Source organism: Cyprinus carpio, chromosome A20 (genome assembly GCF_018340385.1).
Source record: "Cyprinus carpio isolate SPL01 chromosome A20, ASM1834038v1, whole genome shotgun sequence".
Classification (NCBI taxonomy): Eukaryota; Metazoa; Chordata; class Actinopteri; order Cypriniformes; family Cyprinidae; genus Cyprinus; species Cyprinus carpio.
In genome coordinates, this window is record NC_056591.1 from 19,563,637 (window position 1) to 19,699,958 (window position 136,322).

The 136,322-nt window shown below is 36.5% G+C and overlaps 3 protein-coding genes across 5 annotated transcripts; all 3 read right to left on the reverse strand.

The window, feature by feature from the left end:
- Positions 1-29,642: 29,642 nt before the first annotated feature.
- On the reverse strand, positions 29,643-35,224 carry LOC122149011 (leucine-rich repeat-containing protein 15-like). 2 transcript variants are annotated; one of them, XR_006162793.1, is made up of 3 exons: positions 34,479-35,224; positions 34,200-34,332; positions 29,643-33,008 (listed from the first exon to the last, which is right to left on the reverse strand). XR_006162793.1 is itself a non-coding variant. In XM_042778019.1 (2 exons), the coding sequence occupies exon 2, from the start codon at positions 32,878-32,880 to the stop codon at positions 32,299-32,301; it is 582 nt and encodes a 193-aa protein (XP_042633953.1). In that variant the 5' UTR covers positions 32,881-33,008; positions 34,200-35,224; the 3' UTR covers positions 29,643-32,298. The 2 variants fall into 2 exon arrangements, 1 of the variants encoding a protein (XP_042633953.1); XM_042778019.1 differs by having other exon boundaries at positions 34,200-35,224.
- Positions 35,225-39,086: 3,862 nt separating this feature from the next.
- lbr (lamin B receptor) lies at positions 39,087-51,959 on the reverse strand. 2 transcript variants are annotated; one of them, XM_042778021.1, is made up of 14 exons: positions 51,819-51,959; positions 46,626-46,800; positions 46,227-46,394; positions 45,612-45,698; positions 44,681-44,861; positions 44,060-44,256; positions 42,199-42,253; positions 41,830-42,024; positions 41,482-41,585; positions 41,138-41,263; positions 40,881-41,049; positions 40,681-40,761; positions 40,473-40,595; positions 39,087-40,377 (listed from the first exon to the last, which is right to left on the reverse strand). In XM_042778021.1, exons 2-14 carry the CDS (start codon positions 46,788-46,790, stop codon positions 40,217-40,219), a joined length of 1,812 nt encoding a protein of 603 aa, XP_042633955.1. In that variant the 5' UTR covers positions 46,791-46,800; positions 51,819-51,959; the 3' UTR covers positions 39,087-40,216. The 2 variants fall into 2 exon arrangements, with proteins under 2 accessions (XP_042633955.1, XP_042633954.1); XM_042778020.1 differs by having other exon boundaries at positions 46,209-46,394.
- A 2,134-nt stretch (positions 51,960-54,093) lies between these two features.
- On the reverse strand, positions 54,094-113,330 carry LOC109080220 (protein enabled homolog). Its single transcript, XM_042778022.1, is given in 15 exon segments — positions 54,094-56,399; positions 57,028-57,085; positions 57,818-57,902; positions 60,138-60,204; positions 60,577-60,628; positions 60,767-60,815; positions 62,376-62,503; positions 63,026-63,269; positions 63,271-63,355; positions 64,777-65,508; positions 69,044-69,399; positions 79,824-79,896; positions 94,331-94,508; positions 98,798-98,963; positions 112,964-113,330. Coding segments are annotated over 15 exon segments (2,400 nt in total). The 5' UTR covers positions 113,053-113,330; the 3' UTR covers positions 54,094-56,361.
- Between the last annotated feature and the right edge of the window lie 22,992 nt (positions 113,331-136,322).

A 136,322-nucleotide genomic window follows, 5' to 3' on the forward strand; every position in this document is an offset into this window, starting at 1 on the left:
GGGTGAACTAACTCCATGGTAATGCTTAAACACATACACACATACACACCAAAAAGTCAGTTCTGAATAAAAAGCTTTCAAAATCCCTTTTTTTTTTTGTCAAAATCTTTATTGTAAAATGTTACATTTAACACCGACGGATATAATGTTACATCTCACCCTAGGGTATGTTACAACTAACCTGGACTATGGGGCGAATTGTAACATTTCACTCCTCCAGTTTGAAACGAAACCATGCATTTTCTGTTTGAGCTGCAAAGATAACAGCTAAGCCATTTAATAGCAGATACTTGTTAACTAGTTTGAATCACATTTTGAGCGCAATGGCTTAAAAGAATTACAACCATCCCGGTCTCCCTTGTCCAGCCGAGTTTTAAAAAATCTCATTATAATCACTGAAGCTGTCCACACTGTGAAATTAATCTCTTACTTACATCATACGTAGGCTGCATCTGCATTGTTGTTTATGATGAGAGAATACACCAGAGTGCAGAAGTGACCATAGATATGTATACACTAGGTAGATTCCCCATTTGACTGTGCCAAGCATGTAGATCTGTCCGCCATCTTTAACGGTGAACTTGACATCATTCACCATAATAATCAATGAATATTCCAAGATGTTACAATCCTGCAGAGCCAATGGTTGTAAAAACCGCTGGAATTTAAATTCCAGAAGAAACGGGATAACCTTTCACAGGGGAGAATGGGTTGGTTTGTGTTTTTAAATGATTAAAACAAAACAAACTTAACTTCCTTTCCTGTTATACTTAAAGCAAACAGACCATACCATAGTAACAGTCAATAATGAGGCATCTACGTATAATTATCTGTGGAAGTGACCATATGCATGGAGTGTTCTTTAGAACTTCTGCATTAAGATAAGCCAGCTTGTAAACTTCTGGTGAAGCCCATTTGATGTTGAGGTATATAGGTAGAGACTCTTGAGACCCTCTCAGAAACCTCTCCTGACTCGTTCTTGTCAGAAACTGACAAACAAATTAAACACCGCAAATAATGTTAGCAGCATTAACATAAATTACAGTTATGTTCTTTAACAACATATAATTTTATATGCCGAACCTGGTTATCCCATGAGAGTACGTAATACTGTACATTTAATTTAAATGCTGACAACTACAAACTATCGTAACCGTTTAGGCGAACGTTAGCTAGCTAGCGATGCAATCTCGTAAATGACACTTATAATACATTAAAGCCTTTATTATTTCTCAACTCTACAGCTGTGCAGTAAAAATCACTTTATTAAGATGATATGAAAAAATTACCAAAATGTGTCTCCTGGTGCATGGAAGACTTTTAAGATGAAAATATCATTAGCATTATAACCAGTAGGTGGTTGCAGACGATCACTCATTAGTTCAGTTGCCATTTCAACTCCCTAGTTTTTTTATGTCTTGCTTTTGGAATTATTATAAAATTATAACAAATTTAACACTTTTACTGTACTGAAGGATAAAGTATAGCAAGTACAGGAAGTCACAAAGTCACATGTCATTTAAAAATAAATAAATAAATAAGCCCAGACACCAACAAGGGTTATTTATTTAAATACTTAACTATTTAACTACAAATTAAATAAATTGTTAATGGTATAACAATTAAATAATGCATTATATATTTTGAAATATTTTTAGATTTAATTTAATAACTACATTTTTAAAGTTTTATCTTTAACTGTAAAATCTGCTAAATATATTCAGCCAGCAGACGTGTTGTTGCTGTAGTTTTGTTACTCTGAATTTAGTCTGAATCACTTAATGCACAGCTCTGTTTTTGACAGCGGCTCATCAGATGTTTTGTTCCAATTGTTGTTTTGCTGTCAATCATAGCAATGAGTGGCGAACAATTTACAAGATTCACTTGTGTAATTTTTTTACACTCGTGTTTGTCATTCCCGAAACAGTATACATGGACATTTGGTCCTCTTAGACAAACAAAAGTTTTCTTTGAATTGTGAATGGATCATGTAGAGAAACCCATCAAAATGCGCCCTGCAGCTGACTTTGACAGTTGACCGGAAATGACTGAGCTGGCTTATCTAAAACCAGGAAGTAACCTTGCATAAGGTCAATTCAGTGGGAAATGAACAGAAATTATATTCTGTATAAAGAACATGAGAATATATCTGTTTTCATATAAAAAAGATAACAAGAACTCAGCATTTCTTTTCTCTCGGGATACTCTTCTTCGGTGTTTGTTTACACTGGTTTTCAGAACTGCACCAAGACTCACGGGCCTTTTGTACAACAGCAGCTGCTGTGGTTTATCTGTCAATCAGATGCACATCAAAGTTGTATTCACTACTATAGTAGACTCACGATGCATTACATTTTAAAAATCAAACAATCATTGTAAAAAGAAAAACTACTTTTGTTTTTTTTTTTTACTACGATTTTGCTCATGTTCAGTTTGGTCACAGAAATTCGTCTTGTTGACCATCACAGGGCTGCTTAGTTCGAAAGTGACTTCTGTGAGTGCAGTGCTTCATATATCTCTGCACTCCTGACCATGTAAAATGGACTTTTTTTACACATAAAATGTTGATGAAATTTTGTTAACGTGACCATCCCAAACAACATATTATAAAGCCAACATGTTGTATCACTGCAAAATGTAAAAATATTATCTACTAAATTTCCTACTTTTTATAAATATTGACAGCTTTTTTAAATTAAACTGTTTGAGTTGGTGCGCTATAGACTACAGTGTGCATATTATGTGCAGTGGCTTTTACTGAGCCTTTCTGCAGGTTAAACATAGATAAACCAGTAGGGGGCGACTATAAGTGACTGTCTTTAAAAGTGAGTCAGTGAATCATTCATTCAAACGATTCATTCGAAAATGCAGATTCATTCGGGAATGAAACAGTTGCCTGTATTTATAGGTGGGTCATTCCATTCAACCAATTTATTCAGAATCACTGATTTATTCAGAAACAATACACAACTACTTGAACTAATATTTTCATTGTTGCCAGCAGAAACAGAAAAAGTTTTTCTTTTTTTTTTTATAAAGTCTATTATAAAAATCCATAGGGCTCTTCTTGCCTTATTATTGGGTATATTTTCATATCAACTAACAGTCAACAATCTTCAACTACGGCCGTCTGTGAATCATAGCTTGAGGTTGTTAAAGACAGATGAGCATCATCTGAGAGGAATGCAAGAAAATAAAAGCTGATCCTTGCAAAAGAGAGCAAACTGTGATCCTTTCTAGTTAGATAACACAGATGCCTGTATATGATGCATAAATTGGTCCACTGGGTAAACTAAAAATGATGCTGAGAGTACTGAGCAGACATCAGAGGATGTTGTCCTCTGCGATGATTCCCCAGCTCTCAGTGTCTGAATTTAAAATCCATTTCAAAACCTGCCAGTAGGGATGTAGAAAGGCAATAACAACACCATCAGGTGGAAAGCGCAGTGTTAGCCTCTCTCTATTGTTTGCACAGAACATTAATTTCCTCCCACCAGCTAAAACCAAGGTGCCAACCCTGAGATCTCAACAATCCAACCCATTTAGCACAATACAATAGCACGTCCTACTGTATATCTGCTAACCTGACAGAAGCTAAAACAACTCTCTCTGCCAAACAATCTGCACTTTGTGTTCATAAACCCCCCAGTATTGTCCTTTGGCTGAATAGTTTTTTAAAGATATACACATATATACATACATTTATTAACGTCGGTTTTATTGCAGTAAAATTGTATTCATTGTTTACAGACAGTGATGCCTCTGATTTTCTTATATGATATACTGTATTCCCTAATTCAAGTGTGAATGAGGGTGATCCAATCATGGTCAGTCTCCACCTAGTTGGCCACGTATTGTTCCAGTGGAATGAGAAAGGGCAGAGTTGGCTATCTGACTTTATTAAATGCATGTGGGTGCATGGGATTATTCAGTGACCTGAAGCAAAAAACTAGGGATCTCTGATTCATGAGGAGGTGCATATTAAAATACAGGAATAATCAAAGCATGTAGACTCAGTCAAAAAAACAAATACATCCACAGAAATAAGCCAGTGAGAAATGTATACCATTACTTTTTTAGCAAAAGCCAGGCAAACATGGAGCTCCACAGATTTTGGTGTTTGTTTATTACATTAAATATTTTGTCTTTTGACTAATTTGTAGTTCTCTGGACTTTGTTGTTGTTTTTATTGTTATTAATAAGAGAGGGAAAAAATAATCTAGCTTACAAACTGTCTTTACTTTGGATACACTTTGATAAACCTACAATAAAGATAGAACCACTAGAGGGCCAAAAGTTACATAGTCTGCTGTACACTGTAAAAACGTATAATTTTAACTGTAAAATGCTACAGTAAAACCCTGTTAATTGCTTAACTGTAAATTCCTTCTTTATATACATTGAAAAACTGAAACTGAAAAACTGCAAATGTAACAAATCTTAGATTTCATGTAATTTTACAGTAGAATACTTTTAAATGTACAGTTCATGGAAGTGGAAAAATAACAAGTCATTATAATTTACAGTGGAAAAAAAAAAACTTAAACTGACATTCCCTGATTTATTTATTTATTTGTTTGTTTGTAAATTACAGTTTTAAACTGTGAAAAGACTGTTTAGTAACTGTTTACATTTTTGCTGTATTTTTACAGAATTATTCCAGCAACCAGTTTTTTCCTGTAAAAACAAAAGGATTTTTTTTACAGTGTAGCTTTAAGAGATTTTTACCATGTTTAAAGTAATTCACAGAATTCCAGATTTTTTTCACCAAAAAACAAAAAGATTCTGACTGAACCTTTCAATGATATACAATTCCTAATAAATGAGCAGTTCAGAGAAAATTCCGCTGTCATGAGAAGTAAAATGATAAAATGTTCTCATGAAGCCTTTGATTCAATCTCAACACATTCCTCATTCTTCTCAGCTATTAATAACAATTAGCAGAGTTAACAGACGTGCTCCTCTATAACGAGGGTGGCTGTTTGCATTAATCTTAGGCTCTTGCGTGGATATGCCTCAATGAATCTGGTGGAGGACAGCACAGATGCCTGAGTCTCCGTGAGTCTGTTAATTATGGTCAATTCGTGCTGCCTCTTTACTCTGTCTTAACCTTCAGCCTCGTCCTTTGACTGCCTCAGTCATATCACTCGCACCTGCACAGCATGTAAGAGGACAATGGAGGAGAAAGCATTTAAGCAGACTCTACCAATATCCTGTACTGTAGGAAACAGCGTGCTTCCTTTCATTCATGCTGAAGTGGAGATGTGTATTGATTGGATTTACTGTAACAGCTTTGTTCCGATGGACTTATTTTTTACTAAAAGATGGCATAAGGCTTGTGTGTGTGTTGTGTTTTTGTTTGTGCCCTTCTATGAGTCTGCCAGTCTGATCTCTTGGCTGCCATACTCTTGGAATGCTCCCGCTCACACCTGTGCATGGATTATAAATTATTTTTGTGCCTTCTGTCATGCTATAAAAATATGTCCCAGAACTGACTAGTGTGTGTTTATATATATATATATATATATATATATATATATATATATATATATATATATATATATATTTGGACGTCACTGAGAATGTGGCAGTGGGGATTTCTCTTGTTTTTAATATTCATATGAGGTGGTATCCTGGCCCCCAGTCCACATAAATCTCTGTCAGCTTCCCAGAACTAAGGGCTGAAGACTGGCCAGCCGAGGGGAACAGACAAGCCGCTGGCAAGCAAACATCATGCACTGATGCACATTCAGATTCTCCGTGCCCTTCTCCACTAGGACCTATTTAATATTCTAGAACATTTACTTAAGCATTTAGCCAACCCTTCAAAGCCCTGACTCATGGAAATATTCTGCAGAAGAATAGAACCTGTACATTTACGTCACTCTATGTTTTATGTTAGTCCTATGTAAATGCACACAATCAATTTTATAATATTTTGTATATTAACATAATTTTTTACATTGCTTCAAAAATTATATGAACACAATGAGTTTAAGAGAGGCAAAGGAGACACTGCCTACACTATTTGAGTTCAAATTTCATATTTGTTTTGTTACAGAATTTATTTTTATTTATTTATTTGTACTGTCAATTATTTTATAATCCAAGTTTTATTGAGAAAGCAGTGCCTCCCTTGCCTCCTCTGAGAAAATGCCTCGAATGCTCTTGAGTTAGACCTCTGTCCTCATAACCACACCGATTCAGGGATGTTATACTCATAAACAAATCTAATAACAAATGGACTGCTGGAGAGAGCCTAGAAGAGTTCTGGAAATAGCTGTAAGCATGTAAGTGGCTATAGGGGATCTGCAGATGTCCCCCCTGTCCACACCGAAACCCAGCACAGAAAACTCATCTGAGCTTGAACAAACAACTCAGCCTTCAAACCAGCGATAAGAGCAGGATTTTGATTCCCTTGGTCCAAACCATCATCTACGGAGCTCTCTTTCTATCTAGCGTTTTCACAACACACTTTGCTGTATGGTCAGGTCTTGCATCATCCTGTAAGAGGTGTATTTTGTGATAATGAATGGAAAAATGAACTCCCATGTCAAGGCACCTATAAACAAAATTATGTTACCATTCATGTTAACATTAACATTCAAAATGAGTTATTTCTGAACATTCCCTGTGTGTTTAAAATGTCAGTTTTTCAAATGTTTTAAAAACGTATTTCCTTCGTTATGCAAACATAAAGGGAACATTTCATTTTACCATTTTGCAAACATTATGGGAACATTACTTTTGAATATTCTCTAAACATTTTAAAACAAGTAGTTACATTTAAAAAAATTGTTAGATGAATATCCCACTAAAATATTTCAGAAAAATGTTCCATTTATATACAGTAGATAACATTTATGCTGACATTTTTATAATATTATTATTATTATTATTATTAACACCAGATAACTTTGAACAAACATTATGTTAACATTACTGGAAGAACATTTGTTCATAACTTTGAGAGAGCCTTGCTAAAACATTAGACAAAGTTCTGAGAAAAATGCTGGGTTGTTTCCACCCAACTTTGGGTTAAATGTGGATTAACCCAACCTTTGGGTTAAAAATTTAACCAAACGGTTCAGTTAGCCAATATTTGACCCAAAGTTGGGTTGAAACAACCCATCATTTTTAGAGTGTATTAGCTGGGTAGTGCTTTAAATAAAAAGCAGCTTCACATTCGAAGCAGCTTCACATTAACACACAGGAAAATAAGAGAATCAGCGTTGCAAACTTCAAATATTTCGCAAATTCAAATTCTATATCTAAAAAACAATAGTGTCATCATTATTTGGCTCAAGTCAGTTCAGTTCAATTACTTTGTGTTAAGTTTATCAGTTATGATTCAAGTTCAATTCATAAGTAGCCCTACAGAAGTCAATAGTGTTGTTATTCATCTCAAGTCTGTTCAGTGTTGAAAAAGACTTTAGGAGAAACCAGGCTATAAGTCAAGGGACCATTTCTCTGGCCTAAGTGAATGAACACTATAATTCCAGGCTGCATCACAAGTCAGATTTGTGGATTGATATTGTTAAAAAAATGTTGCATCCAGCTCCTTCTTCTTCAAGTTCAGGGTCCATCATACTGGCAATGCTAGACTTAAAGAGCATGTGTTGGGACTACAAACTGAAAAGCTCTGTACAGCTTAATATGAAAATGAACTGAGAAGTTTAGTTGTTAATGAACCTTTTCTTGGCTGTCTATAACTTTACATAATCCTGTGCACAGTTTTGCCTTCATACTTCAATCCATAAAGTATGCGTTCCTTATCTATCTTTACTTTCTGAGGACTCATTTTTCTAACAGATGATGTTGAGAACATGTTTATGTAGATAATGATGATGAGTCACTGACTGGATTCTGCCTCTCATCTTTCTTACAGCTGGATTAAAAGCAACGGCAGACCAACACATTAGCACATTCACTCATTATTCATCAATTGGTTTGAAGGAAATGCTGCTTTCAGAGGGGGATCTAAGCTTTCATTGAGGTCGAATGAATGTCTTGAGTGATGCAGAATACATTTGGTGGCACCAGATTAGTAAAATGCGGAGAGAGATTAATTTAGAAACACTGAGGGACAAAAAAGCAAGAGGTTGTGAGAATGTGAGCTTCTGGCTGGCTTGACAAGCCAGTTTTTGGCAGAAAAATAATTTCTTTCCTTTTTTCCATTGATGTGTTATTGGCACTATTGCAATTCATCTAAATACTGATATCTAAACCATGTATTGAGATATGAGAAGGGCTGGTTAGGAAATGCTCTAATTATGATGAGTATACCCAATGCACAGAAGACTTTGCTGATGGGAGCATGTGGTGTTCTTCCATGACCTTAAAGTGTCTACACATTTTTCTGACAGGTGCTGTTTCCTTGAGAGATTTAGAATGACTCATCTGGAATGACACAATGATCTGTACTGTTTGTCACTATTTTGTACTGAAATTACAAGTAAATAATTCAGTGGTCATAAAAACATTGCTTTTATTTGATAAAAAAGGCAGTAATGTTGTGAAATAATATTGCAATTTAAATGGTTTCCTATTTTAGCATATATTAAATGTAATTTATTGATGGCAAAGCTGAATTTTCATCAGTGTCACATGATCCTTCAGAAATCATTCTAACATGCTGATTTGGTGTTCAAAAAAACATTTATTATTATTATCAATGTTGAAAACAGTTGTGCTGCTTCAGATTTTTTTGAAAACCATAATGCATTTTTTTTTCAGGATATTCTGACAAACAGAAAAAAAACAGCATTTACTTGAAATGGATCCATTGTGATAAATATTTGCTGTCACTTTTAATCAATTTAACATCCTTGCTGAATAAAAAATAGTACATACATTATTATTATTATTACTATTATTATTATTTTATTAATTATTATATTATATTATTTTTTTAATGGTAGTGTATTTTTAGTTTTAATTTCGATTTAATCACACATTTTCACTTCATGGTCCACAGTACTTTCACAACTATTTTTACTACTACACATTTGAGGCTGAACATCATCTAAAATGGGAGGGAAACAGTATCATGGCTCCAAGCCTTAAAATTACACATCATAACAAACCCTGCCATGTCATGCAACTGCCACCTTAGCTGTCTCACTGACAAACAAACAAACACATCCCCACACATCCCCTTCACATAAACAAGGTGATACAATGAGTCAAAGTCATTGAAAAGACTGGCCTGGATCAATACTGCAGCTCCATTGTTGCAAGCTTTTGTCCTTGCACCAACCACTCTCCCACACAGTCACAGCCCGCTGTTCAGCTGATTCATTTAAAATGTCTCCCACTTCTTGCTATGCTCAAAATGGAATCTGACAGAAAGAAACAGATACTTGAGTGATTAAATAAAGAAATGAATTCACAAAAGCTGAAAAATTGAAGTGTGTGCACCAGCCTCAGTGATGTCAGCCAGCTTCAAAGGCTTGAAAGTGTTCAGGATCATGTAGGGGAGTTTCTTTAGAACAACTTCTCGGCAAGCCAGCCTTTCAACTCATTTTTGTGCCCCATAATCTTTCAGCTTTCCAAAAGGGATAAAAAGAGCTAATTTGAAATGCTTTTAATAAATTACTCTGCCATGCAGCAGGCCGTTAATGATCCGTTGAAGACCCAAACTGAAACACAGCTCTGCTGAATTGCAGCGCACAGAGCCGGCCTAACGACCAATGTGAGTTACACTGGCAGTTTGTCAGTATTCCACAAGGGGATTCAGGAATGCTAAGGCACAGTGGGAGGCGTCAAATTGCCTCTCTTAATTTGCTATTTGCAGCCGGTGAAATTGAGATCTGTATCTTAGTAGTGATGGTATTGATCTATGGGATTGATCCACGGGACGTGACATGTCACATCCCATCACCCCTATAGGACACAATGTCCTCTGCTGATTTATGACATCCATAGAGCACAGTGAACCATGCAATTACTGGGGCCTCGATTGAGATTTAATGGACATTAGTAAAGTTTTTTTTTTTTCTTTTCTTTTTTTTTTTAAAGAATTTGGTCAATGCATATATCTTAAGAACAAACTAGATAACACATTTTGAATAAGGCTGATTTTATCCCTGAAGGTCACCACATGACTGGTCACTAGGTATTCCTGTTTATTGTTATTGTGACTGGTGGGCTAAACAACTGGCCATACCATTATGAAAATCAATACATAATGCATCATATCATAAATGACTGTAATGAATCAGACTCACTTAGAATAACAAATTTAGCAATTTTTGTTGCATTTGTTTAGATTCATATAACTTCCCTCCATCTTGCCTATAGTTGATTGAACAGAAGACTGAATAATTAATTAAACTAGTGTTATTTTTAATAATATATTATTATACTATACTATTATAGCATTTATTAATATTTTGAATTAGCTTTTATTTTTATATTTTAATTTAATATGTAGTAATTTTATGTGCTTTTGTCATTTTTATTAGTTTTAGATTTTTTTTTTATTTCTAAAACATCCTTAATTTATATTGATTTGAGTTTTAGAAACTTCAACAAGTTTTTTAAGTTTAATCTGATATCTTATTTTATTTTAGCCTCATTTTAATTAACAAAAATGACAATGATAACACTGCCTGAAATCAAATTCCGAACCAAGTGCTACTTGGAATACCTGTTTTGTTTAGTTTTTGTATTTGTTTTTTTAATCTTAATTTTATCTTCAATTTTAACCAAATCACCAATTAATCCACTTTTTAAACTCGGTATCTAATATTTTACCCTCCATTTCATCCAAGCACCAGGCTGAGCATCTGCCGTTCAATCCTGTATTGAAGCTTACACGCTCCTTCAAATATTCTAATGATGGTCCCCTACTGCTCTGTTCCAGCCACCAAACAAAAAGCACTCGTTCTGCCAAACACTACAAGGATACTTTGTGGATTCCTGGTATGTACATATGGCTTTTAAAAACTTGCACACCATGTCAGAGACAGTAGTCAACATCATTACCAGATAAACACACACATATACACACAAGCGAGTGGTATCATGCTGGGGAAATGACCTTATTACTGCCTTAAAGCCTTAACCCAGGCTGCTTCTAAATATTCATGTACTCTCCAGGGAATAGGGCAACAGCTCCCAACATGACATGCTGATGAATGCAGGCACACTGAAAGAGCCATAGACAACATACTGTATGTCTGAGGCACAAAATTTTCACTTTACTGTATAAATAATATGCTATTGATGCATTTTGAGCTGCATGTCTAATGGGCCAGAGTTTAATATTGCCCTGGGAAAGAATTCATGCACTTGCCAACTGACACAATCCTCTGGTCAGAGTGAGAATTAGATTACTGTGGATCTTAAATTAATCTTGTCTTCAAACAATAAAGTATATTCAGAACGTTCTCAGTGGCATTATGTCAGTAATGGTTTTGGCTATGGAAGAAGTGATTTATTTAGGATTCATTTATTTATTCATCACATTGAATAGGTTTTAGTTAAAGCATCTTCAGCCAGTCAAGCTCAAGTATAAGAATTCAAGTAAAGCTCATTGTTACCTTAAAGTTTTTTTTAAGATGATTTTTTTGATTCATTATTTATCCAATACTGTGTGTTTTTACATCAAATTACATTGCTGATTATTGACTGAATTCACTTTAAGAGCTACAGTATAAGCCCTTGTTAGGTTATCATTTATTCTTTTGGCTTTTTAAGTGATCATTCTCTAAACAAGAATGATTTTTTTGATTCATTATTTATCCAATACTGTGAAACAACCAAAAAACAAATCAATTAATTATACAATAATCTTAAACAACTATAAAAGAAAGCACAAAATCCAAAAATAAAAAAATTCCACATAAAAATCAAACAACAAACTAAACCAGCATACATTCAACAGCTTTGTTAAGCTTACAGTATGATTTTTGAATACGCATGAACGCAATATGCATTCTGGGACTGTTTTCTCCATAAAGGATACATGTGATACTGAATTTGTCCAAAACGAGGCAGCATAGTTGTCTACTTTCACAACAGCTTTGTGTTAGGAACATGCATATGATGAAAATGAATGTCTCTGAACATGAGCATAATGTAGGTGACAATGAGAAAGCAATATTCATTTAGTGACTCCTCACACACTGTGCTCAAGATGCTTTCAGCAACTAACCGTTTTAATTAGTGCTGGATGTGGCATCTGCAGTCTCATACTGATCTCCTCGGGCTGTGCACGAAGATCAATCTGAGCGCTCCTCGAGTCTGCTGCTCCCAGCCACAGAACAACAAATATTATTCATTACAGTCGAATATCATAAAGATGACTCTTTAAATACATATACAAAAATATGTATATCTGCTGCAGTTTTAGCTTCAGATTTCGCATGTAAATCAAAGTAGTGCACGCTGTTCCACTTAATCTAAGATTATATAGAGATTTGATCAAATTTTGCTTTTTGCAACCTTTATCTTCAAACATCAACCTTTCATGTAAAGTTTATACTGATATCACTTTCATAAAACGTTATATTTAATGTATATCATATGAAGAAACAATAAAAATCATGGCTGCAAACCAGCACTACAATACCTGGACTGGAACCAAGAACACCTGCAAACCTGTTTCATATAACTCAGTATAAGAACTCAACAAGACACAAAGATTTCTGAGTAACTGGCAACACTACAGTCTTAACAATAAAGTTTCCAAAACATTTTCACAGCAAAGCAATAAGTGAACTATTTTGGATTCCTCAAAGAACCTTACAGTGAACAGTTCTTAAAACAACTTTTTTTTCTTAGTGTGAAAAACATTTGAATAATCTAAAATATCTTTTTCCACAACAAAGAACCTTTTGTGCAATGGAAAGATTCCATGGATGATAAGGTTCTTCAAGGAACCATAGATTCCAATAAAGAACCTTGCAGAACCTTTTAAACAGTACAGTACAAAGTAAGGCCTGAAACTCTGTGTAACCTCAGGAGCTCAAAATAAATAATATATAAGCCAAATTTTTTCTATTCATTTTATATGAGGTTTGCAATTTTTGCAACCCTGTAAACAACCGTTTGGATGTTAAACGTTTACGTTAAACTTTTTGTTGCTCTCTAATTATTATCCATATTATGACATTAATGATTATTGGATACAGTCAATAACGTTAAGATCTCTGATGTGGGACAGAACAAAAATGCTAATTTTAAAAGCAGATACCAATGTCACAGTTCACTATACTATTTCACTGCATTGATTCTCTTATACTATTGTCAGTAGCAGGACGTTTCTAAAGGGGACCAGTGCTTTTTTGGCTTCTCTATTGCAGTGGATTCACGTGAACAATATGCGATATGTCTGTTGGTTAGTTTCTTCCATAGATTTAAAGCCAGCTTATTGAGGAAACAGTATAAATAGATGGCCTTCTTGTTGCAGGACTTGAATGAGCAATCTCTAATCCAATTTTGTCATTAATAACATGAGCGTTTATTATTTCCACATATTAATTATACTTAGTGCTGCGCTTTAGGCAATTATCACTGGTATGCAGAAATTATAATTTTCTTTGCTTCTTTTGTTTATCATCGATGTCTTGCATTCCAATTTGCACAAACACTAGTGCCCGCCAGGAAGGGAGCTGCAAATAGTTTTCCCTCAAGCATGACGCATCCATCTGACATCCAATTTTAAGTGTATAAAAAGTGTTTGATTTTTGGATCATATGAGTTGTTTGATGTTTATACCATATACCCTTTAGAGACTGCCCCAATTTCCAGACTAGCTTTAAAAAAGACAAATGCAGTGACATTGCAGCATCTGCTGATTGAGACGGATGGACCAATAAATATGTATCATGTTCAGAGGGTATGTTATGCGCTTATGTGTTTGGATAAAGGGATACAATTTGATGTGAGCAGCCAAGTGCATTCAGTCCACAGGATATATTTTTGTTGTAATGACTGGGCCTAGTGAAGCAGAAAGCCAATGTTCTCCCAGGGCAGATAACAGAGCATTCAAATAACCCAGAGTACATGTAGGTGCATGAAGCTAGACTTTGAGAAACATCTATTTTAAGGATTATGACAGCTACTGTAATGATGGTATCTGAGGATAAGCTTTCTGCTTACAATTTGTCTATTTAAAAAAAAAAAAAAAAAGTCAAGGTTAAAAAGATTTTGCCATTTAGTAGTAGTAGTAAGTGCTAATATAATATAATATAATATAATATAATATAATATAATATAATATAATATAATATAATATAATATAATATAATATAATATAATATAATATATAATATGCAACATCAGAATATATCCATGATAACTTAGATTTCTAAACAAATTTGTTTTATTTTGCAAATAATTATAATAATAATATTGTTGTTGTTGTTGTATTATTATTATAATAATACTGATTATTAATAAGTATTAATATTGCCATTAATAATAATAGCAACAACAATGCTTTTTCCAAATGTATTTAATTATTATTTATTTATTTAATGATGATGGAGATGATTATTATTATTATTATTATTATTATTAAATAATTTCATTTATATTTAGATAATTATTATAAAAATATATTAACTGATAATAATAATAATAATTTATGCATAATAAACAAGTAACAAAAATACTGACACAATTATTTGTTTTATTTTGCAGTTTTATCAAAACAAATGTAGGCTACAGTAAAACAAATGTATATTTAATTATTATTATTATTATTATTATTATTATTATTATTATTATTATTAAATAATTTAACAGATAATAATTATTATAATAATAATATAGTAATTAATATAAATAAGAATAATGGACAAAAAAAAAGCATCCATTTTATTTATTCCATTATTAATTTGCCATGATTCAGATTTGCTGTGTGATTCCTTCACTGTGCCAGATGGAATGGTCCGGCCAGATCATCTCAGTTGTTTGACCCACCGCAAAATCAACCTGATCGCATCTACAAATTGGTTGGTAGGCAGGAAGCGGGTGGAATGACTTCAGCGGTTTCCCTGATGGATCAGAAACCATCATCTATTGATTCATCCCTCTGTTCTCAGGTCACATTGATCACTGGTGAAATGTTCAAGTGAGCTTTCTCTTCACTCCAGTTCACATTGATTGTGTAGGAGGTTTGATGTAGTTTAAAAGGGATCTCCCAGGAAAGGAGGATAACACTGGACAAGGGCTTATGTGATTCTAGTTCTACTTACTGTCCATCTGGTTAGCAAAATGTCTATTGAACTTCTGAGGGATACATGAAGTGTTTTCTGTGATGTGCTCTCACACAATGACATTAGCTCTATTATTTTAAAGACACCTTGCATTCAGTGTCACAATCTTTGGGCGAAATCTTTTTGAATCCTCACATATATTATTTTATTATTCAGAATATTACTCACAAATATGAGTTTCCACAAAAAATATTAAGCAGCACAACTATATTGATGATAATAAGATTTTTTCAATGAGCTACAAATAAGCATATTAGACTGATTTCTGAAGAATCATGTGACACTGAAGACTGGAGTAATGGCTACTGAAAATTCAGCTTTGCCATCACAGGAATAAATTACATATATATATATATATATAATATTGCATAATAATATTTTTACTGTATTTTTGATTAAATAAATGCAGCTTAGTGATCATAAAATGCTTTTGAACATTCATTTGAGACTATCCTACAGTATCCTACTGTGATTTCCACCACACTTCTATTCTCTCATAGCATTTAGCTCATTAAGTGTGTCATTATTCACCCCATTTCTATATGTAGCATATCTAAAACCGCTCTGTCTCATCTGATTACACTAACAGTCCTCCACAGTATTTCACAATGCACTTCACAACACTCAGCCTCTCTTTTCCCAGTCAACCACACAGAATAAGTTAAATGAAAAGTTTGATCACAGCCACCATGTCATGGGACAGAGAGTGGCAGAAGGCCGGGTACAGCAGCTTTAAAGTCAGACGGCAAGCCACTATGCATAGTTTCCTCCATGAGTCCCCAGAGGCGGAGCAATGGTAATGGAGAGCAGGAGCAGACTGTCATTATCTCCCCCTGTGACGCTCCATCTCATTGTGGAGCAACAGCACATTAGTAGACTGACTAACTACGTGTGGAATGGGGGCAGTGTGGAGCTTGATCGAGGATAAAGGACAAACATATGCTGCCGGCATTATTTTGTTGGTGCTAATCAGCTTTTAATGGAGTCACAAAGCATTAAGACTCCCGATATCGCTTTAAAAAGAGTCAAGTTGTTATTCATTGCTTTGTATCATTCGCTTCTTAAACTGGCTGTATAGTGTTAATAAATCTTGCACAAATATTAGGTTGGCTATAACGAAACGTTTAAAATAGCCCCTGCATTTCACCCCTAACTCATAAACTATTAAAAAGGGGGAATGTTATGCAACAGAACCCATGTTGCATGCTAAATAGTTTTAACTCTTTCATAATTTACACTTTTTTTAAAGGAACAGTTTACCCAAAAATGAAAACTTGCTTACATTTACTTACCCACATCCAATATGAAAATGAGTTTGTTTCTTCATCAGAATAGTTTTGGAGAAATAACATCACTTGCTAACCAATGGATTCCTTTGCAGTGAATGGATGCCATCAGAATGAGAGTCCAAAAAGCTGATATAAACATCATCATAAACAAACAAACTAATGGAGTCAGGACAAGTACATTTTCAGGCAATTTTTATGTGTAAAAACTATTCTTTTAAAAACTCTTAGGTTTAATCCTTTCAAAATATATCAACCTGACAGAAGCGACACGAGGTTATGTTCTGTTGCAGCTGCTGTTTAGTATGTGCTCTCTATGTCAAGCATCAGTCGGTTTTAGATTAGACTTGCGGCTGTGTTCATGTGCATGTCCTGTAGGCAGGACTGACTTATGGTCAACAGCAGGACAGTATCTGCGGTGGTGACAGCTAAGGTTAATAAACAAGACACAGATCTTTGCTCCAGGGTAGTGAACGAAAACCCTTGTCCTTTGCATGGCCACCAATCAAAAGAAATATTTCAATGCTGTCTGATATCTAAAGAAGGGGTCTTCAACCTTGATACAGATGAAGAAGGGACTCCCAAACACATATTGTATAAAATTGAGCATTTAATTCAAAACACAGCCGTATCATTGTCCATTCATTGCTTCACTTTAGAAAATCAGAAATAGAAAGTAGGCTGTTTGTGTAATTGTTGTACCTGGCCAAGCAAAGAGCTGCTGGCCTTTTATTCCATAGTTCTTTTAGAAGAGAAGCCCCAGCTAGGAAAAGGTCTGCAGGGGGTGTCCATATGCTTTATTATGCTCTGTAATGGCTGAAACCCCACCTGTTTCCTCAATACATGCTCTGGAGGGAGCTCCCTTTTCAAAAACTTCAGTTCCAACTTTCTGCTTTGCAACAGCAAGTATTAATTGAAAGAATGATGTAATGCTTTGAAACACAGACAGATTGAGGATTTAACTAGGTCACAAAACTTTTACAGTATGTCTTGTTTTTAAGAATTAGATGTTTTTCAAACATATTCTACAGTTTTTCAAAGAATTCTAAATTATGCCTGGTAACTTGCAGGGGAGACTGTGACTAGTTGTCACTGCTGTGATTTAGGTTAAAAACACAGTGTCTTGTTTTCTTCGGAGCATCTTTATCGTTTGATTTCTGTGTAGATCTGTGTTTGCCTCTCTCGTTTTTTACCCACTACATGCGTGAATTGGTGGGCGGGGCTAAACAGGCAGTCATGTAGAAGCAGGCATTGATCTTCTTCTGTGGAGGCGGGGTTTAACCACGCTATTACATCATAAAGTGGCACATTCCACAACCTGTCGTTTTGGCAAACTGGTTTCAATATAAGCTGTTTTTAGACTAACTAGAAAGGTTTGAGTTCTGAAACTTACAGGATGATTTTATAGTACAATGTCCTCTAATATTTCAAAAGAAGAGGGGATTTTTGATTTCTCAGTTCATGTGTCCTTTAATAGTTTGAATTAGTTTTTAAGATTTTTTTTGTTTGTTTGTTTTTTAAACTACTGAAAATGTTCAACATAATTGCCCGTTATTGCCAGAGAAACTATTTCTTCCATCATAACACATTAATTTAGTCTTTCAATAGCCTTATCTTTATTAAATGATAGTCTTATGAACAAGGTGACCCGTGTTAGAAATTGTTCAGTTGACGACTCATGCTGTTAAAGCTTTGTCATTTGGTTTGTGTATGGATAAAATAACATGTAAAACTGCCAGTGGATATGGCAAGGGTTAATGTTAAGTCTCATGTGTATAAAGTGTATCTGTAGGAGCATGAAAACTTGGTTAAATGGAGCAAAAAATAAATAAATACAAGACTCTCTCATGCATATAGTGAATCGCCCATGACTAAAAACTGCACACAATTAAAGTTCTGGGTAATTCACATCGATCCACGAATCTTGGAAGTGATTTCATATTGACAGCCAGAGACAACACAACGTGTTTGGTGACATTAATGATGCAGAAATGACACGCTTCACCTTTAAAGAGCATTATTTTCTCAGTGAGAATACCACAACATGGTTTCTTACAGGAAAGTAAAACAACTGACAGGATGAGTATAGAAAGATAATCCCTTCAGTGTCCTGCATTTTGATGATAAAAGAATTTTCAGACTCAATCCCTCCAGGAAGCATTTAATCCCAAAGAAAACTCCCTGGCCCCCCCAAAAAAAGAAAAAGAAAAACCCAGAGAGCATGGCGTGCATGATCATGCACCTGGAATCACAACAGCAAAGAAGTGCAGCTTGCTGATGTGGGAAGATTTACAGATGCCTGCTTAGGCTTCCATTAAAAATAAAGCTCAAGCCTTTCAAACACAGATGCAGATCAAGTGGGTTCATATGGGTTCATCTAAAATACTTTATCACAGACTTATGTTCATCATACTTACCAAAATAATAATTTGTGTATTTTATCATTTTACCTGTATATTATCTTCCACTGGCAATAATGATCCTAGCCCTATAAAGCCTACTGAATTAAATTTGATACAAAAAATGTAAGGAATCCAAAATATCAATGTTCAAAACGTCGCTGGCAAACCTGTTGTACACAATTTACTTCATGCCTTCTATCGTCTGGTTGATAGTTTATACTTTTTTAGCAAGCAAAAGGCCTTTTAGTTTCATTCTAAAAACATCCGTCTTCAGGTTGTGGTACATGTGTCTTTTTGCTATTAAATCGGATTTTTATAAAGTAAATGTAAGAATACATTTTATACTGTATGATACATCAGGCTTTTGAGGAAAAATCATCATTGTATTGCATTACACTACGATAAAAACTCCCAAAATAGAAAACATAGAACTAAGCTTTTAAATATCATCTTACATAGACATAGTAGAGATACAGAGTACATGACATGTATTAGTCTGCTATACTTTTATAAAATCATTGATTTACATGACAGATTCAGCTATATCATACAGTATGTGGCATAAAAAGCCCAAGGTTATGATACAAACTTTTTAATATGCAAAAATAATTTCATATGTCAGGCTTCACGGCTCTAGGAACAAGACAAACACTGCAACAATATTACAATAATATTAACAGACTACTGAAGTCCTCTAACGGTCATTTTCAATCAATCATTTCAATCTGAGATGCAAAATTACAATTAATATCAATTGATCAGCATTTCATGCAGTTAATTTGATCAGAATTTATAGATTGACTGTCCTAGTTTGCATTTTTGGGGGTAATAAAAGTTTAATCTTTAACAAACATGGGTTAATGAACCCCCTCAAACAACCCTGTATCACACATGCTGAGCCAGGCCTATTAACTGATCCCATCTCTGTATAGTGCAGATTCTGTCAAATGGGTCTCATGATGGGATTAGGATACTGCACACACCAGTATGGTCCCAGTGCGATTTTACCTCCTCACTAATTAGCTTCCAGTGAAGTATGATAATACAGTAGGTAGCTAATTAACCAACGTAATGAAGCTCTTCCTAGACCTTGGTGAGTTTATAGCTCTTGCAGAGATGCAACACTTGCCTTTCCAACTGCAGCGGTACATTTAAGCAGCCTGATAAGCGCTGGGATTTTACAGAGGTCCACTTCAAAGAGTTGATGACCTTTCTCAGATGATCTGTAGAGCTTAAGTGTGTCTGCCAGGCTAACTGGGTGTTTTGTGTTGAAGTTGCACATGCAACAATGATCCGAGCAGTTCAGTTCAATGTATTTGTAATTTTAATATACTTTTCTGAATGTGTAATGTTTACTTGAACTTTAATTTAAATTATGTGTTTAGCTCCAGCAAAACATACAAAGCTACGGTATGTGGCATTCATTAGTTATGTATATTTGAGGTCAGACAAGTCTAATATTAATTTATTCATGAAGTCTATTTATGCTATAACACTACTATCTGCATATTGTATAATGGGACAATTTATTGCTATAATAAAAGAGGTCAAGTTAGTTCATCCTGCTGAAGGAATTAAAAGAATGTAAATGGTGTTATTTTAGCTTAAAGTTCATTTAAATCTAACAGACTTCATCAGTTTGATTTGACATTCTGATTGCTTTAAAACATCTAAATAAGCATTCGGACATAATAGCAGTCACAATTATATTATATTATATTATATTATATTATATTATATTATATTATATTATATTATATTATATTATAAAGTAAACTACAAAGTAAAAAACAACTATATTTTAAATAATTGAATATATTGAATTTTATAATACAACAAATGTATCATTTTAAAAAAATGCTTTTGAATTTTTTTCTGTTAATAGTTTATCTGTATGTACTGTATTTATGATAAATCAGCAATGGAATATAGAGAGACAACAGTCATTAATATTCATTGCTGGATTTCTACAATACAAATCCTGATAAATGTTCTTCAATAATGTTCATCTGTAAGCACTCCACTACCTTTGCCCTGCAAACTACTGTAGTTGAGATCGGAACATTTGGGAAAGTGCACCATTACCCCATAATGACGGGAGCTGTCATAAAAAATTACATCTACATTTTATTACAACCTACAAAACGATCTCTGCCTCTTGTCAGGGCATGCTATGAACTCCCATGAATCGGAATAATGCACTCCCACTTATCTTACTGAGGAGCCATCTCAGAAGATACAGGCAGTTATCGCACTAATTCAGGACTAGAAAATTGAAGAAATTTTCAGGGAGTCTAGTTGAAAGGGTGAGTAAGAGAAGAGGTGTAGAAGGATTAATTAGGTAATTAGGCTTTGGTGCACTCGGTGAGAATGAGGCTCTGTGGCCAAGCTGGAGAGTAATTATATGTGCCCATGCTGGTCAAGGATTACAGACTGTGCCTCTGATGCAATCTCATTCAGCCCATCAGCAGTGACTTATTAATGCTCCAACAACACCAAAACACTTCCACTAAGTTCTCGTGCACTACCTCCTCCGAACAATATGGGACTGTGACCTGCGTTTTTTCACCAGCTTTGAGGTTTATTTCTCTCACAGTGAGGGTCTTGTTTTGATACAGAATGCCAGTTCAACCAGTTGTGCACACAATTCAGTCTTACTGACATACCTAGGGGATTTGAGTCTGCATTTCCTTGTAAATAAAATCTGAAGTCTACAATCTGGATACGCAGCAGGAGGCAGCATGACTGAGAACTTGAAAGGTCCTTCTGACACTGTGAAAATGTGCAAATCAGATTCTCAAACTCAGTCATACTTTCAGAAGTCGCACTGAGTTTCAACTTACAACTCACAACTTAGTTAAAATGTGAAAGCAATATCTCACAAGAAAGACTGCTGTTGTGCTTAATATTGTTTGACTGTAGGCATAAGGCCTGAAATAAAACAGTTTAATAAAAAGACAAATTTTCATGAAGTCATTTATGTAAAACAGTTGAATTAAATATAAATATGACAAGAAATCGAAGAAAGATTGAAAGAATAGTTCACCCAAAAAAGAACATTTGCTGAAAATTTACTCAGGTCATCCAAGATGAGTTTGTTTCTTAATTGAAACAGATGAACAAATTGAGTATTAAATACTTGCTCACCAATACAGTAGATCACCAGTGAATGGGTGCCGTCAGAATGAGTCCAAACAGCTGATAAAAAAATCACAATAACAACATGTAATCCACACAACTCCAGTCCATCAGTTAACACCTTGTGAAGTGAAAAGCTTGAGCAAGTGATATAACCAAATACACCCATTCACTGCAGAGGATCCATTGGTGAGCAAGTGATATAACGCTAAATTCCCCAAATCTGTTCTGATGAACAAACAAATTCAATTACATCTTGGATGGATTGACGGGGAGTACATTTTCAGCAAACTTTCATTTTTGGGCAACTGCTATTGGAAAAAAAAGTATATTTGAATGCCAGAGGGTGAGAATGCCATTATGTTGAAACAACAAGAATTCCTCAATTATTCGCGTTATGCTGGAGAGAGTGCAAATCCCAAAGCATCCAATGCAGGAGAATAGCCAGCACAGTTGTCATAAAGTATGCTGACAAGTGTCACTGGGGAACAGACAGTTTGCAAAAAGTATCTCTGTACAGGAACTATAGTGGTATGTTATAATCAGCAACTTTCTCCCCAAAAAACATCATATTGTCAAAACCAACAATCAGCAAATAAAAATATAATCAAATATGACAGCAAGAAAGCACACAAATAATATGATAAAATGCTGTCAGACTTGTCTTTTGAAGTAAAATTTTATATAAATTACAATAAAAAAGCAGTAAAAGGTCTCTATGTGACACAACACATATAGGCCTAAATATATTTTATTTAAATAGATTTGTTTGTTGTATATTTACTTAGCAGTAATGTACATTATTTTGTGTTGTTTTCTGTTTACTAAATGTTTATTGCATTATTGTAGTGTCGTGTTTTTCTTTGTGCTTATGACCCTGTGCAATACATTAATACCATTTTATGTATTATCTATTACTAAAATAATATTTAATAAAAAAAAATAATCTTATTCTGAATTGTAATATATATTACAAAGCAAAAATCTAATTAGCCATTTGTTATATGCACCTTCATGCTGTCACACTGAGTTTAAATCTATACACTGTGTATATGTTCAGGGAGACCGTGGCTTACAAGCTGTATGGGGTTTATTGATGTTGCCTCAGTCAATGGAGGGCGTTTGAGAATGGGTTTCTGTAATCCTCATATACAATTCAAAAAGAGCATATTTAAACCTGCACAACCTCCTACAGTAGCTGCCTCCACGGTCGAGGGAAAGAGATAGAGACGAGCTGGAGGTAGAAAGTAGATGATGGAGGAAAGACAGGATAACAATTAATGTAAGGAGACATTTTCCAATCAGTTTATGCCCCTGTGTGAAATTAAATTTCTGTTTATGTGCACGCTTTCATTGCCTGTGACTGACAGCCCTGAAAGCACCTGTGAGGGGGAATAGTTTTGAAGGAGAGAGGGAGTGCACTCAAATCTTCTTACGCTTACGCTAATGTAAATACACCTGCCACCTTGCATATAACAGCAGTGCAACATGTGTAACCATATCTCTGTTTCACCAGATATACTTCACCTCAGTTTTATAGAACAAAAGACTGCTTTTTGTATAATTGCATGCAGCACCAAGCAACAAATCATTTTCTTAATCTTCTTTTCAGTAAAAATATTTAAACATCATTAAAACAAAATCAATTTAGTTGAGAAGCGAAAATGCATATTACGATTTGGTTACAGGGAATTTAATTTTTTTTACCCCTTTGACTGATTTTATTTTTCTTAATCATAAATCGTACAATATTTAGTGAGGCTTATACTTTAAAACGAGAAAAGGAATTAGGTTAAGAAAAACATGAACTTAATTAAATCCTATCTCTAAAAACAAGTTTTTTTCATGATGCATACATTGATTTTGTTTAAAAAATAAACTTACTGGAGATAAAATACTGAAATAAAGAGCTTTATGAGTTCAGGCTTACATATAATAAATAGAGTAAGGGTTATGTGTATTTGGCATGCTGTCCAAGGGGAGGACTCCTTGCTTGGAATTTGCCCCAAACCCAGAGCACTCCCAAGATCAGACCAATTGATGAATGAATTATTTAAAATGGTTTTGTGAATTGGATCAACTAATTCCCTGAAAAACCTGGACAAACTGGACGTTGCTCCTTTATTATTTTGTGGCACTTTTTGTCATTTTGTAGACAATCCCAGTCCTCATTCACTTTCATTATGCTGAAAAAAGACTTAAAACATTCATTAGGGTGAGTAAATGATGACAACATTTCCATTTTTGGGTGAAATGTCCCTTTAATTAACTGTAAAGACCAATGAGCAACATATTAATAAACATATAAGATAAAGTTATTTTGGTACACAGACTCTTTAGGACAACCAGTCAATCTAATTCTAATTCCTGCTAAACGAAGAGCCTAAAAAAATAAAAAAAATAAATAAGTGTTCAGACCACCTGACAACCACACAGATTCTAGTTTCAGCAATATAACACTCGCCAAGCTACAAAGTTGAGAACAGATAAGAAAACCTCAGCTGAAGTTCTACTAAAGCCGTCAAGGCCTGTTAGTGAGCCAGTATTTTGTAAAGGCAGTGTAAGGCTTAAGTCAATGAGTCATGAGTCAAGTGCCTCCATTTAATATAGCTGCTAATATAGTCGCTCTTAACCCTGAACTGCTCCTTCAAAGAGTGTCAAATGTCAAATGGAGCAATATTTTGAAACAGTGGTCTGTATAACAACATGAGCTGCACTGCATTAATTTAAAGAGAATTACTGTGAAACCTAACTTACCCAACTATTGATTTTGATAAAATATGAACAGCTTTGCCTTGAAATATTACTTTTTTTATATGAAAAGGGTTCATTTTCAAGTCTAAGTGCCTAAACACTTTACTCCACTAGGTGAACATGCTTAAACTCCACATTTAAACTTAAGCTACAGAGTGACTTACAATAAGTACAAAAAATAAAAAAACAGTTGCCCCGTTTTTTTTTTTTTTTTTTTGTTGTTTTGTTTTTTTTGTTTTTTAAATACAAGGCCACATAATGGTGGCTAAGATGGATAACTCTTGCTTATGCGCAGAGAAAAGTGGTCTTACAATCTAATAAGAATCTTTCTTTGGAGTAACCATCCATTTGATTTTTTAGAAGTATTGTATTTTATACATAATTTTGAACTAGTCTTGGGGCAATCTTTTTGATAATAGTAAAAATGGAACCTGTTTTTTCAGATTTTCTGAAGAGGTTTAAGCAGTTTGCTCCTCCAGCAAGCCCTTGGCTTAGACAGATTTTAAATAATGCAGGAGTTGCACGGATATCAACAATAAAAAAAGGATGTAGAAGGGGTAAGAACATTTTACGAAAGATTAGGAATGTTATTGGCAGACGATTTGACCATACTAAACCAAAATAGTTTGGACTGAGCACTGTAAACAAAGCAGAATCAAATCTGATTAAAATCAAGGTAGAGCATAAAAGACCATCTAATTATACTGTTACCAACTCTCTCGATGACAACCCTTACCAAAAAGCAGTATACTTCAAGTTTATTTTATTAAGTATACTTAAGTAAAGTTCAAGTATATTTTTAATTATACTTTATGTAGCAAGTATACAAATATTTCAATACAATAAAGTATATAAAAGTATACTTTAACAGTAGCAAACAAGTTTACCTCTACATTTGTAGTTTGTACTGCAATTATACTAAAAGTGAACTTATAGGTATACTGATAGTTTACTAATTAAATACTTTGTACACTTTGAAGTATAGCCTCAGTAAACTACTATTTTTGTAGTTTTATACTGCAAGTATACTCATAAGTTTTCTTTAAGTGAACTTTACATCATACTTTAAGTATACTACTATGTCCCTATTTAGGTTTTCATTTGTATATATTTTGTTATATGAATATCTGAACATACAGAACATCCAAAGAAAGAACAGGGTATCTGCTTGTAAACAAAAACATTTTATTCTACCCTCTTTTCATTCTTTTTTTAAACACTTTAATGTGAGTAAGTTTCATAAAAAATGAAGAAATAAAATTTTGAACAAAAAGCTGAAAAAAGACTATGAATTGGATTCAGAATGATAATCAAAACGTAGATGGAGTTGATTAACACCCCAAAGCTTGATTGTAATTATTACCTCTTCATCGGTTGACATTTAATTCCATAACATTACAGTTTTGATGCTGTTTCATGTCAGATGATCGTATTAGATTGAATGTGTTACTATTTGTTGTTTCTTTTTCTTCTTCACTTGTGGTTTTTTTTTTTTTTTTTTTTTTTTTTGGAAATTCTGTACAGAAGATGTATACTAGTGCCCTCTACTGTATAATAATGAAAACACGAATTCTAGGAGCACAAGTATAGCTCAAATATATTTAGACTTTTTGTAAGTATAAGTCAAGTATACTTAAATGTCATTTTAAGTATATTTCTGAGGAGTAAATAAAGCCCATTTCTGAGAAGTACATAAAAAGTAAACTAAAAGCATACTTCCCTATTTTTAGTTTAAAAGAATTATACTAATAGCACACTTGAATAAACACCAGTTTCGTAAGGGAAACAGCAGATATCTTATAAATAAGATTAATGAGTTTCTTACGATCCTGGTGAAAACCATGTGGATGTGGCAACAATTTCAGAAACCTGGTTTACACCCAACATTCCTGAGAAATTATTGGGTATCGATGGATACACTTCTTTTTCAAATCCCGAACTGCACAAAGAGGTGGAGGAGTAGCATTGTACATCAGAGAAAGTCCTCCATATCCCTTGACTTGCATTAGTTTTCCAGATCACCTTGAATGTCTGTAGATAAAGCTGAGACCTCCAAGACTTTCATGGCATATATCCACTATCGCTATGTGTGTGGTGTATTCACCACCACAGTCACCACATCAGGATGAACTCATTTAATAGCCTCATCCGATTTGCTCCTCACTCTGTACCCAGACATTGGACTTACAATTCTTGGAGACTTTAATCACCTCAAAGTTCAGGATACTTTTCTGGACGACAATCTCTGCCAAGTAGTTCAAAATAACACTTAAGCAACATAATTCCTGATCATCACAAATATGAAAACAATGAAACCTGAAATTCTTACCCCCATCAGTTCAAGTGACCATAATTGTGTCTTGTGGAGCCCTAAAGCACAATTAAGATAATAGTCATTAACTCAGTGCATTAAACAGATGGTAAGACCTATGAGGGATTCTAGCCGTAAAATAAATCTCCGTTTGGGAGATGGATTACTTCTCAATCATGGCAGGATGTAAAGAACGCAGTTGGTACTAATGAAAAGAACGATGCCTTTTATAGTACTTTTTTGCCTGAAATAGATAGCCATTTCCCTATGAAGACAGTAAAAATCTATCCTTCGGATAAGCCATGGATCACTCCTAGGATCAAATGCTTAATCCATCGGAGACAAAAAGCTTAGCTTTTAAGACTGGAAAATCAAGTTTCCTGACCAAACTTTACAGAAATCAAATTCAAAAAGAATTATTGTGCAAAGAAAAGTGGTTTTATAATTCTAAAATTGAAGGCGAGCTAAAAGGGAATCCTAGAGTCTGGCACAGTAAATTTAAATTGATGTGCAGATCTCAGGAAAAGGTGGACCGAATCAAGGTTCCAGGAATTGATCCTAAAGACTTTGCATTGATTGCTAATGCAATCAACACCAAGATTGTTAAAGTGTCTCAGTTTTTCTCTTTACCTCAGTATGGGATGTGTACAACAGATTGTCTTCTGTTAATTGTTACAAATCTCCTGGTCCGGACATGATCCCTCCAAAAATATTGAAGGAGTTTGCATGTGAAGCAATCCAATTTGTGAAATCATAAACAGCTCCTTTCGAGGAGGAGTTGTCCCTTGAAAATGGAAAGAGGTTACTGTTGTACCCATACCAAAATCTTGCCCTTCGAATATTCAGGAATTGAGACCAATCTCCTTAACATCCCATCTTTCAAAAATTTGTGAGAAATTTGCTGAGCAATGGATTCTGAATGATATTTCCTCAAACTTAGATCCCATGCAGTTTGGCAGTCGACAGAACTATTCTACAACTCATAATCTATTTAATCTAATGGACTTTTTATATAAGGCTAGTGATGCAGCATCGGGCTCAGTGTGTACATCAATTACAACAGATTTTGCCAAGTCATTCGAATCCCCTTGACCATACGATAGCAATACAATGCTTTCTTGATCTTGGAGTGAGACATAGCCTTATACTTATGGCTTTGTAGCTTCATGACCAACCAACACCAGAGGGTGAGATATCATGGATGTCTTTCTGATTGAGTATATCCCTTATGTGGCATTGCACAAGGAACTATACTTGGGCCAATAATCTTTCTAGCTCTGATTAACAGTGCTCTTCAGGATGTAACAAGCCATTGGAAATATGTGGATGACATGCCCAGAGGTGGACTCCTTAAGACATTGAACGATCTTAACGTTTGGTTAGAGAAGCATAAAATTAAACTCAACCCAAAGAAATACAAGGTCTTGCATGAGGTGGGAACCTGTGAAGCCTTTATTCATCATTGATCAGAACACCTTGGTAATTTTTGACAGTATTAAGGTTTTGGGGGGTCATTATTCAGAGTGATTTGAAACAGGATTGTCAAGTGGACCACATGTTGTCCAGAATTTTTTTTTTACTTTTAATGATTGTGGATTTTTTTAAATTATACTTGTAACAGAAAAAAATATTCAGTGTTCTTTAATGAATAAAACTAGTGTCTTTTTCTGCAAACAGCTGATCCATAAGAACGCTGCTGTTGTATTGTACTGTGCTGTAATCATCACAACCCATGAAAGACTTCTCTGTATCTACAATACATTTTTTCCCCTCAAGGAACAGTATTCATGATGAAGGCAGTGATATGTTCCCCAAAGTTCTTATTTTAAACTTTAGAGCCAAAAACATGACTTTTGAGAATTGTTTTTACACAAACACTATGCTTTAACATTAACCGTGTCTTATTTAATTAGCATTTATTCATTACATGCTGTAACATTGCTTAGTCTTAAAGTGATAGTTCACCCAAAACAGAAAACTGTCAGCATTTAATAAAGCCCTCATGTCATTCTAAACTTGTATGATTTATTTCTTCTGTCGGAGAAAAAAAAGAAGATATTTTGAATAATTTTGGTGTTCACTGCCAAAAAGAGACACTTCTCAAAATATCTTCTTACATAAGAAATTAAATAATACAGGTTTGCAATGACATGAGGGTGAGTAAATTACAGATTAATATATATTAATCATACATATATATATATATATATATTATACTTAACATAGAAACTTAACATAGAAAAGTACAAAACTGCCTGCATATATATATATATATATATATATATATATATATATATATATATATATCTATATATATATATATATATATATACATATATATATATATATATATATATATATATAATATATACACACATATATATAAATATATATATTCCTTTAACCCATTCAAACAAATTGTACATCATAACTCTAGTGGAAATGCAGGCAGTTTTGTACTTTTCTATGTTAAGTTTCTATGTTAAGTACAGATTTTGACCTTGAAGGAACACGGATGGAAAGAAAACATCTTTTTGGAAATGACTTTTCTGTTGGGTGTATGTGTTCTAATGCAGACAAGGTGACCTAGGACTCAATTAGACACTCTATAGGCAGTTAGAGCTCCTGCTGGACCTACCGGGAGGAAAACTATCTCAGCATATGGTTTCATTAATCATTAAGTCATTATGTTTAACTGGAATTCACTCTTAAATAAAGACGTAAAACAACCAAACAAGTGGAGTTTGGCAAACAGAAATTAATGGACTAAGATCCTGTTGGAAAAGATTCTCTGGTCTGTTGAAATAAATAATAAACTCTGGTCTGGTGAAATAAATAATAAACTCTTCAGCCTGAATGAACACTGTGACTAAAATGGCTTAACACCTGGCTAATACCGTATCTATGGTGAAACATTGTGATAGCAGTGTCATGCTGTGGGGATGTTTCACTTAGAAAATAAGGAAATAAGACTCAATATTAAAGACACTTTTGGCAACCCTTGCACTTTTGCCTAAATTTTTACAGAAAAAGCAGCAAGCAAGTGTAGCTTTTCATTCTTAAAAGGATGTACCTTTGAAATCGTCGGCTTCTAATTAAGAGCTGAAATTAGTTTCTTAATCATATTCAAATATTAAAAAGGTTAAACACCAAAGAACACCATCCATTCATCAGGTTTAGCAAAGCTTGAACAGACCTGTGTTTTGAGCGTAAAAAATGTTTGGTAGTATAAAAGCTAGGTCATACTGTCCTAAAAGAAAGGAAGGACAGATCCATCTTTCCTTTTAGGTGTGTAACAACCATGCAAGGTGATAAATTAGGATGGTTAGTAAAGCTTATATTACTATTATCTCAATTGTGTGCATGGCCATAATGTCAATTTACAAACCCCATCAATACTACAAAACTCTGCACTAAAACAGCAAGCACAAACAATTAATCTCCATCATCTATGGAATTCTAACAAATGTAGTGTTGGGGGGGTGTCTCTAGCTATGATTAATGTAAGCTGTTTTAAAGCTGTTTATTTGGTGCCAGAATCATGCCAATTCGTCACTGTAAATCTACTAGTGAAAGTGAGACGGTTGGAGGACACTGAGTTGGTAACAGCTGGTTGAGGAGGTGATGCAGTGAGGGGTAAAGCATCCGCAGGAGCTCCCTACTATAAGCTACGGTTGCCATGGCAACGCTGGGGGAAATTAGGTGTTAAAGGAGTATCTTGTTATGCACAAAAGCACAATGCACCAGTAATTTGGATTTGTTTGAAAGTTAGAAGTAGATATCCACAGTCATCTGAGTGTGAAACATTGTATGCTTGAGTGTTTTTATAGTATATTATGACATTTCATTATATTACACTATAAAAACACTGTAGCTTATGTATTTGTGTGTATTATTTTATATTATACATATATTTAATATGTAAAATACCAAAGCATAAATTTTAGCAGCCTGCTTTAATAACACCTTCCCAGCATCTGAAAAGATCCCACTCCTATATGTGGGACTGCAGCCTCAGCGCCCTGGGTGGAATTTAGAGACAGAGTGATGATTTCAAAGGAAGCTTATTCAGCTGTAACAATCCGATGAGGAATTCAGTCTCAGGTGGTGCTGGAAGTTTGCAGTCGGTCTCTGAGCAGAGGGATTTTCTAACCTCTATTTATTTCCTTTAAGCTTCCCTGCATCTAACAAAAAAATCATTTGCAGTTTCAAGATGTGTTTATTGTGTATATACTGTATACATCAAATAGATTCAATAATTTTAAGAACTATCTGCAGAACAGCAGCTCTATCACTAACCTGTCAAAGTCATTGGGTTGGAGTTATATGAAGCATCACCATTTAGTTGCAGAAAGTATCACGCTGTTATTACACCATGTTCCCAACTTTTGGAGGTTGTTTGTGATATAATATCAGACGTGAGGATTTTCTAGGCCCTGCAGGGAAGTTCATCAGATTTTAGCTGGTAGATGGGTCTATCACGAAACTTTTCTGGGCTAGTGCACTGAAGTCTTCGCAGAGGAGAGTGATTAGCCCTTGTCTGGGCTATGTAATGTACCAGCGAGTTGATACTGCAGTCACATTTCCATGGGCTGTCATGCAGAAACACCTCCTTCAAACCTGAATCAATCAGAGATGTCATTACAATTAACATCCTCTTCTCTGCTAGCAATTATGATAATTAGGTTATCTAGAATTTTCCGTTTATTTTTATTTGATATATTTAATTAGTTTAAGATGTTGTTTCAATGATAAAAATGTACTGCACTCCATCTAGCTCAAAATTATTCAAAATGTTTACTGTTGAGGGCCAAAAATCAAACTATATTATTAAAATTAATATAAGAAAATCAACTATATTTCTTTACATTTCAAATAAAAAAAGATAAAACAAAAACAGAAAATAAAAAGAAGATATTCTTGCATGTGTTTTTCGTATTTCCGTATTTGTTTTTTGTGATATGACATGGTGGGCCAAATCAAAGGGCATTACTGGCCAATTTTGGCTCATAGTTTGAGCATTTCTGGTCTAAGCATGTCTTATGTAAACACCCCCTAAGAAACAATTCCGAACAGGGACGGGGGACCTCAAACTAGCCTAATAACATTCAGTTTCCTTAGAACCGCTAGCTAACTAGTCATTCAGGCAACCAACATACTAGCTGATTTTAAAAGTCCTACTTCTTACCTTGCATGTTGGCTAGCATGTCTCCATCAATAGCATGAAGTCGATTTCCACTTAAGCCCACGTGAGAAAGTTTAGGTGTGTGGCGGAAAACGTCAGCTGGCAGACTTTCAATTTCATTCTTTCTCACATAGAGCTCCTGCAGGTTGGAAAGACATTCTAGTGTGGCTGCGGTAAGTGTGGAGAGAAAATTGTTGTCTAGCACCAGCATCTCAAGATCAATCAGGGGCGCAAAGGTCCCAGCTTGGATATTATTCAGCTTGTTGATGCCCAAACTGAGAAAAAACAGTCCTTCAAGTCCGACAAAGGCTTTGGATGAGATGTTTTGGATGTGGTTCACGGCTAGATCCAGGACTTTGAGGGCAATCAGAGGCTTAAATGCATTTGGTGGGAGAGCAGTAAGGGCGTTCAGGGGCAGATCCAGCTCTGAGAGGTTCCTCATGCCAATGAATATGTTAGGTTTCAGGGTAGCTATCTGATTCTGGCCCAGCATGAGAAAGCGTAGGTTTAGGAGATCTTTGAAGCCCTTCTCTGGGAGTTTGGACATTCGGTTTCCTTGCAGATTCAGAAGCATCAGTCGCTGGGCACCAGCAAATGCTTGAGGGTGTATTGATTTGATTGAGTTTTGCTCTAAGTTTACACTCTCGATTTTTGGGACAGAGCGCAGGATGTTGGCTGGGAGGTCCTGCAGTAAATTTTCACCTTGAAAATAAGAAACAAAAGGAAGCGAAAGAGGAGGGTTTAATTAGTGGTGTTGAAGTAAACATATACTTTGGGTAAGGAATTTAAACAAACAATAGAGTGAAACAGTTGAGTTCCAGAAGAAAAAATCCCATTCCTTTTCTCCATAGGGGAAGTGGTTTTTAATCAATAACCTATGGGAGAAACCTAAAGGAAAAATACTTTTGGAAGCTGAAAAAGTGGACAGCACCACTACACTCTATACAGACAATACCTAAAATTCTGCAGCTGATTTACACAGATTTTGAATGAGGAGCCATATCTAGACACCAGAATATCAAAGAGACTTGAGGGTGTGTTGACACAGTTTTGAGTTTTGAGGCAAGCACCTAGCAGCCACCAAAAATACCCTAACAACTCCTTAGCAACCACAAAGTGCACCCTATTAATGCTCTAATAACCATTTCAAATATCTTTGCAATGGCCTTGCAAAAATCTATAACAACCTAGCATCATTGTGGTGACTATCATCTACATTTTCTTCAGATGTAAAAACCTACTTATTCACTTAAGAGAATATCTCTCCTAAATGACCATTCTATATTGTAATATACCTCACAAATTACTACACAGGTTTTAGCCCAAGTGAGAGGTTTGTATCTGAGCACTGGGACAGGAATAATAACTAACAGACTAACAGTGAAGAAGAATTACCATGGTAACCACATTAACCATCAAATTACCATAATTATTGTAATTTATTGTATGTATTGTTTATCTGGTTTTAGCTGGTTTCCTGACCTTATGACCTGAAAAGTAAAAAACCCATATAAACTGATCAAATATTCCAGCTAACCACAGTAAGCTGGTGCAGGTTTAAGTTTTTGTACACTAATGTACACTACTTTTCAAAGATTTGGAGTCAAGTTTTGAAAAACCCTTCTCATATACATGCCAAGACCACATTTAATTGATCAAAAACACAGTAAAAACATTAATATTGTCTAATATTAATCAGTGGAATATGGCTACATGAAGATCCATGATTTATGAAGTGTTTAATTTATTACATATATTTTCTTGTTCCTTTATATTTCATCATGAGGGTTAGTACTAAGAACATGTCTTCCTTAAAAAAGTTAGCAGTCTCTCCTCATCAGTTTTAAGGATCCATGTGTCCAGAGGGAGTTTAGGTGGGATGCTGTCAAGTACCTTCTTTTGACAATTGACTTCAGTCTTTTCCGTACTGGATTTCTGGCTGCATTTACAAGCACTGGGGCAGTTTTCCACGGCCTCCGCAACCCACAGCCACAGCACGGCTAACCCTGCAACCAGCTTCATATCCCTGAAAACACACAAAGTCAGTGATTTAATTATGTCATAATCCTACTGAAAAGAGCATTAGGAGTATTACTGCAAAAAGAAACCCACATATTGCTTCAAAATGGACATAATGTTTGTATTAGATGCAAATCGCTCATGCAGACTTACCTTGTGACCAGATGCTTAAAAGGACTTGAATGTCTAAATGCTGTAGTAGGTCTGTGCTCAGATAAAGTCTGAAATGAGCCGAAATGTTTAGCAAAAAAGTGTAAGCTCTGTAAAACCTCCCAGAACAGCATGTTGGTGAGAAAAATGACATGCATAGATCACGACAGGCTCCCTGCCAAATGAACTCCAGCGTCCCTAGAGAGAAATATGTGGGCATGTGTTTTTGCATGGGTGTGTGAATTCACAGGGCACCTTATGCACGGCTTTGATTGTTTAACTTGGCAGAGGTATGGCCTGGTTCACAGCAGATTGATGTCACTGTTATATCAGCGAGCACACATGATAATAGGGCAGGTCGGTGAACACAAGTGATCATTGGAGGCGCCACAACCGCTCTGCCCTCTGAGAGCCTGCTGAGCTGATAAGGACAAAGACCTCATACATCTTCCCCCTTGGGCTTTTCTTGGCATTGTCCGCCAGGATTAACAGTAAGCGGGAGTCACAGTTTCTCAGTTTCTTGCGAGCATCATCAGTGTCACTCTCGTTTTACACTTTGAAAGAAGAGGGCTGGCTGCAGGAAATGCGCAGACCTCTAGAGATGTTATAATGGCTGCGTCTTTAAGTTTGACGCGTCTGCTCACCGAGATGATTTTATTGTGCGATAAAGATGAAAGCTCTTTCCAACAGCAACACAATATGCAAGCCATCTGGAGCAGCATAATTATAATTTCTCCAGCTCCAAGCTGAGAAAAACCGACGCACCACCTCTCGCCACCCAAAAAGAGGAGCAGTCAGAGCTTATAAAAAATAAATTAAAAAATAAATAAACGTCTGTGTGATTCTGATAAATAGGAATGTGTTAATGCCACATTTGTTGTTTAACTATTATTAATTTCTGTATCAAGTAAACAAAAACAAAAAACAGCTAGAAAAATCAAAGTTTGAGGTACATTTCATGCTCGCTTTCATTGGGTTTGTGAAACAGCTATACATGCCCACTACTTTCAACATCTGTGAACTCCCTCCCACCCCCAATCAGATGGATGTGCTCTTGCAAAATTAAACTGCATCTCGAATGCATTTCTCAACGCACTACAGCTCCGCTTTCATGCACTGTCAGCGATGCCAAAGAGTACCAAAGCTGGACAAATTCCTATAATTTCCAGTGCTGTAATAAATTGCAAATGGACTCAATCAACCGGAGCATGCTGCAGAAAAGAACACAAAGACTGAAGACAAAACCACATATTACTAGAGGTCACATACTGTCTCAGATTTATGTCCACCTCCAATGCTTGGGCTCTATTAAAAATGCCCATCTTGCTCTGTATGAGAGGAAACAATGGGCAACCTTTATATCAGTCCCTGGTGAGTTATTATGATAAATGAACTCGGCTTGGAGTGTGTATCCTCTCCATATGCAACTATGAAACACAACTGAGCATATTTTTAAATCAGTTTCATATGAATGAACAACATTTCACTTCAATCAAATGGTTTTTTATACAGTCACAGAAATTATGTGATAAACATTTGTTAAACTCTTAAAAAATTGTCAGAGGAAAGAAGAAAATCTAGTTGAAAAGTTAGAAGTACTTCACACAGATCCAGACTAACAGATGCTGTCTCTAATAAAGCACAATTTAGCATGACACCAAAACCAATTATCTTTCTAATGTGCACATTCATTTGTTGCGCACTGGCCAAGGAATGAAACGGTTTCATGCATCAGTCACTTCAGTCATTTCCCTTGATGAGAGAAGTGATAATTTGACACTAGATCCTTCACCCCAGGAGCCCAAAATAAACATCCTTATGCCAGCTGACCTATCACAGAGCAACCCTTACATCAACTGTACAGCACATTGCTGACATCTAGTGCTAGACTGTAGCTAATGCATAAGAATTATCACTGATGAGTCTGACCTCTCACGCATCCGCAGGAGTCCAGTATGGGGACAGGCCCTAAGTAAAGGAATAAAAATGAGACTAATCATTGTTAACTTACCCTTCAAAATGAATCGTTTAAAAACCACCAAATTTTGAATGATCAACAGAATGAACTAAACGAATCTGTCAAGAGTATCTACTGAATCAACAAATGACTCACTTAAGGAACTGATCCAGAGGGCTACTAAACGAGTCTGCTGTGCCACAAAGTAAGCAAAAATAAAAAAAAATATAAAAAAAAAAATGATAAAAAGATTTTACATAACTTGCTACATAAATAAATACAAAAACGTACCTACATAAAATAAAACAATTAAAAAATCCTTGACGAATAAAACATAAAAAAAGACACTACACTACATATGTAGGCTATATATCTATATATGGTAATTTGCAGTGACTCTAGTATGCCCCAAATGAATGAAGGTGTGTGTGTCGGATGTACAGGTGCATCTCAATAAATTAGAATGTCGTTGAAAAGTTCATTTCAGTAATTAAACTCAAATTGCGAAACTCGTGTATTAAATAAATTCAATGCACACAGACTGAAGTAGTTTAAGTCTTTGGTTCTTTTAATTGTGATGATTTTGGCTCACATTTAATAAAAACCCACCAAAAATCAACAAATCAGAATACTTCATAAGAGCAATAAAAAAAAATAAAAAAAAAATAAAAAAAAAACCTTTTTTAGGGGAATGTTTGGCCTTCTGGAAAGTATGTTTATTTATTGTACATGTACTCAATACTTGGTAGGGGCTCCTTTTGCTTTAATTACTGCCTCAATTCGGCGTGGCATGGAGGTGATCAGTTTGTGGCACTGCTGAGGTGGTATGGAAGGTGGATAATGCATTTTTTGGTCTCTCGTTTCTCATTTTTTCCTGACTCAGGTCTGGTGAGTTTGCTGGCCAGTCAAGCACACCAACACCATGGTCATTTAACCAACTTTTGGTGCTTTTGGCAGTGTGAGCAGGTGCCAAATCCTGCTGGAAAATGAAATCAGCATCTTCAAAAAGCTGGTCAGCAGAAGGAAGCATGAAGTGCTTTCAAAATTTCCTGGTAAACGGGTACAGTGACTTTGGTTTTCAGAAAACACAATGGACCAACACAAGCAGATGACATTGCACCCCAAATCATCACAGACTGTGGAAACATAACACTGGACTTCAAGCAACTTGGGCTATGAGCGTTCTCCACCCTTCCTCCAGACTCTAGGACCTTGCTTTCCAAATGAAATACAAAACTTGCTCTCATCTGAAAAAAGGACTTTGGACCACTGGGCAACAGTCCAGTTCTTCTTCTCCTTAGCCCAGGTACGATGCCTCTGACGTTGTCTTAGGTTCAGCAGTTGTTTAACAAGAGGAATACGACAACTGTAGCCAAATTCCTTGACACATCTGTGTGTGGTGGCTCTTGATGCGTTGACCCCAGCCTCAGTCCATTCCTTGTGAAGTTCACTCAAATTCTTGAATCCTTTTTGCTTGACAATCCTCATAAAGCTGTGGTTCTCTTGGTTGGTTGTGCATCTTTTTCTTCCACACAACTTTCTGTTAACATGCTTGGATACAGCACTCTGTGAACAGCCAGCTTCTTCGGCATTGAATGTTTGTGGCTTATCCTCCTTGTGGAGGGTGTCAGTAATTGTCTTCCCCATGATTGTGTAGCCTAGTGAACCAAACAGACCATTTTGAAGGCTCAGGAAACCTTTGCAGTTGTTTTGAGTTGATTAGCTGATTGGCATGTCATCATATTCTAATTTCTTGAGAGCCAAAATCATCACAATTAAAAGAACCAAAGACTTAAACTACCTCAGTCTGTGTGCATTGAATTTAATACACAAATTTCACAATTTGAGTTGAATTACTGAAATAAATTAACTTTTCCACGACATTTTAATTTATTGAGATGCACCTGTATAGGCCTAATTTGAGACTTGTGACTTGCATTAATATCCATCAGTTTGTGCAGGGCTGGGATCTAAAGTGATGAAATTGTACAATAAAAAATAAAAGACATGAGGTATGTTGTATTTACTGTGGGATGTTAAATGTCATTCAAAACTGTCATTCTTACAGAATTATGTTACTACCTTTTTTTTTTTTACTTTTATGTAATATTGCATCCTGCCAAAATATGAATTTTGAAGCCTTTACAAATAGTCTACATTTAGGGAAGAGCAATGGAACATTTAATACAGTTTATGATAACCTTCTTTTCTTGTTTTGATGATACATTGATCAGTTACAAATCACCTGACCAGAGAGTGTGGAATTATTGACAGGAAAAAAGGATAATGGAATGGAATAAAAACAGGATGGTAAACAATAGACTTAGGCTGAGGATACACGGGGCAACTTTCTTTGAGAAATGTTGCATGTGCACTTTCACATTGAGAGTGAATAACAAATGTCTATCTATATACTTTAGATCAGTCGTCGGCCCGGTCTCATCTGGTTGCCCGTTGGCAGCAACATTTCTCAAAAAGTTGCCCCGAGTATCATAAGCTTAACATCTCACTAGGAATTTAGGCTCAACAGTCAAAATTAATGCAACATTAAATATCTACCAATAAATAAATAAATAAATAAGTAAATATATATATATATATAAAAAGCATCTAATCTGTACATTTCATTTTGTGGCAAGACATGTGGCAGACAGTTTTTCTAGAGTGGTTTAATTTATAATGGGTATTTAAAAAATGGCATTTTTACAGAAATTGCTCATCAGATAACAAAATTTAACAAAAGTGAACACTCATTTAACCAGATAAATAGTAACATTGTACAATGCTTCTTTTCACTGCGATAAAGTAAAAGCTCATCTTAGCTATAAATACTTTTCAAACTCTCATTAGGACAAATGTTATGCCCACAAGTGATATACTTGCGTAAAAGATAAGTTAAGAAAAGCCTTACATTACACATTCACAGTTGAGCACTGACGTTTTAAATTAAAACCTTAATGAAAATGTAAAGTGATGCTACCTTCTACAAGATTGAAGTTCATAGCAAAACGTTTCTGTTCACAACACAATTAAAATTTTGCAAAATACTTCACATAGTGCCTGAAAACTAGATTCCAAAAACTGACTAAAAACAAAACTAATTTTACATAGTTTTCAACTGGAAAATCTGAGGTAGCAAAGCCAAATTTTGTGAACTTTGGATTAAAGAAAGCTGTTGAACAGTGCATAATGCCTAAAATGCAAACCAGACCTAAAGTTTTCTATTAAATATGTACAGAAATTAAGAAAATATAGTTTTGTTTTTTGTTTTTTCACAAATTGCTGGTCCTGAGAAAGAACATTACATCTTTTCTTACTATACATATTAAAAAAAAAAAAAAAAAAAAAAAAAAAAAAATCCCATCATACACAATATACAAATGCATAACACAAACTGTCATTACAAAAAGCCAATGGTTAATAGCCAAGCAGATACTTAAAATGAGTATATGTGTACATAAGATGAGATCGAAAGTTACGGATCATGCAAAAAATCTTGAGTAAAAAAAAAAAAAAAAATAAAAAAAAAAAAAAAAATCACAACTGTACAACAATATACATCTTTAAGAAATCGAACTCTAAAAAATGGGCCGGTGTCCACTATCCGTAAATGTTTTGTGACAAGGCAGAAAATTTGTTTTTAAATGTGATGCTCAATTACTTAGATTTTAAAAAGCTGCCAAGCTGCTAACAACTCATTCCCATGTCTGATGTTCAACCAGGTCATCCTGAGGAAAGTTTTGTTTGCCCCGAGTGTCTGTAAACAGACTGAGTCTGTGAGTCCTCAGTATATCCCTGGGAAAATGCGGTATGGGACAGCTTTGCAGTACTCTTCCCATGCAGAGCCATACTTTTTCCTGCACTGACGCTCATCCCGTGCATTACGGTGCACCAGCAAAGTGATCAAGTAGATCAGGTAGAAGTACGGGATCAAATGGTTGAATCCTACAGGAAAGATCAGGAATCAAATGCAAGATTGACTCAAGACAGACTGCGACAGCTTCACTTTATCTCGAAAGGAGAACTGAAATTAAACTTACCGCATGGCAGAGACCATGCCAAACCCATGATGATGTCACCCAGGTAATTAGGATGACGGACCCATCCCCAGAGACCAGACACAATAAGACTCTTTCCAGTTGCAGTAGGAATGGTTTTCAGGTCTGACAAGATTTTAAAAAACAATTTAACCCAAACAATTTTAACATTTTATGTGTTTGTTTGGTTAATGTGTTTCAAAACACTTACGAGACACTGCCGGGTCAGAAGGGTTTTTTCTGAAGGTGAACTTTTGAGAGTTGGCTTTCCGGAAAATATAGTATCCAACTCCTGTTAGAGAAGTTAAAGACTTACATTTAAAATCTGAGCATATTGATATTGTGTTCTGTAAAAGCTTCATTAGCATCTTTCTAGTGTAGTTGATTAAAAAACATGTGGCAGAAACTGACCATTCATAGTGATGAGAGTAATGATCCAGAATAAAGAGAGTTCATTGGGATGGCTGACTAGATAGTACGCCTGACAGGTGAACGTGAAGGGAACAAAAGCCAGATCTCCAAACGTCAACATAAATCCAAAGCCATCGTACACTATATCCATCATGGTCAGAAGTTTCTCCTGAAATACAGAGTGATTTGATTACAATCAGTTTATGGTTTCCACACTTCATTAAGAAATAATTGTGTTTGTAAAACTGCTGTTGTACCTCATGCCAAAAGCCATCAACGACCCACAGCAGCTGAAAGATGTTGACCAGGAGCATCGCTGGAGAGGGATTCTCTAGATTCTGGTGCTTCATTTCAGCTTGCAACATTGCAAAGTTAATCAATACCTATGGAAACAAGCAATGATTACGTTTCTTCAGTCTGTAAAAACGAACCGTTTAATATAGCACACTAAGGAATCACATGAAAACTGAGTGTTACTGACTTCATCCTGCAAATTGCAAATTTGATCATAAATTTTTGACCACAAGAGGGAGCGATTACAACATCAGTCTAACCAAAATGAACCATCACAGGGAAAATTAAAATCAGTAACAAAACTCACCCAACCCATCAGGCCTGGACGCATTTCACAGAAGAACTTAATATCGAAATTCTTGATGCGGGGATTTAACTCTCTGCCCATGAAGAAGTCATAGATAATGTAGCCTAGAGGAATAAAAAGAACATGTATAATCTTTTAAATCTATTAACTCTACCTAACATAAATGGAAATTCTCTCTTGCAATCTTTATAAAATGATTTTGTTAGAAGGCTTATTTAGTAATTATAAACAGCTGTGATTGCTCTATCCCAACTAGAACTGCAAAAAGTACTTGGAACTATATGACAACTCTGTCTGGATGTTTGGGAATACAGTCAATGCAGCCTGATTTTACACTAAGCATTATACCAGAGTTGCCTCCAGGAGCGAGCTCATCTTCAGATGCCCAGCGAGAGCGGACGAAAAGGTAGACGCTGAGAACAGTTACAATGAGCAGAGCCGAGGTGTAGAACTGCAGGAAGTGCGCATGGATGTAGCTGAGATCCACCTCCTGATACACGGCCACACCTACTGCCACAGCCGTGAGGAGAAGTGCATAGAAACCTGACGCAGAACACAATCAGAGATCATTAAACAGTTCGCTCAAAACTCTCTGAGCAGTAAAAATTTTAAAAACCAAACATAAAAATGCATCATTTTAAGCTTTTTAAATGAGAGTCATTTAGATTACGACATTAGAAATTACAACATAAAATGCATCACATTTTGAAGACTAACCATTAATCCTGTATTTCAAAGTTTTCCCATTCTTGAGAGGCATTCCTTCAACGAGCTGTAGGGCGGAGAGATGGAGAGAAATTAATCATTTACATGTGATCACTAATCAGTGTTGTTATTAACTAAAACTACTCATTTTCTTCAATCAAATAAAGCTGAAATAAACCAAAACAATAAAATGTTAGATGAAAAACTTGAATTACAAACAATACTTAAACAGGTTGCATTGGCAATTGACTGAAATACTAAGTAAATACTAAGAACTAATTATTATATTATACTTACTATATACTCATTAAGTACTAAAATGAGCTAAATAGCTAAATATAAACTAAAAATGACAAAAGCACACAAAAAAAAAACTAATTCAAAATATTAATAAATACTATAATAGTATATAATTTACTAACATAACACAAGTGGGTCAAATGGTATAGCTCTGTAATGTAATGTTATCTGTAATGATAAAAATAAGTTTAACATATTAAACTTTGTACTTTGCAGCATAGAATTTTCATAATATTTCAATTATTAAGACTAAAATCTTACATCAAGATATACAGTAATCACCAAATATTTTACATATTACATATCCATGTAGTAACATCTCTTGTTCTGTGATCTTGTGACCTTAATACTTTTTTAAAATAAAAGGCACAAGTAATATTCATAAACAAATCATGATAAGTCTGGCGAAGCGATCATGCAGGATACAAATGCACACTTCACAAGATCTCACAGATGGATTCAACTAAATCTGCAAAGTCTGTGAAATTAAATGTTTATTAGACATTCAAAAATTTGTTTAAATGATAGAAATGCGTATTTACTGAATGCTGACGGTAAACGAGAACGTATTATGTTTGCCTTTCTATTACTAATAATATAAACGCAATTGTTATAATACCTTTTGTATACCTTTTAATGCCTTTAACAACTCTATCAGATTATTAGACAGAATCGATTCTATCTGTATTAGACAGAACTGTTAAACCGTGACAGCAAACAATGAAGAGGGAGAATGTGAGCACTGTGTGCTCAGGCGCTGCCGGTCTCACTGCCGTCAAAAAATGTCCCGCCTCAAACACGGCAGCCAAACACAAAAACTTATCGGTCGATGTTGATATTTGAAAAATGCCAAATATCGGTCAATCACTAATAGTTACAGTGTGCCTAGCCTGTATGAGAGTGGATGTGATGCATCAAACTAAATCTTTCTGCTTAGGGTCACATTTTATGCTGTAGATATAACATACAATAAAGCATTGCCCAGCCCTATCAAAAAGTCCACAAACATAATCAATATTATATAATCGATAGGCAATCAGGTCCTTTATATTTCTGAAAAACCCAGAATCATCATAAGAATCATCATAATCTATTTAAACTCATGGAAACACACTACAATTTTCAGATCTTATCTTAATTACCCTTAAGAGGCTGGAAAACGAAACCAGATGTTTTCCAGCAAGGCTCTCTATCATCATGCCACCATAGCCCCTTTCACACTGCGATTCCGGAAAATACACGGGTAATGTGTCCCGGCAATTGTTCCCGGGTCGCTAGATTTTGCCCCTTTCACACTGCCAGTGATTACCCGGAATATGTGCATGCGTTGCATAACCTGTAAAGGTGCTTGATACCAGTACATGCTAACGTTCACACAGAAGGTGACCAGGCAAAGCAGAAAATAGAGCCACAGATTTATGTGGTCATGTTGTGAAAGGGGCTCAATAGTGATAAATCTAATCTAGCCTGCTTTACTACAGCTAACAGGCAAAGCAGAAATGAGAGCCACAGATTTATGTGGTCATGTGCCTAATCCTGGGTCACAGGGAGTCATGTGATTGGTGGACAGTACCTTTCCGACAGGGAGCAGGGAGAAAACGGCCTGGAAGAGAAGCCAGAGAAGGACTATGCCAAAGACCTGCCAGTCCCAGAGAGACTGAAGGGCAGGGAGCTCAAGAGGGAAGCTCTGGAGACTGGCATCCTTCTGCCCACAGAGAATGAGCAAAGCCAACACAGTCACGGGCAACAGAAACATCAGGAAGAACACACCTGAAAGACAAGAGGAAATAGAAGCATTTAATTCTAATAATGATTTATTTTAAATATCATGGAAAAAGCTATTCAGATTTAAATGTACAGAAATAATCAGACAATTTCTGAAAATAATTGTACTTTTTGTTGTGCTGCAGACTTACACTTCTGCACTTTTTTGTAGCAAAATTATTCACGTTAATGTTTTGTGCTGTGAATATTTACACAGTCCAAAATCACATTAAATTAAATTACACTTCTGCATTTTTTTGTAGCAAAATTATTCACGTTAATGTTTTGTGCTGTGAATATTTACACAGTCCAAAATCACATTAAATTAAATTACACTTCTGCATTTTTTTGTAGCAAAATTATTCACGTTAATGTTTTGTGCTGTGAATATTTACACAGTCCAAAATCACATTAAATTGCAGAGACTCACCAACTCTTCCTCCGAACTCCAGATCAGTTGTTTTGATGGCAGCGGGTGGTTTAGTTTGCGATAATACCCCCGTCTCTGTCTTTTGCTCCAACTCAACTGTCTTGCCATCACCCTGGTCCTTCCTGTGCCGTAGATTGTAGCGCCCACCTGCCTGATTCTCCGATTCAGTCTCTGTCTTCTCCTGATAGAACATTACAATGAGAGAGCATAATAAATATGAATACTTTATTCATTACATTTGTCAAAAGTGACAGTAAAGACATTTGTTACAAAGTATTTCAAACAAAAATCGCAACTGCTTTCAACATTCAAAACCATAAGAAATGTTTAATGAACACCATATATTAGAATGATTTCTGAAGGATCATGTGACATTGAAGACTGGAGCAATGGCTGATGAAAAGGATCATAAAAGACTTCTTTCAAAAACATGTTTAAAAATCTTATAGACCTCAAACTCTTGAACTGTCATTTTTATGTTCACGATCCCATTTCAACCACTGCTTCCCAGGTTATGAATACAATAAAAGTGTTTTTATGTGTTTATGTGTGTTCTGTCATGCTTGAGCACAAAGTTTCAGTGGCAATCGATCTTGCCATGAGTCTAAGTCAAGAAAAGAACCATTAGGATTACATAGTCATGCTAGTGTAGTCTGGTCATGCTTTGTTAAGCCGATTCAATTGTCCCATGAGGAGAAACATGCTGAAAAGCATGAGGGTGTGATTAAACAGAGCCCACAGTCAGCTTTAGCTTTGTGTGCACAACTAAATGGGCTCCTGTCACACATGAGAGGCACAACATGCATGCATCATGACATTCCAGCCTTTACTAGAGCAGTTTCTAACATATCTGACAAGAAACATTGAGGAGGTTTTATTGTTGCTAGTGTCTAAGACATTAATGAAACGTAAATCCATGATGTATTCATACCTCAGTGATTGTGGAAGCTCTATTAGCTGTATTATTTTCCTCTTTCTTCTCATGTTTGCTGTTGCTATTGTTCTCGTGTGGCATCAGCTGAAACAGATGACAGTCAAGGACATGTGAGGTGAACCCAGGAGGAAAACAAATGAGATAACAGTATTAAAATGGTTGAGTTAACTGCTTTAAATTAGATAAAAACTCCTATACCTGTAATCAACAAATAAGAATTCCATCGCCGGAATAAAATGTATTTTAAAATATATTAAAACAGAAAAAAGTTTTGATTTAATCTAAAAGTCATTTTAAATTGTAGTATTATTTCATAATTTTACTGTTTTTACTGTATTTCTAATCCAATAAATGCAGCATTGGTGAGCATAAGAGACTTCGTTCTAAAACATTTACAAATTGACAAAGGCATACAAAGGCTTAATGTTTTTTTGTTTAGTTTTTTGATACTATATATTAAAGTTTTTAATGTACTTAACATCCTGAATATGCTTCATATCAGATGGGATATCAGGGAGGGGGAGAGAGAGAGAAAGAAAGACCTAAATGTAGAGAGTTTGTGTTTGTTCTGTCCTAGCAAACAAGTCTAATTACCACCGGGGTGAGTCGGACCTCCAGCACTTCTTTGAGTTTTTCCTTGCGCACATCTGTGGTGCGAGAGGAAGATCGGCGGGATGTCCTAGCTGGAGAACGGGAACGACTGCGACGCGGGCGTCCTGGTGAGCGAGAGCGGGATCTGGACCGAGAGCGTGCAACACCTTGTTTAAATACTGTCAGGCTCTGCAATAAAGAAAAAAATATCCACAAGACACTGCAAGTTAATATTTTGAAGAATTTGAAGAAATACTATGACAAAAACAAATAAAAATATTCTGCATAATTTCTAGGTCACTAATCAAATAAGTAAATTTGTGTCACTGATCATGTGAATTTATTTGTACAGACAGTCAGGTGCTCTTTCTTCCAGTGAAGCACAAGATGCTCTTTGAATAATTCTTAATTCATTCATACCGTGATGTCAGATTCCTTCAGCTCCAGTTCAGTACCATCTTTGTAGATGACGGTGTAGAGTCGAGCCTTGTTGTCATAACTTAGCACCTTGACCTCATAATAAAGGTTACTGCCAGGCCAGCGGCCCATTACAGTATCTCCAATCAGAAACCTTGCAGTCGGCATCCTCGTTTTCCTACAAAATAATTAACACAAGATAAAGGATACCTGAATCCCAACCAATTCAACATGTTTTCTCCCCACTAAAAGTACAATGACATGATTGAGTTCTAGAGATGCACCGATTGACTGCCGGGGACCAGAATTAGCTGATTTTCTGCATGACGCCTGGACTGGTGAACGGCCAACCAGTCTGCCGATTCCGAGCTGGTCTGTTTTGACGTCACACCTACACTCACATCCACATCCAAAAATAACTAGGGAAGCATTGAATTCATCGGCAATTAATCGTCAGCGATTTTGAACGTGATTTTGTGTAGCTTGTCAGTAAACTACGGCTCTGTATAGTAAATGCCGCTCCCGGAGAGACATTTACATTTACTGGGAGCGGAGTGATTATTAAATGCTCAGAGCGTGGAGGGGAAATTTCTGCCGCTCCACTCCGCTCACATACTCTGATCTGAACGCACGTGCAGGAGATTACCTACTTATCACAGGAGCAGCTTTACTGACGAGATGCGCATGAATCACATTTTTTGCCCAGCCCTACGTGCCGGTGCCACAACTGTTGAGTGTCTCTGAACAACACAGAGTCTTAACAAACGCTGTTGCTTAGTTACGTGCATCCTGTTACCATTTAAACTGCACTGTCTATCATCTTGTCAAAGTTAATATTATCCACATTTAGTTTAATTTAATTTCCTACCTTATTGGAGAGAAATTGGAGAGGCATGTTGATCTGCCAGTTGCGGGTCTATCATGCCGAGATCTCTGCTCATGTTTGCATAATGATGCATTTAAAAGTTAATGACCAAATGTATCGTTATAAAGTTCACTGTGCTGCTGCAGATGAAATATAATGCAGATAACATTAAATAAACAGTTTTTCAACAGGTTAGATATTGATTATTTATCACTCAAACCCATTTCTCTACCTGTCTGTCAGTCTCCCATACCCGCCATGTTTGTAGTTTTTTAAACACTTTTCATGCGTGTTTGTAGTTCTAATCGAATTCTTGTCCACCGCGCATTGTGTTGTGGGCAATATTAGCCATTAAAGTGTGCACGGATCTGCACTTCGAATTTCTACCGGAAGCAGTAGACCACATACCTTTGGAATACTCATTTCAACATACTATGATTTGGGACATACTAATTCTAATTGTGAATACTTTAGGACGGATAGTATGCGAATTGGGATGCAGCAAGTCACATTCCTTGTTTCTGAATAAATCAGCCGTTTGATCGAATCGGTTGAATGAATGATTAAATGACTCACTCATTTGCCACCATCTACTGGTGGTTTGGTTTCATATTTTAAAACATCATTGCATTTTTCACAACATTTCTTATTTGTATATTCAAAAAATTATTTAAAACATTAATCTTATAAAATTATTTATGCATTTGCAATCTTGTGGTGTAAATGTATTTATGACACCTCTCAGCTTCATCAAACAGTCTGTGTAAACAAATACATCTAATGCCACTTCAGATGCAGCTTCTGTTTCCTCTGCAGTGGAAAGATGGAGTTTGTTGATACTGATTTCATTTGAATGGTAACAATTCTACGGTTTATTACATCTTATTATTCTAACTCAGCGGTTTTCAAATCCAGTCCTCGCATCCCCCCACTCTGCATATTTTATATGTTTCTCTTATCACTTCAGACATTTGTTCTAATTGACCATAAGTGCCCTGCGAAGTGGACAACACTGGATATTCACCATGATTCCAGTTCGAAGCAAGCATGTATATTCCATTCAAAGGGCATTAAAGTGTGCAAGACGAGAATTTAAATTGTCTTTATTTACAGAGGTATATTATGTCACACTTCTCTAGTAAGTTTCGTCTGTGTGTGAAGATGCTGGACAAATCTATGAATTAATCTTCCGAAGTGAAGTGAACTTCAACGGACTTCCCCTGCTCAGGGAATAGGGAGCAGTGAACACTGTGTAGGGATCATGTCAATCGTAACACAGTTCATTCACGTAGCTCGAGCTGGTTATCTGAATCAAGTGTGTAAGATAAGAGAAACATGCAAAATATGCAGAGCAACTCATATACAGCAACTCATTTCTGCCTCTTTCCAGTCACAGTGCAGTTTATTTTGATTGTTATTTAAGTGAGAGAACATCTGTAACTTAGTACAGTTTGGGGGAATTATAATGTTTAATAATTTCTTTTATTATGTAAATAATTGATTGCATCGAGAGAAAAAAAAGTAGATTTTTGTTTGTATATGCTGTCAATTAAGAAAATCGGAATCGGCAAACATCAGTATCGGCAGATCACACTACAAAAAAAAATCAGAAATCGGAATCAGTCAAGAAAACTGCAATCCGTACATCTCTATTCAGTTCCCTCACATTATAGGCATAACCAGTTTTATTGTCTTTCTTGTTTAAATAACTATTAAACAAATGCAACAGTCTGAAAATTAGAACATAGTAGAACCAAAATGCATCAACAGAAACTCTGCTAATGATTGTATCTAGCAGTGCAGCCTTTAAAGATGAATTCAAGTGTGTAATCTCTGTGTCAATCGCATCACCATTTTTACAACTGGTTCAAGCACTCAGACAGGTTTTACCAAGACTAAATGTGGGTCTTCCACTAAAAATACAAACTACAAACCTCATGTCGGGAACCTGAGATGCTCAAACAGAGTTTTGGTAGTGCCATTGTTTATACTTGTTGGGACAATTAACCTATGAATAACTTACTTACAGTTTACTCTTCATATTAGGCTGGAATATAAGTATTTTTACATGAAACAACACACACTTAACCTTTAAACTTAATGCACATGAGCATTTGCATGACCCTTCAAAACATAACTTAAAGATTCTCTGTGATATTTCAAACACGTTCAGTGGTAAACCCATGAGGGAAACACCAGAGTAGCTGCACATGGCCTGATGACAATGAAGTGATGATGTCAGCTGCCGTCTCAGAAGTGCTGATGGGTCTGAATAACGCACCCACAATGTATTCAGCACTATTGTTGTGCTCTCAATGGCCTTTACGAGAGGGATTCTACTATCACACTGGTATCAACAACTTCTGGCCGATGAGACCATCTATCCATCCATCTACAGACAAAAAGCCTTTACTATCCATCCATCTACAGACCAAAAAAATAAATAAAAAATCACTACAGAGAGATCAATACAAGTATTTTTTTTTATAAATGCACACTTCTCTACTTGATTGCTTCTTGTTTTTGGATCTACAGATAACTGGAACCATATGATGCATCTTTACAGAACAGTGCCCTAAAACACAATTACACTACTATGCTTTCAAAAGTAAAAATCAAATAAACTTTTTTTTATTACTTATCAACTGTATTGTTTGAATAATTACTTAGCTTTTTACAGACATTCATTCTTAGATGAAGAATATAATAACATTTAAGCCGAATAACCCAAAACCAAGAATAATAATCATAATAAATCCACCACTAATAACAACGTATTCAAAATGCAGAATGTTTTTTTTATTTTTATTTTCTATTGTTGCAGTCTAACAATTAACGGGTTATAGTGTCAAAATGTTTCTGGATATCACTTATTAGACATTACAACATAAAATCTGTAATGTTTCATGTAATGAAAGACAGTAATGCTTGATACTGATAAAATAATAATAATAATAATAATAATAATAATAATAATAATATTTTAGAATAGTTGCAAAGAAATTCTGTTGTAAAGAACCAACACCACCACCAACATATCATATGATTTTGGCACTTAGGGAAGGCCAGAAACATAAGTTAAAATTTCTGCTCACACATTTCTTTTTAAGCAGACACTCTCCATTACAGGAAACACCCAAATATTCATATTAAAACCATATGTTAAGTACTGATCATAAGCCATCTAATCCAATGAAACACATTCCAGACATTCCTGAACCAGATCACAGACACACACACACCCAATACTGGAATGAAGTCCAGCACTGCAGAAATCCCATGTGCTTCCAGAGAGTTGAACTGAAACTATAGAGCAAAAGATTTAAACGGAGTGATTGTGCGTGGGCGGAGTCAGGTGCTTTTTTGTTATGCAAATGAGGGGCACACGACGACACGCGCGCTTTACGATCACTCTCACTACCAACATATATTCAAAGTAAAACTTACGACAGAAAATCTGGTTTTACTTTTTAAATCAACAGTATTTCAGACACTGACCACATTAAGTGATTTTACATTAACAAACCAGCAAAACAGAATACCCTAGCTATAGCGGACTGACTATAAACTCTGGAATATTTAATAAAACTGTGATAAATTAAACTGGTATTGTGTCTCATTGTACTTTCATGTTATGCAAAGGCACCCAGAGCAGATTCACATGCTGCTCCTTTAACACAGCAAAAGACTGACAGGAATGGAGGGAAAACGTCATGTATTCAAACCATTGTCAGTCCGCGTGCGAGAGAGGCTCATAAACAGAAACAATAAATCGGTGTTCATAAACAACGGATACAGAAATCAACAGTCAGAATGAATGAATAGTGTATTAAACACAATTGTTCCGCCAAACCACAGAGTCAAGTAACTATTAAACGGGACTATTTTGCCCACAAGTGCACATACAAGACAATGAAACCGAAAGGTCCAATGTAGATGATCATTTTAACAATAAAAAATAATAAACGAATGAAGATCTCGTGAGGTAAAACAGACGAACTGTGTTAGGGAACAATAAATGCGCGCCGTGCCCAAGTTTCCTGTCTAACGAACCGGCTGGAAATCGGGTTATTAATTCAAGGCAAATACCAAAACAACGCTAAAAAGTTGTACTATTTACATAAATAAAGAGTTTAACTCGTTTCTACAAGATATTATATTCCATGCAGATAGAGCTAGTGACCGTTAAAAGCAATACATTATGTTTACTTCATAAGAGTTGCGGGCGGACTGAACGCTGATCTAGTTCTGTACCGTTAACTACGCAGTCACAATAAAGCCATTCTTATACAAAAACAAACATGCAAAGTGAACTGATTAAGATTTCTTACCTTCAGTCGATCTTAATGGCCTAAAAATCTAAAGCTTATCCTCAGAACTTCATAAAATAAAGAATATTGTTTTAAAACACGGGACCCCGCTCTGAATTCGTTCCTCCCTCTGTGACCGCTCAACCTACCAGCGTCCTTGAGGGCGGGAAGCTCTCTGATTGGCTGGGATGTCCCGTTTTTAAATTTTTGAATTTTCTGATTGGACGGCGGTGGGGTTTACGTGAGCGTTGATTGGAGGCGAGGCATTTGAGTTTGAGTGGCGAGAGAGTTGATCAGTGCTGTATGAGGAGGGGGCAAGGAAGTCGACCGGAAGTTGAAGTCGGCCGCGTGCCGCCATCTTGTAGCAGAACTTCACTTGCGTTAGCATCCCCATTGACTCCCATTCATTTTTGCGTCACTTGACAGCGAATAACTTTACATCTGAGGCGTTTAAAGACTCCATTTGTCCATTATTTATTTTCTAAAGATACACGACAATGTATAAAGGGCTCCATTACCTTCTATGTTACATTATGGCCCCGTAGAAACAGTTTTCGTAAAAATAGTAGGCTAACGATTGCGTCATAACCACTCGACTCTCTGTCCGCACAGTAGAGAAATTACCGTACAGACAGGAGGAGAAACTCGCAGGCATCGGGGGAGACGACAGAGATATGGCGGTACTGGCGTTACATTTTAAAATACTATACAAAAATAATTAATCAGAATACTTACTCCTTGCTCACTCAGGGCCAAATAACTCCCCGCTCAAGCTCGCCGTCTCTGCAAGATTAACGATGGCAGTTTGCACGCACAGCTACTAGAAGATTTACATCTGTCAGACAGGTTGCTGACGTCATCAAGCTTAGTTTGAGTCTGCGCGTCAGAAACGGAAGTTCTAAAAATCGCTAAAAAACGGGCTTCACTTGTCTCAATAGAGATCCAATCAGTTCTCTATGACCAAATAGAGGATGGACAGCCGACGCGGTCCTGGCGAGAGAGTTGATCAGTGCTGTATGAGGAAAGAGAGGATGGACAGCCGACGCGGTGTGCTTCGAAACGCGAAAAGTTTCTTAAAAAGGGCAATTATAGTTGGTTAATAATGGATCGAAGCATAGAAAGGGTCAACATGATCTTTAATTAACCGGAAGAGACGTTAATAACTTATGTATTTTTTTAAAAGTCTGAACTGGAGGGTAACTAATGTTTTTAAAATACATAAACTCATCACTAAAACGAAACGTTTGGTGGATTTTTTTCTGGATTAATTTCATTTACAGACTGATCACTGTTCAGAAATACTCTTAACCACCCCTTACAAAACAAAAAAGCTCTAAATAAAATATAACAAAAAAAAACTATAATCAAAATATAAAAAACAATAAACACAAACACCACACAAACAAATTAAAAATTCTTTTTAAATGAAAATTGACACCACAGTAATCAGGGTATTAAAAATTATAAATTCTATTTCTACATTTACATTTCAATCTTGTGAACTCACACATTAAACTACACTGTAGGGCAAGTAAAGTGTCGAAGTTAAAATAGATTAGATTTCTGTGGTATCATTTACATAAATTGTATAGATTATATATTTTTATTATAATTATTTTTAATAGCAGTCCTATTTCTAATATAATTTATATATATATATATAAAAAATGTTTTTGTACAATATTTGCAATGTTAACCAATCAAACTTGTTCATCACAAACCAGCTTTTCTTTGAGTATGCTGAAAAGTAGGTGCACAGCAGATGTAGTCTTACTCAGTTTCCGTTTTTGCAAAGTTGCATTGCTGCATTTGACCTCAGATGAACTCTAGCAATGCCTTTACATGCTTAATCCTGGAGGTGTCAAGAACTGTGCATCTGATGCTTGAACCGCTCATACTTAGTAACTGCTTTCCAACCCAGAAGGATTGTTTAAGAAGAGTACAGTGTTCAGTAGCTGTTTGTGTAATGCTCATATTTAGTTGCAGTGTTAGTTCAGTCCTGCCTTCTTCCGGTTTGCCACAGCTGAACCGTGCAGCAGCAGACAGAAAAGTGGCAGCATTTGTTACGGAGGAGGAGTGATGTCATGCTGAACAAGGCGTAAATTAGTGGTTTCCAAAGTCAAATACTCAGGACTGAGTAGATATTAATAAAAATGCATTAATATAGTGATTAGAACCATTCAGAATGTGTTGCTTTAAAAGAAAAACACAGTGTGGTAATCGTACGTTAATTGTCAAGTAATCAGTTTTAAGTCATTTCCACATTTAAAAATCTGAAATAAAATGCAAACAGCAATGTATTGCAATTTTTATTTAATGTGCTCAAACAAAATGTTAGCATGTAAGAAACTTCTAATTAACATGAAAACAGTATGGTACAACATGAACGATAGAACAGAAATGGATTTTAAACAAAGGTCGTAAAAGTGTCACTGAAGCAAAATGCAAAGCAAATGAATAAAGTTATGGCAGGCCCTAAATGAGTACTCTCTATATATACGCATTTAAATTTTTGACACATTAAATGCAATTTCCGAACAAGGCACAAACCATGAAGATCACAAACAGGTTTATCCAGGAATGAATCAACCCTGATCAAAATATTTTACCTGCTTAACCTAAAGACCAATCAACAATAGTTATTTATTGTCAAAACAAAGGTGGATCAGGAGATTGTGACGTTCTATAGATTACCGTTTAGCTTTGGTGATAGTGCCGATCACAAAATGACGGCCGTCTTGTCGGCAATAGAATCATTTGAACTTCTACAGGTTTTTAAAGTGCAATCAATGCTGTAAACACTCTATACAAACTTTCTGATTCCTTGAGAGATTATTTTGAGTGATGGTTTTGAAGTGAAAAGAAATGACAAAGGATTGACAAGTGAGCATGGCGGGGGGAAATGGATAACGGAGGAAAAATCTGTTTAGAGAGAACGTCACAAATTCATATTCTCAGTTATTCTCCTCAAAATTCGCACAGCCTATAATCACACTTCATGTTTGTACAAAGATTTCGGTCTTAAAAAGCATACTTCCCAATAAAGTTCCCTAACAAAAGCGTGTTGGAAGATAAAACCTCTGAAAAAACAGAGCCGAGTGCCTTCCAGTGTGCAGAAAGAGGATAAACATTAAATGATTGGAAAAAAAAAAAAATCCCAAAACCATTCAAAAAGCTGTTATGTGTTTCTAGGTCCTCATTAGATATTCCAGACTTTTTTAGTTGGTAAATACCCCATGCAAAATGAATAAGTAGCCATACATGATCTTTCACATCTTTGAATCCCAAAATAAAGTAACATGAGTAAAATGTCAAACCCCTGCAAATTTATTATGGCTATAAAGAGGTGTCCGTTGCGAACTGCATTTTGAGAATGCATATGGAGAACATCATTCATCCACAGTTTGAGGGCAGAGTGGATGATTAAAGAAAAAAGGAGAGAGAGAGAGAGAGAGAGAAATATGCGTAACAATGCTACACTTATTGCTTACGAACGGAAAAGAAAATTATTTTTCGTGGCAACCATTTTTCCCTTACCAATCATAAGAAGACATGCACTGAAATCGAAAGAAATACGAAAAGAGCCTACGGTGAATAAAAAGTTTATAGTATTTCTGGTTAGCACTATCTACAGATACGGTCTGAGCTGACGCTGACGTCAACCTTAACTTCGATTGGCTGAGAGGATTTTGGTAGAGAGCTACAATGATGTACAGTAGAAAGGCATTGTCCTTCGTGATCTTTCTGAACACTTTGCAAACACACAAGATGAAGGTATACAGATAACAGTGGCTTATTAGAGACAGCCTGTCGAGCATTCACTTTTGAAAAGAGAATAATAATGAAAACTGTCCAAAAGAGCAAGTAAGCTACCTGATGTGGTCATGGCGTACATTAGAACAGGTTGACTGAATGACTTGCAGGTATAATGTTTATTTTGTTGTCATTTTAATATACATATTCTGGTTAAAATAGTAGGAAGACAAGCTTTAGAGTCCTGCAGCAATAGACCATACTCATTTGGTTGGCCAGATTCAAGGTTTTGCTCTATACAAGGCCAACTTAATGTTACTTCACCACCACCGCTACCACCTTTTTAAATTCATAAACAAAGCCTGCCCTTTGCTAAACAATGTGCAGTAAAATGAATGTCATCTGCTTGTTTTACAATTTCACTCTTCGATGGTTAATACAGTATGTAATTCAGTAATAGTTTGTCTTTTTTCTTTCCACAGTAAAGAGTCATCCATTGCATACTGACAGTCACTTCCTTAAGACTGTGTCCTGACCTCCTTCAAGATGGGGCTTTTGGTGTATGGCGTCGCTTTGAGGCATCTGGTTATCCTCTCGCTGTTACGCCTCTTGTGCCCCCACGCTCAAAACTTGTGTCTGTCCCGGCATGATACTCAACAGATCCTCCGAATCATCATGGTTATTGTGATCACCACTGGTTAAAACTGTAATTTCCCATTTTCATTGCTTTTGAGATAGTGTCTTAAACTGAAGCTGACCTCTGAAGTGACAGATTGTGGATAAAAAAAAAATACAGGTGCATCTCATCCTCCTATGCAGAGTTTGACTTGCCCAACTCCTCCCTGATTGCTGAAAACACAAAATCGACAGAAGAATTAGAAACAGTCCACTAGCAGTACACTAACAGTCAAAGTTTTAGACACATACTCGTTCATTATTACTGTTTAAAATATTCTAATATAATAGTGAAGTCATTAAAACTATAAAAGAACACAAAAAGATGATATGGGAATAATGCAGTGACCAAAAACAAATAAATCTTTTATTTTAAATGATTAAACATTCGGCACCCTTTATATGCTGAACACATGTCACTTGTTATTACCCATTCAAACTCATTTATTTGTAATTAAAAGTTTTATTTGTTTAAAATGAATAAAAATGGAAAACACATACAGTATAAATCAATACATAAATAATAATATTTGTAATAAATAAATCATTATTATTAGCCACCCCTTTGGAAATCAGGGAAATAAATTATTTTTCAAATATTAAGTTCTTTTTATTATCAACACCATCAAGAATTTAAGCATAAGCTTTTAGATCAAAAATGTTTTTAGGATCATAAGAAACAAATTCAGTCAAATGAGTCCAAACCTTTGACTGTTAGTGTCAAGTATTTTCATGTTCCTATTGTATTAAAAAGCTAAATGTGCATCATATATAATGCCAATACAATGCAATAATATGTTACCATCAATAAGTTCTTCTTTCAGCTTCGATAGTTCTTTCCTCATCTCCTCTAGAATGTCCTAAAAAGCAAAGCAATACATTTGTAATTAGATTAGAATACTATTTATAATACTCCACAAATCAAAAGGAGTCAAGCAACTCATAAGTGCATGTCACTGAACTGTTTTCATGTCAGTAAGATTCTATATTCGATAAGAATATATACACTAGAGAAGAGAAATGAGCTTCCATGATACTGTGGCAAGAAAAAAAAACTATGCTATGAGTTCTTAATATACTGTAAGCTGTTATATTGAATGCACTTGGCCATGACCGTTTAAATGACAAGAAAACCAGGTTAAGTAGATATATATAATAACAGCAACACTCAGTCACAATTACTGCTGCTATAAGTAACTCTTCGCCGCTAAAAACATTCTCTGGGCAAAGCAGACAGAGCTGAGTGACTTGAGTAACTGTGTTCTTATAGATAAGTAAGACTCTTACATATGTCTTTCATATCTAACATGCTCATTCATACAGAAGGGAGGTATTGCCTTTGTAGAGAGGTCTGTAATTGTACACACCCACAAAAGCATAACTGTGCACTGTCAACCAGTATTTCTCCCTCGGTTTTTTAGGAAGTGCTGAAATACCAAGCACGTTTTTCAACTGAGGAAAAATGAGTAATTGTGCCACTAGCTTTAGTAACACTTTGCCAACCTATTGAGGAAGTGTACACCCCCTCTATCAAACCCTGAAGGGCTAAAAATTTAAACGAGTTTCAGTTCTTCTCAAATTTTGAGAAGTACCTGTTTCAATCTGTCATAGTCGAGAGCTTCTGTTGGCACCCCATTGGCACTTATGGATCCGGTAGGAGTTGGTGTAGACCTTGGTCTAAGGAGAAAAGAATAGCATGAAGCAAAGCTATTTTAGTCACAGAAGTCGACACTGTACAGTCAAGATGCAAAGTTTAGCGACACGCTTTAACAGTCATTTCAGATGCTGTGTAAATCTACACTGTTCAATCACAATTGGTGATTCAAAGAATATACACAGCATTAACATGGGATCATTTCAAGATGTGGAAGGAGAATGCAGGGTATTTCAGATTTCAGGAACTTGAAAACCTTGTACTGCAAAGGAAATACACACATCCAGATATATATGCATAACTGGGTGACATGAAAATGAGCACCACGAGAATTGTATTTCCTTGAGAGGAGCAGCACATTCATCGAAACCAACACATTTGCAAAGTCAGCCCCGAATAGAAAACATTTCAAAGCACAGCAAACCAAAAGACACCATCCACACTTCAGAACACACAATGCAGCTGCCGTATCACTCTCATGCTTGTCTGTAGCTGATTCAGATGGGATACTATTGCCAACACAATAATCACCATAGGGTGGGACATGGAAAGTGAGGAAAATGATGCTTTATCTCTCCCATTGGGAAAGAAATGAATGCTGAAAGTGGGTTGCCTTGTGCAGAAAAGAAGAAGTCAAGCAGATGAGAACACTGACACAGCTTTCAGCAAAAGTTATGTGAGGTACAAGCATGTCCTGCCTGAAGTCTTTGTATCAAAGCTTTCTGCATTTAGAGTGAGAGGATAACTGCCTTATTTGGCAGAATAAACTTAATTAGAAGCACATTTGTAGGGGGAGAGGGAAAGTGTGTTATCTTTGGGGCCAGGTGGACGAATTGGCAAGAGTGGACAAATGCTCCAGCTTTCTGATGCTGCATGACCTTTGGCGACATCTAGTATTGCAGAATTTATCAGGACGCTCTAATAATCATACTATGGGTCAATCCTTCATTGCTTCATTCTATTTCTCAATAAAAAGAAAAATGAAAATGGATGCTTCCCCTTAACTACGGACACTTTATGTGATTGGGAGTGATTGTTATTAAAATAAACAGATTTCCTTCTCTCCCTCCCTCTCTCTTTTTTTTTTACATTAAGATCATATTTAAACTGTCTTTGAAATGCATTACCATGCCTTAATTTTCACTTTTTCAAATGCCTATTATGTATAGATATTGCTTTACTATTTTAAGGATTAATTGATGAATAGAAAGTTCAAAATAACACCATTTGTTTAAAAAAAAGGAAAGGAAAGAAAAAACTTAATTTAAAGGCAGCCTTGTTTAATAAAAGTATTGATTTCTAAAAAAATAAAAAAAATAAAAACTTTTGAACGGTATTGTATATATTTACACAAATTACCACTGTCCCTCAGATCTGGTGCCATTTACATTTTTCAAAAAGTCCACAGAATCAAAGGTTTTCACAGTTGAAGAAACCCCCAAATATTAAATATGCACCTTTATTATAAAAGTAGCAACAGTTTTGAAAAGCATAAAGTATTTTATTTATGCCATTTCATGGTGATTATACTGTTGGCAACAGCAGAATCTTTGTTTATGGGGAAAAAAATAAATAAAGAATAACCGTAGACACCAACCCTCATCCTATTTAGAGAGCACTCTCAGCAAACAAATTCTAGAAAGAGTTCTTAAACTAGCCTCTTATACCTGTTTAAGGAATCATAGTACTTGTCAGTACCCATCTGATTTCTCCATGGTGTGTCCCGTCTGTGAGAGTAAAGAGACTAACCAAGTCAGAGGTCAACAGCGTGGATCTGAACTATGTATACTCATAGTAATCTTCTGAATGCACTGGTTCCAACTCAGGTGAAAGGAGAAATATTTCTATTTCAGTGTAGCCCTATTGAAAAGTGCTTCAACCATTTGTATAATTGTACTTGCAAATGCATGAAAGAATGTCATATACTAAAGCAAAAAGAATAAGCAAATCCTTCAAAAAATGCTGAACAGCTCTGGTACACACAGATCTGATATGAAGCAACAGCACTGTGCTTTAGTGATGTCAAGCACGGGACCCGACTGCCTGCATTCTGACATGCGATTGTGAAGGGCCCCGGCTGCAAGCATGTGATGCAAAGCAGTCGAAGCAACAATAATTCAAATTAGCTTTGAGAAAAGTGGACCTGTTGAAGAATCAGATCCCAAAAGCTGGACATTTCCTTCAAAGGGTATTATGAATTGGTGGAGGTGTAATACACACATTGATTCAACTCATAAAAATGACATGCAAATTATTACCTTCCAATGACTGGTGATTTGCTACCATTCATGGTGTTTGTCCTCTCCCAAGGCTTTCTGGGCATATCTGTAAAAAAAAAAAAAAAATGTAATGAATGTAAAATTTTATTATAATTGCAGTCTCTTATTTCACATAAAAGCTATGGTTATGCTTCAAGGCCCAGACAGTACACTAGACAACAAAATTGTGACCTACTGCAAGTAAAAAAAAAAAAAAAATCTAATAAAAAAAAAAGTTGCATTAGTTTTAGCCTCATAACCAGTGAAAGTTGCATCTGCACCAAAATACCAGACTTTCACTGAACAACAAAAAAAAGGTATAGGAAATGTTTTCACCTCCCTTTTAAATGTTTCCCCATTCATATGACTAACCCAATGATTCTTAAGGAGCATTATTAGAAGGTTAGGTGCATTTTATCATTTGTTTTTAGCATAGTACCTGGTGTGCTACAGGCTGACACTTTTGGAGTTATGGTAGCCTCAATTTCATCCTGACAGAAAAATTAAAAGTTAATCAATCTGAAAATCAGTCACATAAAGGGTATGATCATATAAATAAAATGAAGTAGTCTATATGTACAGATTTAGACAGAGACCGTATACAGCTGAATGAAACTTTATTAACTCACAGCTTTCTGCTCTGGCTCTGGCGATGATCCCTTCTCAGCAATTCTTCTCCTGTATCAAATAAATGGTAGAATCTTAAATTTCATTACATTACTGGATATTACAGCCCTGCCAACCTTGGAACTATTTTTTGAGCACCATCAGTTTGACGGGACTGGACATGGGGTTTATGGAGATTCATATATTCCTAGATAGCTACATTATTACCTGAAGCTTAGTCCTTGATGACTAATGTCAAAATCGTAATTGCACAATGTGCAAAATGCAAGATTTAATGTTATGGTTAGCAGGTCTGCATAGTATGCAACAATACAGTTAGCCCACGTATCAATACATACCTTGGTTTTTATTTCGGTTCAGTTCTGATGGCTTGGCACATCAGAGTATTTTATTGCGATTTGCAATTTAAAATGGTATTTAGAAAAAAAAAGAAAAAAAAAAAAAAAAAACTCCAGTACACTTTAATTAAAACTCCAGCACACTTCTGTACACTGTAGAAAAACAAGGATTATCATGTCTACAAATATCTTTTGAGATAAGTATTATTTTTATGGATTGGCCTATAAACACACGTAATATCGGTTTCATTCATGCTGGTAGTGAAAATCCACATATGCATCACAGAAATAATAGAGCTCCTGATGTTCCATCAAATCCCAAATATGGACAAAGACATCCAGCCATTGCTGTAGCTGAGTCAAAAGAAGATAGAAACATTTTGAATGATAAAACAGACAATACACACGACTGCGATAATGTACACTTTATCTGAGTTCTTCAAGCCATCTTGGGTATTTTTTTATTTGCTAACTGACATAGATAGCCTCTTTTTTTTACAGTATAGAATATATTTTCTGCCTCATTCTGTGATAAGAAGGCAGATAACAAAAGGATTATTATGTGTTATTTCAAACACTCAACTGATGTTGTGGAGTAAAAACATGTTATAATGTTCTCTTTTGTTGGACAACAGGTTTAGAAACATTTCTCATTATAAGTCATTAGTCATTAAGGTGTGTGTTGCTTTTTTGAATGCTTGTTATAAGCAGGGACGCGTTTTCTCATCTAAGTGTGTAAACACATGGGCACACACAAACAGGGCCAGTTTGGAGAGAAATAAAATGCGCTGAAATTATTTAAAAGCAAAATGAAAAAAAAAAAGTAATGACTACTATACTGTCCTCGGTTAAGAAACGAGTCAGATGGCAGGAGTGGAAGGTGGATCAAGCAGGATTTTGTGTTGCTGACAATTTGTGGCCTCTTTTTTTGCACATGTGTCAATCCTCCCTGCTTGATATTTGGGGAATGAACCCAGCACTCAGACTGGCCAAACTCCTCTTCTTTTGCTATTGCTTGATTTGAGTACAGCTCATACACAGAGGCGTAACCAGGTTTTTGCGTAGTTTAGAGTGACAAATCATACCAACATGCTTTGAGGTCAAAATGCGAACAGGTTGGCAGGTCTGGTATTATACAACATTCTGATAATTAATTCTAAAAAAATAACTTTTTATTAGTAAGTTCTGAGATTAATAATTGTTTGAAAACTAGGCTCTGTTTCTATCACTGCAATCATTCTGTGATTAGAGACAGATAAAGCACATAGTTCACCTCCTGGCCAGCAGGGCGCTCATCTCCTCCATCAGACCTCCTCCTCCAGGTAAAGGACCATTTCCACGGGATGCCTCAGGCTTTGCACCACCAGAACTCACCGCAGATCCTGCCAGAGGCTCATCACTCTACAGTAACACATAGGATTTGTTGTAACAGTAACATGTTTGGCATTTTTGATGATATTTAGAAAAAATAAAACTTGTTGTTTTCAGCTTTAGGGTGCAGTGCAGGGTCAGAAATTAACTTTTCTATTAAGGAACAATATATGTCCTCTGGAATTTATTTACTGGGACAATTTATTAATTTATTTTTATTAATTTATTTTTTTTACCTTCTGAGGGCAATTTTTATAATTACCTTATTAAACGTCAAATAATTACATTTAACCAATCACCTCAAGCAATCAGAATATTATGTTGTTACCAAAGCAATGTGATGCAACATGAGCAGATCTAAATTTAATGCTATTCACTAATTTTGACATTTCACTGTAATTGTGACAGCTGAAATAGATTTAGTTTAATTGTGCAGTGGCATTTTTGTTCATTTTGGTGGAAATTTGTTAATTTCTGACCCTGTGAATTGTGCTAACATGCTTCAGGTGAAATTTAATGCAAATGAGAGCTTAACAGTCTTTGAACCCTTACCCTTGGCACTTTCTTTAGCTTTGCTCCAGCAAGGGCGGCTGCGAGCCCAGACAGACCCTTGTTCTCCTCTGTGGTGGGCGAGGGGGTGAATAGACCCAAGGGCAAAGGCGGGGCCGGGGGTGGAGGTGGTGCTGGTGGAGGAGCCTGGCCTGAGGGTGGAGGCGGTGGGCCAGGGGGAGGGGGAGGACCTGTTGGGGTAAGTGTGGGGGGCAGAGGTGGTGGGGAGGAGGAGGGGGCAGGGGGGTGGAGGTCCAGCAGTGGTAGGAGTCACAGTGGAGCTGGGAGGGAGGGGTGGTGGGGGTGGAGGGGTTGGTATCCCCTGTAATGAATCTGCAGTGACAAACAGACAAAAGAACAAGACCATTATAACATGTCTTTATAACTTGCTGTACTGATCAGTTAAACTGACATGTTCTACATCCAAAAAAATACTACTTACCCAAAAATATCAAAAAAATAATAAAAAATAAATCAATATAATATAATATAATATAATACAAACTTACTAATTTCTTTAAAAAATAAAATCCTACTGACCCCCAATTTTTTGAACAGTAGTGTAATATAAATCCATCAATAATAATAATTAAAATAAAATAAACAAATAATAACAAAGACAACAAAAAAAGCTTAAACGTAATAGTGAACGAAGACAGATGACATTAACACATGATGTGAACATACTGAACACTTGTCAATAGCTGATGATCATTAAACCAACTTCCACAAGGAAGAAACTGATGATTTATCATAATATGAAAAATATGTACATCAATTTAACAAAATGCAGTGATGTAATCGGAGTAATGGTTTCATACTATTTTAATCATTCAAATTTAACTTAAAGCTGATATTGCATCACTTTGTATAATGAGGTAAAAATCTTCACAATTCAGGAACAAATCCGCTTAACTATTTTTCACATTTGGCTGTTTTGGATCCAAACAGCTGAAGTTTTTTCAAGTCTATATGACATGCATGCCTGTCAAACACACTCAAGTTAACCATATTAGTGTGTAGAATTTAGCTCAGCGTCAAGCTGCATCATGCATACGAGGTGTGAAGTCTAAAACCTCTTCTATAAATAATTCAGAGGAAGAGTTGATCTTATTTCTTCATTGCTGTGTTGACCTAACCTCACATAAAACGCTCCACTTACTGTATGCAGTATGGAACAAAACAAACAGTCAAGGAAAAAAGTGTAATCAATTTCATTTTCATTAATTTTATTTCTTTTTAAAATAAGGATGTTTCATGAAACAAATGTGTGAATGTGAAGAATAACCAAAGAGGATGTGGTGCATCCAGTTATTGATCATGTAAAGCTTACTGTGAAATGACAGTTCACTTGTACATGTTAACATCTAGAACTTCTTTACCGTAAACCAATAATCAGAATGAGATGGTTGTGATAAACTGCAGAAAAACACTGATGAGAACTAAAGCAATGATATCGCAACTTTGCAGTCTGTGAGACTCAAATCAAAGTTTCACAAGAGAGAGTGGAGATGTGTTTTCATGCCATGCTATTTTACACAATTACGGGCCACACAGATGAGCATCCAATAAACCAATGAACCCAAAAGACAAGACAAACAGCCAAACATTTCCTGAGGACTTTTCATATTGAGCCAAAAAGCAAATCGCCAATTGCAGCCAAAAAAAAGCAACCCAGCTCAACATGGCAGGCCCCCTCCTCGAACCCCGATTAGCGGGTTAGTGGAGGCTGAGCGACACAGAAGAGGCCTTACCCGGCTGGCTGGGGAAGTCAGCAGGCTGAGTGGGCAGCTCTGGAGCAGAGGAGCAGGAGTCTCCCAACCCAGAGTTTACAGAGTGCTCAGCAGAGGCGGGGAAGGCTGTGGAAGGAGAAGGGAGAACAGCAGGCTGGGGTGAGGGATAAGACACAAGGGGAGTGATGGGCAAGGTGGGCGAGGGGGAATACAGTGGCGGTGGAGGGGGTGGCGTTGGGGGCAAAGAAAACGGCTGACTCGACACAGGTGACGAGGCGTGGAAGTGAAGCGAGTTGGGTGGCCCATTGGGTGCTGAGATGGGCGAGGGAGGTTTCTGGGAGAGCGGACTAGGGGCCGGGATCATAATCATCGGGCGAGGACCCGTGGCCTTGCCCGGGGGGCTGCTGATCATGACCGGAGGTGAGGGCGGTAGGGGTGTGAAGTTGTTAGCCATCCAGGCTACGGATTTGGAGGCTGGAGCTGGAGGAGGAGCTGGGGCAGGGGGCGGTGGTGTGGGCGGGGCAGGTTGTCTGCGAGGTACCGTGGCGTAATGAGGCAGGACCGGGTGGAAGGCAGAGCCAAGTGATGTGGCGAATCGGGAGGCCGAGTGGCGCAGGGGCGGGGTCGGAGGAGTGGCTGTGGAGGGCGATGGCGTCGGTGGTGGGTAGCTGGGTGTGGAAGGAGACACGGGTGAGGAGGAGGTGGTCTTGTTGTATTCTGGAGGTGGAGGAGTGTAGAGGGTGCTTTCAAATGCTGCACACAACCAGAGGACAGGACAGGATGGGACAGGACAGGAGGAAGCGGCAACCGTGCAAAGGGAAAGAACACAAGACAAAGAGAGAAAGGGGAAGGAGACAGAAGAGAGAAAGGGGGCAAATGAAGCAAGAAAACCAGCAGAGACCTACAAGACCATCATATGTACTTATTTCTGTCTATGAACAGGGAACACACTGGAATTAGTACAATCAGTTAGCTGTTGACAACATCATGAACTGGAAAAGATCGATCAACTGCAATGCATGTGGTCAAAATGTTACACAAACATCTAGTTTAGCATGTAGTACTTTCAGGAGAGAGCACTGAAGGGTTACTGTAAATCCTGGATGCATGTGTCACATGAGGTTAGTGTCTTAGCTTCGTCACGCACCTGCTAAAGGCTAGTCATCCACTCTCTGCATGTCAAGAATATGCTAATGAAAACCTGCAGTTTTTAAAATTCATTCTAATATGACTGATTTTTGTGCTCAATAAACATTTCTTATTATTATCAATGTTGAAAACTGCATAATATTTTTCTGAAAACCTTTTTTATTAATTCTCTGATGAATAGAAGTTCAAAAGAACAGTATTCATTTGAAATTAGGGTTGCAAAGGGGTGGATAATTTCTGAAATGTTTCCTGTAATTTATCGGAAATGTTCTGCTTCTTTGCAATCCTATTTGAAATATATTTTTTTGTGAAATTATAAATGTCTTTACTGTCACAGATGTAACTGATGGCTAGGCTTAGAGTGCAACACAGTTTTATACAGTATATACATAACGGGAGCCCTGTCTCTCGGTTTACTAGGGCAAGGGCTGTTTATTTATTAAGTGCAAGTAAATTCTTGTTTAGGTTTATGGTGAGATTGCACTGTAAGAGTCACTGCCTGCCATATGTTGGCCAAATCTTTCTGCTCTAGTGATTCTCATAAGCAGCCTGCAGACACAGCTACCCTCCTGCTGCGTGAAGCCCACCACGCCCCCCTGAGCACTCTTCAAAATACACATCAACACACAGACAAACACAAATTATCATGCCCTACATTCAGGTCATCTCCTTATTAACACTTTCCCATTATTCACGCTGGCTTCATGACTTAAGTACAGCTGATTTCTCTTTATCCTTTATTGTAAATTATAATGTAACCTATCTGTACCTTGCTTTCTTCCATTTCACTTGCCACCTCTGCCTTTCCACACTATTAGCTTTGACAAGCAGACCACATGACCCATGATGTAGCGCAGTATGTTCACCAAAGTGACTTAATGAAATTCTTCCACTCCTAAAGCACAGGCGGTCAAATGGCAAGACCTATCGGCTGTGCTCCAGAGAGACTAATCTCACTTTATTAAATCAACTAGGGATCCTCACATACTGTTTTTAATACTAATGAGTTTATTAATTTAGCATGAATATAACTGTATATACATCTCTGAAGTGAAAAAGTGAAAATAGTTTTGGCTATAATTGCACACCAATACCAAGTACTTGAAATTATTTATCCCTACTAATGATATAGATTTTTGTTGCATCCATTCAGTGAAATGTCAGGGCATTTATTGGATAATTCTTACCAAAAAGCAGAATTCTCCAAGACATGACTCAGAAAAGTCACTGAGCCAAGACAAGATCCACTAAAAATACAACTGCCATACAGAAAGACTTCATTCCAGACAGAGAACTCAATCTGGTGTCAATTCAACACTCAGAATAAAACATTAAAAGCACCAGCCAGTCAATTCTGCAGTGAGAAACACATCAACTGTAGACAAGCTGTTCAATGATTTGTCTAGAAAGAAAGCACTTTAAAAAAAACAACACTGAAGCATTTATATCAGACATTTGTGATCAGTATGTAAAAAGAGTATCACTGTTCTAATCTAATACAAGGCAGAAAGACAGTCACAATGCACATTTCACTGCCAGTGAATAAAGCTTCAGTTTTCTGTACAATGACGTCTCCTTCACAAATCTGATTGTCAGTGTGTTAAGGTGTAACACGACCGGTTGTGTTAGTAGTAATCTAGATTCAACACATCCCTGAGCAATTGACACTGCTATGGAAAAATGCATCTTGCTATATGCAAACTATTGCATCACCTCCAAATAACACAGATTATTTGATACAATGATCACACATGCACTATGCTAAACTGCTCAAATGTTTAACACTTGAAATGACAATTTCGCCTATCTAAGCCTGAGGCCAGACCTCTCACACATTATCTGTGCAATAAACATCCCTGCCCCCACACTGAGAAGAAAAAGGCCTATTTTTTTCCACATGCTTCTGAGAAATGTATGCAATGTGATGTGATGAACTCAATACAGACCCTTATTATATAGTTACCTTATTTAGTTTCTTACCGAAAGTTCCTGGTCTTTTTGTGAACAATTCATCTGCGCATGTTATTTTAAATCCCCCCCCCATTTGTGTTGATGATTGCTAAAGATCCATAGCCTCTCTCTACTGTAAATTCTCGAGTTCTGGCAGGTTAACCCATAATCCTAGTGGGCTGTACACAGGACAGCATGAGGGAAATGTGGTTAGTGTGTGCAGCTCTCCTTGAGTTTCGTCATCTTTCAAGCTGTTGATTCAGACTCTTCCAACATACTGACAGATGGACACGTCAGGAGAAGATCGCCTATTGATATATTAAGACGCAAGTAGGTACTGACCCTTCCTTTATATAAACAACAGCCTTACGTAGAACTAGAGGCCAAGTACATACTAAAAATGTTTTTTACAGCAAGAACAACAAAAGGAAACATCCAAACCAGAGATGCACAACATCGGATATCAGTGGAATTTATTCATTTAATTTTTATCTGTGATGTCCATTATTGGATATTAACTTTTGGTCACTTGTTTCCGCCAATTTTTAGATGTTAAATTATGCTTAAATCTTAGAGGGATAAGTCTAGATCACAAAAGATTTAACCCTTTAAGAACATTGCAATCTTATAATACACAATTTACCTTTTTATTCAAACAAACTTTTTTCTTTATCAGATCCCCAAATTAATATTTATCCATATTTCATATTGCATATTATATTGTTGTTTATTCACTCAAGTATCGCAACACTGATTTAACATCAACAAGAACAGCACTGATTTTAGTTTTTTTGTGAATGTGGCGAGTTATTTTTTAGACAAAATAGTACAGATTTTTAAACCGTTGTTTATTGGTTATTAGCCACGGCACAGAAATCAGCCAGAATTGTAACATCAGTGCATACCCAGTCCGAACGCATTGTAAACTTTAAGGAAAAATTGTTTTTGAAAATGAAATTTCAAGGGTATAATAACTGCAACACTGTAAGAAATGATTTCTGATTGACACTAACAGCATTTCACAGGCATTTGCATGCTAAGCATAGTGTACGACAGAAGAAAAGCCACTTGTATTGTTAGTTTGTGTTAAAATCTCACTCATTTTTTGATTCCAGCCCGTCTTGTCTACATCTTATCTGTCAATTCTATCCATTAAAAGACGTTAAAAAGAGAAAATAAAGATGCTCACCGGCGTTGGAGATGCGTCTCCCTCTCTCCCAGTCCATCTGCTCTCTGTCCAGCTGCTCTTGGTGCTCCCTTTCTTGCTTCTCTCTCTCAGCACGCTCTCTTTCCATCAGCTCCCGCTCGGCATGCTCCCGTTCCTGGCGTTCTCGCTCTAGCTGCTCCTGCTCTTGACGCTCACGCTCGAGGCGCTCCTGACGTTCCTGCTCGTTACGTTCCCTCTCCAGACGTTCTCGCTCCAGACGCTCCCGTTCCTGACGCTCCCGTTCTAGCATCTCTCGTTCCTGCCGTTCCCGCTCTAGCCGCTCTCGCTCCAGTCGTTCCCTCTCTTGCTCCTTCTGACGCTGGAGCTCTTGCAGCTGCCTGAGGACATATGAGAGTAGAAGGTAATGCGTGAGTGCACAGTGAACCTACAACTTTTCAATTTCCAGGTAAGACCTTTAACAAGTTTGCCACACCACCCCAGTATCAGATTCTGATTTGGTTTTGGTACAATGTACAATACAATTTAAAAGTCTAGATCAATAATAATAATAATAAATATTATTATTATTTTAACATTTAACACAACATTTAGCAATAAATCAGCATATTAGACTGATTTCTGAAGGATGATGTGACACTGAAGACTGGAGTAATGGCTGCTGACAATTCAGCTTTGTCACCACAGGAATGAAATACATTTTAAAATATATTAAAAACATTTAGTTTAAATTGTAATTACTTCACAATAGTACTGTTTTACTGTAATGCAGTCTTGGTGAGCATAAGAGACTTATTTCAAGAACATTTAAAAAAAAAAATCTTACAGTCCCCAAATTTTTTAGTCTCTGCCTATTGAAATAAACGGGCTGTTGGGGGAATTAACAAGATGGCCTTAAAGGGCCTTTGGGACATATTCAATAAGAAAGGCTTTTATAGATGACAAATAAAAATGAATTGCTTTCTTCCAGATACTGAGACAGATGCTGAGACAGACACTGGAATACAAGCAGCGCAGTACATCATATCCTACACTAGAGGGCAGCACACTCAAATGGGTAACAAGAGGTGTAAGAAGTGCCAACTTCAGCATCCAGACCAGCTCGCCTGCAGATGTTCTGCTAAGTAAGGGTTTATGAAAGATTTGCTTGTCTGTCCTCTTGTGCTTAATCAGCATCCAGCACATCCTCATGCCCAGAATTTCAGTGTGTAATTACATTAGAGAGCCAGAGACATTTGGACTGTGGACATCGGGGACAGTAAATGAAGAAAAACGGGCTGTTTGCAGCTCTGGCGCTGAAGAAGGACAGATGGACCTAACTCGAAGACGAGGGGTTGGACAAATTGGAGAGCATTCATGAATGAAAGCAAAAGAGCCTAACAATATGAAGAGCCATCATGTAAGGTTCTTCTTCCAGACTGTCCTTAAAGGGATACTCCACCCCAAAATGAAAATTTTGTCATTTATCACTTACCCCCACGTTGTTCCAAACCCTTAAAAGCTTTGTTTGTCTTCGGAACACAATTTAAAATATTTTGGATGAAAACCGGGAGGGCTGTGACTGTCCAATAGACTGCCAAGTAAATTACACTGTCAAGGTCCAGAAAAGTATGAAAGACTTCATCAGAAAACTCCATCTGCCATCAGTGGTTCAACCGTAACGTTATGAAGCAACAGGAACACTTTTTGTAAGCAAAGAAAACAAAAATAATGACTTTATTCAACAATTCCTTATTCAAAAACATCTCATCCTTGTCTCTCCACATCACTGTATGCTGCGTATGCTCTTCTGTATCAGCCACGCCACAAGGCGCTGTTTTCTTTCAAATCAAGGCTAAATACATGTAGAAACAGCGCATCCTTGTGGCGTGGCTGATACAGAAGAGCATACGCAGCATACGGTGATATGGAGTATTCTCATCACTTCATAATGTAACGGCTGAACAACTGATGGCAGATGGACTTTTCTGACGATGTCTTTCATACTTTTCTGGACCTTGACAGTGTAACTTATTTGGCATTCTATGGGACAGTCACAAGCCTCCCGGTTTTCATCCAAAATATCTTAAATTGTGTTCCGAAGATGAACGAAGCCTTTACAGGTTTGGAACAACATGGGGGTAAGTGATTAATGACAAAATTTTCATTTTGGGGTGGAGTAACCCTTTAACATGTTTTTCATCATTTTACTTCAAAGAAACATTAACCAAAAATTAATTCTGTCATTACTAACAATCAAGTTGTTTCAAACATGCTATAACAGTATAGGGGCATTTCTAATGGCAAGAGGAAAAGCTGTGGAGTGAATGATGAGACAATTTTAAAAATAGTTTGTGAAATCAGAAAGCTGTCATGGGAAACTGGATAGATGATAAACAACACATCATCAAGGTCTTGTCATCAAAGTTTGCATTAAAACAGATGATCCTGCTCTCCCACATGTCTTTTTGTATCAATGGGCATACCTGATGTCATTTCCTGGGAACTTGCCAGACACACCTTCCACTCAGCATGAGTGTCATCATCACCATGACAAATACCAGCATAGGTGCAGTGACATCATGCCTCCACATGTTTCCAAAGAAGAAAACAAGATGGGAAAACCACACCTCAATCCAAGACCCATTTAGAAGAGCAAGTTTATGCCTAAGGCTCCAACGAATGCAGTCACACCTGAATCGATAGTCACTCCTGCTCTCTCATCAGTTCTGTCATTCAAATATAATACAAACAAAAAAATATCATTATCAAGTAACTGCAACACACTCTCTAAACTACTGGGTCATTCACATTTATAAACCCATCCAAAACAAATACAAAACAAGATCAGTATCAAATATTTTATTTTTCATTTAATAAAATTCTGCATTTGCATATGTACATTTGATTAAATACTGAACAATATTTGCATCATCACTTGCCTTAAAAACATTACAAACCACTCCTACTCTAGCAACTGTTGTCATCTGCCTTATTATCAGGCTCTTTTCTACTGAAGTTTACCGAATATATCCAGAAATATAGTAAAACACTGTCTAGGCACTTAAAATAGTGACACAATGTACTTTACCCTGTTTTTGAGTTGGGGGCATGTTAGCAAGAAAATATGGCGGACACAACAGATGCAGCATTTATATTGCTGGCAAATTCATTACAAATTAGCACCACAAATTATTATTTTTTATATTTAATATGAAACTAAGTAAGGTGTCTTAACAAGGGTCGATTCTTGAACATCTGAAATGGATAGAACAAATGCAACTGGGTTTAGTCGAGGGGGAATAAAACTATACAGAGCTATCAGTGAATCCACAAGGGCTACTATGAAAATCTTCTGAAAGGAGCTTCCATATGCTTGGTCTACTGCCCGAGTTCTCTATATCTGCTTAATTTAGTAGCCTTGTTTCACAGTTGTTCTTGTACCTGGCTTCCCAGAGGATGTATTCTGAGCCACTCCATTATGAAATGCTGTTGAGGCATGGATTGCTGAGAGCGTGTCCCACTTCCCCCAAAATCCCTGCTGAGCCTGAGCCAAGCTCTCAGAGATGTAATTAAAGAGCAGAGGAAGCCTTGTTTATATCTGTGATCATATACTACCCCAAAAGACCATGGCAGCCATACCGGAGCCATCCATAAGTCATCCCTGAATAGGGATTTAGTGCAAGCACCCTACAGAGATAGGGTCAAATGGATATGTGATATGAGAGGCCTATATTTAATTTCCATGACACATATGGGTTAGGCGAGGTTAACTTTTCATGATGCAATTGCCGTGCAATCCCAGTGATCCTACAGGGGTGGAGAGGTCATAATAATATCAAGGGCTTCTTGTTTTCGGAAGCTGCTGAAAATAAACCTAGAACAAACATCACTTTAAACCAAACTGGCATTTGACCAACAGGAAAAAAGGATTTATGGGATCAAATGTGTGCGCTCCTTGTTTCTTAAATAAGAACGACACCCCAGACCTGTTTGCAAGTTCAGTTCGCACCATTTCGGTTGAGAGCTTTATTTGTGCGTAATCCTATTGGACACATATACATTCCCTGGCATAGGAGATCACAACATTCTGAAATAACGAGCAGCACAAACACTTAAAATTAGAAGCGGGCCCTGCTCTCTCAGGCAAGAGACTGGAAGGGGCCAAAATACGGGGTTGAGGGGTTCAGCATCCTGGGCTGCTACACTAAGAGCTTACTTTAGTAGGCCTTTTTTGATTTTCATATGTATCGGAACTTTCTGACCATGTCAGGTAAACAAGCACTCTAGTTCTTCAACATTCCAGTGCAATTATGTAATAATCCTTTTCAACAAAACACGTGGTCACTTAAAAGTATGGTTTTGTTCCACTGTAATGACAGTGAAGCATGACAGGGATTGTTCTCATATTTTGGAACAGAACCAGAGACACTTGTCAAAGGGTCATCCAATATTCTGTCAAGAAGTTAAACCTGACACAGAGTCGGCAAGTCAAGAACTGTATATAAAAATTAGAAAAACAATGATCAAATAGCAGACATTTGATCAAAAACAATATCAGTTTGGAATCTACGTTAATTAAGGGCAATGGAAAAACTACAAGCAATGCAAAATTTCCTTACTTCCCCCCCTCAAACACCCCGTTCTCGAACATGGAATAAGGGCTTAAAAGATGATAAACATGCAGCAGATCCATTTATTGGCGTCTCCGTTCCTGACATCAGTTACCAAGGAAACAGTAGCGAAGAGAGTGTAGGCGGTTCACAGCCTGATTCAGAATGTCTTCCAACAACTTACTACAACAGATTCTAAAGGCAGTATGACTTCATTGGATTTTTAAAACATTGGTCATAATACAATAGAAAATACAGGAAAATAAGATACAGAAAAATCTTTTTTTTTTCAAAACAAAACATAAAATTATTTATTGCATAGAAAAACAATTACATTGGTACATGTCAAGTCGTTACATTACCCTACTATAAAATACTCTATTAGGAATCCTATTTGTGGAGTATTTTGTCTAATTTTACTGGAAAAAAAATAAAATAAATAAAATTAAATAAATAAATAAAAAATCTTATCTTACCTGTCTTCAGAGATTCTATCTTTACAAGTGTGTTTTGTTCTACTGCACTAGCAGATTTTTTCACCTATTTTAAATATAAAGTAATATATGTATATAGATAGATATATAGATAGATAGATAGATAGATAGATATATATATATATATATATATATATATATATATATATATAAATATAAAATACACTTACAATCTATGAAAACACTTTAATATCTTTGTTAGATTTAAGTAAATTCAACTTTTTAGGATTTAAAAAAATATTTTACTGGTCAAAAAACAACTCATTTAAAACTCATTTACTTCTAACTCATTAAGAAGTAATGTATGTGAAGTTGTGTATATCATTTCCAACTTGAAGACACCAAAATGCTGATGGAAGATTAGTGGTATAGAAGAAAATCATGAGCAGTCAAAAATATCACAACAAAACAGGGCAAATTACTGCAATGCTTGAAAAACTGAAAAATAATTATATGCAGAAAAAAAGCCAACACTGACTAAAAAAAATGACAGACCGTTGTGAGAAAGTGAGCAGAATGAGCACCATATTGAAGTCTTTTTGGCACGTGCAATTCCCTTCTCTCCTGGAAAGGCCCGGCAATTTGGTTAACATCGGCTGTGTCCAAGCTAAGCCATATGGTGTCTTTTGCAAGACTTCCTCCAAAATTTCAACAGATTTGGGCCCAGCTCACTGATTCCCCCTTACACAGAAGGAAGAACATCTTTAAAAAGAGAGGGCAGTGCAGCACATCGCGAAAGAGCTCAGAAAGCAGGAAGTGGGCTTTCTCTAGCTGAAGGGTCATTCATGAAGAGATGACAGACATCCGGACATGGCTGCCGATGCATCTGGGTGCATTATTGTGCTGAAGTGTGAAGAAGTGGCTATGATTATGACAATCAGCTTTAAATGATGCCATAAGTCTGCTAATGAGGTGGTGGCTCTTTTCTCGCCCTGCTAGCTGGGTATGGTTGGGGGAAATGTTCTTTTGTGTCTCCACCTGACAGATGTGCTGAAAGCTGGCAGAGCAGTAAACCTGCATCAGTGTCCCAATGACTATTTTTATCCTCCCATTATACCACTTCCATGTCTTTTTAATCAAATACTAACACAGCATATTTTTGGCTCACAGAGTCGACCCACATGTCACTGCGGTTCTACTGGAGCTGGAATGGCCTGTAGAAATAAATGAAAGCTAAAAATTATACTTTCATACAAGTAATCCCCTGGAAACCGTAATCCTTGATATCCTAGTGATGGGAGACATAGCCAAATATTTATTTTTCCCAGCATGAAGGTAATACAAATATAGCATGTCTCAGTACAGGGAATGGCATGCAGTTAGGCCCAAAGGCATATAAATGCCCCACAAGATCATTCTTGAGGTCGTTCAAGAACTTTGTGTCATCATTTCATCGTGAGGTTTACAGAAATGCTCAAGTCTCTAATTCAAAGCATGTGTGTCTCCACACTAAAACTCTCCACAAAATTAAAAGACAAAAATAATAAAATCCCGAAACATTCTAAGCCTCAAACAGAGTTGTTCTTTTGCACAAACAAACAAAAATGGACACAGACTCATACTAAAAGAATTTAGATGTGAAAACAGAGAACAGAGTGACAAATCCTATTGAAGTCTCTATTTTAAGTTCAAAACTGCACTTTTCAGTCATTGCATCAATATAATTGTTACTACAAGTATTAGGATATTATGCAACACTAATTTCCTCATAATCGTGTCATTTTAAAGTTGTCTGCACTGGTCAAACTTGTATGCTATTAAGATAAAGAGAACTTTGTGTTAAAAAAAATGGTCATGTAGTGCATTAAAGTTTTTTAAAGAATAAAGAATGAAGAAAAATGTCTTTTCAAAGTAACTGTTCAGAGAAAATCAGTTGGTGCACTCTGAAAATAACTCAAATTCGTCTTAGCACCTTCCATGCAAGCATGTGACCTTTATTTTTAAGTGACCTCTGAAACCCTTTGACAAATCTTATTCATGCCACCAGAGTCCTGTGGCCTGTCTGACAGCACGATTAATTCATCTTCTGACAGTATGCAGATGCCCTGATGGCTGTTTATATACTGACTGTGAGAAACCTGCCTCTCATTCCTTTCTACTGCTCTCCTTCTCAGCAGCATTGTATCAAGTTTGCATCATGAGATGACATCAGACACCAAGCATGCTTTCAGTTCCATTGACTGCAATAGCTAAATATGGCTGTGGGTCGGCACGCTGTGTCCGGCCGGGTGGGCGGCAGCAGGCCAACTCTATTACACGCACTCAATGACATTCTTTCAGAGAATATGAGCCCTTTTCTTTCTGGCTGATCTTCCACAGACAGGGGAAAATATCCTTATAAGGAACATTTCCACTATTTGTACACTACAACACCTGACTGATGAACAAGATGTTAGAATGTATGAATGACTGTTTCAACTTCCTTAAAGGGATAGTTCACGCCAAAATAATTACTACTAACCCTCATGTTTCTTTTGAGTGAATTAAAAACAATATGCAACCAGTGGTGTCTGATTTCTAAATTTAATGACTTTTATGAGTTGGTTCTTTAATGATTAGTTCAAAAAGAACCTTTATTTTACACTCCGTTCTGCATATACATACTACATACTTGTTATAGTAATTACAATAACTGGGTAATAACTATACTAACCCTGAAACTACCCCTTTACCTAATCCTAACCCATGTAGTTACCTTATAGTATCCAGTACTTTCTTAGGTAAGTACACTGTAAACACAGGTAAGTGCACATACTGTAAAATAAAGAGTAACCGAAATAATTAAGAGTCTCTATTATATGCAAGCAAAATGCACAATTAAATATATCCAATTGAAACTGAACTGAACAGAGTTGTGAAAAAAAGTACCATAAAAGAAGCCATGCATAGCTATGATAGAATTTCAAAAAGTTGGATCCAGTGTTATTGTTAACAAATAAATATTAAAAAGTATCTTCATTTCTGTCATGACAACTCTCGGAGAGATTGACATGGTAATGTACATGACAATGTTAATGTATTTGGTCTTGGCGGAATAGATCTGCTACGCTGCTGCTGCGGCAGAGCAAGTACCGAGACCTGCTACTGCCAATACATCCACAGCATGCTGCTGTGAGCATGTAGGAAATACTGCTGCTGCACATAACACATGAACTTTTAGGGGGAAGTCGTGGCCTAATGGTTAGAGAGTTTGACTCCTAACTCTAAGGTTGTGGGTTTGAGTCTCAGGCCGGCAATACCACGACTGAGGTGCCCTTGAGTAAGGCACTGAAGCCCAAACTGCTCCCCTGGCGCCACAGCATAAATGGCTGCCCACTGCTCCAGGTGTGTGTTCATGGTGTGTGTGTGTTCACTGCTTTGTGTGTGCACTTTGGATGGGTTAAATGCACAGCACGAATTGCGTCACATGTCACGTCACGTCACTTTTTTGAATAACCCCATAGCATACATGAATCACCTTGTAACAGATCTATACAGGTGGAGCTGGGGATGGTGGAGGGTTTCTGAAGTGCACTGCCGACTGCTACAGCAAACAAAGCCAGGTATTTGAATATTGAGCAGTGAGCTCATTGGCTACTGATACAGGAGAAAACCAATCAGCTGTGCAATGTAATAATGATGTCATTAGGTCAGATTGAGTTAGACCTATTAGACTGTGCCATCTAGAGTTTCATGCCAGAACTCTGTATTAATTGAAACTAGGTTGAAAATAACAAAGCCATTGAAATATAAAAAATGAATAAAGGACAAAGGCACAAATTACTAAAATGTAAACTAACATTAAGATATAAACTGAATAAATAGCTAACAAGCTATTATATGTTAATTTCAAAATATTGAAAAGATATACAATTTTATACAAATAATACTAAAACTGTGTGGGTCCCATCATTTATTTTCACAGTACCCAACACTTTCTACATCCTCAAAATTCTGTGATGCAACATTATTTTTGAAAAATAGCCAGAAGGGAAGGCCAAAGCTATTAAGCCCTCCACAGAATTTAACAATACAAAAGAAAGCACTGTCTGCCCCACACTATTTTAATAACTCCCAAAACACCGCCTTGATGTGACATGCACATGATTATAAATCAGTATCGTGTCTGCAGTGTACTTAAGACATGCACCCTCCTCAGGCGATTCACTATGCTGTGGAGCATGTATGTCTGGAGCCAAACGATGTTTGTTATTCAGGACGCGCAGCGTTGTCCAACGCCGTCCTCGCCTGGCTCACAGCACGGAGGGAATACACCAATGGTTAATGTTTAACAGGCTGCAGGGGCTCTGCAGATAAAGCCTGTGAAGATTTGACATTTCTTCTGTAGCAGAGAAGTAGGACATGACCACTGCTGAGTCACCACCAAAAGATTGAGATCATATTCAGTATTCTACAAAGTGCACCAGACTCCCTTGGGTTCATCTCATGGAATGATGCACCACTAATGGAGAAACACTCATGTGGCAGATCTGTAGATCTTTCTCTACTCTCCACCGAGGAAAAGGCTAATAACTTTCATTGAGTCATTTAGGACAACACAACCTCAAAAAGGTTTGGTTTTATTTACATAATAAATGTGAATGAAATTGGGCAGAAGGATTGTTTTCATACTCTTTCTGCTCCTTTCTAATGATTTTTCTGCTGATGTAATCACAAATGCACACATTAATTAAAAATAAATCAAAACAATATTTTTGAGTTAAAAAACTAAACTAAAAACTTTTTAAACCTGGAAAAAATGATTATATTTTAATTTATATATATATATATATATATATATATATATATATATATATATATATATATATATATATATATATATATATATACACACACATATACACACACATTAATTTTAAAAATAATAAATATATATATATATATATATATTTCATTAAATAATACTAGATAAATAAATAATTTTAAAGTATTAAATATAGATAATTTTATCTATAATATAAACCATTTTATCTATAATTTTATAGATAATTTTAAGTGCTGTTGTTAAGCATTAAGCAATAATTCTTTTAATAAATATATATAAATTATGTGTCATGCTTAACAACAGCACTTAAAATGACAATATTCACAAAATAGCACTAACTCTTGGTAAGCCTTACTGCAATAAAAACCAGTAAAGATGCAATAGTTGCATCGATGGTATTGTACTGTTGTACAACTCTGACAAGAAGGCAGTGAGCTCTGAGCATTTATATTCCAGTCAAGCAGCCTCAAACTTGACTGTTGCTTCCTTTGGGAACTCATTGCAGAAAAGCTTTTCATTAACAAGACCAGGGTGAGTAACAGCCTCTGTCCTCGTTTGAAGTCTACAGATATCTTGATAAAAACACGCTCATGAAAAGGCAAATTCAGGGCTAAATTCAAAGTGGTGATTTAACTGAACTTAGTCCAGCAGACATTAACATTATATTGCTGCACTTGATTCTGCAGTGTGAGAGTTCACCAGGTTCACATTCTCACCATCACACATGCAGATGTCAACTCGTAATCTATGACTGCACGTGTTCTACCATGGGGTGGAAGGTGTTTTGTGGATAAGACAGATTTACGAAGTAATTTTTCCCACTAAAACTAATTTTACAGCTAAAAAAAATAATTCTGGGTAAAAATCACTGTTCTAGGCTTTTTGTTTAATAGCTGAATCAACCCCTGTTTGCATGGTTTACTGCAGTCAGTGTCTGTAACTTTGGTTTTTACCTTCTCTGCACCTCCAGCTCCTCTGGTGATGGGCCATTCTGCACCTGAGGGGTCTGTCTTGGCATCGGGGGGCCTGTGGGGGCAAAAAAAAACAAGAGGAAAAATCTGTAATGAGCATCAATTTGAAACTTGGAAAGCACTAAAGACTTTGAAATCTGATCAATAATGTAAAGTGCACTGGACAAGCCCCAAAAGAGTAACAGAAGTTGAGGTTTTAGAGAGCGAGAGAGAAACATGGGCCGCTGGCTGCAAGACACATCAATCAGATGTGTTGGACAGCAAGAGTTAATTAGGACATTATATATCAGGGAAAGGGGAAAAGATTGTCTGTAAAATGAAAAGTCAGCAGCAGTTCGAATCACTGTGCATTAAAAAACAAAAAAAAAAAAACCTCAACACACACACACACAGTCAGTGCCAGGGTTAATTACTTCATATATTTGTCACTTTATCTAAACAAAACTTTATATCATTCTTGTCTGAGGGCAGGACTTTAAAAAATCATTTAAAATAAATAACTATTTTATTGATATTAGTATACATTATAAACTAAAACGAAAATATAAATGGAAGGAAGGCTGGCTGATGACCTCATGCTGGAAATATATCATGCAGATGGAAAACTGAGCCTTGATATTGTTTTACTTATAGCACAGTTGGGTATAGAGGCTTTGCTGATTTTGCCAGGCTGAATTGAGAGCAAAGGAAGGTAGAGGTCTGAATGAAAGCTTAGCACGAGCATTGTGCACGCAACAGAAGACTACATACATTACTAATCAATCAATGCAGCATTGTGCAGGTGAGAGAGGTCTGTTTACAAAGTCTGGAGGTGAGGCCCTCTCTGTAGCGCATTACCAGACTACATGTGCTCTCTGCCATTTCCTGTTTATTTGCTTCACACAGTAGGGCATTGCAAAAACAAGAGCTTTTTTGTCCTTACACCTGTTTGACCTGTTTCTTTCCTCCAGTTTCATCATTTTAGTGGGGGAAGGTAGTCTAAATAGCCACATAAATAAGCTATTGACTACCTCAAAAGGTCTGGTCCACGCTGCAGATCTGAGACCATCTATCTGACAAAGGACTAATAGTTAAAAATGTTTCCAATGGATTTCTCTGTAATGGATTATGCCACAATATTAAAATCTAAGCAAGCTAAAATAGCAAAACATAACATTTCACATAGCACATAACAAAAAACAAAAATTATATTTAAAAATATTACAACAAAAAAATAAAACATAAAACAAATTGTTTAGAGTAACATCTTTTTTACATCGACATTAAACAACATCCGGATGGGATAATAATAAGTAACATCTTTTTTACATCGACATTAACGTTGGAGCAAAGTAGATCATGGCATGCAAAGCGCACCAAGTAGCAAAGCTAAACTCAGCCTTAACCAGAAACAAATGGCTTGCAGAACACATTAATTGGATTCTCACAGAATTCTCCCTGAAGCACAAGACTCCATGAAAAAATATGACATTAGAGCTGAGCCATCTGGACAAGCCGAGCAGTAATCAACTCATCTGTCAAATCTAATCTAACATTACAATTCTGTGCCCCCCTTTAAGAAAGCCAACCGTTCGGAATTGTCCATGTTTGTGTTACCCACTCTACAAATTCCTTTCTCAAATGTTCTTTGTCTTTAGCACATAAAATACACCTACGCTAGCCTTAATGTGTATGTAAAAGGCCCTGTTATATAAGCAAGCACCCTCAGTTTCCTGCCTTGAAACAGAAACAAACATAACTCTTAAAATGTGATGAGCTAATCACAAATTATCAAAGCTATAAACAGATGATATCTAATGAGTCAGCGGATATAGCCTCTTCAAGAGAGCAAGGTCAAGTTGTGCAAACTTGATTTGTTATTATGGCCACATTATGAAGATTTTTGAGTGCAATTTGAAACTCTGACACAAAGGCAAGTATACTTGCCCCATTTAACCCGACCAATCTGAACAGCACTTTAAAGGCACTCAGTGTCGGCTTTAATATGGACTGATCCTCCTTCAAACCAGTTACTGCCATTAGATCACACACAGATAGCATAACCTACAATGGATTTCTTATTCCAGAAGCAAGCACAATAAAATAATAATAAATTATAATATAAAGTATAAAAATAAAATACAAATAATAAACATGGTATATCATTAGAAACAATAAAATTTGCATCTTATATTAGTTTAATATGTATTAATGATAAAAAAAAAAATTATACATATAATATTAATAAACATTATTAGATGCATAATTTATTTCTTACTGCACTTGCACCACCTTAGCTAGCTGAATTTACACAAAAATTAGTAATACTGCTTATAGGTTAATTAGAAAATGTCAAATAAAATAAAATCCGATCACACTCAACTATCAGCTCAGTTTAAGTTTCTACTTATTAATAGTTTACGGACCAACAGAAAGATAAAGAGTCAGAATAGCACCTACATGAGAGGAGGAGCGAACCACCGAGCCTCTTCTGACAGCAGATGTACTGTAGAAGTCCATCCTGGTCTTTAGGTGCACTTGTAACAAGTGCGCTAGAGCCGTTCGCATCAGCTCCCGAACTGCCATCAATGACTCGGTGAGATCTCAGAGAAAGCAGCATGTTGTTGCGGCTACTCTCAAGCAAACACTGCTGTGGTAAGACAAGACCAGACCAATAGGCTGGCAGTTAGACGTTACCCGCTCTTTCACAGCGTTCACCGAGCAGGATGTGGTCCACTTATTGCACTTTCCGGACCTGATCAATTATTCATATGCCTGGATGGGCGAAGGGTAGAGCGGTCAATGTTACAATCGCATCACAACTATTACAAGCAGGTGGGTGGAGAAAAACATGGATGTTTTTGCAGGTTTAACCCTTTCAAGACAAAGACAGCAAGATACAGCGAAGACTCTGAAATCTGGCAAGCTACTACAAAGGGTGAATTTTAGATATCCGCTTCAGAAAAATGAGAACTAAAATATTTTCTTCAGGGAGGATCAAGGAAGTCTCACTAAGCACTGATGTGGAGAAACAAAGCTTGTTTTGGCCACAGGACCAAGTAATGAGTAATGATAGGTAAAAATTGATAGTCTGAATGCACTGTAAGTCGCTTTGGATAAAAGCGTCTGCTAAATGCATAAATTTAATTTTTAATTTACAACGGACAGCTTTTGAAATCAAGTTATCACAGAGTCACCAATCATAGCCATGAATACAACGGACAGCTTTAATTTCACAGAGCTGAATCATCTTTCACCCCATCAAAATTCATACCACACATTAGGACTACAAAAAAAGCATGAGTTCAAGGGAAGAAAAAGAAATTCTGCTTCCTTTTGAAACTTTGTCAGTGTTGGATAGTTTACCAATTATATGTACATACAACACAAATATATTATAGTATATGAAACTATATATACACGAATACACAAAATAATATTGGATCTCATTTCGTAATATTGTTTTTTTTTTCTTATTATTTTCTAACTTAAAAATATTTGAAATGGTACTGCCAAGAAATGTTTGGTTGTCATTGTGTAGTTGTTTCAAATCTGAATTATTATTATTATTTTTGAATACTTCTGTGGAACAACAAATCAAATCTTTTAAGATTTTGGTCCATACAATGAAAGTCAATGAGTGTAAAGCTGGCTTGAATTTTAAGATAAAAAAATAATAATAGTGTTTAAAATATCTTCTGAAATAAAGTCACACAGATTTGGAATGACATGAGGCTGAGTAAATTATAACCAAATTTTCATTTTTGTTTTGTGTTGATCCTTTTAACAATACAAATAGCCACATAAAACAGCCACATTAATGCATAAATGCCCTAACCAGGTGCAACACGGTAAGTAACAGAAACACAAAGCAGGCGATCAACAAATGTCCAGTCACAGTCATGGTTGGTGTGGACAATATCTAATTTGTTAGCAATAGTGGAGCAACTAATTTACATGTAAGTGATTGTTCAAATTCCTAAATCTATATTTGAGCAATAGTAATTGGGATGCTTCCCATAGCAAGCACCATTAATTATGCCCAAAGGCTTGAAAATCAGTTCAAGATTGAGACACCACCTGTTCATGAAAGACAGTTTTTCCCCTTTTTGATGTTTTATAACAACATTTGGAAAAAGGAAACATCAGCTGACACATTGCCTCATTACCACACCCCGATGCTGTCACCTTGTAAATACAACACACAAATCCCCTTATCACTCATGTGTCGCACAACACAGACGCAAGCCTTCCAATTAATTCCACAGTTGTGGTTCCGCAAATGGGAAAATTACAGTCAAGTACTGCATAATTTGAAGATGAGGAAGCAAACGATTAGTCCTCTGGCTTTAAACAGATTCTGATTGGATTGTGAGAAAGTCTGTGAACCGGTTAAATGGGACGTTATTAAAGCAAGCTTATATGAGTCAAAAGAAATGCTGTGTGTCACTGCATACACAATCAGGATTTCTGTCTCAGTGCTAGAAAGTTGAAGGAGTCAAGAGAATATCAGTCCGTGTTTGCAGACATCCTTGGATTAAAATAGAATGAAAATCTATAGCATCACAGTTTTGATGAGTCTCGTTACTTAGGGCTCCAAGTCAAAGACAGAAAGTCTGGCAAGAAATGGGACTAGGACCTAAAAATAGCAGAAGTTACCGGGTTCTACTTACTACACAACTTGCTCAAAATAGTTTGTCCATCTAGTTACACAGTCCCTTGTGTCCACACAGATTTGATAACCTCCAATGTAAAAATAAATAAAAATATAAAATAAATAAATAATACATAAATAAATGTATTTATAATAAATAATATAGAAATAAATAATTAATAAATACAAAATATTCCTAAAAATAAAATAAAATAAAATAAATCAACTAGTAACACTACTGGCCCTAGATCAGCTGCGTCATGTACAAGGTGTTGATGTTTTCAGTGTTCTGCATTACCCCAGAGATACTAAATAGCATCACCTGATCCCACTTCAGCTCTGGGGCGGGTAAATGACTGCAGTGGCAGGAATGAGCTGCAAAACCATTGGGGGAGGCTTTTTGATGCAGTGTTGCCTAATAAAGGAAGTTCTGCTTGGAAACAGTTCTGCCATTTGTAGTCCAAATGAAAGAAAATCCGACCACTGAACAGGTGCAGAGTGTAAACAATCATTTTTAGCACTTCTGAAATAAGCTGGCAAGACTGCTTTTATCTAAAGACATCGTGTCAAACCGTAGTCCATACAATGCAGCTTTTGTTGAGATAACGGACGTCTTTAGAGGCTATTGTCAAACTAGATTAATTACATTGTGTAGACCATCGCAAGCATGTCACTTCTGACAGAAAGCTGAAATGACATTGGGAAACTGTATTATCTTGGAAAGGCAAATCAAATGGAGGAAATCAAAAAAAAAAAACCTACAGGATAAACGAGATTAAGAATGGCTGCAAAAGTAGCGAAAAGACTGACTCAGCACACAGAGCTGAAACAAGCACACATTTCACTGAGGAAAAAGAGCAGCTCTTGGATCGTTACGGACAACCTGTTTCAGACATTTAATGACTTCTCTTGATAAACTTGGCATGGATGTGCTGTTAAAACCCAGCAAAGGAATGTGGAGTGGTTAAGTGGATTGATTAGACAAAATCTGTCAGCTGTCACAATTAACATACCTTGACCAGTATTTTGGCTTGACGTTCAACAGAATCAAATCCAGAATTGAGTTTGTCATACTTGGTTTGAGAAAACTTACAAATTGACGTGTTTGAAGGTGAAGTATTTCTGCAGTACTAGTGGCAACAAAAGGAACTGCAAAAATAATGAACGTGTTTCAGTAGGTTTCCAAAAAAAATCTGGTCAGCCAAATTGATAATCCAAAGGATACGAAACTGAAAACTGTAATAAACAGATTATTGTGCCAATACTGATAAAATCTATATATTGAATAATGCGTGTTAAGTCTTTTCTTCCTGTGACAGGCAGCCAAGACAGAAGCTACACACGTTTACATCAAATTAAACAGATACAGCTTACTATAACCAAAATGCCAATTATAACCAGTAAAAAAAAGAGAAAGAAAGAAAAGCAACAACACTATAGACAACTGTAACTAAAAACAAGCCTAAAATAGACTGGGACTCTTATTTTGAAATGTTTATGCTTTACTTTTGCCAGCTGCACATTCAAAAAGATGAGGGAGATAAAATAAGTACTCTTACAACCATCTACAACATATTACAATACGAACACCATAAGGCAAACATTGTTATGGTTATAATTCATCAACAGTAGATCATAAGCAATCTATTGCAAGGTATTCACTGAATACGAACTGCTCTGAAATCACGAGCCTGTAGAACTCACAACAGCGCCATGTTTGTACTTTGAAAATGCAGTGCTCATATTTAATTAATGAAATCATAGCTTTCTGAAGTTTGACATTGGGCTATATTGCAATTCCTGCTGTTCCATGCCAAAATGTATGACCTCTTTAAATGATAATTAAGACATTTGTTGTACCATTTAAGGTATTTATGACTTTTTATGACCTTTAAAAACTTTATTTAAGGACCTGCAGGGAATTTTATTTTTTTTCAGACGTGCTGCTAAATACATTTTACAGTTTGCACACATTTTAAGTTGTAAATATGAGTGAAATGCTCACACTTGACAGGCCCTGTTATCCCACGCCCAAACTAATTCTATTGGCTGAGCCACTGCTATATGACTGGCTGCTTGGGATTTAAAAAACAAACTTTTTTTTTTTACTTGTTTTGGTAGTAAATCTAGTACACTTCAAAACAAGCACAATGCCTTTAAATTGTGTAGCTTAAGTGTTAATAAAGCCAACTATTCAAACCATCTTCATAGTGAACAAACATCTTATTACATGCTTTCATTTCATTGCTGCTCAGACAGATGATGTTTTTTTTTCTAGGACAGAATCTGATAACCAGGCATGAGCATATCAACTACTGATCCAGATTTTTTTTTTTTTTACAAAGGTCAGATTTTAAAGCACATTACAGTTTGTTTGAACCAGAAAGAGACAATTTAGTCCTGGAAATAGAGATGTACTATCCCAAAGTACCTAACTGCCCCTGCTGGGTGTCTCTCATGGTTATAGCCCCATCCCTCCCCATCAAACTCACTCCTCAAGATGATCTCGGTGCGGCTGATCTTCTGCGGGAAGCGGTACACTCTGGGGGCTGGCATGATGGACAGGTGCCTGCAGGCTTGCCTTTCTGCTCTGAACTGTTGAGCTCTACTGTTGTAAACCCGAGTCAGATTCCCGTTCAAAAAAAGAAAAACTGAAGAATGAAACTGTATAACTAAGAACAGAACTCAAAAAAAGAAGCTAATTCCACAGCAAAAAAGCCAACCTGAGTCCTGGAAGACCCCAAGAAGTGACAAGCCAAGCTCTGCAACTATTTAGAAAGCTGGAGAGGAGAAACCTTCTGCAACAGGGACTATTAAGAGTCTGGGGCAAGAGAATGATCTCATCGATAAAAAGTGTTCTGGGCTGCCAACGTCATCTCTCCCACCTTGGCTGTTGGAGCAATTTGGTGGTCATGTGGTGTCACTAGTCAGAAAACAAACACATACCAGACACGAGTTCAAGCCCACCGCTTTCAAGCCATATTTAGGCTCCGTGACCAGAAAAACAAACTCTTTTGGCTCAGGAATGTTCCGTCTTTCTATTTCCTTTCAGAAGAACCATGTCTCAAAAGATAAACACCTGTCCCGCCAAACTGTAAAGTCTCAAATCAAGGTGACCTACATTTAGACCTCTGGACACAGACACAGCAGGCTCCTGGGGGTCTTCGGTGGGACGGGGTGAAAGGCCTGCTTTGTTCTGACATGGATGAGCTCATGCAATCCCCCCATGTGTCACGATTGTCAACAAGTCATCACAAGACAGTATTTATACACTGAAAGGTGGCACAGAAAACCTTAACTCATGACCTTTTTACATGTTGTAGGCTACTGGTCCAGGCAGGATGTTATACAGAAGCTAGTGACAGATTCCTAAAATTAGAGCTCTATGATCAGTCGTATTAGTTATAACAGTTGCCAGGTAAAGTTTCTGAGAAGAAAAAAAAATGAAAAAAAAAAATGTAAGCGTATACCAGGTTTGTGTTTCTATTTTTCTTACTAGACTGTTAGTCCATCCTTCCATCTCAGAAAGTGATGACATGAAGGTCAGGACACATGAGCCATGTGGCAGCTAAGTTATCTGAACTTAGATTTCTAAAGATCAGATTTTTTTTTTTTTACCATTTTAGGCAAAAGCATGTGGAATACTCTGGGTATCAATTTAAAAAAACATCTTGCTTGCATTTTATCATATATCTTGTATTATATTGGGTGTCTACATACATAAGTTAAATTTAAGACTTGAGACTTTAATATCACCTATGTGATTTATTCTGAAGCAATATTTTCATCAGTGTTCTATCAGCTTTTACATACTTAAATCAGCATTTACCCCAGGATGTTATTTACCTTTAGAAAGGCTCATATTTTTAACCTTATTAAATGTATGAGTCATCTTTCATGTAAAATTCTTACAATTAATCAAGAAATTCAATATACATTAGGGGGCTGTTACCAAATTAAATCATTTACACTGCAAAATTACAAAATTGTGTCTAAAATGTAAGTAACTACTTGTTTGTTGAAGTAAGATCAATGTAACATAATAGCAAAATAGCTACCTTGTCATGGTGTTACTTAACTACATCATGTTAGAAATAAACTAAACATTTAGAATTTCTACCTCTGTATGTTTGTTCTGTAAGTTTCTTAATGTGTGCCGTTATGCTCATTTGATTTGACAATTCTCTGTTGACGTGCTAACTACAGCGGGGAAAAAAAATCTTCAGTCTGTCCAATGATTGTAAATTCAATGATTGAATTTGAAACATTTTAAGACTTGTTAAGGCCTTTTTTAAAGAAAACTTATATTAGGTATTCTTGTCATTTATAAAGCGTAAACAACCATAAACCTGATAAATTCACATGGAAGCAAAGCTGTGAAATAAAATTTCACTGAAATTGATCTTGAATAAGTATTTTGTTTTGACATTGGTCTTAACTTAAAGATTAATTTAAGATTAACTTAAATTACAGGTAATTATTTTAAATGTAATCTTTAGTAAGTCTCAAAATGAATATCCATTTTCATGCTGTCCATCATGTTGTGATGCAAACATTCAAGCATTTAAAACGAATACATTTTAATTTGATTTTTTTTTTTTTTTTTTTTTTGTAATTTTGACAAAAAAGATTAACATAATTAACAACCAGAGTATTAATATTTTTCCATCTCAATTGTGAAAGAAAATTTCAATAACAGTCTACATTGCCAAGGTAATTATTTAGGTACAAGACAAGGTCTTTTTCCCCGCTGAGATTTCACGGCGTGAAAAATCACACGGCTTCAGCTAAGCCAGGGTATTGAAAGAGCTTAACCAACAGCAACTAAATTACCCAACTGCTTCCGTCCCATCAGCACTACAACAAACTTCACATCCTGGTTCTCAACCACAAACACCTGGCTGTCTGTGCCAGTAAGCAATCACGCTTTTGTTCACACATTCCTAGTGGTCACGTCAAAGTGGGAGATAAACAAAAAAACAAGTGAAGAAAGAGTAAAGTTTACAATAATTAAACTCCAATCACCCGTGGGAAAGATAAAAGTCACATTTCTCTTGTAAGCTCCGCAGGCAGATTGTCTGGTTTGGATGGTTTGATTTTTCAGTGACAAACATGTTCATACATTACCTCACCAATACATCAATCAGCACACCCATCACGCCTTTGTGTATATATAGTCCATGTTTCCAAGAGCTCAAGGGCTGCCTGCCTTGCAACAGAGATCCTCAGTCATGCTGGCAACAGTATTTATATAAAAACTCACCAAATCTCACACTGTCCATGGCTCCAGCATCAGGGTAACATCACCCTGGCATGTGACTGTTGCACATTACACCCAACTAAAATTAGTAGACATATTGTAGGGGTTTGTAAAAAAGGACTTTTGGTTCCCCTGGACTCCTCAGTATCATACACACGTCACTTTGTGGGCCGGATGACAAATTCGCCACATAAAACTAAACAAAATATATACATGAATGCTAATGGGATCACCATTAGCTAAACATGTTTTTACAACTGGATGACGCACAAAAATAATGCACAAATGGGTCACAAACATTCCTATCAGCCCATGTGAACATACTACTCAATGTGGCGCTCCAAAAATACAAACACAGCAACTAAAGGTCTTTAAAAAATGGATGACTACATTGTTATTCCACCTTGGACACAGAGTAGAAGACAGTGGATCGCATTCTTGGATCGAGGCATGTGGTATTTAACGGGTATATGCCCACCTGAGGTCATCAATATGCTAAGAAAACACCTGCTGACATGATTTAGTAACAAGTCTGCCTAGTAACACTGAAATTCCCTGTATAATCAACAGGGGGCGTATTTTAAATTTATGAATTTATGCCTAGAGAGTTAATAAATAATCCCAAAGAGCCAAGAACTAAATTATTTCGAACAAATCAATTGTTATTTTTTTGCCCACCATTGCTTTAATTTTCTAAATGGTTTGGCTGGTGGTTTATTAAGATTTATGCAAATTATGACAAAAAGTGTTGCCAAACAAACGTGTATGAATCTCAAAGCCCTCAAACAAGCACTTAACTGCATCTTGACTTTGGAGCCTCAGTAAAAGAGCTAGTACACTGCAAATAAGTTCACTTGGAGATCTGGATGCAGACTGCAGTTGGTTAGATGGCTCTGATAGAACTGAGAACAGTCATTTAGCTCTACCGCAGCTGTACACAGCTTAATATTGACATTGTGAATTAAGGGAGAGCCAGTTACGCTTTCCTGCTTTGGCTCAGTCACATGGGCTGGTTAGTGCAGTTTAACACACTCCCCAAAATTACTGTCTCCATGCCAGGTACCTACAGGCATTAGCAAATTCAGCAGAGATAACACACCAGCGTCAGTGAGTGACGCTACTACTAACGTAACTGTATTTGTTACATTACACAGCAGCTCAGCGGATTCCACAAAAGAGCAGCTTTCCTAGTTACAAGCTTCTTTTTCGAAAATCGTTTAGCTGTAGCATTTTGTCTCACAACACACATCACAATATAAACCATAAAAAACTTAACATAAAAAAACACACATATATTCATATAAATAAAAATAAATAAAAAATACAATTTCTTAGGATATTTATATTTAATACTAATTAAATGCATAAAAATGTACATCAGATAATACTGAAAAAATGTATCATGGTTTCCAAAAAAAATAAAAAATTGCTTAAATTCAGCTAAAATTCTAATTAAAATATTAAAGATACAAGTTTTTACAAATTATTGTAATAATACATATTTCAATTTTACAGAAAAGAAATACAGAAATTACAGAAATACATATCTTACATAAATGTAGTTAGTTACACTACAAGCTAATACAGAACATATATAATAACTTTTTTTTAAGTGCAGCTTGACTGTAGTTGAACTACCTTAAATTATGAATAGCTAGTGTCCACAACGCTGGCACAAAGTGACTAAATGTAAACCTAGTCTCTAATAAGAGAGAAAGTGGATGAAAGAGGTGAGAAGAAAGCTGCGAGGCACATGAGAGGAGGGAGAAACGAAAATCCCAAAGGCAAAACTTTGTTGGAGACTCCTCTACCCCAAGGCATCAGGAGATGAGCAGACATTTCTCCATGCTCCCCACAGCTTCTGTCTGTGGGGTCTGAGAGTGAGACTAAAAATTACAATTTCAACAGCATTTTACATCATTCATTCAATGCTTTTTGGATTGCAACAGTCAGAGGACTTGGACTGCAAGGCTATCCACACATCAGCAAAGTATGCATAATTAACACTGCTTTGCATAATTAACTGTCGTGCTATCAGGTAATTAATAGACAGTAATAAGGCCACAGAGTCTGAAGCTTCCTGTGGTAATAACAGGAGCCCAGAACAGTGGCTAGATACCTTTCCATAGTTAGATTAGTGAGACAAAGAACTGAAGGTCATGGAAAATGGCAACAGTCACCATTTCTGCATTGCTTGAATAAATATTATTTCACAAAATGCCTTTTCTTCCTTCTCAGATACAAAAAGAGAACTGAACTGTAGAAAATACAGCAAACTCTTATTGTGGTACTTTTTGCACAAACAAAAAATTACTGAGGTGGTAAAATTTAAGGACGGACAATGTTTATATTAACTACAAAAAAAGTGAAATTCTGTGCAGCAAATTCCAGGACTACAATGCCATGACTCAAATGAATCTTTTTCTTCAACTAGTTAATTTGAATGCATCATTTGAACACACTGAGTAAAAATTAATTAACTGCATGAAAGAGAGTGGCAGACATTCTAGTTACATTAAAAATTATTGCAAGTCTATATGCACAGAATATAATAAATTCAGCAACATTCATTTGGCATATTGTGTGTCACTACACATTTGGAAAAAAAAGGTTGATACTGAAAAGTCTGCAGTATTTTGAAATCAGCGGACTTACAGTCATGCTACTGAAAAAATGATTAGTTGGTAGCATTGCTACTTCTAGTTAGTTAACCTTTAATACTGCTTAGAACCAGTGTTGAGATTGTTAAATAAAACTATATAAAAAAAAAAATGATTAACTGAAATAAAGCCCAAAATAGAATAAAATATATACATAACACAAGAAAAAATATAAATGATGCCTTAGCCAATAAATTAAATAAGCTGAAGTACTAAAATGACCAAAACTGAAATAAAAATAATAGAAGAAAAATAGTGTATGTATGTATGTATGTATGTATTACATTTACAACTAAACTAAAATGAAAACTAAAACTAAAATTAAAATAAAAAAGCTAAATCATAATATTAATATATAGTTCTATATAAATACTTAACTATCACCATTCAGAATTTCGTCATAGTCTGAAAAGCTCTGGTTAAGAATGGATCTAAAAGTCGAAAATCAAACTGTGACAGTCATATTTATTCTATACATCACTGAAACACAATTTTCCTATAATGAAAGCCTAACTGAATAGAATCCAACTTGTTGCAGTGGATACAAACAATCCTTTCAAAAGCTTCCTTGCCTCAAACACACAGTGTGAGGTTAACAGAATGACCTTACTATTGTGATACACTGTAGAAGAGAGAACAGCTCAATATGCAACAGTTCAGGACTCAGGGATCAGTCATATCTCAAAGAGACAAGCAGAGTCCGGTCCACAAAACAAAGCATCATCTGTTTCTAATAGGGAAAACAACCTCAGCAATGAACTGCCCTGACACGCTGAGAACATTGAGCTCAGTGTGGGGAATGACCCCCCGCTGTGACTGTGCCAGAGTCTCAGACAGCAGAGGAAAAAAAGGCCGAAAGCGACACGTGTGTGCACACATGCACACGCAACCACTGCTGACAAATGGATTTCATGCAGACTGTTATACACAAGCTGAGGCACCTCCTCCTACACCCAATAAGCACAATCAGAGGTAACCCACACTCTCACTCTCATAAACAAGCATACCAAACAAAACCCCTGTGAGCAGGCCCCGTTTGCTAAATTACAATTCATTGAGCACAATAGGCTGAGTCTGGTTCCAAATGTGACCTCACAAACTGAACACAATTAGGTTCTGCAGAGCTCACCAGTGAAAGAACATTTACTAATTAGACTGTTTTTAATAGATTAAAATAGTGTCTGACACAGAATAAAAACACAAAGTATAGATTTTGCAATCTGCAGCATCAGCGAACTTACAGTAAAGCCACGTGTATTACTGTGTTTTTACCAGGGCTATGGGCTGATGTTACTGCAGTGCAAAATCACTGATGCACATCCTGGAACTTTTCAAATGGTGGGAAAAGTAATATGATAACTAATATGATAATTAATCATTTTGAACTAACAGTAATATGTCACCAAAATACTATTACTACTACAATAATAATAATAATTATTATTATTTTATTTACTTTAATACAATATTTATTAAAAAAAACATTTTTAACCATTTAAATGGTTAAACAAATATAATGATAATAATGTTGCAGCTTTTTTAATTAATTAAATATTTATTTGAACATAATTCAACCAAGATTTATTATTATAACAACAACAACAACAACATCTATAATAATAATTATTTTTATTTTTATTATTATTTATAATAAAAAAATTTAGAAATGTGGCACTTTTATTATTTTTTTATTTTATTTAATTAACTCTAAATAACAATCAACTCTTAACAATTTAATCTAATACTAAACTTTTAATTTACGGTGTTGAACATAATTATTCATTTTTAAGATTAAATGAGTCCCAAAATGATTCTTCAGAAGTGTCCTGAGCATCACTATTGGAGTGCCGTGTAAAAGTGCTGAAACACAGAACCCAGTTCACACAATTCACACGTCATTAAGCTTTGCACGCTGGTGTGAAAACAGCATTCCCACCTGCATCCTGAGAGTTCAGCACCTCCAGGGCATGCATCATGGCACTGGCAAATACATTGGCATCCTCTTTGCTGCCAAAGTTAAGGCCGTACACCTGCCGTGCATCTCGCCACTGGTGAAACGTTAGTGTGGCCTGGTTGTATTTCAGCCCCTTGGGAATGGCACAGTTTATTACCACCTGTTGACAGATAAGAACAGCATATTAATATTCAAATCAATGCTTGAAAATCACATATTTTACAAAAGGCTGTAAAGCACTACATATCCTCATTCAAGACAAAACAGTAGTCCATAAAACTTCACAACGGTCTCAGGGGAACAATGTGACATTGCATACAAATTGCTGCAGCTTCCATGTGAAGCATTAAAAGAAACGTTTTTAAAGCCTCATCTGTGCTGAAGAAAATAAAACCCATGTTTAGTATGGGCAACATATTCCGTTTTTTGCAAAAACATATGCACAGCCATGTTTTTCCTCATGAGAGCAAACTGATAAAACTCAAGGCTTCAAAAGTTTCAAGTAAAAATTTCTCACTAAACCCCCTCTCTACACAAAGGAGAAACATCTGCATTACTAAAAGATGACAGATAACACTGCATTTCAGAGACAAAGACTTGCTCCCTAAAAGATTCACAAGGACGAACTAGAAATTGAAAAATGCTGCTTGCAGCACCTCTATTCTTGTAGATAAAAAAGTAAATGCATTTCTTCAGAACTTGCACAAAGGTTTCTGAGGCCATCCCGGCACCAGACAGGTGTTACAACAATCATACTACTCGGTTAATGTGGTAATCGCATATGGGTGAGAGATACTTAAACATCAAACACTTGACTGGCTCCCTAAACTCTCCAAATATCATGTCCTCAACAAGGTGAATCTTTCTCTAGCTTCTGTGTTAACTGGCTGTTTTCCCAATCGTTTCAATTTCTCATCCTTTAACATAAATAAAAGGAACTTTAAAATTTCAACCAACCAGCAACAAACAAAAAATGAACAAAAAACCTCAATCCATCCCATCACAACTTACAAGCAACATAAAACTACAAATTTGGTGCATGGTCCTGTATAAGCAACTTTTCTTGACAACTTTCCATTGTTTTAGCCCTACAGGCCTGAAGTGGTAGCTATTTCTGCTAAATACAGTACAAATTGAAGATCAACTATACATATATGGTATGCAATATTTTCTTTCATATATATATATTTTTTTTTATTTGAATATATACAGGAAACATATATGAATTTTCCCCCTACACTTCAACCACTTACACAGAATATATCACAAGCAGTCATTACTGGATCAGCTTTCTATAGAGTGTTGTTCTTGTAAATGTGTGTCTACTAAATGACAAGGTCCTGGAACACTTGCAAGTATAGATCTAAAGACATTAGTCAGTTATATATAGATGACAAGGCTATCCAGGCAGGTCAAACGTAAAAGGTGTGTTGACATTTTTTGTGCAGCTCTTCAATTCTCTACTAATTTCAGACATTAAACCGCCATGAATGGCTCATCAACAAATGCCAGTAAATTTCCTGAAGTAATCTGATATGCTCCATCTTCAGATATCACTGTGATAATTGTGCCGTTCATGAATTATTAACATAACCAGGACTAAAAAGGCCTAGGTGCTCACAGAAGCAGAAATAGGCTTTCCCTTTCCACGAAACACAGAAAAACCATAAAATAGCAATGAGTCATGTACAGTGTCACCACCCCCTCAGCATTTCTGCCATTTGTGCAGCAGGACGCAATAACCACGGTCAGTGCTGAATAAAGGTTAACTTTAAGTGCACATTACCTTGCACTTCAATAAAAGTGTACAAAAATGTCCTCTCCTAAACAACGGAAGACAGAAAGGTTTCTTTAACGGTTCATTTCTTCACAGGAAATGAAGAGATAAAAAAGAAGCAGGCCAGACGCTAATTAAATACATATGCAATATACAGCAATAAAGCACACAAAAGTGAGTTTCTATGCCTCTGAACAGAAAAGCAAAAACTCTTTTCAAAAAGGTTTCTTAAACACCTTTGAACGACCTTAGAAACAGCATTTTCCCTTACCCGTCTGCCTCTGGCTGAATAAAACTGATATCGCTGCCTAAAACTCACATCGTTGGTTGGACCATGAAACTATGCCAAGCTGTTTGGGATGCTTTAAAAAAAGAAATGTTAATGGAATAGTCTGGCCATCCAAGTTTCACAAAATCTGTTCAGACAAAGAAATAAACTAATCTACATCTTTGGTGGCTTGAGGTGACCTAAATTTTTAGCAAAATGGCTCAATTTTGGGTGAACTATTCCTTTTAAACACTATCATGGGAAATGAACCTACAAATTACTTCTTAAATCACAAATTACATGTATGCCCTTAAAAATTTTTTGGTGGGACAGAAGTATAAAAAAATGAAAGCATAATGAAACGCCCTTAGAAACAGCATTTTCCCTTAAAATCATCCTTATAGGAATAAAATGAAACAGCTACAAGTGCTGGACACTTTAAAAAGATGTTTCAACACAGTGACAATACAGCTGAACACTCAACGTTCGTTGTTTAAAGTCTGACTCCAACACAGCCTTGACTGAGTAACCTTCACAGAGAGATTGATTGGCTGCCTATTAACATGGATATAATGGACTTGGTTATATCAGGATACAGCATACAAATAAGTCCTTGATGATGTAATCAAATAAAATAAAGACTTCCCAATCATTGAACATCACAAACCACACAAATCCTGAAAAAGGAGCATTTCTCATGAGATGTTATTCTCTTTAAAGCATGCTGTGCTGATCTGTGAGCCTCTCACACCTCCCATGTTCTGTGTCATGGGTCATCAAAGCACTGCAGTCAAACCAGACCCCTCTCTGCAGGAGAAGCCACCAGAGCTTTCCCTATCCGATCCCAGTCTATGTCCACACGAAGCCAGAGCTTTCCCTATCCGATCTTTTTTTTCCCCTCGTCTCAAGAAATATCTGCATCCACACGAAACCACAAAACCAACACAAAATATGTAGTAAACATGCCAGAACAGCATGTGGCGCTATAATTCTGCCACAGAGATACACTAAAAATGGGAGAAGAATAGACATGGACTATGCGCATAAACCTTGCGCACGGTATACAAACGAACATGGAACATTACATTTATTCATCTGTGTTAATGTTAGATAATAAAAAGACAATCATTCAGTGTTTGTTCATGTTTTTGTGCTGTTACATGACGTAGCATTGTTTGACTAGGGGTGAAACGTGGGCTCATGACGTCATCGTTTCAGAAAATACACGGATTCGCTGTCTACACGAAAACGCAAAAACTCGGGCGTTTTCAGATTTATCCACTCTGGGACCCGGTTTCAAAAAACAACGTTTTCACCTTACGAAAACGCCGGATCCGTGTGGACAAAACGCCTATCCGATAAAAAATTTGTAAAAGACATCATAACAACCGTCTCCGTGTGGACGGGGCCTCAGTTAAACCCACTGGATGTGGACTGCCTTTACGACACTCATATCTGACTAGATTCTAAAAGACATCATAACAACACCCTTTATCTGTGACGATATTCACTATACTATTACATACATTACTGTTCAAAATTAAAAGGGAAAATTTAGGCTCAATGAATTTTTTTTCTAAGCTATCCATTTTAAAACTGTAAAACAATCTACAATAAAAAGCAGCAGAAGTGCCATACTGCATCCTAAAAACTTAAAAGTGATTTAAAATAATTACATTTATAAATAAATGAGTTAGTACAAAAAAATAAAGTAATATTTATAAACACTATAAAGACTTTTTTTTTTTTTTAAATGCAAAAGTTTGCATAAATATTTGAGTTATGGCAACTTCTAATGAACTAATGTTCAAACACACTACACTGAGTTAAAGGAACTTAATTTGTAGCATAAACAATTTTTAAGCGATTACTCAAAAAATTAAGCTGTTCCAAAAAACTAGAAGAAAAAAAGTCTTATCTATGTAATTTCAAATTAACAGCAAGCACAGCACATGCAAAAAAAATGTAAATTATTAAGCATGTGAAGTTAATGAAGTAAATTTTACTTCTCAATGAAGTAAGATATTACAGCGTTAGCACAGTTATTCCTCATGTGGTCAATGTAGTGTAATTTCATTTAAGTTACTACAACTTTTTTTATTATTAATTAATGCAGAAAATTTGTTTAGATTATACACAATATTACATTAATGTCATGATCAATATTATTATTTTAATAGAACTTTCTAAAGCAATAAATTAGATTTTTTTTATTTGCAACCATGCATTTAAGTTGTGGTAACAGGTGACATGAATTTATTTTTTGGAGTGTAAAACTAAGGATAAATATCGACCTCTTTTCCCGTGACAAGTATGGAAACTTAATTAGAGAATTTCTTTGTCAATCCATCATGCTAATTAATAGTTTCCAACTCATTGACACCAGAGCTCCCCTTTCTCTCACCTGGTGGTCCTGAATTTTACGGCCCACTACTCTGAAGGCGTTGTTGCCAGTGTGGTGATAGATGTGGACTCGACTAAAGCCTGTGGATCCACCAGCCGGAACCCACTTCTTATTGGCGTCATCATATACCATGACAGCAGCCCGCGCCTGACAGATACTCTGCTCACTGAAAAGGAAGAAAAGAGACACATATGAATGATCGGATGGTGGAAAACAAATCTGTCTTGAATAATCTTCAATGGTTAAAACACTCATTCAATAAAACTCAAAATTCAATAAATTATTAATAAAAAAATACAAAAATCCATGTCCTCCCGCTGTCTCTGGTCTAAAATTGGCAATAAATATGAGAATCAGGGCATTAAATTCAACTAGAAGATATTTTAAGTTAATAATTGCAGTAGACAACTCCTCTTCCAATCACAGAAAGCTTTAAAACATAGAGAAGTAACCATCTGTCATGTGAGCCTGCAGTGAAATTCAAATGTAGTACACCTTTATAGGTCACACTTTCATTAAGCAGTCACCCATTAAATGTAAACACTGGAAATCAATTTCCCCTGTCTCTCTGCTCACTTTGCACTATAGAGCAACTCTTCCTTGCATATAACACTAAATTATTTACAATGACTTCCCACTGCGAGCCACTGAAAGGTGCTAACACGCACTTACTTTGTCATGTGATCACACAGAAGCAACACTTTTAACGCAGGTGGAAAAAGGCGAGAGCGAGAAAACGAGAAAGGGTGGAAAAAGTGCTCCAACCTTGTGAAAAAATATTTCTGGTTGTGCACATCTCCCTCCTTCGGAAGCATTGACAATGTTTTGGCCATATATCATTCAATAAATCTGTTCTAGTTGTAATGAATCTGTGTCACTTTGTTTGCGAAACGGAAAACAAGACAAAGAAATGAAAGCTAGATTTTATGACCAGCTGCATTTTGTCAGTTGCTTGGTTTCTTTGCACCAAATAATTCCTGGTCTTCCTGGTTGAAACACTAAAAATAGCACCAATACCCTGATGTCCCTATGCCCAGTGTTTTGTTTTGCTTTTCCCTGAAATCAATCTGAGAACTGAGATGAAATTTGGACCTCTGTGGAGATGGAAAGACTTTGATACATGGCTAACAGCATTAGGTTAATCGGGTAAAAATAAACAATCATGACAAAGCACTCCAGAATATACATCGACAGACTGTCCAGTGTTTTGTTTTGCTTTTCCCTGAAATCAATCTGAGAACTGAGATGAAATCCCGGGATCATGGGCCCGGCAGTTAAAGGCTAATCTAACAGGACTGTCTGCAGAGACCAATCCCTGCACTTTAATTAATGAACAGGGGTGCAGGAGTGGGCCGAGAGGGCTCTCTGGTGCTCTCTGTCATATTACAGAGTAATAGATGGCGGACAGTCAGAGAGCTAATGGCTTACACAAGACAACTGGTCAAGGGGAGAGAGCCATGACACATCCAAAACAAAAACCCCATTCTTTCAACAAATCTATGACTCAAATAGAAAACATTTACATCCCCAAACAGTTCTTGCAAAGAAACAAAAAGGAACAATGTTTTAAACAATTAATAAACAAATCAAAACAAATTATCCAAAAAACTCTCTCTCTCTCTTTCTCTCTCTCTCTCTCTATCTCTCTATATATATATATATATATATATACACATACATACATACACACACAAACTCATACAACACATTAAAAATAAATAAATAAATAAATAAATAAATAAAGCAGAACTCTTATTCAATAGCCTGACTTTCGAGCTTCATCTGGAGCTGAGATCATAGACTTCAGCATTAAGAGCGTCAATATGAGGGTCATGATAACAGCCGACAAGGATGAGGTGGACCACACTGCAGGTATTTGCTAATCTCATGATAGCTGGAAATGATCTTTTCACCCACATCTTGCTACTGTACGTAAACTCAATCTCGATTTCATTCCAGAGTGGAGAACTGGAGATTTCAGTCTCACAGTCCGACTACAGTCAGTCCACCATTCCTGTTTATATAGTCGTACAAGAAAATAGCAAAACTAGCACAATGATTAAAGAAAAAAAACAAAAAATTCAATAATTTCATTCCAGAGGTGCAAATAAATTCCAAGGACAGAGGGAGACTAGCACAAGGGGTTCTGTGATGAAAGAAAAACTTCACTTGATGGAATAATGCACATACCCAAATTATGACAGCTATTTAGGGAATTTGTTAAAATAAAAAGCTCAGCTGTGCTGGAATTAGATGCCAATAATAAAGCAGTTTAACATGAGCTAAACTACTGGTGTGTTTGTGTGATTATTGATTGTGTCAAGTACAAAACACATTTCACCTTTTTCAAACCTTTTTTTATTTGTCTTTCTTCAAAGCTTAAGTGAACAACACTAATTAATAATTATATTAATGTTAATTGGCAAATAATTGACTGAATCTATGTTGCATGTCAAGTGTTTGACATTTGGATCAAAGATGAATCAAAAAACTGTTTGGTTAATGTTTAAACTAATTAATTTGACTGCAAATTTGACAAAGTGTGATCAAAAACCCTCTGATATAAAAAAAAAACAAACATCCAAAGCACTGCAGCAATGCAATCAGGAAACATTTTCATTCCCTCATAACTTTAACATCTCAATAGCTAAAAAAATACAACATCAGAGAGCTTCGTGCTGAGGCTGCAGAGACGCGGGAGCAAGCGCTGCCTGCAAAATGCTCTGGGGAAGAGCATGGTAAACTAAGATCTGATTATGCAACCCAGCGCCCACAACATCAGGAGAAATAATCATCAACCTTCTACACTGCTCAAAGTAACGTCCTCAATGACAGCTCCATTGTCTCTGGCCGTGTAACACACTCATTCACAAATAAACTACACAAGTTAAGATGAAGGGATGCTTGTTGCAGCATGTGTGATAATGGCATTGCATATATAAACATGGATGTGATTTCTGCATGCTGACAACAGGCCAAGGATGCTACTGCCAAAATAAATTATGCAACATTGCGAATATCATCATCATTTTTATTCAGCCGTTAAGTTTTACAAACCTTTACTTACTCTATCCAAACTAATTCAATTTGCTTAGGCACTAAGAAATGTTTACAGAAACTTTATGCATTAAAATGTTTTAGGACAAATTCATCTAGTTAAACATTGTTGTTCAGTTTTGTATTGTTGTTTCAAACTAATTAAAGATCAGAAAAAATATATTTTGTGTATTTATTTAATTTAAAAAAGTGTGGATTACATTAAACATTTTAAATTTATCTGGCAACAATCAACACTGGTAAAATTAGTAAAAATAAAATCATCCATTTAGGCAATTTCAAATTAATGCATTAACATTCTATATAATAGGCTACTTGTGAATTATACATGGATCTTAATATTTGTGTTGGCACATAATGAACTAGCCCTGAAGGTTAGATATGAATCATGCATGTCACGAAGGCCAGCTCCGACATGCTCACACTTTAACACTTAGTTTGTTTACACAGCTCAAATTGTCTTACACTATATAACTCAACAAGCTGCCATCTCTAAGCTACATCACAAATCCACTGAGACTCTAGCAAACACAAGGAATCAAATCCCTCACAAGTCAAGCGGACCCACTGGCCTCAGGTCCAGAGAGCTACAGCAATCCTGTTCAGAGGCCAAGGGATTTCAGAGGTATTGTTGAGATCTTGTGCAAAGAATATCAAAAAAGAATGAAACACAGACAAACAGTAAGACAAAGTCTTAGTCATGGTTGCCACCTTAATATCAAAGTATCGCAATATAACCCAACAGAGAAAACTACAATGTGTTTCACAATGGACACTTTACTATCCCACAGGAGAGGAGAAACTGATATAGATCTTGAAGGACAAAGCATCCTAGATCATGCTGTACATCTTCAAGGTTGGATTGCTGGGAAATGTGCCCTCTAAACTTACATAGACAATGCTGCAAGAGAAAAAAAAAAGCCCCCACAAACAAGGGATACAATTTAGCCTTCTTTGAAATCATAGTTAGTGAAGAGCACAGTCATTTGAGTTAATTCAGTGAGTAACAAAGGTATATTTTCATGGTGTTTGAGTGAGACTAGAAATGCAAGAGAAAGATTGGATCGTCATCAGGGTGGGGGGGAAAACTGAGAATGTCCCAGGCCCCATGACAGGAGAAGCCCACTGACAGAAACAAATGACTCTTTTTTTTTTTTTAAAAAACACAAATCACATAAACAAAAACAAAAAACACAAACAAAAAAACATACATCACATCCATTAGAAATTAGCACACAATTTCTCATTACAAATATGCTTCCATACTATGTAGTATGTGAAAAACAATACATGAAAATAGTAGTATGTCCAAATTCATAGTATTTGAAAAACAGCTGGCCAAAAGTACATGGATGAGTTGACAATAATATGGCAGACACAAAACATACAAACAATGGACACTTTACTATCCCACAGGAGAGGAGTTCTGAATGACAGTGAATCGATGGAAATTATGCTGATAGTCACATGACAATAATATGGCAGATACAATACATCCAAAAAGGCAAGTTACAGATTTGAATCAGACTGAAATAAATCAGAATGACTAAAAATAGAATAAAAAATGGAAATTGGAATTGAATCAAATAAAATCAAGAGAGTCAAAATTGTAATAAAATTGAGAAACCTGTAGAGATACCCTACCCAGCTTTATTTTCCAGCAGGTTTCTGAACATTCACCTCATCTGTCAGTCCCACCGCTAACTTATGCCTTTGGTTGAGCCAATATTGCCATGTTCAAGGATATTATCATCACATGTTTTAGTTGTGCATACATCTGCTTATTTAAAATGAGACACAAGAAATCACTTCAACACTGGGGGGATAAAAATGACAGACTTCAGCTTTAATAGGAAAATGGCCAAACTGATCAATGACAACAAAGCATAAAAACTAAATGTCTCCATTTGAGCGATTCTACAAATCCCTAAGAGAGCCACAGACTCCTAAAATAACACTTCTGCTGCGCTTTACATACTCAACTAGCCACAGGTGCGTGAGAAAGAGCAGACAGGAGCTATTTTAAACCATACTCCTGTAACAGAGATGGCTCAGGCTGAGAGCTGACTGCTCACAGGGTGCTCGAGGGTCCACGGCATGGTGTAGGCGTTGCAGGGAGCTGGAAATAGGCTCTGACTCCCACTGAGAGATGCATACCGTCTCACAGCCACAAGGTGAAATCAGCATACAGTGACAAATAATTGAATCCCTGATCACTGTCTACAAATTGAGATCAAGATGAACCTATCAAAACAAAAAAAAAAAACACACACATACATAAAAATTACAATAAACAAACACTAAAAACAAAAACATCTGTAATATTTAATAATTTTTTAAGAAATTAATAAACAAATGCATCAACAATTTTGTGAAATATTATTACAACTTAAAATTATGTTTTCCAATTTTAATACATTTTAAAATGTTATTTATTCCAGTGGAGGCAAAGCTGAATTTTCAGCAGCCATACAGTCTTCTGTGTCACACAATTCTTCAGAAATAATTCCAATATGCTGATTTGGCACTCATAAACATTCTTATTATTATCAATATTGAAAGCAGCTGTGCTGCTTAATATTAACATTGAAAATTTTAAACATAAATTCTGGATTCTTTGATAAAGTTTGAAAGAAAAGCATTTATTTGAAATGTATGTATAAAGTCTTTTCGGTCAGTTTTTATAAATTAACTGTATCCTAGGCAGAAAAAAAAGTATAATTTCTTTAAAGGGGACATCAAATGGCCATTTTCCACAAGTTGGTATGAATCTTTAGGGTCTTCATGAAATGTCTGTAACATACTTTTGTGAAAATTCCTCAATGGTCGTATAAAACAACACCCTTTTTTCCTCGTCAAAAACAGCTCTGTTCGCAAATACACCTTCAGTGCATGTCTCTTTAAATGATAATGAGCTACTGTTCACTCCACCACTCCCTTCTTTTTTTATGCATTCAGTACCATAAAAACAAACCTAATCCACTACATCGTCAGTGGCTCTGATGTCGGGAGAAAATTGAGACTTTTGTTCACTTTTACATTCAACTACAAAACACCTGCATTGCTTACGAGACATTGCTGTCGCTACAGCTGCTCGAACTCAGAGAAAAATCGCAAACAGTGTACAACTGGCTGAGGGCAGAAATATGCTAATACAGGACAGTTCGTCAGTGGTTGTGGGCGGGGCCTGAGCAGTATGACACCATACTGCTCAGAAAATTAAAACAGCTTGATAATTGAGACGGTTTAGGTTTTTTGGGGGGTTTAAAAAGGAGTGAATGGATTTTTATCATTGTAGGGTGGTTGTGTCCAAACACTGCTAAGTCACATTTATATGTGTAAACAATGTAAAAGTGAATTTTGCATCCAATGTACCATTTAAAAAATAAATCTTAATGACCAGTCCACACAATTTTGAACAATACTGTATACATAAAGCCACTAATAAGCACAGTTAAAATAGTCTGTACAACTTCTGAAGCTTTATGGCAGCTTTGTACAAGGAACAGATATTTCAATCAATGCATTATTCACTAATAATATTAATATCAAATATGGAACAGGTTTTAATTACTGGTCAACCTGTATTTGATGTATACCTGAATTAGATTTTTAAGAGCATCTCTTGAGAGGAGACAACCTGTTTTTGAATAGGTCATCTGCCACTTTCATAGTGATTTTTTTGGCAGTGTGAACTATATAGAAAAACACTGCAAGAATATTCTTCAAAACTATCATTGAGTTCCATGGGGGAAAAAACATACAGGTTTAAACCAACCAACAATTAAGTAATTGATGACAGAATTTTAGTTTATAGCTGAACCAGATTCTTTTAATTAGAAGAATAAGCAAACACTATTGCGGAGTAGTCAGGCAAGCTGAGCAATTCGGAATATTATTCTTCCTGTATGACTGTTTAGGAGGCATTTGGAAGGGCAGGATGTCGAACTCACTATATGAAGCGGCATGTCAACTGATTCAGCACTTGTATCCGTTTTCCTGTGCATTTCATTTCCTCCATTTTGAGGAGGATATTTAATTATGTATTCCACAGAACTGTCCGTGATACAATCTTCATGCCAATTCAAAAGATTTCAGACTCTGTAGTGATCACGCACTAGTGTCGAGAGAGACATCCTCATAAGTCTCAATCCCTCATTAGGTTCTTTTTTTTTTTTTTGCTGTCTATTGGTCTTTTTATAGATTGAGGAATTAAAGCCATCACCTTAGCAACACTGTGTAAATGGGTGGGTTTTATGTGTAGCTCCTTCATAATACTGGGGGGGGGGGGTTCTGTATGAGAAAGGGGAAAAAAATAACAGAGCCATTGAGGCTTCTCTTTCGCTTTTCCTTTTGTTTTGCTCTATAACACAAGCTTTGAGTGCATGATCAGCACTAAATAGACAGTAAACTGGTCTATCCCGAGACTATCCCAAAAATACAAAATTTACATTAATACTCTCAACCCAGAGTTCACCGTTCACCTTGGCATCCTTACTATGATCCTTTACAGCTAACGACAGCAACTGCATTCTTCCACAGTAGAGATGGAGAGTCCCTGAGCTGCCAACACCACACCTCCTCCACGGAAACTGCAAGAACTGGCTTAAAAATACACTCCACTCACAAACCATGAGTCACGCAGAACACCCATTTCGGTGGATGCCAGTGTAGATTCATTCATGCCATGCTTTGCAGGACAATGGGAGACATCATCACTGTATAAACAGCTCTGGTGACATCCTCTGGACAAGAACACACTTAAAAAGGATGGAAACCAATGCGAGCAGAGTGCTAATAGCATTTTAATTCACAGATCCTTGAAAATGAACGATATGAATAATAATTTATATGAAGTGTTGGTTTTCATTTATATAAAGAATCTATTATAATGTGTGTGTGTGTGTGTGTATTGGGGTTGTAACAATATTCAAACCGAACCGGAAAACCGTGCTACACTACCCACGGTACGTACCACGGTACTCTATTGGCCTACCTTGCCCCCACCTTAAACAATTCAACGGCTCGGCGCGGCTCAGCACGGTTTGTGTTTCCACTGCAGTTTAGTATATCTAGGGGTCGACCGATTATCGGCGCCGATATTTAGCATTTTTATTGTTATCGGCATCGGCCATTTTCAAAACCGATTTGCCGATAAAACCATTTTATTTTGAAATGCGCGATCTGGCACTGATCCAGCCACCTCAGTCAGAGCGCACCGCTCTGTGGCCTAGACTAAGCCCCGCCCATCGTCCGTCTGATTTGTTGGGAGTCACGAGCCTGGCCAATCAATACGGCTGGCGCGGCTGGAAAATGTTCCGCTCTCACACCCAAAGTACAGGAGCAGCTTCAGTGATCATCATCACACATCAATAAGTTATCTCTCGAAGGTAAGAATGCATTAAACGTTCCTGAAGTTGCAATAAAATCACTACACTGAAGTTGCAAAACACCTAAATATAATCGATTTATGATGACAAGCCCCGTTCAGTTATTATACTGTGAATTCCCGGTCAATGTCCGTCATTGCAGTGATATGCTTTAACGGATCATCACATCAGTGCTGAGATAGTGAAACTAAAACCTACTTCTCTCACCATTCGGCCAGCTTAACGTTATATTGTGAATAGATTATCAACACGAATGAATTCACTCACGTCTGCTGCGGGTTTTTTTTGTGTTGTTCACATAGCTTCACTGAACAGCGTCCGTTCCGTTAGGGCTCTTAGTCAAAAAAATGCGCATATTTGGAGAAATATTGCTTTATTCTAACATGATTGCAAAATAATTTATCATACAGATTCAGAATTACCATTATGCAATTTTGAAGAGCTGAAAGGGCATCAAGCGCGAGCTCTGACCTGACGCCCTGACGCGACGCGAGCTCCCTATTCCTGATTTAGTTATCTCCGCGGCCGCGCTCTCTCATTTGACTAATAACCATTAACCCCTCACTCGATTTGCCGGGGGGATGGGGGGATTTCCCCCCTTCTGGTCTATGCATCCCTGCCTCTGCTGAATAACTTTTATCTCCGGTGGGGATAAAAACATCATGCAAACCCGCTCTGACGTCCAGATCTAAATCAAATGATTCGCGATACGCGATCCGATTGAAGCGCATCGAAACAGTGAATCATTTTGCGACACAATGGTTTAACTGATTCGGAGTTTCAAAAAGCTCCGTTGTGTTCTTTGCTCGCTTTCTCGATGTAATTTGTTGTTTGAATAACCGTGGACATTAAATCATTACAATTAATAGGCCTAACGTAGGCTTACAAACTGAGATCACACTAAATACAATTTCCGTCGTATTAAAAACATTTCATAAAATTTTTCAAAAGCATCCCCCCCTCTGTTTATTTCACAAATCGCACCCTGCTAAATACCCAACTATAATAAATTAAACTGTAAATAACAACACATTGCATGTTTCTGGATGACGCTGTCCTGTATACTTCCTAGTTTGTATCGCCGTGATAAACAGTCAAACAAACATTTTACACATCAAAAATAAAAAAAACACTATTACAATATGGGTTGTGTGTAATTTTAACGCAATTCTGGGTTGCAAATAAAATGCTAAATATAACACACACACACACACACACACACACACACATACATATATATGGTTAGAAAAATGTACATACAAAAGAGAGAGAGAGATTACATTTATTTTCCATTATTTGTTCATTTGTTGCTGTTTAAATTTGCTTTAAGTTTTACTTTGTTTATAGGATGCTGCTGATGGATGCAAGTTTTACTTAGTTTACAGAATGCTGCTGATGGATGCTCCCCAGCACTTTTTATGTTTTTTGTTATTATTAATATTAATGTTGTTATTATGAACAGGTCTCAGAATTAAAGATGTGTTAAAATAATTTAAAGAGAGTCTTTATCAGAGGCCTTTTTATTCTTAATTTTGACATTAATTTTCATTTTTACACTAGACACATATCGGTTCAAATTATCGGTTTATCGGTCTCCTTGATCTGTAATAATCGGTATCGGCCCTGAAAAATGCACCAACTAATCATCAAACTCTAAGGGCGCTTTTCCACTGTGTGGTATGTTTCGGCTCGGCGCGGCTCAGCACGGTTTGTGTTTCCACTGCAGTTTAGTATATCTTTAGATTGGGCGGGATTATTCACGTCATTATAGTTGCGCAGCCTCTACTGCCACGACTCCTAAAAAAAAAAAATAATTCTCGCTGGATCAGCTTCTCTGCTATCAGCGAGAGTAACATCTGTACTTCCGCAAACAGACAACGAAACTTTTTGGTTGTTAAAAAAAGTTGCGCTCGTTCAAAACAGTTTACAGTGTACAGTGTACCGGGTACTGTACCCCCAAAAGTGAACCGTACCGAGCCATACCGTGCCATACCATGCAGTGGAAAAGCGCCATAAGAGACATTAAGTATGTTTACATGGACATCAGTAATCTAATTATTTTCCTTATTCTGAATTAGACAATATTATGATTAAAGTGTTTACATGAGTTGCATTCAGAATATCCCTTTCTAGTTACCGTTTTACATGTTATGGTACATAGATTGATTTATGACGTCATTACGTTCCCATGCGACGCCATCCGACGTTCTCTCCAGAATTTCACACATCAACGTTACCATATACAGTTTAGGGTGTTTCATTTTTAATTTTAAGCAAGCTTCAAGTGCAGTTAAAGGGGTCCTTTTATGCTCTTTTACAAAGTCTTAATTTTGTTTTGGGGGTGTACTAGAACATGCTCTCAAGCTTGGTATTTCGAAAAACAACCGCTTAAAACAACTGCATTTATTATGTACAGATAAGTGCAATGGCAATATGTATTACATCACAGAAATGGCATACAACTTATAATTTGAAATGTAAATAACACACAACAACAAATAAAGCAGCATATTTACAGGCTGTGATTCAGATACAGCAGATTGTCCTGACAAAGCGGGAACTGCTCCATCTTTCAGCAAAAGCTTTTTGCCGAAACCAGCACTGTACTCCCTCATGTTGTGGAAGCTGTCCTCAGTAAAATGTGCAGCACATTTGAATTTCCATAGGAGGGATTTAATTTAATGATATTCTAATGGTCAGTTTTGTTACATCACATAGGCTACCCTGGAAAACAACGCTGTAGTCCAATCGAGCCGTTCGTTGTAGTTCTTGAAAAGGTTTTTTTTTTTTTTTTTAAACAAAATATCTCCCTTTGGAGTTGATTTGTAACTTTTTATGCCCAAAAATACACACCACACACTGACTAAAATCCAAAAGTGAAAACGCATAATAGGACCCCTTTAATTATTTGTCATGCTATACATGCAAACAGACGGCGACGAATAAAAATGTGCCTTCTTGCTTGAAGCCATGCTCTTTTTTTTGTATGTATCCGGTCACAAAATGCAGTGAAAATTCCTACACAACGGTAAAAGTGTGATTAAGGCTGTACATGTCTATACTGCACTTCAATAATGCGACTAAAACAGGAATACTCCACGTGTCTTAATTCAATTTGTGTTTACTTCGAGTATGGCTTAAGCCGGATTAAGGGGCCGTCGACATATCGCGTCTTTTGCATGCTCAAGTTTGTTATTTCGGAGTTGCGACAAGCTCGTTTTTTCCAGGCGCGTTCGCACCGCATCGTGATAAAAACGTCGCAATTTTTCAGAATGCCGCAAGCGCACCGCAGGTCATGTGACAACAACCAACCACCCTTTCTGTAACAACACTGAAAGATCAGCCAAGCTGGAGGAACAGCTGATCATCGCTGTACAGGGATAGCCATTTTTAAATAAATTTAGTGCAAATTTAGCAGCAGAGCTACTGCAAGTGATTTTCAGTGCTGAAAATCCATTTATCCTTTGCTGAAACTTCCGCGTCGTCATGGAGAGCGCAAGTCATGGTTACTTAGCAACAGCAGACACAGCGGGAGCGCAAGCTACAGAGCACTTTGGAAAGGAGGAGAAAGCGGCGCTGCTAGCATTTTCCACGCATTTTTATGCGCGACATGTCAATGGCCCCTAAGGTTATCAAAAATCTGTTTACACTGGAGATTCTTAATCAGAGTATTGTCTTAATCTTGTTAATAAACTTTAGTAAACGTACTCATTGAGGAAACCACAAGCACTTTTCAACTATTAAACAGGTAGACACATTTTAAGTCAGAGAATGTTGACCTGAGGTTATAATACATTTGACACCGAAAAGAAAGCTCTGTTCTACCCAATATCTACTCTAGCACAAATTTATTCCTTCTTCCTTCAGGCCTCCTTGTTTGACTGGCCACTAAAAAACATCAGCAAAATACTGCTATCCTAAATACATTTTCACTTTGACAGCTGCCATCTGTCATCTTTATCTAAGCAGTGTGTCGGGTATAATCCACACAGTTTGACATGTAGGACATTCAAGATGTTCATGGTTGTATAGCAAAGCCTGATGGATGGCTTTACGAAGTCTAAGAAATATTAGTTTCCTCTTTTTAATCATAAGGAATTTATACTCTAAATAGGTTTCCAATTACAATTTGAACTCAAGCTGACAATAATTACTGTGACCTTTGACAGCCTCTTGGAAACCACAACTAAAACCACACAAAACTCCTATTTCATTAAACCACTGAATAGTTTGATATGCCAAGCTAACATTGCCCTCTGAAACCATATTCCATCCTTTCTAGACATGAATAGAAAATGTTTCTTTTATGTAAAAAAGTATTACTATAATAATAACAACATTTTATTTAAATAAATATCACACACACACACACACACACACACACACACTTGTGTTTTTGTTTGCATTTGAAGTGGACTGAATGTGTTGCCAACACAAACATTTGCATTCCCAACTCATAAAAACGTAGTGTTATTTAATATTTAAATACAATTTTTTTATGAGTTGTGAATGCTAGTTAACACTTTTTTTGGCAACACTTTTTTTTCACAAAAAAATAAAATAAAATTATATATATATAAAAATAATGTGTGCATATAAAGATTGTACATTTCAGAAATTTATTTAAACATGTTTATAATAGCTGTTATTATTAATGAAATGTATTAATGAATTTTATCATTATTACTATATAAATTTCTAAAAATATATATAGAAACTAAAAACATACATGTTTTTGCTTGCATTTAAAGTGGAATGAATGTTTCCAAAGCAAAAGTGTTAACCAAAAAAAAAAAACATCTTAAGAATGAGCAGCCCCAACTCATAAAACCGGATCAGCGTGGCAGGTGTTACTCAGCACAGTAATGCAAAACATCAACATCACCTAAACAATGAATTTCAAAGAATCTTCTCATTCCAGAGAAAACTACCACCAACACCTCACCACAGTACAAACCTGGTTTTCGGAGAGCCTCAGGTCACTCTGGTGTTTACATACACAAGGCAATTCACTTTTAACAAAGTAACAGGTGAGTGTTGACAGCGACATGTTTTACCCCGACGGAGCTGCTATTCACACCCAAAGAACACAGTGACTTCTCACACCAAACCTTTTGCATGTATGGAGGTTCCCCCTTGAGAAAGTCATAAGTGATACTTGTTAGACATGACAGTGAATGGCAGCATAGTTTATAAAAACACCCCATTCGTTGCAGCTAAATGTGGAAACACCTTTCCTCCAAAGACTTTTAAGCACTTACTGGAAGTGAGAAACCCAATTTAATTTGGTTGAGACCCCTTATCAGTAAAACGAGGACAAAAACGAACTTTGATACGGTCTGTAGGGCAATATTTGTGTGATGGGATAAACTAGCCATCAATGTTTGATGAGTGAATTTGCAGAGCACAAATGTTGGTAGCCTGCCACTGGTTTTATAGGCCAATTTGTGCATCTCCCATCCATTCCACAGGGAGCTATTAGAGCAAATGAAACTAATCTTACTGAAAACATTTTCCACCACACTTCCTAAAGCACCTGACATCCTCCATAATTACAATAGAGCATTGCTTTATTAAACCCCATAATCCCAGACAGCCAACGATGAAGCAGAAATTAAACCGACGAGAACCTAAACAATGCATTTCAACAATATATCGAAGGATGCAACAGTTGCTCGTATCAGGAAAATAAATCCATGAAGCCTGTGTGTGTACATACCGGTGGACTTCCATTTTTGAAGACGGTGTGCATCTTTCATTCAGTATGAAGCCGGACACCTTGCATTGTGCTGCAGACTGGAGCTGCATGGTTTCCCCCGGCTCCGACGCTGCGGATTCGATCCCGATCACACTCGCCTATTCATCGCGTTCCCCCTATTCTGAATGCATCGGTGATTCATTATTTAGAGATAGGCACAAGTCAGCGATGCTTCTCCATGCTGCTTGCATACACAATCCCGCTTTTCACAGTGCTGGACGGTAACCTGGCAACAGGCATTTGAGCGCTCACAGTTGTTAAAGGAGATCACGTTTGGGAAGATGAAATTGCTACGCTGTGTTAATACTGCTCAACTGAGCAGGCTTTTTCCCACCCTGCCTCTCTCTCTTTCTCTCTCTCCCCCTCGCTCTGGTCTTTCCTACCCCCACCCTCCTCTCTTTATTCTGTGCTGCTCCGTTTCAATAGTTATTTATCTTTGCTGGCTAAGCTTTGTTTTGAAGCAGCATGTGCATGCAGGCATCTGTGCAGAATGAGGTAAACATTATTTCAAACGGATGATCGCTAAATATTTAATGATTGAGAATAGATTTGAGGTAATCAAAAAGGAGAAAACTGCTTATGTGACCTCTCAGGTCACAAACGTACTTTAAGTATTTATGTAAAATGTAAGTGCTTCGATGGCAACAGACCTCAGTACTGAAGGGGGCACTGGAGTTACCTTCAGATGTCTTGCCATTAAACCAGATGTGTTAGAATTCAAGTAGGCCAAGTTGTAATACTGAGTTACCTTTGATCACGTAAGATTATTTTCATAGTGCCTAGAATGGATGATATGCCTGAAAATATTATATTATTTAATATCAATACTAATCACAATATTACATACTAGGAAATGCACTGCACATTGTCAGACCTCAAGAATAACTACTAAATAATAAAGCAACCTTTTGATTTACGGTGAAGATTTTGTTTTCTATTTTATTTGTTTCTGTATTTTTTATTATTATGAGATGTGCACTTTTTTGTGTATACATCTCAGTCAATATTAAGTTAAACTTAACATTTTTGTCATCAAGCCCTTTGAGTTTGACAACAGCAGTCTTTTCAGCAACTTGCGCGATCATCTAAATGCAGGCCAAATATTGATATTCACTCAAAAGTTTATTTGCGATAATTTATTGTTTCAATAAATATTGATCAATCTCTGAGTACTAGCTCTGCCATTACAGTAGATGACCTAAAAGAGTAAACTTTACATAGAAAAAGTTTATGCTACTATGAAATATAGCGCCCCTCATTTGATACCTTTTGATAGACAACACACAAAACTGAGCTTGCTTAGCTAGAAATATATGCGTCTACTTACTTGAATAGATCCTGTTTTTGGGTCTTAGACACTCGGCAGAGAAAGACATTACTAAAAATGTACCATGGTATCAAACATTTACAGCGGTACAATATCATCACTTTAAATTGAAACAATTTTGTAAGGTAGCAGACCTTCAAAAACTAGGGAATGATTTGACCAGAACATTGACTTCAGCTCCTGCTCGAGGCCATAAATGAGCAATGAAGTCAAATCAATTAAAATGATAAACGTATTTTAATGCAGGATTCCTGAACAGTAAAATAAAACTGTTGAAACGTGACAGATGCACTCTGACATCATGTGGTTTGGTGTATGGCACAGACCTGTGGTTTGCGATTGTCTGGCCTGTCTCCACAGGAACAGATGGGTGTGAGTGACAGGCCAGGTGTAGAATAAGGGCCTTGTCATTTCTGAAGGTGGCTTACTGCATAGACGCCTGATCATAATGCATGGTCACACTCCAAGCGTCCAGCCTGTAAACTCTGCAATTAATCACTCAGGCGCTGACACCAGGACAGCGCCGGTCAAGGACCCACCCAAATCAACTATCACTGACACAGACGAGCTGACAGCAAGATTAAGCGATATGACTTTGGTGCTTCTCAGCAGGGCTGTCAATATATCAAACTCTCAGTAGCCAATACCAATTGTAATATTACAGCCAATAAGCTAATATATAATACTAACATAATAATAATAATAATAATAATAATAATAAGTGATTGAAATAAATTATTATTATTATTATATAACAGTATATTAGTATTATATAATAGCACATTGTATGTGGTGTTGAAATAATAATAATAATAATAATAATAATAATAATAATAGTTTAATATTACTAAAAATAATTTTATTTTATATTACAATTGTTATTCTTTTTTATTACTAATAATACTAAAGTATTACTGACATTATTATTAATCAGCCTTTTTATTAATTATTGTTGTAATAATAGTAATAAACAAAAACAACATTTTTTATAATAATAATAATAATAATAATAATAATAATAATAATAATCATCATCATCATACTTTATTTTATTCCAAAACTGACAGTGGTGTTTAAATATTATAATAACAATACTAATAATAAACTCATTTAATATTAGAATAATTTGTATTACAATTACTTGTAACTATTTATTACTATTGTTATTTTTTGTTACTGCTAATATTAATAAGTTTTATTACTATTATTAATAATAGTAATAGTAGTTGTTGTAGTAGTATTATGACTATTATTAAATATTACATTAGTACTATATACTGCAATATTTGCAGTGGCATTAAAATATTATAATATTAATAAATAATTATATAAATACTAACAAATTAAACAAAATTCAAACAAATGGCATGTATATTCAAGCATTTCACATGCATTTACACTGTAAGGAGGACTAATGCATCTCTACTTCCCAACTGCTCAACTACATATATAGTATATTTTGTATATAGAATACAAAATTATTATCTGCTGTATACTGCCTCCATACCATGAAAGCAGTTGCTGAAAGCAGGTAATGCTCACTCTCATTTTCCATTTCATTGATGGAAAATGCACAAACATTTTAAGACCTATGAATGTTATTGCACTCAAGCAAACGTGTAAGTCAAGCACACTCAAAACAGACTCTCACGTTTAGAGAGCAGCGCAATTATGCAGAAATCAATTAGCTACTATGGCTCTGAGAGCAGTAGGCCAACATGCTACCGACTACAACAGCTAACGTAGACCTTTGGTGTCTCACGTAGACAGCAGTTGGCGTGCAACATCCCAGATTTGTCAGGCACTGAGAAAGCCACCTGGAAGCACCAGGTTCCCGCGAGTGGGTGGTGCAGTCAGGTCAGGCTGAGAGTGTGAAACCTTGAGCCCGGCATCGGTGGAACACATGGTGCATGGGAGGATGCGCATGCAACACCTCTGCTTATAAACCACATGTCCACAGGAGGCCTGGCACTCAAGCTTCAAGCTTTATGCCTCTGCAGGCGGTGGCAAAACAGTCATAGAGCCAAGTCTGGGCTTGTCCCTTACTGAAAAATACTTTATGACACTATATGAGTGTCCTCTTTTCTCCATAGAAAGTCATAGTGGTTAATCAGATAAGCACATAGAATTCTATTGGCGCTTTTCTACTGCATGGTACGGCACCGTACAGTTCACATTTGGATGGTTTTCCACTGGGTACACTATTTGGTACCTAGTACTTTTTTTAGTACCACCTCGGTTGAGGTTTCAAGTGAACCGTATAATCAACTGTCCTGAAAGAATACACACTACCTTAGTCACTGAACTTGCGACACAAACACAACAGAACCGCTAGATTTAAATCAGCACAGCCAGCGAGGGATCGAACTCAACTGTTTTGAACGAGCGCACCTTTTTTTAACAACAAAAAAGTGGTTTCGTTGTCTGTTGAGGGAGTACCTCTTGTTGATAGCCGGGGAGCAGATTCAGCGAGAGATTGATGGGGCGACGTGGAATGAGAACGTTTTTCCGGAGTTGCGGCAGTAGAGGAGGTGCAACCAGTGTTTTCCATTCATTAACTAGACTGTGGCGGCCCTAATCTGTCCTGCCACAGTTTCAAAATAAACTGAAGATATATTTATACTTATAACATAAAAGTTCTTTAACGGTGTGTTTCACGCCATTGCTTTGGCAAGTATCTGTCAAACGAATTAAAACCGTAATATGACTTATCAAGTCTGTTGCTGCTTGTTTCAAAGTGAAGCGCACGAATAAACTGAATATAACAAAAAAAAATGTATAAAAAATACATTGGTTATTAATGTTGTAATTAAAAATGAATATTATGAATCAATGCATTTTAAAAACTTTAACTGTGATCCAAATCTTTAGCTGCTCAAATCTGAAATGCAAAACCATGTGAATGCCTTTACATATGCAAGCACTCTATCCTGCCCCTAGCAACAACCTCCCAGGATGCAGCTATATTCTAAGACATGTGACAGCAGAGAAAGACAGACTGACTGACTGTCTGACTGCTAGGGTCTGGCTCCAAGCAGGATATCAAACAGCACTCAAACCATCTCAATGTCACATGAAAAAAATCTTTACGCAATGCTACAATAGGCATCGAGCATTCATTTATTCTTGTAGCTTATTCATGGTTTTGATGTCATGATTGCTTTACACAAGACTTTTTTTGAATTTCAGTTATAAATTAAATCAAAAAAGTCAATTCAACAGTATAACCCCCTAGCAGTAGAAAGACCATGAATCATCTCAAGTAGTGAGGATACGACTCATCTGCCCTTAGACTAAACAGAGCTCAGAATAGTGCTGACAGCAGAGTTTCCTCACACCAACACTTACAGGGAAAAGCTTACAAAAGGTAAGGGGCTCACCAACAGATTACCATATATGTTCACTACTAACCAGCGTGATAGAAAGTCAAGATGTCATACTGATTCATCATTACGTTATGCATAGTTTCACTAAAGAGAATCATGAGGTTTTTAACAAATCTGGTTTCAATTTCAGTTTGCATCAAGAATTTTAAGTAGAACTGGTTCTGAATAATAACCGGTTCTTAATTTTCACTTTTGTTTCAAAAACAAGAGGCACGAATGAATACTGTGCCCTTCAAATGTGCAAAAAGAACAGCAGAAGGCCACAGGGCTCTTGTGTTCTCTGCACTCTCAGAAGCAGACAGACAGAAAAATCCCCAGATCAGTACCACACATCATCCTCAGAATAACAAATGGAGGGAAGTACTGCGGCACTGAAAAAATTCACTCGTTCTTCCCCAAACACTCAGGTTTTGTGTACAGAGCCACGCCATTCGCGACTTAATAGCAAAAATATGAGAGGTCACGAGTTGAGATGTTAACCTTACCGACGATTGCACCGGGATGCCAGCTATGCTGAGGGGTAGAAAGAGACTGGATTAGACCAAGGAGGACAGACATGGAATTGCTAATGATTTACTGCAGCACAGACACACAAACGCATACAGAGCATCAATGTCCCAAACAAACACATACGGCGGCGGCTCCAGGTGACTTATTCAGCAATCACTTCAATCAGCTCTGCAAACTATAATGACTGCACATGCCAGATGCCTGCTGCGTCATAACAGAGTGCGTTAAACAGTAAACCAACAGATTTTATATTTAGACCCTTGTTAGCATATATAAATAAATGCAGCTGAATCCTATTATATAATATCACAAAGCCAAGAAATAATCTACCAAAGATAGCACACATATTTCAAAACATTTAAAGCACACAGATAGAAGAAATATACAAAATATATATTTTCAAAGAGGATTTCCCTTCCATATATATCCACTATAAGCACTACAATGCTCGTGAAAACACTGGTTGACTCTACAATAAGTAAATCCACCAGCTAACTCAACAGAAGAAAGGAAATCAAAGAAGTATGGAAGCTTAAACACAAATGTGGGGGAAAAAATAAAAAACTTTTTGTGCAGCTACATTACACACCAAACAAAAGCATCAGGGGAATTGTAGACACTTGTAAATGCAAGACCTACAGTGAGACTTATCTAACAGAAACCACTTTGACAGAAGTGACTGCCAAATATCAAATTGAAAACAAGCAAGTTGTATTTGTAAAGTGCTTTTCACAATGCACATTATACTTTAAAACAGCTTTACAGAAAAAAAATAAAAAGTGGCTTAGTACCCCAAGTGACAAAAAGGCAACAGTGCCAAGGAAAACCTACAAATCACACAATACTGTGATACTGAATAAATGGTTTCGAGCTGTATATAGAAAAACCTGTCCCTGACTATACTGCGGAGCAAATTTACATAGACACTGAGGAAAAGAAAAAACACCACATCACTCCCCATCTGTTAAGGACACATGCACATGCTGGTCAGTTGCTAATTTATTGCTGAACACAGGAGTACAGTTCAGCAAAAAAATCAAAACCCAGCTGGCTGTGTGGGGAGAAACCACTCCACGAAGACTATTAGAATCCATTGATTCATTACACATGCATTGATTCATTACACAAGGACAAATACATTAGTAGTAAGAAAGGTCTGTACTATAAAAATATAATGTGCCTGATTACACCACAATGACTTTCATAAAAAAAATAATAATAAAAAATAATAATAATAATAATAAATAACAAATAAAAAAAAAATAAAAAAAAAAGAATAATTATCAAAATTAATAATAAAAACAAATCAATAAAAAAAAAAAATGTTGTTAATTTATGATATCTAATTAATTGTATTATTTAAAATAGTGTCATGTCATTAATGGCACGCATTGATAAGTGCTCTCTATTTTGGTGCTCCACACCCATCTCTGGGCTCAAAATAATTAGGTTGGTCCCTCCATTCATCCTAACTTTAACATAAGGTGGTTGAGTTTAATATTAACTTGCTGTTACGATAACCTCAAGTCACTTTTACCTCAAGTTATAACCTAAGCAGCACAAGCCAGAGGGTACAGTATCTATTTTTACTCAGACTTCAGAGAACACCAAGATTAGTTATCAGGAAAGACATCAAGTATGATACATATCCAAAATTCATATACAACAAATACACCAAAAATCCACTAAAAATAAAACCCCTCACTTTCCCCCAGAGTCTTGTAGACTTACACGTCACGTGTCATTTCTGCGTGTTCCAAACCTCCACCCGCAAGGAGTCTTCCTGCTTCTGTCTACTCCTGTTCTCCTCCAAAGATTCCTCTGAGCCTGAGGTGTCCTCGAAGTTGTCAGACGCCTGACAGGTCTGTGGGACTCAGAGACGAGGCTGGGACAAGCTTCGCAGTTAGGACCCCTCCCTCAGGGCTAAATCAGGCAAGCCGGGCAGTCCCCTCAAGAATGCCCCTCTCCCCAAAATAAACCTGCTGACTGAAGAGTGTCATGAGCTCACTTTTTTTTCCTTCTTTCTCTTTCGGCCCATGTCTCTCATTCGTTTCCCAACTGGGGCGGTAGAGCAGTGACAGTTCATTTACTTTCCATTAAAGCAAACGCAGATGGGATGATATACTAAGTCTAACAAGCATGAATGATGACTGGTAGTTAAAAACGTTATGTTTCCATGAGGTTCACAAGAGGGCTGCAAACCACAGGCTTTGAAATGAATGCACTATTAATGCTGAATATGTCATAATAGGTCTTGGTGAAGTTTAAGTCCTTCAGAGTTCATATTTCACCTCTGAAATGCTCCTGTTGCAAAATTAAGAATTGGCTCCCTAATAAGTTGGAATTTGAATTTAAATGGCCAATCTGCACAGAAAGTTCAACTGAACAGACAGAAAAAAGGAATTCACTGAAATGTAAAACAATGTAATGCATTCTGGGAAATAGATATTCTTCCACACTGGTCCAGAAAGATTAATTGATTAAATACAATATCTGTCTGTCTGTCTTTTGTTTGTTCATTCTATCATTCGGTCTGTCGGTTCCATTTATCTACCATTCCATCCATTCTATCCATCATTTTTTGTGTCTATCATCTGCCCATTATATCTATTATTCTATCTATCGTAACTATCTAATGTTCTGTCCATCTGTCCTATCTATTGTTCCATCTGTCCTTTCTATTTATCGGTCTATCGTGTGGTCAACCAGTATATCTCTGCCAATATTTGGCATTTTTCAAATATCGTCAATGGCCTTTGAGTTTTTCTTTTTCAAATTCAAATTACAATTCTGCTTCTCATTTTCTACCTCAATTCAAATTCAGGAACTGAGTTGGAATTTAAAAGACATTCTCAATTCAGTTCTAAATGGTGCACAGTACTCATCTTTGCTTTCAAATGTTCCAAGTGGTAACAAACAAGAGGCTAAAGATGACCTCAACCCTTAAGGTCTATTTCCTCACAAGTAAGTAACTTCAGTATATGTCGAAATGATGTAACTGGCAGGCAAGGGGTTAGTCCTTCAGCCTGTGGAGGCTTTTCTAAAGTTACCATGGAGAGGAGCTCTGTGGTGAAATCCAATCCTCGAAAGAGAACGCACAGGCCATTGAAACCAAACTGCAAGTCTGAATGAGCTGGGATCCAAACAGAGGGCTACTATTAAAGATTCCTTAAAATACAGACAACCCTGTATCTTTCTCCAAGCTAACCTTCCAATCCTGGCCATTTGTTGAACTTTTCTCTATGGTGACTTGACCCGTCCATCCATCTGAAGAGATGGGACCGATAGACTTAGGGAGAAAAAAACAAAACAAAACTTTTGCTGTTCTCAGACTATCTGGGATTTGGTCGAAACATTCAGAAGGACAGCCAAAGTCAGTTTCCCCACCTCTGGTTTGGAAGAGTTGAGAGATTTTGTGGTGTTCCACATAGCAAGTAAAGCTTGGGAGAAATCCCATAGTAGCAACCACAGCAAGGGCCTGCATGTCGTTATTGAGGAACTGAGGAGCAATACAATGATTCAAGCATGCAGTCTGGCAAAGTTTGATCTGAATTCTCAAATAAAACCCTCTGTGGGAAGGAGTTGTTTGTTAGTGACGGGGTGTTGCTACAACAACGTGAAGGTAAAGACTGTTGTTAAATGCAGTTTTTGTCTTTGTGCTTGTAAATGTTGCCAAACATGTCTCACCAAGTTTAACCATTGCTCTGAATAATGTGACAAGCAAACAACCAATGGTGACACCACTAGGTTTTACCGGCACTGCTTTGTACAAAAATAAATAAATAATTACAAAATATCAGTGCACTATTTTTGAACATAAACAATTTGGTCCCTGATAGAAAACAAATAGAGTGTAATTTTCATCTGCTGAGCAGAAACATACACGTCAGACTGTGGTCTTCTTGTATTAGCTGCCAAACTTGTGTCTAGTTGTTGACAAAGTGCTGACTGTTCATCTCTACGCCCAGTTTCTCAGGAAATACTACAGCAGCCTCTGGCCATCAGGATTCTGATCTCTATACAACCAGAGTAGCCGATGGACACCGCTTTCACATGCACTTTCCTTTCTGTATCATAAAGCACAGAGAGCTGCTGTTACATGGAATCAGGTGAATATTCAAGTGGAAAATAAAACATTCTCTGTTAACAAACTTACATCAGAGCTATTTGCCTAATGCATTAGATAATCCAATTACTCCTTACAGTTACAATAAAGTTTAATTTGATAACATTAGTTCATGAAATAATGAACAATACTTTTACAGCCTTTTTAATCTTGTGTGCATGTCATATTTTACATATACTAAAACATTTTTAACATTTAAAGTTCTATAAATGAATGCATGCGAATGAAATACAAACTAACATGAAAAAAAATGAAAATATTGTCATTATTAATATTTACACACTCCCATGTCATTCCAAACCTGTGTGATGTAGATAGAAGACGACATATTGAAGAATGTTGGTAACCTAACAGTTTTGATTACTAACGACTGCCACTGCATGGGCAAAAAGTTTCTCAAAATATCTTCTTTTATGCTCTACAGAAGAAAGTAATTCATTCCATTTTGGAACAACACAAGGGTGAGTAAAAAGGTGAGACAATTTTCATTTTAGAGTGAACTCTCTCTTTAACAACAAACATTTGTGTATTTAAAAATAAACATTATTGTGGACACATAAATGCTGAAAAGTTAATTGTTAGTAGCTAATGCATTAACTTAGTTTGAAATCAAGCAAAGAATATCTGGATCAAACAGGATACCCTTACGACACAGGATACAAAATCATATGTTTTTATTTTGCTGTGAAGCCTCTGCTCTTGACCTGGTCAACCAAAAAAACCCACTCAGCTTACCAGCAGATTTCAACTGGCAAAAGCAGGATCTAGCGCTTCAGTGACGCTGAGCCCATAATCCTTAAATCTTTTAATATCATGTAGAAAATGTTCGGACAGAGGAGACAAAAGTATTGGACAAAGATGAGGTTGGGTCAATAACAGATGGTAGGAGTGAGCGTATGACAAAACCTTATATCAAGGTCCAAGTAATTTTACATCCCAGTAATAATATGTATCACAATATCTATTCTTGCAGGGGGGGGAAAATAATATACACACACACACACACATTTAAATCACATGTGGCATGTCTTTTTTTAAATTATCCAGTAAATACTGTTTGTCTATTTTGATGGACGTAAACCAAAACATAAGATTATTCATAACAAACAAATGTTAAATTAGGCGTCACTGTAAGAAAAGCTACAATACTACAAATACTACCTTAAACAAAGACCAAGAGTCTACTGGGTTGAGCTTAGAGGAGCTAGTTACTCAGTAAACTCAGGACACCAGATCCATTGATCAAGTACACATTAGCATATTGATTGTTCTGGACCATAAAACTGATACATTGCATTGACTGTGTGCAGTCGATTCTTTGGCACTTTACAGGTCTCCAGGATTACAATTCCTTGAAACATCTGACACAAACGAATACAGAGGAATCCACACTGACATCCATGAGATGAGGATCATCTATCCTACTTTCTAACACATCAACATCATCATCCAACATGAATACTCCTTTTTTACACACATGAAACCAATAGAGACAGCAAACTTCACTGTTGGTTTGAACTAAATGGTGTACACGAGTGGTCACTGACCAGTAAACATACTGAGAGGTAGTTTATGGTTTGAGATTTTAGCAAAAACAGATTTTGCAATCTATTACAAAACAGTTATAAACAGTATCACTTGTGAAAATAAATAAAATATAATGAGACTAAGCAGTAGATTGCCTGATATATGATAATGAGCCTCAACACAAAAGTGGATCTGGCACGTGCAACTGAATTTTGTAATCATGTTAATGGTATGGCATAGCACTGTACCATAGTGTTGATTGTATATAGCTAATATGTTATGTACCTAATTAATTATGATAATACACATTAAATAAGTCTAAATAAATATCTAACCAACTAACAGATAAAACCCAAACTAGTAGAATAATTGACCAACCAACTACCTACTGACTTTTCTAATTAACTTGAATGAAAGTACCTTTTCAAAATCTCAAAAGAAAAAAGTTTAGTTAAAAAAAAAAAAAAAAAGTCTTGATAAAATGTAAGTCACAATTATAACAAAAGCAGAGTGGTCATCTCCCCCAAAATAAACTCTGTAGAAACCGGTCCTGAAATAATGTTCCCATTAATACCCCTCCGAGTCCAGGGATGTGTTTGAATCTTTCTCTCCCGTTTTCACTGAGGTAATCAAGTCCACATGGAGGTCAGAGCAAGCCGCTCCGGTACCAAACATGGCAATCAGCGTGTGATGAGTCATGCTCCCTTTTAAGCTCCCTTAAGTTAACCCCCTGCTCTCCATTTTTCACTCAAAGAATAACTCTGCAGTCAGAGATCTGGATGCATGTGGTTCTCTACATTCCACTCAGAGCTGGAACTTTAAGTGATCTGGATTGTTGAGCTCATCAGTGTGAGCTGAGGCTACTCCAAACAGGAGGGGAAAAAAAGAAAAAGAAATCACTGCATACTTTCCATCTCTTCAGGCTATCAGTCATGGGGCGCAAAAACTGATGCCGAGTACAAAAGCAGCACAGCACACTTCAACCACACAGAATCCAACAAAGAAACTGAGAGAAAAAAAAAAAACTTGAAATGTAGACTTGATTCAGTTATGAATGATTAAAGACAGTGTGAACAATGCCAGAATACTGAGTTTAGCCGAGTTAACTGAGTTTTCTATATACACCAGCTTTCAAAAGTTGTGGGTCAGGAATGTTTTGGAAAAGTTTCTTGTGCTCACCAAGTATATTTGATCAAAAATACCGTAATGTTGTGAAATATTATTTTTGTATTGTAATACATTTGAAAATGATAATTATTTTTGTAATAGCAAAGCTGAATTTTCAGTAGCCATTATAATGGCTACTGAAAATTCAGCTTTGCTATTACAAAAATAATTATCATATACTACAGTCTTCAGTGTCACAAGATCCTTCATAAATAATATTCTAATATGCTGATTTCATGCTCAAGCAATATTTATCATCATCAAATGTTGAAAACAGTTGTGCTGCTTGATATTTTTGTGGAAACCAAGATTTATTTTTTCAACATTATTTGATCAATAGAAAATGTAAAAAAAAAAAAAAAAAAAAAAAAAAAAAAATGCATCCACATTGAACTAAATATATATATATATTTTTTAATCTTACTGATCCCAAAAACCGCAATGTACAACAGCCTGTTTAAGTCTAATGGTTAGAAAGAGGGTGGAAAAAGGTTCCACAAAACTGCATGTGGTGCAAGAAACCTTGACTAACTCTAAAAGTGACTTCAGATAAAAAAAAATAGACCTCTACAAAAGTATAGATAGACTCTTTGTTGATGTGTGTATCCAGATCCCACTCAAGAGGGCAAACAAATACCCTCATGTGAAACATTCAGCTCATACTAAAACAAGACAGTGTGATCCAAGGCACATTTGACAATAATGCTAACTGATCTGGCAGCAGTTGTCTTAATTAAATCCCAACTGGCCGCAGGACCTTAATTATGAAGCAGAAGCCAGCCACAGCCATGTGACTCCAGCCTGGCCCTATGCTACACACACTGCTGTCCTGGGACAGCTGAAAACTGTATTCACTCAAGACCTAATAGCCTCCCTCGGTTCAGTGCTACATACAGATAAATAAAATATAAAGTCTAAAGGCTTATCTTTGCAATTTATATTAATAATGCAACTGATCAATTCATCCTCTGGTATTTATTTGATGAATATTGAGTTATATGTGGAATTTGATCTTCATAAATAAAGCGTTATTAAGTGTACTTCACCCTCCGGGTTAAGCAGTTAGTGTTCTATGTAGCGTGTTTTAGAAAAAAAAGAAAGAAGAAAAAAAAAAAAGAAAACTCAATCAATCAACAAAACAACTCCACCTCTAACAACCAACAAGCAGTAAATAATCACGCTGTGCGCTGCACGGCTCTTAAAGTCAGCCCAGACTCTCAAGTCAGCCAAAGATTCTGCTCTTGGGCAAGACTGCAGCCTGAGCATTTTCAAACCATCTGAAAAGAAAAATTCCTCAGTGGAACACAACCATATTCACATTTGCCATTTTCTATCTGACCGTATGGAATGTGTAATTGATTTCAATCGTAATTGACTTCAAAATTACACCATCTCACTCCTTTACAGACTTCTTAGAGGGTTTATTGTTACATATGTGACTGGAAATCTTCAAGACAGAAACACTGATGTTAAAGTGTTACTCCACTGCAAAATGAAAATTTTGTCATTAATTACTAACCCCCCATGTCGTTCCAAACCCGTAAAAGCTTCGTTCGTCTTCGGAACACAATTTAATATATTTTGGATGAAAACCGGAAGACTTGAGACTGTCCCATAGACTGCCAAATAAGTAAGCATATTGGGATATCTTTCTTGAGCAAAACCAATTTGATATTTCTCATCTTAACAGCACTCTTGATTAGCAGAACGCGTCAAGACCACATGAGGAACCCTATCACCATCTCATTCCTCTTAAATCATAATTTCTTTCTATTAATTATGAGCTGATTAGCTCTGGGTTTAGCGCTCTTCCTTCACTCTGTGCTGAGCACTGTATTCCCTTACGGACAGTGGAGAGAACATTGATCAAATGAGAAGAGAGAGAGAGAAGCAGATAAATTCTTCACATATTCACTCCAGGGCTGGCCACGTGCCACGAAAACACTCCAGAGGCTCTTTCAGCACATGGCCGGTGGGAGGACTGGGGGGTGAAGAGAAGAAGGAAAGGAGAAGTTAATATTCTGACAGCACAACACGGTCAGACTGGATGCCACAATGTAACTTCACCAAATTTTTAATGTGCCGCCACTGGCCAATAGGAGCAGGGAAACTCCACTGTCCTCTAAACAGCCCCAGAGGACCAGCAACACGTATAGATGTATGACGATAGTTGTAATGACTATCTTAATTGAACCGATGGTAATCTGATCATGTGCAAGCAAATGCATAATGAAGACAGAATACTGGCCACCTGACAAATAACAACTAGCATGTACTGGTAAATACTATGGACCATTCTATGCATCTGTCCATGAGACCCTGTTAGTCTTTATTAACCCTCTCTGGGAGGGCTAACAGGTGTGAGAAAGTTCTGCTGTTGATGGCCTAATGAAAGGGAAGGCCCGGCTGTCTGATGTTGACTGAGACTCACCTGTTTGGCCCACTGGTGCAAGTGTGTTTAGGATTGACACAAAGACAGACAGAAAAAAGACAGCTGAAGTATGTTCAGCTGTTTTACAGCCTTCAATGCTCATATGTCATTGTTGGTAACCCATTTAATGAAATATAAGGACTGTTTAAGCTTTCATATATATTATACTACCATTACTAAAATGCATTCAAAAAATGTCTTGTATTTTGCCCCCACTTTTGGGTAATTCTTATTATTCTGATGATTCACATTAGATGCAATTTATGCTAATCTGCATAAATTACAAATACTAATGAATTATTATAGTTAGCAGTAGTAAATAATAGTTTAGAATTATTTTAATAGATTTTTGTAGTATGAGTAGATTTTTTTTTTAAAAAATGTTGCATTTATTATTAATTTATATATTTATTTTTGCATTATGGTAACTGAATTGCAGGATATTGTGCAAAAAAATATCTTAATGTAATTTTTTGTCTTTGAGATTCACCCAATTTATGAAATCATGTAAGCTGCCCTTTCTCTTTTTATCCTCAGAATGGTGCACATAGAAAAGGAAGGGGTGCACCTCAAAGGGGTGGAGCATATGTAAACATGCCCCTCTGTTAGATAAGTAGTAGATAATGCAGGTGCAGAGTGTGTCCCACTAACCTCAGCACACACCCACAGACTACAGGAAAACAGCTAGAAGAAAAACACTCAGGGGTAATAAAGACAACGTCTGCAGGACAGCTGCTCTCTCTCGGACAGATGGGTCAACATAGACACCACCTGTTCAGTACATGCAAACTGAGAGATCCCCAACTACAGATCAATAGGGGCAAAAGGGGTTTGAAAATGGTGAGGACTTTGTGAAATTCTGCATTAGAAAAAAACATGCCAGTTGCACTACATGGATGAAAGAATTTATGCTTTATTGAACCACAAAGATAAGAAGAAAAAAACATGGACCAGAGAAGTCGAAAACAAAACTATAGATACCCTCTCCCCTCTTTATCCTGCCTTTGCGCAAAAAAATAGAAAAAAAAGGCACAATTACTACCCTACCAATCTCTGCAAAGCCTTCCTTTTCTCATTCACAACATCTGTTGCAATAAGGGTCTTTCAGCCCAGAGCTGACATGTGCTTGTTTTTGCCCACTGGTCAGCCTCATGGCGATGTGTGTTTATTAATGTAGAGAACTAGTGCATACAGAAATTCTCCACACTTACTGTTAAAAATCAACACTAAAGCTACTCCTCAGACAGAGCAACAAAAGGTACCAGCTGTTCTATTCATTATGTTGAAATTTACATAAAACAATTCAGAGACAAGAATGATACACATTCAGCTGATGTACTGAAAGAAACTATTCACTAAAAGATAACCAGGATGCACAAAAGAGAGGGCTGTCAGGAGGACAGGACATCAGATTTTTTGGGAGGGCAAACTGGCTGTAGTCAGGATGAACAATGCATTCAAAATTCTTAATTTTCTTAATCAGTATTTGTTTGCTTTTTTTAGAAATCCTTAAAAAAAAACACATACACACATTTGCTTTAAAGGGGTCATATGACGTTGCTAAAAAGAATATTATTTTGTGTATTTGGTGTAATGCAATGTGTTTATGTGGTTTTAGGTTCAAAAAACACATTATTTTCAACATAATGTACATTATTGTTTCTCCTGTATGCCCCGCCTTTCTGAAACGCATCGATTTTTACAAAGCTCATCGTTCTGAAAAGCGAGGTGTGCTCTGATTGGCCAGCTATCCAGCGTGTTGTGATTGGCCGAATCCCTCAAGCGTGTGATGAAAATGTTACACCCCTTAACAATGTGTTACAGTGTGTTCCGGCGTGATGAGACAAAACCAATAAAACCCATTATAAACAAGGCATTTTTTGCATTCAGTGGGGACATAATTACTGATTATAATGACTTACACTGTCTTTTTATGAGTTGCGTTGCGTATCGTGTCCCATAAACATTAAATCATGTCTGTATTTGTGATCGGAGAAACGACAAACAACAAGCTCTAACAGTTACTCTACACTGCTCAAAACTTGCATTTGAATCATCAGTGGCAAATCCTTTACATATGAAAACATACTTACAGACTGTGTGTAAGAAGCACCAGACTGTCCTTGCAAATTGGAATTGCCCCACTTTATAGAAACAGACACCGCCATTGTAGGCTACTCTCACAGGAAACAGTCCTTGTCCTCTGCAAAATGCGCTGCACACATCTGAATATTTGGGTTGAACTGTTCTGGAACAGTATTGTAAATACCACTTAACCACTGATTTCTAGTTGTGTCCTCTTTTGGAAGGCCAAACTAAGTAGCTTCGCTTTCACAACGCAACACACAGCATCTCCACAACATGGCGCCGGCAGCAACAGCGAGAATAAAAGTTACACCTTCTTTCTTTGCGTGAACATTTGGATGGCATTATGCAAATCTTTCCAGATAGTGACGTAGAGGCATGTTAGAATGAGCCGTTTTAGGTAGGAGTGGTTGACTCTTAACTTTTATAAAGAATATCTCTTTGGATTTAACACTTTAGTCTTTGCATCTTTACAGATCTTCTTTATGCACCAAGAGCTTGTAACACTCCAAAGAGAAAGAAAAAATTTAAAATCACATCATAAGACCCCTTTAAGCAAAACTGGGTAAAGTGAAACATTTTCAGACAATTTATCTTGAGAAGCATTTTTTTCTTACCCAACAGTCAAATTGGTTTCCCCCAAAATATATTCTCTGAAAACAAGAATCAACATCTGGACTATTTTGCTTCAAGTAATTTTTCTCAGTTTAACAATGTTTAGATATTTTAACAGAGCTGACAAGAGGGTCATGGTTTAAAGCACATTCAGAAATGAACTGATGGCAGCTTCAAGTGGAACAAGCATTTCTTAAAAAGTAGGGTAGGCAATTTCGCAAACACTAGCAATAGCAAGCTAGCTTTGAAAGCACGCCTCCTTCAAAATACATGAACGTGCACAGGTAGACCAGAGGCTAACCAGTGACATGATGAGCGACACTGCTGGTGGAGGATTGAATGCAACACTGTCAGATTACCTTACATCTCATTCACCTGTGTGAAAACATTACAGTACAAAGCGCATAATATTAAAATAATAACGTCTTCTATTCTCATTCTGTCTGCAATCCCGAAATGGAAGATGTATTATGATGATGTATTAGTCACCTCAAACAATGTGCTCAGAAGTATGCAAATGCATAGGTTTACAGTCAGGTAGGACAGCCCATCATAAGGTTCGGACCGAATAATCTGATTCATTTCATGGTCCTACGCCTTCCACAGATGATATAAACACCATAAAGGTCAAACCTTCTACTCAACGCTTTAACAATTTCACAGTGATAAGATAAACATTGAGAAACACCAATAATAAAGATAAGAATTCCAAAAATTATTTACCCACAAAAATCTCATGGCATATCAGCCATCTCACTTTTGAACTTGTGGCACCTCGAAGATCCAACTTTCATTGAAAAAGGATATTTGAGTCATTGCTTACATAAGTAGTCAGTGCCATTAGCACAATGATTCCATTTAGGACATTGAAGATGCTGTTTTTTGTTTCAGGGATGTTCTCTTGGCTTGTGTGCTGTGAATGGCACAGCTTGAGGTGGGCAGGAGGCAGATGGGCTGCTGGGTTCAATCATGCAGCTGGATTAGGGCTGTGCTCACAGATCTTTTAGCAGCACATGGGATGACATGGAGCCGCTGCATGGTGTACAGGCTGAAAGATCACAAGAAGCTTCTTAGCGGTGACATTAAATATGGAATGCAGATGTATCTTTTACATTCAATCTATTATTGATAGAAGGGCACAAAGAGAGATTAAAGAAACTTCACAAGAGACAAGCTCACAATGATGAAACATTCTAATACGAGAAAGAAAAAAGTGCATGGGAAAAAAGCATGTATTAGAGCTGACTATGCATAAAAAAAAAAGAGGACTCTTGTGCTTGTTCAAGTAGGTGATTTCTGCCAAGTGCCAAAGTGGGATATAATAGTATCTCATCCCCAAATTTGGCCAAACTCTCAGGCAATTTTTGATAAACACTCTTTAGAATCCAGAAGTTCAGTTTGATGGCTCCTCAACACCAGGCTCAGGAATGTTTTGTTAAACAGCCATAAAAGCCAGAGAAGGTTTTACAGCCAGTGTCCAACAATCCAGTTTCAGGGTCGAGCTCTATTGTGCCACACACAAAAGGGAGATGTTTTATTCACAATAGCAGGGTACTACATTATGTAGGGCATTGGGGGACTGGCGACAAGGAATGCAGACCAATTGCCTCTCAACCTTCAAAGCTTCTATCAATTGAGAAGCTTTGGATGCTTTTGTTAATATTAATACACATCAGTGCATCAACAAATTCCAGTTTCATTCAATACTGCCAAATCATCCTAGTTGGATATTGTGTGGTAACTAGATTTTTTAATTTTCTGAAGGAAACATGCTTGTTGCCACGGTTATTTTAATTCTAAAGTCCTTTAAGGTTATTTTCATCATAACCAATAACTGAGGCCCGAGATGGCGTCCGTAGCGTTTGTAGAAAATGAGGAAGTGAGCTTATGGTGTGATATGAGAGACATGAACGTAGCGTCGATTTCAGTTATTTGTTTTGCTATGGACGATGGGGGGGTATTAGGAAACATCTGACTGTCAAACTGAGGGATTTTGAAAAACTTGATGGGTGCCAAAGCAAGGATAATATTTGCTGATAAAGATGAGTCCTTATCCAAGTCTTCTTTGAGATGTACAACTGTGCAAACTCATCAGAAATTTGTGTTGTGATAACATTCACAGCTGTTTTAACACTCTACACATTGGAGTAATTATCCATGTCCTCCTCCACATGGTGAAATGCAAGCACCACACGCTGCCCCTTTAGCTTCTTACAAACCCAAACTTCACATCAAAAAAAGTGTCCTTTTATAGCGACAGCAGCCGAACAGTGGTTCCAGCTACAGGAACAGCTTCACAAACACAGAGGGACGGGGGTAGAAAGGATGCTGTTGGACGACAGTAAGGAATCCATTGCTTGCTGTTGTGCTGCGTAGCATGCCATCTTGAAAACAAGATGAGAAATGCTGGCCAGATTCTAAACCAAACGCACCCACACACACGAAACATCTCATCTTTAATTCAGATGCTGTATCTGTTTGAAGTGAAAAGGCCTTAATACTGGCGCAGAGATTCTTAATGGAATAACATTGGGGATTCTGTTGGTGAACTTCACTTAGAGGAGAATCATTATCCCATCTTGCCCAAAAATTAAAGCAGGTTGTAGATTGAGATGCAGTCATAAGGCCACAGAATGTTATGAGCATCACACCAATGAAAGGTCAATGAAAGATGCTGGTACTGCTACTTAAAGTCTGTCCATGTTTTCCTAGGGTACAGTTAAGTGAAGGTGAGAACTTCATGATATTAATGATTGAGGGTTGGGTAGCTTTTTTAGTTCCATTTTCAAACATCATTTCATCGCCTGAAGTCAAAAAACTCAATAGGCCAAACATAATTTTTCCAGCCAGAGCTGTTGATTAATGGACGCTGACTGATTGCAATTTAACCATCAAAAAGTGGAAAACTGTAGCATTGTTCCTTTCATAGGAAGTACAGATGGGCTTCAAGGCATCAATGCATACTGCATTATGTTTGGAGAAAAGGATCACCAATAAGCAGTGCTAACCAACTAGTTATGCCTCCCCAACATGCTGCTATTTTCTTGTTAATCTATCTAACACACTTGGCGTGTGCAAAACCAAACACTGCCACCTATTTCCATGTTCCTGAGTCACAAGCACTGGTCATGTGTTCCCATAAGTAGTTTTCCAAAGTGTGATTTTTAGAAATGTAATAGGAAAATACAATGTCACTTGAAATGCATCATACAAAAGCAATGCACTAAAATTAGACTGACTTTATATTCCTCTAGACTTAACTTATATTGTTAATTCAGAAAAAAAATGGTGCCAAGAACAAAAATTTCACATTCATGACCAGTCCTCATTAAGAGATAAAATCATGATTGACGCAGCATATGCAGCTAGTTAAAAGGAAATAATGCAATGTTAGATGATGTATTTCCTTTAGGAAAAAAAGACAATGTGTCTTTCAGTCCAAAGACAGATCACTATTAGCCTTTCTGAGATCCATAGATAGCATCTTTGGAGGAGACAGAAGAGAAAATCATTCGTAATCACTTGATGACATGCATTGATTAAGATGACGGCATCTAAGACACTATAAGTACTAAAGAAAATAATTTTCATGGCCAGATTTTTGTGCTGCAGACAAATAGCTATGAGCAAAAACTAAAGACTTTTTCAAATTAGTGTTAATTTTGACAGAAAATTTAGATTTAGTCTTAGTCATAGTCTTTGACTAAAATGCTATTAAATTTTAGTCATTTCGATCATCTGAGTTGGTTTGATTTTAATCTAGTTTTAGGCCTAGTTGACTAATTATCATAAGATATCTGTAGACTAAATCTACAGTAGATTCAGTAGCCTAAAACTAATGGGTTTAGTTACAGTGTAATGCATTTATTTAGCATTTCTCTAAAATTTCCAAACTCATTATAGGTTTGATATTAAGGTAACAAGAGTAAAAATAATATGGTCCTCTTTTCAAAAAAAAAAAAGGGAGGGGGGGGGGGGGGGCAATGTTGCTTACCACATTCTTCATTCTTTCAAGCAGACATATTTATTTATATAAAATTAAATTTTGATTAATTCTTATTAGGGTTCCTAAAGTGATTCAGTCAAGAGTAGTGAGTTATTTTCTCTCTTTCTTTTGTTACTTTATTAACATTAATTACACAGACAACAGCAACTAAATTAGGCTATTGTCCCTTAAAAACCGAATGCACAGATGCAATATACTGATGCACATTGGATATTCCCTCAACTGTTCACTTAAGACGTAAACCAGATGTGTTCAAATTAATACTCATCAAAATGGACAATTTGACATAATTTTGTGTTTATTTCTCTGTTCATGTGCGAAAATATGAAAAAGTGACCTGAATTCAGTAATTGTGCACAGTCTGAGAGGCGCTTTTCTGTGTGCATGATTCAAGTGCGCTCAGAAAACCAGACTAATTGAGTTCTCTTTTGCGTTGTCACACTTTTCAAATTTATCCCTATGTCGCCTCTTCTCTTGCTCCCAGATGTTCACATTTTTGAACGTTTTATGAGACGTGCAGCAAGTGTATGCTAGCTTATGTACCGCCTGATGGATCAGTTGGTTCAAATGTATGCATCTAAACCTCTCAATCACGCAGGAGATTCATTCTGATTGGATATCTTCCCAAATCATCTCTCCCTAACATTTTTGTCTCGTTTTTATTAGTTGACAAATGTCAATAGATTTTCGTCATAGTTTTAGTCATTCAAAAACTATTATTTCGTTATCGTCTCATTTAAGTCTGTGAAAAAAAAAATGTTGAAGAAAATTATGAGTCAACGAAATTAACACTGTTTCCAATGAAAAACCCCAAATAATAGCTCAAAGGTCTCTGCTTACATGGACAATGAACAGGTGCTCACTGTGAGCACTACAGAATGCAAAACAAAGGAAACAAAGTAAGGAAACAAAAGTAGCAAAATAAACCCAAGTAAAACTAAACATATGGAAGATAGATAGTTCCTGCTACCTCTCAACACTCAGAGACCCACATGGTGCAGAGTCAGCCAGGTGCACATAGAAGATGAACTTAGGATGGGTACACGCCACACGCAGAAGCAGGCAGCACTTATTTATTTTGGTTCCCAAATTAACAGGTAGTTCACAATGATCACACAAGCAGTGTTCAAGAAGAGTTTCGTTGCTGAGCTTATTTTTACCATGCTTTGTGCTTTAAACTTAGCAGAAAACACTTTGAGAATGCATAAACCTACGAAACAATGTACTGCAATTTAGGCTATCATAAAGAAACAATGAAGCAAATAAGTCAGTGACTCATTTACTCATTTATAAGTCAATTATTTATTTTTTTAATTCATTGACAAAGTCTATAAGGTTTTGCAATATTTCAGCAAATTAGACGGTTTTATATTTTGCACTTTGACAATCAAGTTTGTAATGATTCTCAACTGCCAAGTCAAATTATCCATATATTGGGGATATTAAATTTAAAACCAAGTCTAAAAACCCAGAAATTGCTTTATTTTCACTTCACTTATGCACTAACTGCATTTGCAATATGAAACGGGCTTTAGGGAGGAAAAAGTGCTGTGCTCTGCTACCTGACAACAAGGCCTTATGCAAATGCAACAGGAACTGTAGTGTATCTAAGACACTATCAAACCCATTCATGACAAGCCTATTTTAAAAGGATACTCCACCCCAAAATGAAAATTTTGTCATTAATCACTTACCCCAATCTTGTTTCAAACCTGTAAAAGCTTTGTTTGTCTTCAGTACACAATTTAAGATATTTTGGAAGAAAATAGCACATTCTTGTGGTGCAGATGATACAGAAGAGTGTACGCAGCATAAGGTGATATGGAGAGACACAGAGGAGACTGTTGACAAAGGAATTGTTGAAGTAATTATTTTTGTTTTCTTCGCTTACAAAAAGTGTTCCCGTCGCTTCATATAACCCAGATTGCACGTCTGATGGCAGATGGAGTATTCTGACAATGACTTTCATATCTTTTATGGACCTTGACACTGTTATTTATTTGGCAGTCTATGGGACAGTCACAGGCCTCCAGGTTTTCATCCAAAATATATGAAATTGTGTTCCGAAGACGAATGGAGCTTTTACGGGTTTGGAACGACATGGGGGTAAGTGATTAATGACAACATTTTCATTTTGGGG

Excerpts from the sequence above, each read along its gene's own strand:
- lbr (XM_042778020.1), bottom strand. The coding sequence starts at position 46,790 with ATGCCGACTGCAAGGTTTCTGATTGGAGATACTGTAATGGGCCGCTGG. Across the intron at positions 41,264-41,481 it reads GTCCAGGCCTGATGGGTTGG|GTATTGATTAACTTTGCAAT; the intron begins GTGAGTTTTGTT and ends TTGTTTCCATAG. Across the intron at positions 40,762-40,880 it reads TACTCTCATCACTATGAATG|GAGTTGGATACTATATTTTC; the intron begins GTCAGTTTCTGC and ends CTTCTCTAACAG.
- LOC122149011 (XM_042778019.1), bottom strand. The coding sequence starts at position 32,880 with ATGCTTCTGAATCTGCAAGGAAACCGAATGTCCAAACTCCCAGAGAAG.